Here is a 116,457-nt window from a genome sequence, read left to right on the forward strand (position 1 = left end):
TTGTGTGGACCCATTTTCAGAACTCTATTTGATTATTCAGGTAGGCAAGAATTAACCCACCATAACTGCCCATTACTTAGAATATATTTATTTTAATACTACTTTTTTGAAGCCCAAATTTTTGGTGATACAATTATTATTATTATTAGTTTTTATATAGCACTTTATCTCATCTCCCCTGAAAGGTTGCAAGCCTATTTTTTAAAAAAGGATATTTAGATTACATAAATGTTACATAAAAAATATAGGGGTTGAGGCGGGGCAAGATGGCATCTGAATGAGTGCATTTTATAATCTCTCCTGCAAAGAAGCGGCTGAGTAGGGTTGCAATCCTGCTGGACCTGACTGTTTCGGGTGTTTGCAGGGCAGGAGGTGTCTGGACGTTGATTTAGTGGGACAGTGGCAGAGAAGATTCTTGTAAAAGGCAGAATTTTGGGTCTCTTTCATGGAGATAGGGGCTGCGTGTGGGATGCTTCCCCCTGGGGCTGGTGATCCAGTGGCAGCAATTACTGGAGGCTTTGCTGTGCTGCAGATTTCCCAAACCCTGAGTGGGCTGCTTTGGGGGCTTGCAGGGTGGGAGGTGTCTGGAAGTTGATTTGGTGAGACAGTGACAGAGGAGATTCTTGCAAGATGTGGAATTTTGGGTTTCTGACATGGAGGTCAGACTCCTGGCTAGAGCTCCAGCCCCTAGGGCTGGTGGCCCATCTGCAGTGGTCCCTGAATTGTTTATAGTGCTGCGGCGCCCCCAGCAGGCTGTTTTGGGGGCTTGCAAGGTGGAAGGTGTCTGGAAGTCGATTTGGTGAGACAGTGACAGAAGAGACTCTTGGGAGAGGTGGAATTTTGGGATTATGACACAGAGGTCAGAGTTTGCAGGTGTGACCCCTCTCCCTAGGGCTGGCACCCAGCTGCGGGGATCTCTGAAGGTTGTGTTGTGATGCTGTGCTCCCAGGCTCCTTGTTAACTGGATGCGTGGTTCCCAGGTCTGTGTCCCCTAAACCCTGGTGGCCCACACTCCAGAGACTCACACCTCTTGAGTCTGCAGTATCACAGACTTCCCATCCCTGAAATCCACCATGCCCTGAGGTTGATCTGAAGTCCTTGATTGTCCTAACCCTTGGCGTTTGTGGTTTTTTTTTCTGTTTCTCTTTTTCCTTTTTATAATTGTCTTGGTTGCTAATATTGCATTATCTCCTGGTCTTTTCTCCAATTGTATCCCCCAAGGTCCTTTTTCATTTATTTAGGTTTTTTTTAATCTTCTTTTCTTTTTCTTGCTTGTTTCCTTCCCTTTTCTTTGTCCATTCCGTTTTTTCTTCTCTTTTTTTTTCTTTTCTCTCTTTTCCTTCTTATTTTATTTTTTTTTTATTTATACAATAGGTGCTGCAGGGAGCACCTCACATTTGCTAAGTTTCTTCATCCTCCATTTCCTTGTTTCTATGTGAATTGATTTTGGTCACCTACACTATCCCCTTTCCCCCACATCTTGCTATCATCCATCATCTACTGTCTCTCTTACATTCCACATCCCTTTCATTGGTCCCCAAATTCTCTAACATTTAATTTCTAATACCTTTCTCCTGTTTTTTTGTCTTTTATCTACTCTTGATATTATTGTCTTTCTTTTCTCTTTCCCTCTCTCATGAAAAAACTGGCTTTTTAATTCATACTATATTTCTCCCCATAATCAGTTGACTATCTCATTATAGGTACTCTACTTACTGCTATAACTCTACACAACTTACATGAATCTAATATCCATTCTCCCAGATCTCACATTGTTGCTCTGTTAACATTTATTATCAATACTACTTTACACATTTTCTTTCTTACACAATTTCCTTTCCCTAGCCCTAATATTTTCCTTCAAAGTGAACTTACCCAGCAACAAGAAATTAGAGTAAGAAGAACAAAGTGACAAAGAGAAGACATAACACTTATGCATGAACAACAACTAATTAATCCCAAGGCAAGATAAAGAAGCTAAGGAACTGATTAAACCCATCAAGATAAAATGATGACTGAACAACTGTAAATTCATGGCCAATGGTTCTGATCATACTTCTGTTATCGAGGCATATGGTTTTAAGAAATTTTTGCCTTGATTATAGCAATAATAAACAAATGCTTTATGTTTCAAAAACAAAAAAACTACAAACCAAACCAATAATCAGAAAAACATGGCCGAATCCAATGAACAAAGGAAAAACCATGAAGGGGAACAGAACATTGGACAAATAATTAAAAATCTCAAAATATATATTAGAGACCAACTTAATGAAGTAAAGGAAGAGTTTAACAATATGAAGAAAATACTTGGAGAGAATACACAAGAAATTGCAGACATATGCAAAAAGAAAACAGATATAATGGGAATGAACACCACAGTTCAAAAAATCAAAAATACACTCTCAGCAAATAGCACCAGATTAGAAGAGACAGAGAAGAGAATCAGCAATGTGGAAGACAGTACATCTGAAATCAAACAGATAGTAGAATTGATCGAAAAAAGTTAGGAAAAATCCTGCTAGCATTTAGGGACCTGAATGGTAATGCAAAATGCACAAACATACGTATTATAGGCATTCCAGAAGGAGAAGAGAAGGGAAAGGGGAAAGAAAGTGTGTTGGAGAAAATAATGGCTGAAAACTCCCCAAATTTACCGAGAGAGACGGATGTACATGTCCAGAAAGCACAATGCACCCCCAACATCATAAACCCCAATAGGCCCACCCCAAGACATATACTAGTCAAGTTATCCAATGCTCAAGACAAAGAGAAAATTCTGAAAGCAGCAAGGGAAAAGAAACCATCACATACAAAGGAGGCTCCATAAGATTAAGTGCTGATTTCTCATCAGAAACCATGGAGGCAAGAAGGCAGTGGTATGATATAGTCAAGGTACTAAAAGAAAAAAATGTCCAACCAAGAATACTCTACCAAGGTAAACTGGCATTCAAAAATGAAGGAGAGTTCAAAATATTCAAAGATAAACAGAAATTGAAAGCATATGTCAACAAGAAACCTCCCCTTCCATAAATACTAAAGGGAGTTCTGCAGGAAGAAAGGAAAACACAGGAGATGCAGAGTTGGAGGAGAGTGTAAGAGCAACAAAAAAGACAAAAAAAGAAGAAAAAAACAAACAAACAAAATGCGACAAACACAATTCTAAACAAAATATGGCTAACATAAATAATTCCTTGAAAGTAATCACACTGAATGTCAATGGACTAAACTCACCTATAAAAAGATTCAGTCTGAGTCTTTGGATATGGAAATATGATTCATCTATATGCTGTCTACAAGAAACACATCTTAGATCCAGGGGCTCATGGAGGCTGAAAGTTAATGGTTAGAAAACAATCTTACAAGCAAACAATAACCAAAAAAAGGCAGGAGTAGCCATATTAATATCAGACAAAATAGACTTTAAATGTGAAACAAATATGAGAGACAAAGAAGGATACTACATATTAGCAAAAGGGACAATCTCTCAAGAAAAATGAACAATCATAAATATTTATGCTCCTAACTCGGGCGCCTCCAAATATGTAAGGCAAACACTGGAAAAACTAAGTGAAAATATAGATGTCTCTACAATTATAGTGGGAGATTTTAATACACCACTATCAACTTTGGACAGAAAATCGCAAAAGAAAATCACTAAAGGAACAAAATATTTGAAGAGCATATTAGAGGAGTTGGATCTAATAGACATATACAGATCATTACACCCAAATACAGCAGGATATACATTTTCCTCAAGTGCACATGGATCATTCTCCAAGATAGACCATATGCTAAGCCACAAAGAAAGGCTCAGTGAATTCAGAAAGATTGAAATTATACAAAATAATATCTCTGACCACAGTGGAGTGAAGCTGGAAATCTGCAAGGGACAGAGTCCCAGACTTCACACCAAGATATGGAAATTAAACAGCACACTCTTAAAAATGCAGTGGGTCAAAGAGGAAATCTCAAAAGAAATTAATAACTACCTTGAAACTAATGAAAATGATAAGACAACATAACAAAACCTATGGGATGCAGCAAAAGCAGTACTGAGAGGCAAATTTATAGCCATAAATTCATACATCAAAAATGAAGAAAAAGCAAAAATTGAAGAACTAACTGCACATTTGGAGGAATTAGTAAAAAAAACAACAAAGTAACCCCACAGGAAGAAGAAAGAAAGAAAGAAAGAACAACGATAAGAGCAGAACTAAATGAAATAGAAAATAAGAAAGCACTTGAAAAGATAAACAACACCAAGAGCTATTTCTTAGAGAAGATCAATAAAATTGACAAACCCTTAGTGAGACTAACAAAGAAAAAAAGAGAGAAGATGCAAATACACAAAATAAAAAATGAAAAAGGAGATATCACCACTGAGCCCACAGAAATAAAGACTATCATAAGAGGGTACTTTAAACACTATATTCCAACAAAATGACAATTCAGAGGAAATGGACAAATTCTTAGAAACACAAAAGAAGCCTATATTGATGAAAGAAGGAATGGATGATCTCAGCAAAACAATCACAAATAAAGAGATAGAATCAGTCATTAAAAACCTCCCATCGAAGAAGAGCCCAGAGCCAGATGGCTTCACAGGTGACTTCTACAAAACATTCCGGAAAGAACTAACACCAATCCTGCTGAAACTCTTCCAAAAAATCAAAACAGAAGGAACATTACCTAACTCATTCTATGATACCAACATTACCCGATTACCAAAGCCAAACAAAGACACCAAAAGAAAGGAAAATTACAGACCAATATCTCTAATGAACCTAGATGCAAAAATACTCAACAAAATATTTGCTAACCATATTCAACAACACATTAAATGAATTAAACACCATGACCAAGTGGGATTCATTCCAGGTATGCAAGAATGGTTCAACATAAGAAAATCAATCACTGTAATACACTATTTAAACAGATTGAAGGAAAAAAATCACATGATTATATATCTATAGATGCAGAAAAAGCATTTGACAAAATACAGCACCCTTCCTTTATAAAAACACTCCAAAGGATTGGAATACAAGGAAATTTTTTGAACTTGACAAAGAGTATATATGAAAAACCCACAACTAATAGCATTTAAAATTGTGAAATGCTAAAATCCTTCCCTCTAAGATCAGGAACAAGACACGAATGCCCATTCATTCCCTTTCTATTTAACATTGTCTTAGAAGTACTTGCTCGAGCACTGAGGCAAGAACCAGATATAAAAGGCATTCAAATTGGAAAGGAAGAAGTCAAAATTTCATTATTTTCATATGACATGATCCTATACATAGAAAACCCTGAGAGGTCTACAACAAAGCTTCTAGAACTCATCAATGAGTTTAGTAAAGTTGCAGGTTATAAGATCAATGCACAAAAATCAGTAGCATTTCTGTACACCAATAATGAGCAAGATCAGGAGGAAATCAAGAAACAAATACTGTTTATAATAGTCCATTAAAAAAAACCAAATACCTAGGAATAAATTTAACTAAAGACGTAAAAAACTTATACACCGAGAACTATACAAGACTGTTCAAGGAAATCAAAGAAGACCTAAATAAATGGAAGAATATTCCTTGTTCATGGATAGGAAGACTGAATATTATTAAGATGTCTATCCTACCAAAACTGATCTACACATTCAATGCAATCCCAATAAAAATCAGCATAGCCTTCTTTAAGGAACTAGAAAAACTAACTATGAAATTTATTTGGAAAGGAAAGAGACCCTGAATAGCCAAAGACATACTGAAAAAGAAAACTGAAATTGGAGGAATCACACTACCTGACTTCAAAACATACTACAAAGCTACAGTGGTGAAAACAGCATGGTATTGGCATAAGGAAAGACACACAGACCAATGGAATCGAATTGAAAGCTCTGATATAGAACCTCACATATATAGCCACATAATATTCGATAAAGCCACCAAACCCTCTCAACTGGGAGAGAGAGGCCTATTCAACAAATGGTGTCTGGAGAACTGGATAGCCTTATGTAGAAAAATGAAAGAGGATTACCATCTCACACCTTATACAAAGATCAACTCAAGATGCATCAAAGACCTAAATATAAGAGACAAGACCATAAAAATCTTAGAAAGCAGTGTAGGGAAACATCTACAGGACCTTGTAATAGGAAATGGATTCATGAATATCACACCAAAAGCACGAGCAGCAAAAGAGCTAATAGATAAATGGGACTTCCTCAAAATTAAAGCCTTCTGCACCTCAAAGGAGTTTGTCAAGAAAGTAAAATGGGAGCCCACACAGTGGGAGAAAATATTTGGCAACCATATATCTGATAAGAAACTTATAACTTGCATATATAAAGAACTCCTATATCTTGAAAATAAAAAGATAAACAACCCATTTAAAAAATGGGAAAAAGATTTAAACAGACACTTCTCCAAAGAAGAAATACAAATGGCTAAAAAGCACATGAAAAAATGCTCCAAATCTCTAGCTATCAGGGAAATGCAAATCAAAACTACAATGAGATACCATCTTACACCCATAAGATTGGCAGCTATGAAAAGCTTTGTTTATGATGTTTTACCTTCCATCACTGCAATAAGTGCTGCCCTGTATGCAAATTGGCAAGGCAACATCTTCCATCTTTTCCTCAGTGTCTACATACTTTCTTTTTCTTTTTTTCCCCTAATTATTAAGCTTATCTTCACAAAAGTTTTAGATCACAGTAATTCATATATACAATATATAGTACTCCCACATGTCCAAGATAAAAATCTTTTCCTTTCCACAGCAATAATCTTTTTACATGTTCATACTATATTTACTGAAACTGATGTACAGATATTGAGACAATAGCTTTTAAACAAGGTAACATTTGGGTTTACATTGTGGTTTATATTTTAGACAATACAATTTTCTAAATTTTCAGTTATCTTATGTTTTACATTATGATTTACATTTTAGCCTATCAGTTCCTATATATTTTTGGTGTAATTTAACATGTCTTATATCCATCCTTACATAATCTTGTGGAACACTTCTATTGCCCACACAGTTACATTGATTCCATCTATTCAATACCTCTTTCCCTCTTCCCTCAGTGCCCACAACAACAGACAATCTTCATTGTTTGAAGGGCCATGTTTAGAGATACTTGGAACAGTGTTGAGGTCTTGACATGCTCAACTTCCCTAATGCATGGGAAGCCACCATTTCTCTCAAGAGCTACAATTCCCTCTATATGATATGAGTGGGTATACCTTCACTCATTATATGGGTCACTATCCAGTGATATAACCCACTATGGCAAAATGAACACTCACATACTCCCCAGAAGCCTGTCCTGTGTTGGATTATCCCCTTTAAGCATCTTGAAAAGGTAATCTTCCTTATTATATTTTTGAAAAAGTTTTCTCAGCATTATACTCTCAACCAAATACCTGACAATCTCCTATGTTCGTATGTTACCCCACACTCCCCCCAATTTCTTGGGCAATATTAATGATCCTCCCATCCCTAGCCTGCCTCAAGCTGGCAAAGCTTCACCCAAAGGTAACCCTATGCCCCCATTTTATCCCTTCCTTGTACAAATAACTTACTTTCAGTTTATCATAGATTTCACCAATGTAGGTGTCAGCTTACATCCTTCCTCTATGCCCCAATTTCCTTTAAACTTATCATCCAGTCTCTAGCTCTCTGAGGCAGCTTGGTTTATTTATTTCATATCATTGAGGTCATGTAGCATTTGTCCTTTAATGCCTGGGTTGCTTCACTCAACATAAGGGTCTCAAGATTCATCCATGTTATCACATGTGTTTTTAGTGTATTCGTTCTTAAAGCTGAGTAGTATTCTATTGTATATATATACCACATTTTATTTATCTATTCATCTGTCGATGGGCATTTGGGTTGATTCCAACTTTTGGCAATAGTGAACAATGCTGCTATGAAATTTATGTGCATATATCGGTTTGTGTCCTTGTTTTCAGTTCTGCTGGGTACATACCCAGCAGTGATATTGCTGGGTCATGTGGCAAATCTATGGTTAGTGTTTTGAGAAACTGCCAAACTGTCCTCCAGAGTGGTTGGATCCCTGCATTCTGAACAGTGGTGGATGAGTGTTCCCCATATACTGAGCAGTGGAATTGCTGGGTCATATGGCAAATCTGTAGCTAGTTTTTTGAGAAACCACTAAACTGTCTTCCAGAATGGCTGGATCCTTCTGCATTCCCACCAGCAGTGGATGAGTGGGAATCCTCTCCAGCATTTGTAGTCTTCTGTTTTTTTCATAGTTGCCAATCTTATGGGAGTAACGTGGTATCTCATTGTAGTTTTGATTTGCATTTCTCTAATAGCTAGAGGTTTGGAGCATTTTTTCATGTGCCTTTTAGCCATTTATATTTCTTCTTTGGAGAAGTGACTGTTTAAATCTTTTTCCCATTTTTTAAATAGGTTGTTTGTCTTTTTATTTTCGACATATAGGAGTTCTTTGTATATGCAGGTTATAAGTTTCCTATCAAATATATGGTTACCAAATATTTTCTCCTATTGTGTAGGCTCTCTTTTTACTTTCTTGACAAATTCCTTTGAGGTACAGATGGCTTTAATTTTCATGAGGTCCCATTTATCTATTTGTTCTTTTGCTGTTCGGGCCTTTGGTGTGAAGTTCTTGAAGCCATTTCCTATTGCAAGGTCCTGTAGATGCTTCCCTATACTGCTTTCCAAAGTCTTTATGGTTTGGGTCTTATATTTAGGTCTTTGATCCATCTTGAGTTGATTTTTTTTTTTAAGATTTATTTATTTATTTCTCTCCCTTCCCCAACCACAACCCAGGTTGTCTGCTTTCTGTGTCTATTTGCTGAGACTTCTTTGGTTCTATTGTTGTGAGTGCCATGGGAATCTGTGTTTCTTTTGGTTGTGTCATCTTGTTGTGTCAGCTCTCCGTGTGGGCAGTGCCATTCCTGGGCAGGCTGAACTTTCTTTCATGCTGGGCAGCTCTCCTTATGGGGTGTGTTCCTTGCACGTGGGGCTCCCCTATGCAGGGGACACCCCTGCATGGCAGGGCACTCCTTGCACGCATCAGCACTGCACATGGGTCAGCTGCACACGGGTCAAGGAGGCCCGGGGTTTGAACCGTGGACCTCCCACGTGGTAGACAGATGCCCTAACCACTAGGCCAAGTCTGCTGCCTTGAGTTGATTTTTGTATAAGATTTTGACTTGGTAATCCTCTTTCATTCTTTTACATATGGATATCCAGTTTCCAGGCACCATTTGTTGAATAGGCTATTCTCTCCCAGTTGAGAGGGTTTGGTGGCTTTATAGAATATTTTATGACTATATACATGAGGATCTATATCAGAACTCTCAATTTGGTTCCATTGGTCTGTGTGTCTCTCCTTGTGCCAATACCATGCTGTTTTCCCTACTGTAACTTTGTAGTATGTTTTGTAGTCAAGTAGTGTGATTCCTCCAATTTCATTTTTCTTTTTCAATATGTCTTTGGCTATTCAGGACCTCTTTCCTTTCCAAATAAATTTCATAGCTAGTTTTTCTAGTTCCTTAAAGAATGTTGTGCCGATGATTATTGGGATTGCTTTGAATGTGTGGATCAGTTTTGGTAGGATGGACATCTTAATAATATTTAGTCTTCCCATGAACAGGGAATATCCTTCCATTTTTTTAGGTCTTCTTTGATTTCCTTGAACAGTCTTGTGTAGTTCTCTGTGTATAAGTTTTTCACATCTTTAGTTAAATTTATTCCTAGGTATTTGTGTGTTTTTTTGGCTATTGTAAATGTTATTTGTTTCTTGATTTCCTCCTGAGCTTGCTCATTGTTGGTGTACAGAAATGCTACTGATTTTTGCACATTGATCTTATAACCTGTGACTTTACTAAACTCATTGATGAGTTCCAGAAGCTTTTTGTAGACCTCTCAGAGTTTTCTATGTATAGGATAATATCATCTACAAATAATGAAATTTTGACTTCTTCCTTTCCAATTTGAATGCCTTTTATGTCTGGTTCTTGCTTCAGTGCTTGAGCAATTACTTCTAAGACAATGTTAAATAGAAGAGGTGATAATGGGCATCCTTGTATTGTTTCTGATCTTAGAGGGAAAAATTTCAGGATTTCACCATTGGAAATTATGTTGGCTGTGGGGTTTTCCTATATACTCTTTATCATGTTCAGAAAATTTCCTTGTATTACAATCTTTTGCAGTGTTTTTATCAAGAAATGGTACTGCATTTTGTAAAATACTTTTTCTGCATTGATAGATATAATCATGTGATTTTTTTCTTTCAATCTGTTTATATGGTGTATTACATTGATTGATTTTCTTTTGTTGAACAATCCTTGCATACCCAGAATTAATCCCACTTAGTCATGGTGTATAATTCATTTAATGTGTTGTTGAATATGGTTAGCAAGTATTTTGCTAACGATTTTGCATCAGAGTTCATTAGAGAGATTGGTCTATAATTTCCCTTTCTTGTGGTGTCTTTGGCTTTGGCACTAGGATAATGTGGGCATCATAGAATGAGTTAGGTAATTTTCCTTCTGCTTCGATTTTTTGGAAGAGTTTCAGCAAGATTGGCGTTAGTTCTTTCTGGAATGTTTTGCAGAATTCACCTGTGAAGCCATCTGGCCCAGGGCTCTTCTTAGTTGGGAGGTTTTTAATGACTGATTCTATCTCTTTACTCATGATTGGTTTGTTGAGATCGTCATTTTCTTCTTTCATCAAAGTAGGCTGCTTATGTGGCTAGAAATATGTCCATTTTCTCTGAATTGTCATTTTTGTTGAAATACAGTTTTTCAAAATATCCTCCTATGATAGTCTTTATTTCTGTGGGGTCAGTGGTGATATCTCCCTTCTCATTTCTTATTTTGTGTATTTGATTTTCTCTCTTTTTTTCTTTGTTCATCTAGCTAAGGGTTTGTCAATTTTATTGATTTTCTCAAAGAACCAGCTCTTGGTTTTGTTTATCTTTTCAAGTGCTTTCTTATTTTCTATTTCATTTAGTTCTGCTCTTACCTTTGCTATTTCTTTCTTTCTTCTTCCTGTGGCGTTACTTTGTTGTTGTTTTTACTAATTCCTCCAAATGTGCAGTTAGTTCTCCAATTTTTGTGTTTTTTTTTTTTTGATGTATGAATTTATGGCTATAAATTTCCCTCCCAGTACTGTTTTTGCTGCATCCCATAAGTTTTGGTAAGTTGTGTTATCATTTTCATTAGTTTCAAGGTAGTTACTGATTTCTTTTGAGATTTTCTCCTTAACACACTGATTTTCTAAGAGTATGCTGTTTAATTTCCATATCTTGGTGTGAAATCTGGGCCTCTGGCCCTTGCAGGTTTCCAGCTCACTCCAATGTGATCAGAGATATTATTCTGAATGATTTCAATCTTTTTAATTCATTGAGCTTTTCTTTGTGGCCTAGAATATGGTCTATCTTGGAGAATAACCTATGTGCACTTGAGAAAAATGTATATCCTGCTGTATTTGGGTATAATGATCTGTATATGTCTATTAGATTCAGCTCCTCTAATATACTGTTCAAAGTTTTTGTTTCTTTATTGATTCTCTTTTGAGATGTTCTGTCCAAAGTTGATAGTGGTGTATTAAAGTCCCCCACTAAAATTTTAGAGGCATCTATTCTTTCACTTAGTTTTTCCATTGTTTGCCTCACATATTTCAAGGTGCTCTTATCAGAAGCGTAACTATTTATGATTTTTTCATTCTTAAAAGATTGTCCCATTCACTAATATGTAGTATCCATCTTTGTCTCTCACAATTGTTTCACATTTGAAGTCTATTTTGTCTGATATTAATATAGCTACTCCTGCCTTTTTTGCTTTTTTGCTTTTTTGCTGCTTTTTTGCTTGTTTGCTTTTAAGATTGTTTTCCAGCCATTCACTTTCAACCTCCTTGAATCCCTGGGTCTAAGATGTGTTTCTGGTAGACAGCATAAAGATGGGTGATATTTCCTTATCCAATCTTCCAGTCTGAATCTTTTGACTGATGAGTTTAATCCATTGACAGTCAGTGTTATTACTTTCAAGGAATTATTTATGTTAGCCATATTTTGTTTGGACTTGTGTTTGCCATATTTTTTTTTCCTTCTCTTTTTGTCATTTTTGTTGCTCTTACACTCTCCTCCATCTCTGCCTTTCCTGTTTTTCTCTTCCTTCCTGCAGAACTCCCTTTAGTATTTCTTGAAGGGCAGGGTTCTTGTTGGCATACTCTTTTAATTTCTGTTTATCTGTGAATATTTTGAATTCTACATCATTTTTGAATGCCAGCTTAGCTGGGTGGAGTATTCTTGGTTGGAAATTTTTTTCTTTTAGTATCTTGACAATATCATACCACTGCCTTCTTGCCTCCATGCTTTCAGGTGAGAAATCAGCACTTAATCTTATGGATTCTCCTTTATATGTGATGGTTTTCTTTTCTCTTGCTGCTTTTAGAATTTTCTCTTTGTCTTGAGCATTGGGGAATTTGACAAGTATATGTCTTGTGGTGGGCCTGTTGGAAGTTATGGTGTTTGGAGTGCGTTGGGCTTCTTGGACATGTACATCCATCTCGCTCAGTAGATTTGGGAAGTTTTCTACCATTATTTCCTCCAACACCACTTCTGTTCCCTTTCCCTTCTCTTCTCCATCTGGCATGCCTATAATACGTATGTTTTTGCATTTTGCATTGTCATTCAGGTCCCTAAGTCCCAGCTGGATTTTTCTGTTTTTTTTTTTTATTGATCAATTCTACTATCTGATTTCAGATGTACTGTCTGCCACGTTGCTAATTCTGTCCTCTGCATCTTCCAATCTGCTGCTATTTGCTGAGAGTGTATTTTTCATTTCTTGAACTGTGGTATTATCACCATCATATCTGTTATTTTTTTGCTTATGTCCGCAATTTCCTCACCAAATGTTTTCTTCATACTGTTAATCTCTTCCTTTACTTCGTTAAGTTGGTCTCTAATATATATTTGAGATCTTTAATTACTTGTCTGATGTTCTGCTCCTCTTCCTGGATTTTATTTTGTTCATTGGATTTAGCCATGTTTTCCCGATTATTGGTTTGGTTTGTAGTTTTTTGTTGCTGTCTGGTCATCATTTTATCTTGACGGGCTTCTTTGTCTTGTATTCTTGGGGATTAATTAGTTGTTCATGCATAAGTGTTATGTCTTCTCTTTGTTACTTTGTTCTTCTTACTTTTTTTTCTTGTTCCTGGCTAAGCTCACTTTGAAGGAAAATATCAGGGCCAGGGAAATCAAAATGTGTAAGAAAAGAAAATGTATATAGTAGTATAGGTAATAAATGTTAAAAGAGCAACAATGTGAGATGTAGGAGAATGGGTGTTAGACTCATGTAAGTTGTGTAGAGTTATAGCAGTAAGTAGAGTACCTATAATGAGACAGTCAACTGGATATGGGGAGGAATACAGTATGAATTAAAAGGCCAGTGTTTTCATGAGAGAGGGAAAGAGAAAAGAAAAACAATAATATCAAGAGTGGATAAAAGACAGAAAACAGTACAAAGGTAATAGAAATAGAAAATCAGACAATTTGGGGGCCAAAGAAAGGGAGGTGAAATATAAGAGAAACAGTTGATGATGGAGGATAGAATGATGTAGTGGAAAGGGGATAGTGTAGGTGGCCAAAATCAATACACACAGAAAAGAGGAAATGGGGGATGAGGAAACACAGCAAATGTGAAGTGCTCCCTGCAGCACCTATTATATAAGGAAAATAAAATAAAAAAGAAGAAAAAGAGAAAAAAACAGAAAAAATGGGGGAGCAAAGAAAAGGAGGGGAACATTCAAGAAAAAGAGAAAAAAAAACAAATAAATGAAAAAGGACCTTCGGGGAGAAAATGGGGGAAAAGACCAGGAGACAATGCAATATTAGCAACCACGACAAAAAAAAAAAGAACCAACGTTTCAAGCTAGGGATCCTCTTTGCAGTTAAATAAAACACTTAGGGATCTGACCTTCTCCCTTTCTCCCTTCCTCATTTCTCTCTCTCTTCCAGGGCAGCAGGAAAGCTTCCTGAGAGGTCCAGTAGGAGATTCAAGTGGGTCCTTGTTGAACCAACTCAACACAGAACTTTATTTACAGCATGAGAACACCTACACCTTGCCAGAAACCCCAGATATGCTATTGGAAGCTTGGATAGCACGTCCTACAGTCTCTCCCCCTTAGTGTGCTAGGGGAAGTCTAATTGATTTTCTGACTCCACCTTCTCCCAGACCAAGTTTCCTATCCCAGGACGTTTAGGTAAATTTGGCTTCCTCAGCAGCTTTGCCTCTCCTTTCTTCCCAAACTCTCCCCAGGTCAGCTGGTATACTCCTCCAAGCTCAAGGAAAAAAAACACAAAATGTGGAGGGCTAGGGTAATCAAGGATCTCAGACAGGCTTCAGGGCATGGTGGATTCAGGAATGGAAAGTCCGTGATAATGCAGACTCAAGGTGTGTGAGTGTCTGGAGCATGGGCTACCAGTGTTTAGGGGATACAGACCTGGGAACCACGCATCCAGTAAACTCAGGTTTTGGGAACACTGCAGCATAACAAAGTTTTCAGGGATCACCACAGCCAGGCCACCAGCCCTAGGGGAAGGGGTCCTGTCCACAACATCTGACGTCTGTGTCAGAAACCCAAAATTCCACCTCTCACAAGAATCCCTTCTGTCACTGTTTCACCAAATCAACATCCAGACACCTTTTGTCCTGCAAGCCCCCAAAACAGCCCACTCAGGGTTTGCAAACACCTCAGCACAACAAAGATTTCAGGAATCACTGCAACTGGGCCACCAGCCCTAGGGGGAAGGGTCCCACCCACAACCTCTGACCTCCGTGTAAGAGACACAAAATTCTACCTCTTGGAAGAATCTCTTCTGTCACTGTCTCAACAAATCAACATCCAGACACCTCTTGCCCTGCAAGCAGCTGAAACAGCCTGGTCCAGCAGGACTCTGGCCCTGCTCAGCTGCTTCTTTGTAGGAGAGATTATGAGGTGCACTCACTCAGATGCCATCTTGCCCCACCTCCCCTATGTTCATTTTTGATGCTAATAATTTGAGTATTCCCTCTTTGTTTCTTGGTCAGTCTAGCTCAAGTTTTGCCAATTTTAATGGTACTTTCAAAGAACTGGCTTTGACATCATTGATTTTCTTTCTTTTTCTATTTTCCTCATCAAAAATTTCCACTCTTTTCCTATATTTTGTCTTTTTTATGCTCTACTACATTCCCTATTTTAAGTATAATATTAGGTTTTGGTTTTCAGATCTTTCTTCTCTTATAATATAACAATTTACAAAGAGAAATTTCCATCTAAGCACTAGTCTAGCTGCTTCCTGTATGTTTTGGTATGTTGTATCTTCATTTTCATTCATCAGAAAGTAATGTTCCTTTTCATTTGGATTTCTACAGTAATCCATTTTTTATTCTAAATACATGGAAAAACATCTCATTTTCATGAATAGGAAACTTATTAAAGTCAAGATGGCAGTATTCCTCAAAATGATCTACAAATTCAATAGGATACCCATCTGAATTCTAGCTCTCTTCTTTCTAAAAGTAGACAATGTGCTTCTAACAGTAATATGGAATTGCAAGAGACCTAAGAGAACCAAAATGATTTTTAAAAATAGAATAACAAATTTAGAGGCTTTACAGTGCCTATTTCAAAGTTACCATAAAGCTTTTAGAATCAGGATAAGGTGATAAAGGTACAAGAATAGACATAGAGATTAAAGGAATGGGATTAGCCTCCAGATATAAACCTAAGTGCCAACTGATTTTCAACTATGATGCCAACACCATTTAATGGGGAAAGGAAAGCTTTTTCAACAAGTCCTGCTGGAGTAGAAGAGTATGCAAATTCAAAAAGATAAATCTGGACACTTACTCCACACTATATGTAAAAAATTAACTCAAAATGGATCAATGTCCCAAATGTAAGAGCTAAAACTATTAGACTCTTAGAAAAAATAAAGGAGTAAGTCTTTACTATCTCTGATTTGGTGGTGGACATATAGAAAAGAAACCAAAAGCAATGAGCAACAAAGGAAACTTACATAAATTGAACATCTTGAAAATTTAAACATTTTTGTACTTCAAGGAACACTTTCAAAAGAGTGAAAGGCAAACTAGAGAATGTGAGAAAAAGTTTGTAAACCATATTTCAGAAATATGCTGAGTGAAACAAGCCAGTCACAAAAGACTGAATGTTATTGGATTCCATTATATTAAGTGTCCAGGAAAGCAAAATCTGTTGAGACAGAAGGTAGATTAGAGCTTTTGAAGGGATGATCATAAGGAGGACAGAGAAGGTGGTAGGTAAAGGATAAGATGGGCACACCTGAAGTGATAAAAATGTTCTAAAATTGTTATGATGGTGGCACATGGCTTTCAATACACTGAAAGCCAAAATTATATGCCGTAAATGTGTGAATTACATGGTACATGAAATATGTGTTAATAAATACATTATTAAAAATGAGAAAAGGGAAGCAGTTGTGGTTCAACCAATAGAGTTGTCTGTCTACCATATGGAGGATCCAGGGTTCCATATCCAGGGCCTCCTGACCCATGGGGTGGGCTGGCCCATGCACAGTGCTGCCATGCACAAGGAGTGCCATGCCACGCAGGTGTGTCCCCCATTTGGGGTGCTCCACATGGAAAGAGTGCACCCCACAAGGAGAGCTGCCCCATGTGAAAAAAAGTGCAGTGCACCCAGGAGTGGTGCTGCACACACAGAGAGCTGACACAGCAAGATGATGCAACAAAAACAGAGACTCAGTTTCCCAGTGCCACTTGACAGGAATGCAAGTGGACACAGAAGAACACACAGTGAAAGTACACAGAGAACAGACAAGGAGTGAAAGGGGAGAGAAATAAATTTTAAAAATCTTAAAAAAAAATTTTTTAAAGACCTAGTTTATAGCCCTTCCTCATTTGACAGAACCCAGCTTCATGTTAGTGCTTTGTGTGTATATATTTATAATAAAGTTGGTAGGTTGTGTTTTTAAAAAAATGAGAATAGAAGCAAAGCAGTGGTGCAAACACCTATTAAGAACAGCAGTGGATTGAATAAATCAATCTTTGTGCACTTCTTGACTTTCTGTACAAAGGGATCGTCTGGATTGTTGAGGGAATCAATGTTCACACCAAATGATGTGCTCGTGAGCACATCCAAGCTCTAGACCCCAAAGACACTGAATAGAGAAAGAGAGACAAGGAAATCTAAAATCAATTTCACTTGCCATCCTTCCTTAGCACCTTCAAGAAGTGTCTGCAAATTCAAACTCTCAGGATAAGACAATTCAGGCTCCCACACATCCACAATCTACTGCTGCACATTTTCCCAAATAAACAAGGTGACAATGAGGCAGGTGAGTTCTCCTGGCTCATGTGCACAAGAAGGAGGACCATTCTCTCCTGGCTGCCCTGTCATCCAATGGGACCCTCCCCTTCTTGGGCTTATTTGGCTTTGAACACCCACACACTTGCTTTGGTTTGATCACACGTGTAACTTGACAGTGGATATGTCAACTCTTTGCAGGCAGCGAGAGGGCTCGTTTCCATGTTTAAAGTCCAAGCAACCCCACCCCCACTTCTCTTTCAGGTAGACAAGTTTGCCTTTTTCTGCTTCCCTCCTCAGTTTCTTCACCAGCACATCTCTGTACTGGGCAATGATGGGGAATATCTAAACACAAAGCACAGCACTGCTGGTGGGTAAATGAGATTTGATGCCTGGAAGGGCTGAGCTTCACCTAGCATGGAGCATATGTGACATTTATAATGAATCATGTATGTCTCTTTGATTTATCCATAAAAGATGATTTTTAGAAAGCGCAAACTCATTTTAATACCCCCTTTGAAAGGGAAAATGACATTATTTCTACCTGTGTCTGAATTTGTTCTTCAATTTCGTAATCAAAATCCACTTCTTTTCTTACCTCCTTGAGCTTTACAGTGGAAAATGTTGGAGACAGCAATGTTCGTATTCTCTTGCAATATTCATCTTCAGATAAGGAGAGAATATTTCATAATCCCCAGTGGATGAAGAGCCTAGAGTTCAAAGCAATTTTTAGTTTCAAAGAATTACCTTCTACACCTATTCATGACAAAAACTTTCATTAAACTAGGAGAATGGGGACACTTCCTCAACTTAACAAAGAGTCTACATAAAAACTTACTTTTAACACCATACTGATAACTTCCCCCTTAGTTATGGAATAAGGGGGAAATGTCCACCTTACCACTCCCCTCTACAAAATACTGGAAGTCATAGTTAGTGCAATAAGACAAGAAAAATAAATAGAAGATTTGAAGACTAGAAAGGAAGGAATAAAACTACCCCTAATTTTAGATGATGACCTAAATATAAACATAGAAAATCTAAAATCTCAAGCAAAATAAAAAAGAAAGGAAAATACTTGAAAACTCCAAACCCTGATGTGTGAGTTCAGCAATGTTACAGGATAAAAGATCAGCATACAAAATTGATTGCATTTCTATATAATAACATGAAATAGGTGGAAACTAAAATAAAAACTATAAGACCATTAATGATCACTTGAAAGCAAATGAAATACTTAGGTACAAATATATCAAAATATGTTCAGGATGTTTTTACTCTAATAATAAAATATTGAAGAAAGGATTAAAAATAAACCTAAATAAATGGAGAGACATAATGTATTCATTGTTTAGAAGACTCAACATAGCAAAGACACTGATCAGTCCCAAATTTATCTATAGGTTCATCTGATTCTTTTCAAAATCTCAAAAAGGGCTACTGCAGAGAGAGAGAGAGAGAAGCTTACTCTAAATGTGGAGGAAAAAGCAAAGATTTTAAAATAGAAAAACAACTCTGTAAAAGAATAATAAAGTGGAGAAATGAAGTTACATGATAAGACTTACAAATGGAGCTATGGAGTTCAGGACTGTGCAGTACTAGCAGTGGGATATTCACTGAGATCAATGGAACAGGATAGAGGAGAAACAGATGATGCAAATATGGTCAATACATTTTATAATTGTGCAAGAGCATTTCAGAGGAGCAAGTAGAGCCTTTCCAACAAATGATGCCAAACCAAAGTGACACCCACAAGGTAAAAAAATGACCTCATCCTACCCCTCACATTCTATTGAAAATTAAGTAAAAATGGATCACAGACTTAAATGTACCACAAATCACTACACATTTAGGAAAGAAATTGGGAGAAAATGTTTGAGAATCTACTCCTTGGCAAATAGTTTTCAGATTCAACAACAAAAGCACAATCCTAAAAGCAATTTTTTTAATGGTAATTTGGTCTCATTGAAATGAGAACCACTTGCTCTGCAATAACCTTGTTAAAAGAAAAGACAGGAGGAAGGAGGCAGAAAAAAATAAAATAAAAGGCATTATATGATAGTTATATGAGTTTATACATGTGATACAGTGGCATCGGGCTACACACACAATAACACACACATTCACACACACACACATGCACACATAAATGAATGCTCCTGAATCTAATGAAATCCACATCAGCTATGTAGAATTTTGCAAAATCATATTCCTGATTTGAACTTGTATATAATTATTGGAGATGTTACCATGAAGCGACTAGAGGAATAAATGGGGGAGTTAAGGAAAAGCTATGTACCTGCCAGTTTGTGAAGGTAGAGTAATATTCTTTCACTGGTATTGTCTTGATCATACCTGGATCCATGATGGCCAGCACAGGCTGTGGACCCTCATTACTCCTGTGCCAGGAATACAGACCTGATTAAACTTTTCAAGCTGGATTCTGCAGCTGGACCCATGGCTGGGAGGCCAGACTTCCACTGTGACCTTACATATTCCATGCACCTAGCTGTACAGTATACAGCACATTTCCTTTTAGTTCAAGTTAGAGTGAGATACACAGCAGCACTCAGAGCACAGAAGCCATGTTAGTCTTCATGAAATGGACTATTAAAAGAATCTTTGGTAACATTGAGGTTAGAAAAATTCTAATAAGAAATATGGACAGACAAAATAGGCCAGAACAGAATGGAAGATTTCCCAAAATCACCTGTTCTTTTACTTCACAGAAGAATTTTAAGTGCTTCTGTGATCATATTAAAAACTTGCTGCAGTCCCCTGCAGCTGGACATTTTTTAAATAGTCTAAAACTCAGAAGGTATCTGTAGGTAACAAGTCTCCTTGTGCTGAGCCAACTACATGAGTGACTGAGGGAAGCCCAGGTCTTTTCCACAACCACATTCATCACGTTTCTTGCATCTCTCCTGTCTCCCCATCATTTCTCCAAAAATACCATTAGGGGGAAGGGATAAAATGTAGTTGTAGGGACTAAAACTGAAAAATAGCTAATGGTAGCTTCTGTATCATTTTTCTTTTTAGAATCCTCAACTGGTCAGTCAAAATTCTTCATCTCACACCAGCCCAAGTATTTCTTCAACCATAGGTAAAAATTTAAAAATAACTTCCCCAAAATCCATATCTGCAATTTGGGAAAGGCTGGAAGGGGCTCAAAAATCTGCACTTTTAGCAAGCTCTTCCAGGGATCCTTTATGTACACTCAACCATGAGAACAATTTTTTAAGAGGAAAGGGTCCATAATGATGAAGTGATTCCATCAGGTGCTCCCAAATTCTAAGTGTTGGCTGGGATGAGATGCTGGGCCAGTGGAGATCCCGTGTGTTGGAGATTTGGACCCAAAGGGTATTGGGAATGAAAGAAAGAGAAAAGGGAGAAGGAAACAAAGAGAAAAAGAAAAAGAGAGAGAGCTGGGATCAGGGGATCTGCGAGTAATGACTCCTTAGACAACTTTATTTTCTACATGTGTCATTATATATACTCAAACTACTGCGATAACAAGCAGTGTAACTACACATTAACAAGACTCATAAATTAAAGAACTTATCTCAAAGTACAAAGATTTAGTATTCCTTTCAAACTACAAAGTGTGTTTGCTCGTATTTCTCTCTGCCCCAGACAGCTCTGTCCTGTTGACTTGAAAGGTTTAATTGTTGCATTACTATGTTAAAAGCATAGCCATGGAAACAGCATGCCTCGCTTTGTGAGACCACCATGCCTCAGTTTCCAACATTTCCCCCTTTTTGTTTTAGAGGTGACCGTACCTGTCTTAGGTTGCCCTCCTTTTGAGAGTCTTACCCGTCATTGATTACCGGCCAAGCTCTTCAACTTGGGGAAGTTATTGAAGTGCTTTTGCTAGCACCAGATTATTTGCATTTCCCATGGCTGTTATGCTTTGCAGTTTTCTTTGAAAGCACTGCCCGGCACAGGTGAAAATCATGAGCAACAGAACAAATATGATTAGCCCTATTCCTAAAGCTGATGGGAAATGCTGTGATTTCCACCAATTAACTGGGTTAAACTTTGTAATATGTGAAATCATATCTGAGAAAATATCCTTATCATTGACTACAAGAATTTGATTTTGAGACATTTCTAATATTTTTCTTTGTAATTCAATTATTTCCAAAGAGATATTATTTTTATGGTCTAGCAAATGACTCTTAATTTTTCTCCATTCTATATCAGATAAATTATAGGCAAGAGGAGTAATACAAAAGTTGCTCTAATTCCAATCACATTTCAATCCCCTTAACAAGTTTAAATTATACAATTGATCTCCAATATGCAAAAAAGCTGATTCTAAATCATTAACCCAATTATTTAACTGTTCATCAATGTGCTCTTGGCTATGTCACAAATCACTAACATTTTTATGCCAATCATGCGAGTATTGTTGAGTCTGAACAGTCTCATGTAAAGTGACAGCAGCAGTTGCAGTCAGCTGTGATGATTTCAATTAGTCCCATTATACCTATTATTAGGAGTCCAATAAATCTTTTTGTCCATTTCAGGATTTCTTGCACCATGTGAAGCAATAGCTGACTTTCAGGTGATGACTGCCATATTTGGTTTATTTGGGCAGGAATCCATATACCTCATCATTTTCTGGCTAGTGTGATGGTGTCTCCATCCTGCAGCACACGTTCTGACAGACATGTATACAAGGCACCATTTTTATAAAACAAGGCATTATCCTTTATAGTTCTTTTCCCAGTAATGAATATGAAAGGATCCCTGACACGTGCTTTCAATTGATAGGTTTGATTTAATTGTAGATATTGACCTGTTTGACTCTAATTACCAATCCATTCATAAGTAGAGGCAATTCCAAGAAATACTTTCCACAAGTTCTTATGTATATTAAGATTTTATGTGTTATTAATCCAAGGGGTTGATAACCATTTTCCTTTACATTTCCAAATAGTAAAATTGTTAGTATATACCACTTGTTCACCCAAGAATCGAGATTCTGAAAAAGGATATTGCTTATTACTAACTTGTTGACCCTTGTTGTTAAGTCCATACCATATAGATCTGCCATTATATTCTTTGGGGGTCCCCATAGGAGCACTTTCCCACACTATTCCATAGGAATCATTAAAAATGACAGATCCTCTTCCTGTATGGCATTCCTGCCATCCCTCATTCTCTTCAGGTTCTCGGGGTGGACAATTATAATATTGTTTTTTAGTTATGAATGAACTATATGAGAGAAACAAAGTTATTAATAATTTGGTACCATTACTTTTCCTGATAACCACAGTCTGATTTTTTGTCTGCACGCAAGGGGGACTTTTTCCAATACATAATGGTCTATGATCAAAAGGAAGGGTAAGATTATATATTTCCTTCCCTTCTTCATCAGGTTTTAAAGGTAGTCTGTCATCTATAGGCCCAGGAAACACATGTGTTTTATTAAAAAATACAGGAAATGATGGGTCTCTCCATGTTAGAGCATGTGCTAGAGGTGGGTTAGGAATATATGCCCAATAAGTATAAATTTCACCTGCATGACCCAGAGTTACCATTAATATAATCAGGAGAGGAGAAATCATCGTCAAAATTCTCTTTCTTCTCTATCTGCATTTTAATCCATTGAGCTGGCAGCCAAATTTGTTCCCTGTCTTCTGTAATGACAAGAGCATATCCTCACCCCCATACTTTAACCTTTCCTTTTTGCCAAGTGTTAGTTAGTACATCTTTCCATATATTGGCTGATATTCAGCTGAGTTACACAATACCTTTTCTTTATTCTTATTCAATGCATAATGCCATTCAGCAGGCATTATTGAATCATGTACATTAAGGAAATTTAAAGTGAATAAAGCTTTTGCCAATTGGTCCTTTGGTATTATAATACCATCATCTCCCCCTTTTTGTTTTAATAACATTTGCTTAAGGGTATGATGTGACCGTTCAACTATGGCCTGATCTGTAGGATTATAAGGAATTTCTGTGACATGAGCAATGGAATATTTATAGCAAAATGATGCAAACTGTTTGCCAGAATAAGCTGGACTATTGTCTGTTTTGATTTCTGCAGGGCATCCCATAACTGCAAAAGCAGACCACAAATGTGAATGAACATGACAAAATATTTCCCCACTGTGTGCTGTAGCCCAGAGAAAGTGAGAATAAGTATCAATACAAATATGAATATATTGCAATTTACCAAAAGTTGGAACATGTGTGACAATCCATTTGCCAGATTTGATTTGGAGCCAGCCCTCGGGGATTAGTGCCTTTATCAAACAGTGCTGACACGAGAGGGCCATAGGTAGAACAATGTTTTATAATATCCTGTGCTTGTAATTTTGTTAAAGATGGAAAATTATGTCACAATCCCTTAGTATTGATATGAGTTAGAGCATGATATTTGGCAGCGTCCTGTGTGGACCCTACTGGAATATCATCTTGCCCATTGCGTGTGGATAAGGGGCCAGGTAAAGCAGAATGTGATCAAATATGGGAAATGTACAGAGAATTTACTCATTGATGAATGAGTGTCTGCAATTGTAGGAACATTTGAGGAAGCTCATCTGTAAGTCCACTCTAATCCATACTCTATTCCTCCATCCTGTGGACCTTGGAATGGTCTCGTTTTCAGAGATCTAAAGACTGCAGTTACATGAAACAAGATTTTCTTTCAGAGCACACATAGAAAACTTCACATTATTCATATGGCACTTAAGTTGCAAATTCAAAGATTTCAGCTCATTCCATTCTTTTGGGATGTATACAGAGTATCTATGAGGTGCCAGCCAACATCATTGTATCTTTTAATTCTCTCTTGTGATCATGGGGATGCACAAATCCCTAAATTCTGCAGGCAGACTTAAAACAGGGTCCCAATAAAGGTTCTTGATGAGTTCCCAGGAAATATTAACTGTCCAAAGTCGAGCTGGAAAATTCTCTCAATGCTGAAATCACTTTCCCTTTTAAGGCACTCAACTGATTGGATAAAACTTCACTTTTGCTGATGGCAATCTCCTCGGTTTATTTAAGATGTAATCAGCCATCTATGTAATAAATTCATTGATTATTAAAGTCCATAAATGTCCTTGTATTATAATTAGCCCAGTGCTTGTTTGAGCAAACAATTGGGCACAATTACCTAGCTGAGTTGACACATTACCTAACCATCACACCCTCTCACTTATTACCACCATGTGCACAAAGAAACTGAGACTTTTTCTTCCTAGCTCAGCATCATTTTTATTGACCTCATCAGCTCTGTTTAGAATTTGAGCAGAATTAGAAAGTTAATTCTTGCTGTCTTACAAATTAAAATAAGTCTGATGTATATTTGGTGAGTGAGAAAGTGAGTGAGTGAAAGGAGGGCAAAGTAGGCTCAGGCTTCCTGATTTCCATCTTAGCATGGACAAAATGTGAAGATACCATTTCCTCACAAAGGACACAACAAGTTAAAATCCTTGCTCTGAATTTCCACTTCTGTAACTTAGAAAAGAAATGTGGCATTGGTGTGGGAAAAGTGGCCAAGGTGGCTGCTGGGTGTGGGGAATGGGAGGAAGAGATGAGATGTGCAGGTATTTTTTTTTTTTTCTAATTCCTCCAAATGTGCAGTTAGTTCTTCAATTTTTGCTCTTTCTTCTTCTTTTATGTATGAATTGTTTGGGTGTAATGATCTGTATATGTCTATTAGATCCAGCTCCTCTAATATACTGTTCAAATATTTTGTTTCTTTAATGATTCTCTTTTGAGATGTTCTGTCCAGAGTTGATGGTGGTGTATTAAAATCCCCCACTATAATTGTGGATGCATCTATTCTTTCACTTAGTTTTTCCAGTGTTTGCCTCACGTATTTAGAGGTGTCCTTTTAGGAGCATAAATATTTATGATTGTTCGTTCTCCTTGAGAAATTGTCCCTTTCACTAATATGTAGTATCCTTCTTTGTCTCTCACAATTGTTTCGCATTTGAAGTCTATTTTGTCTGATATTAATATAGCTACTCCTGCCTTTTTTTGGTTATTGTTTGCTTGTAAGATTGTTTTCCAACCATTTACTTTCAGCCTCCATGAATCACTGGGTCTAAGATGCATCTCTTGTAGACAGCATATAGATAGGTCATATTTCCTTATCCAATGTCCCAGTCTGAATCTTTTGATAGGTGAGTTTAATCCGTTGACATTCTGTGTTATTACTTTCAAGGAATTATTGTTAGCCATATTTTGATTGGACTTGTGTTTGTCATATTTTGTTTGTTTTTTCTTCTCTTTTTGTCTTTTTTGTTGCTCTTACACTCTCCTCCAAATCTGCCTCTCCTATTTTTTCCTTCCTTCTTGCAGAACTCCCTTTAGAATTTCTTGAAGGGGAGGTTTCTTGTTGGCATACTCTTTCAATTTCTGTTTATCTGTGAATATTTTGAAGTCTCCATCACTTTTGAATGCTAGTTTAGCTGGATAGAGTATTCTTGGTTGGAAATTTTTTCTTTTAGTACCTTGACTATATCATACCACTGCCTTCTTGCCTCCATGGTTTCAGATTAGAAATCAGCACTTAATCTTATGAAGCTTCCCTTGTATGTGATGGTTTTCTTTTCTCTTGCTGCTTTTAGAATTTTCTCTTTGTCTTGCGTGTTGGATAATTTGACAAGTATATGTCTTGGGGTGGGCCTGTTGGGGTTTATGATGTTTGGGGTGTGTTGTGCTTCTTGGATATGTACATCTGTCTCTTTCAGTAGATTTGGGAAGTTTTCAGCCATTATTTCCTGCAACACTCCTTCTGACCCCTTTCCCTTCTCTTCTCCTTCTGAGATGTCTATAATATGTATGTTTGTGCATTTTGCATTGTCATTCAGGTCCCTAAGTCCTAGCTGGATTTTTTCTATCTTTTTATTGATCAAGTCTACTATTTGTTTGATTTCTGATGTACTGTCTTCCACATCACTAATTCTCTGCTCTGCCTCTTCTATTCTGCTGCTATTTGCTGTGAGTGTGTTTTTGATTTCTTGAACTGTGGTGCTCATTCCCAACATATCTGTTATCTTTTTGCATATGCTGCAATTTCCCCTCCAAGTGTTGTCTTCATATTGTTAACCTCTTCCTTTACTTCATTAAATTTGTCTGTGATATATGTTCTGAGATCTTTAATTACTTGTGTGAAGTTCTGCTCCCCTTTCTGGTTTTTAGTTTGTTCACTGGATTCAGCCATGTTTTCCTGATTACTGGTTTGGTTTGTAGATTTTTGTTGCTGTCTGGTCATCATTCTATCCTGATGGGTTTAATCAGTTCCTTTGCTTCTTTGTCTAGTCTTGGGGATTAATTAGCTGTTGTTTTTGTGTAAGTATTATATCTTCTCTTTTTCACTTTGCTCTTCCTATTCTAATTTCTTATTGCTGGCTGAGTTCACTTTGAAGGAAAGTATTAGGGCCAGGGAAAGGCAATTGTGTAAGAAAGGAAATGTGTAAAGTAGTATTGGTAATAAATGTTAACAGAGCAACAATATGAGATCTGGGAGGATGGATATTTGATTCATGTAAGTTGTGTAGTGTTATAGCAGTAAATAGAGTACCTATAATGAGGTAGTCAACTGAATATGGGAGGAATATGGTATGAATTAAAAAGCTAGTGTTTTCCCGGGGATGAGCCTCCCTGGCAACGAGGGACCACTATCAACTACCAACTGATGATGCAACTGGAAAATGACCTTATACGGAAGGTTCAATGCGGATCAGCAGAATATCCATGTCTACATAAAATACCATGACTTTAAAATGCTGTTTGACCTAAAGTAAGGGGGAAATGGAAAGGAGAAATGAGTTTATATGGCTACAAGCTTCTAAAAAAGAGTCTGGAGGCTGGCAGAAGGTTTGCCCTCATGCACAACTGAGCAGAGTCAGAGAGACAGATAAAGCAGATACAACCCCCAGATATTGGTTCCTTTGAGGGCTAAAGAGACCCATGGGAGTTATGGTCATGGCCGATGGGGTTAACTACCAGGGCAGATGGCCCCTCTTTGGAAATGGTGTTTATGTGTGATGAATCTGGACTCAGATGGGATCTCCCTTCATAAGACTTCCATGCTAATGTGCTGGAGGTGCAGTTAATGTTGGGGTTTAAGATATATTTAAGGGATTTGAATCTCTGGACTGACAATGTGATAGCCAGATCCTGAGCCTCAACAGACTCCAGCACCTACAATCTGATTTATTGGACTTACCACACTCAGCTAAGATGGAGGTGAAGAAGGACAACCACCACACCATGGAGCCTAGAGTGATTACAACTGAAAATGGGAGGATTGCATCCAGCATCCAGGTGGAATCTGAGCCTCCTCTTGACATAAAGGTGCAATGGACACAACCAATCCAGTGTCCACATAGAAGAGGTGGCATTGGATTGGGAAAAGGGGACATAATGGACAAAGGGTATGGGGAAAGGCAGGAAGAGATGAGAGGTGGAGGCGTCTTCGGGACATGGAGCTGCCCTGGATGGTGCTTCAGAGGTAATCACCGGACATTGTAAATCCTCACAGGGCCTACTTGATGGAATAGAGGAGAGTATGGGCCATGATGTGAACCAATGTATATGAGGTGCAGAGGTGCCCAAAGATGTACTTACCAAATCCAATGGATATGTCATGATGATGGGAACGAGTGTTGTTGGGGGGGGGGGAGAGGGGGGGTGGGGGGGTGGGGTTGAATGGGACTTCACATATATATTTTTAATGTAATATTATTACAAAGTCAATAAAAAATAAAAAAATTAAAAAAAAAAAAGCTAGTGTTTTCATAAGAGATGGAAAGAGAAAAGAAAGGCAGTAGTTTCATGAGTGGATAAAAGACAGAAAAGAAAACAAAGGTATTAGAAATTAAGAGTTAGATAATTTGAGGATCAAAGAAAGGGAAGTGGAATATAGGAGAGACAGTAGATGATGGAGGATATCAAGATGTGGGGGAAAGGGGATAGCGTAGATAGCCAAAATCAATTCACACAGAAATGAGGCAACAGAGGACGAGGAAACCCAGCAAATGTGAGGTGTTCCCTGCAGCACCTATTGTATAATTAAGATAAAACAAAATAAGAAGAAAATGAGGGACAAGAGAAAAGAGAGAAAAAAAGAGAGAAGAAAGAAAGAAAAAGGTGGGTGGGTAAAGAAAAGGGAGGGGAACAAGTAAGGAAAAGAAAAGAAGATATAGAACACGAACAACAGCAACAACAAAAAAAACCCTAAATAAATGAAAAAAAAAAGACCTTGGGGGATACAATGGGAGAAAAGACTAGAAATAATGCAATATTAGCAACCAGGACAATAAAAAATTAAAAATTAAAAAATTAAAAATTAAAATTAAAATAAAATAAAAATGCAAACGTTGAGGGCTAGGACAATCAAAGACGTCAGATGGGCCTCAGGGTGTGGTGGATTCAGGGATGGAAAGTCTGTGATATTGCAGACTCAGGAGGTGTGAGTCTCTGGGGTGTGGGCAACCAGGGTTTAGGGGACACAGACCTGGCAACCTCAAATATGTTAACAGGGAGCCTGGGAGCACCGCATTGCAACACGGCCTTCAGGGATCCCTGCAGCTTGCTGCCAGCACTATGGGAGAGGTCACATCCGTAAACTCTGACCTATGTGTCTGAAACCCACAATTCCCCCTCTCTTTAGGATCTCTTCTGTGGCTGTATCACCAATTCAACTTCAGGACACCTCCCGCCCTGCAAGTCCCCAAAACAGCCATTTGGGGGCGCCTCTATATTGCAGCCAATTTAAGGACACCGCAGATCCGCAGCCAGGCCTAGGGGGCGGGGCTCTAGCCAGAAGCACTGTATCAGTGTCCGAAACCGAAAATCCCACGCCTCACAAAAGATTCCCCTAATCAGCTTCCAGACACCTCCCACCCTGCAATCCCCCGGCATAGCCTCCTGGTGACATCTCTTTACGATTTAAGGCCGTTGCATATCAGCAGCCGGCCTTGGGGGCAGGGCTCTAGCCAGAAGCGCTATTATTCGTGTCAGAAATCAAAAATTCCCCGCCTCACAAAAAACTCCTGTCTGTCTCACCAAATCGGTTTGCGAAGGCCTCCTGCCCTGTTAGCCCCTTAATTGCCCACTCAGGGCTTATGAATTCCCCAGTACCACAGAGCCTCCAGGAATTGCTGCCACAGTGCCGGTGCCCTGGTTCCGCCCACCCCAGGTGGGAGTGTCCCGCGTGCAGCCCCTAACTCCATGTAAGAGCACCTCAATTTTATCTTTCACACGAATTTTCTCTGTTATCTTCCCACGAAATCGATGTCCAGACACCTCCTGCCCTGCAAAATCCCAAATCAGCCTGGTCCTGAAGAATTTCTAATGCTGCCCAGCTGCTTCTTTGCAGGAGAGACTATCAGGTGCACTCACTCAACCACCATCTTGCCCCGCCCTCCAGTTGGGAGGTTTTTAATTACTGATTCTATCTCTTTACTTGTGATTGATTTGTTGAAATGATCTATTTCTTCTCTTGTCAATGTAGGCTGCTTACGTGTTTCTAGGAATTTGTCTATTTCTTCTAAATTATCATTCTTGGTGGAATTAAGTTTTTCTAAGCATCCTGTTATGGTAGTCTTTACTTCTGTGGAAACAGTGGTGATATACCTTTTCTCATTTCTTATTTTGTGTATTTGCATCTTCTCTCTTTTTTCCTTTGTTAGTCTAGCCATGGATTTGTCAATTTTATTGATCTTCTCAAAGAACCAGCTCTTTGTTTTATTTTTTTTAGTGCTTTCCTATTTTTTATTTCATTTAGATCTGCTCTAATCTTTGTTATTTCTTTCTTTCTCCTTCCTTTGGGGTTAGTTTGTTGCTTTTCCACTAATTCCTCCAAATGTGCAGTTAGTTCTTCAATTTTAGCTCTTTCTTTTTTTTTTTTTTGATGTATGAATTTATGGCTATGAATTTCCCTCTCAGCACAGCTTTTGATGCATCCCACAACTTTTGATGTGAGGTGTTATCATTATCATTCGTTTCAAGGTAATTACTGGTTTCTTTTGAGATTTCCTCCTTGACCCACTGTTTGTTTAAGAATGTGTTGTTTAACTTTCATATCTTGGAGCCAAATCTGGGTCTCTGGCCCTTGCAAATTCCAGCATCATTCCACTGTGGTCAGAGAAATTATTTCGTATGATTTCAATTTTCTGAATTCACTGAGACTTTCTCTGTGGCCTAGCATGTGGCCTATCTTGGAGAATGAAACTTGTGCACTTGAGAAGAATGCATATCTGACTCTATTTGGGTATGATTATCTGTATAGGTCTATTAGATCCAGCTTCTCTAATATATTATTCAAAGTCTATTTCTTTATTGATATTCTGTTGAGATATTCTGTCCAAAGTTATAGTGGTGTATTAAAGTCCTCCACTATAATTGTAGCAACATCTACTCTTTCACTTAGTTTTTCAACTATTTGTCTCACATATTTGGGAGCACCCTTGTTAGGGGCATAAATGTTTATGATTGTTCTTTCTTCTTGAAAGATTATCCTTTTCACTAATATGTAGTGTCCATCTATGTGTCTCACAATAGTTTTGCATTAAAAGTCTATTTTGGAGACAACCAGCAAGATGGTGGCAGAGTAAGGAACTCCCAGAGTCAGCTCCTGCTACATGACAGTTAGCAAACACCCCAAGCTCTCTGGAGCTAGCTGAAGAATCAGTTTTGGGGCTCTAGGAGACCAGAAGAACATCCTGCAACATCTTTGAAGGAACGGGAGGAGGAGACTGCCCGTCTGCAGAGAAGAATCACAAGTAGAGTGCTCCATGCCCCGGAGGTCGGTGCCCATCCTCCACTGGAAGCATAAGCCATCTCAGGAGCTGTTCTGTGACTAGAAGCAAAAGCTCCACTTCCCCAAAATGGGTGAAGAAGAGACTATTGGCCACTAATTTCAGCTATTGATGAGGAAATTCAGTGGGCTGCAGTATAATCCTGAGAACAGCTAAAGCTTGAGCCTTTCAAGTCAGAAAGAGGCTGGGAGCTGCCATCTTAAAACCGCACCTGGCATAAGGGGAAGCAGGGCAGACTGAGAATCCCAGTGCTGGTGGAGACCATCTTCTTCCCATCCAGATCATATTGCAGGTCTAGCCTAGGCCCCAGTAACACCTCCATCAGGGAGGAAGCTGCGGGGACATGCACCAGCCTCTCTGGGAAATTACCGGCCAATCAATGGAGGCTGGTGATTATCCTACTCTGGTGGCATGAGCCACCCCAGGAGCTGTTATGTGATGGGAATTGGAAGCTCCATTTCCCAGAAACAGTGGAGGAGGAAATGGTTGGCTGCCAATTTGGCTACTGATTGGTAGACTTGGCTGGCTAAGAGATAATCCTGGGAACAGGGATGTGTGAACCAGCCCAAGTCAGAAAGAGGCCATTCTGACTCTGTCCCCAGCCTTACAGGAAGCCGGGCTGACTGAAACTCTCAGTGTCAGCAGGAACCAGTTTCTTTCACACAGATCAGCCTGCAGCCCTAGCCTAGGCTTCAGCCCCACCTTTGGTGGGGAGGAGGCTGAGGAGCCCTGCACCAGCCTATATAGATAACTGCAGGTAACTTTGGCTGTCAGAGATTGAAAATCAGAAGTCTACCAGGGCAACTGTGGTCATCTTGGACCTGCACTGCATAGATTGCTGCCAAAACCTAAAGCTCCATCCCTGCCCCAGACAGGGGAGAAGGAATGTGAAGCTTTATCAGTCTCTCTGGGCAACTGGAGTCTAGGCTTACATGTGGATTATTTCACATAGTTGTGACTCTGTCCCTACTCCTGGTAAAAGAGAAAGTTGGAAGAAGCTTCATTGGTCCCTGGAGCAATGAGGGCAGCTTGAGCCTCCACAGCATAGAGCACCAACTACATGCTTGGCTCCTACTGCACCACCAGCAAGGAAGAAATGATAGGAAGCCCTAAACCAAAGAGAAAAACTGCACCCAGAATAAATACTCTAGGAAGCCAGATGTGAAGACACCAACAAAAAATTACAATCCACACCAAGAAACAGGAAGCTATGGCCCAGTTAAAGGAACAAGATAAGCCTCCAGATGACATAAAGGAGTTGAGACAACTCATTATAGATGTCCAAACAAATCTCCTTAATAAATTCAATGAAATGGCTAAAGAGATTAAGGATATTAAAAGACATTGGATGAGCACAAAGAAGAATTTGGAATTTGAAAGCATACATAGACAAATAGCAGATCTTATGGGAATGAAAGGTGCAATTAATGAAATTTAAAAAACATTTGAATCATATAATAGCAGATTTGAGGAGACAGAAGAAGGATTGGTGAGCTTAAAGAAATGACCTCTGAAAGTGAACATACAAAAGAACAGATGAAGCAAAGAATGGAAAAAATTGAACAAGGTGGGACTAAATGATAGCAAAAGGCATACAATCATATGTGTCATGGGTTTCCCAGAAGGAGAAGAGCAGGGAAAAGGGGCAGAAGGAATATTTAAAGAAATAATGGTAGGAAATTTCCCAACCCTATGGAAGGTTATAGATATCCCTGTCCAAGAAGCACAACATACTCCCATCTGAAAAAATCCAAATAGATCAAGTCCAAAACACATACTCATCAGAATTTCAAAGGCCAAAGACAGAGAGAGAATTCTGAGAGCAGCAAGAGAAAAGCAATACATAACTTATAAGGGATATCCGATAAGATTAAGTGTTGATTTCTCACCAGAAACCATTGAGGCAAGAAGAAAGCGGTCTGATTTATTTAAGATACTACAAGAGAAAAACTTCCAGCCAAGAATCTTATATCCAGCAATTCTGTCTGTCAAAAATGAGGGCAAAATTAGAATATTCACAGATAAACAGAAACTGAAAGAATTTCTAAGCAAGAGGCCAGAATTTCAGGAAATACTAAAGGGTGTGCTAGAGCCTGAAAGAAAAGACAGGAGAGAGAGGCCTGGAAGAGAGTCTAGAAATGAAGATTATATCAATGAAAGAAACTAAAATTGTCAAAAGAGTGGTGAAAATAAAATAAGACAGATAAAATGTAAATAGTCAGGAATAAACTTAACCAATGATGTAAAGCACTTGTATTCAGAAAACTGCAACTCAATTTGAAAACAAATTTAAAAAGCCCTAAATAACTGGAAGAACATTCCATGCTCATGGAATATCATTAAGATGTTAATTCTACTCAAATTAATATACAGATTTAATGCAATCCTGAAGAAAATAACACCAGCATTAAAGAAAAAAATTGAAAACATGATTATTAAATTTATTTGGAAGGGTAAAGGGTCCTGAATAGCCAGCCTTTCATAAAAAGGAAAAGTGAATCCTCATCTCCAGACTTCAAATCATAATATCTACCTATAGTGGTAAAAACAGCATGGTACTGACTTAAAGACAGACAAAATAGACCAATGGAACCAAATTTATGGTTCAGAAACAGATCCTCACAGGTATGGTCAAGTGATTTTTGACTAGCCTGTCAAACTCACACAGCTTTGGCAAAACAATTCATTCAACAAATGGTGCTGAAAGGATTGGACCTCCAAAGCTGAAAGAAGGAAAAAGGACCCCTGTATAACACCTTATCCAAAAACTAACTCAAAATGGATCAAAAAAGTAAAAATAAAAGCAATAACCATAAAACTTCTAGAAGAAATTATTGGAAAATATCTTCAAGACCTGGTGGTGGGTGGTGGATTCTTAAAGGAGATAAAAGGAGGCCTGAGTGGACTACTGATGTTTGATATATGTAGAAGTTTTAATTAGCTTTACTGTAAAATTGTGGAAATGTATACAGTGGATGGTAACACACAGTGAGTAACAGCTAGTTTATAAATGGGGATGTGACTGAAAATGGTGGTCTGGTTGTGTGGGTGCCAGTTGACAGAGTGCTTGAGAGTGGTCTGGGAGCTGGGTGGCATGGTGGGCTGCGAGGTGGGTGAGAGTTGTGGTTGATGGTACGGATGCAAGAGTGTCCTTTGTTAACTGGAGCAGGTATGTGTCTTTGCTGCGGGGAGGTGGGAGTGTGGAGAGGCATGGGAAAAGTGCAGCTGGAATGACCTATGGACTGTGTTGGTAGTAATGATGTAGTGTTCTTCTGTCTGTGCAGATGATGTGCTGTGTTGATACTGAGACAGTGTGGAGAATATGAGCTAGATGTACACTATGTACATGGTGATATTATTTTATCTGTAGCAAATGACACACCGTGGTGTATTGGTAGAGGGGTATTGTTTGGGAGTTCTGCACATGTGCATAATTGTTTTATGAGTTTACAACTTCTGTCATAAAAAATATATATGTAAAAATAATTATAGGGTGGATTAGAGGAAAAACACACCAAACTAATATAAGGACTATGATTAGTAGTAAGATTTTGACAGTGTTCTTTCATAGTTTGTAACAAACTTCTCATGACAATGCAAGGTGTTGGTGGAGAGTTGATGTATGGGATCCCTGTGTGATGTTATTCATGTTTTCTTTGTAAGTTCACAACTTTTACTATACACTTAATTGTTTATGTATGTTCATATATAAATGATATAAAGATAATAACAATTGGATTGGTTAGGGGAAAACTATTTTAGTAGTAATATTTTGACAATGCTCTTTATTAGTTTAAAAAGTTTAAAATCAATGCAAGTTTATTGGTGGTACAGTGAGATGTTATATATGTTTGTTTTGTAAGTTCACAACTATTATACACTTATTGTTTATGTATGAATGATATAGTTCAATAATTTTTTTAAGAAGTCTATTTTGTCCGATATTAATATAGCTGCTGCAGCCCTTTTTGGTTATTGTTTGCCTATAAGATCATTTTCCAGTTGTTGACTTTCAACCTCCTTGAATCCCTGGGTCTAAGATGTGTTTCACGAAGACAGCATACAGATGGGTCATATTTCCTTATCCATTCTTCTAATCTGTGTCTCTTAACAGGTGACTTTAATCCATTGACACTCAGTGTTATTACTTTCAAGGAGTTACTTTTATTAGCCGTATTTTCTTTTCAAGTTGTGTTTTTCATGTGCTGTTTGTTTTGTTTTTGTCTTTTTAGTTGTTCTTACACTCTCCTCCAACTCTGCCTCTCTTGTTTTTTTCTTTCTTCTTGAAGAACTCCCTTTAGTATTTCTTGAAGGGCAGGATTCTTGTTGGCATACTCTCTTAATTTCTGTTTATCTGTGAATATTTTGAATTCATCATTTTTGAATGCTGGACTAGCTGGATAGAGTATTCTTGGTTGGAAATATTTTCTTTTAGTACCTTGACTATGTCATATCACTGCCTTCTTGCCTTCATGGTTTCAGATGAGAAATGAGCACTTAATCTTATGGAGCCTCCTTTGTATGTGATGGTACTCTTTTCTCTTGCTGATTTCAATATTTTCTCTTTGTCTTGAGCATTGGATAATTTGACAAGTATATGTCTTAGGGTAGGCCTGTTGGGATTTATGGTGTTTGGGGTGTGTTGTGCTTCCTGGACATGTACATCCCTTTCCTTCAATAGGTTTGGGAAATTTTCAGCCATTATTTCCTCTAACACACCTTCTGTCCCCTTTCCCTTCTCTTCTCCTTCTGGGATGCCTATAATGTGTATGTTTATGCATTTTGCTTTGTCATTCAGGTCCCTAAGTCCCTGCTGGATTTTTTCTATCTTTTTATTGATCAATTCTATTATCTGTTTCATGTCAGATGTACTGTCTTCCACATCACTAATACTTTACTCTTCCTCTTCAAATCTGCTGTTATTTTCTGAGTGTATTTTTTATTCCTTAGATTGTGCTGTTCATGACTGTCATATCCATTATCTTTTTGTGTATGTTTACAATTTCCTCTGTATGCTCTCCAAGTATTTCCTTAATATCCTTACTCTCTTCTTTCACTTCATTAAATTGGTCTATGATGTATGTTTTGAGAGCTTTGATTATTTCCTTGGCATTCTGCTTCTCTTCCTGGTTTTTAGTTTGTTCATTGGATTTGGCGATGTTTTCCTGATTATTGGTATGGTTTGTACTTTTTTTTTTTTTTTTGCTGTCTGGTATCATTTTATCTTGATGGATTTATTTAGTTGATTAGGTTCTGCATCTAGTCTCAGGATTTATTTACCTGTTGTTTTTGTGTGCTTGTTAAGTCTTCTCTTTGACACTTTGTTCTTCTTATTCTATTTCTTTGTTGTTTCCAAGTTCCCTTGAAGGAAAATATTAGAGCCAGGGAAAGCAATAGGGTAAGAAAAGAAAAAGTGTAATAGTAGTATTGATAGTAAATGTTAGCAGAAGAACCATGTGAGATCCAGAAGAATGGATATTAAACTTATGTAATTGTGTAGAGGTATTGATGTGGGCTATGGGTGGAAGGCTCTTTGTCTCTTCAGAAATAACTAAGCTGTTTGACTTGTGTCTCTTCAGAAATAACTAAATTGTTTGACTTGTGGGTATGAAACCGTAAGAGGCTGCAGTCCTGCTCTTAGGGACCAGCAGGCTCCAGTCCCGGGAAATGTTTAACAAAGCAAGGGCTATAAACTTTAAGTATTTAGGGGAAATGCAAAAACCAAGGCTTATCTAAAATGTCTGGAGTCCTTGCTAAAAGCTTACCTAAGATGTGGAAGAGATATATGCTAATTGAAGCCTATTGAGAACTGAAACAAAGGGACCTTTGGCCTTTCCTCTCTGTATAAAAGACGTTTGAAAATCTTGTTCGGGGCTCGGGATTCAAACAGAAAGCTCCCGAGTCCGGCCGGCCGTCAATAAACCATTTTTTCCTTCTCAAAATCATTCCTGAGTCCTGGCCTCTCTATACTCAATTAATTGAACTTCTCTTAAATTCCACAACATTAATGGCGACCGCGAAGGGACAATAAATGAAGGCCAGAGACGGTAGCATTTTGCTGCCCCTTCCAAATCCCCGAGGAAGCCGGGAGGACTCGGGTGAACCCCAAATCTGGGCACCCCTGGATTAAATTTAATCCAGAAAAGATGTGGGCTCCACCAGAATCTTCCCGACAAAATCAAGGGGCAATGGAAGGTCTGAAGAGAAAGATTCTGGGAACGAAAAAGAGCTCCGAACAGGGAAGAAGGTAAGACTCCCCGGGTGAGCAGAGTCTGGAAGGCCCTAGCTTTAATTGCTAAGAAGGGGAGGCTGATCACCTCCCGAGAGAACCCTAGTAGCCCCAGAAGGCTGGGGGGAAGCCGTTCTCTCTAGGCTTGAGAAAAGGAGGAAAACCGGGGAAAAGCCCTGGTGTTTTGGGTTTGTCTAACTGCATGTTAGAATCTGGTACTTGTCTTATGTCCACTAAAGGAGTGGAGTCTCGATTTTAATAGGAAGGGCATTTATAGGTTCGAGTCCTAATGTCCTGGAAATTGGTCTAGATTAAGGAAAACAAAACTTGGTTACAGGAAAATGGATCGGCTTTTCTGGTGGAGCTTGGTCTGGGTGTAAAGTTTAAACAGTGGAAAAGTCTAGCTGAAATCTTTTGTTATGGTGCTAATTTGTGAATGAATTTGCTTTATACCAAATGTTAAGTGTTCTGAGGTTTGTGATGGCTGTGGGGGCAGCCGTGGTGAAAATAAATATATAAACTTGTGAGTCAGATTAGTGACCTTTGTGCTTCTGTCTGTGTCAGCTCAATGTTAGTGTTGGAGTTGTGTCCTTACATGAAGTAGAATTACAGCTGAGCTGGAGCCCTCCCTTGCCATTGGCAAGGGGGTGAAATGATTCTGGGGCAAAAGCTGAGGAGTCTAGATGTTTGTGCATGTTCTGGTGTCTTGTCTCTGGTCTGGCCCTTTGCCCCGGCTTGGAGGCCATCTGTGTCCGCGCCAAGCACCCAAGTCTGTTGGGAATGTCCCAGTCAGGGCGGCTGGGTCCCTGGGAGAGTTGCCAAATTTGAGTAGGTTCTGTCTGCCCATTTTGGCTGAAAGCTGGAAAGGGGGGAGCGGCTTGCCCCTTTCCAGTGAGTCCACCCTTCTATTCATAAGCCGCATTCCTGTTTGTTGTGCACCCGACTGCCTGGAAGGGGGGGAAGTGAAGGAGGTGAAAAGCAGAATCAGAATAAATGCAGTAAAGTTCCCTCCTTAGGGTGTCAAAGCCAAAATACGTTTGCATTCTGCTCAGGTTCTTAGAAGGTATTGTAGTAACCTTAAGTAAGAGAATGTGTTCTGTGAAGGTAAACTTTGTCTTAAGGGTATAAATATAAAGTTTTACAAAGCATTGTTTAAGGTATTTAAGTGGCTAATTGCAGAAAGTCATTATTTAACAAAACTGAATTGATAATAATAATAATAAAAGGCAATTTTATAACAAACTTATTCGGCAGCCAATCTCCCCTGCCAACTTGCTTCCAAAAAAACTGTTTCTGGTATTACATGCTACTAAGTATTTAAAGTGAAGAAAAGTTCATTATTTTAACAAACTTGTTTAGTATTAATGGCAATTATATGTTGTAAGAAGTTTGCCTGGTAACTCAGTATGTGGGATATATGGAGTGTGTTTTTATTGTTAAGGAAACAGAAGATGATTTTGTCCTAAGATAAAATGATTGATTATTGGAAAGAGTAGAGTGTGGGACAGAACCTGATTGAATACTGAAAGTGTAGAAGGTTTGTGGAAGGGAAATTTTTATGATTAAATTGAGTCAGATCAATATGCAAAGAAAATATTTTATCAATAGCTTCTTGTGCTTTAACCTCATCATATCCTCAATGTTTGAAGAAGAGTTCTTTTAAAAGAACATTTTATGTTCTAGAAATCAAATCCTGAAAAGTAGCCTTTTATTTCAAACTAACTGCAAGAGATTTATTCTTTCACTTTAAAGGAAAAATTAAAGTAATGGTTAAGTTCATTTAATATGTTATAAGTTGAATGAAAGGTATTTAAAGGTGTTACAAAATTAATAGGTTTTAAAAAAATTAATAAAAACTGTAACTAAGAGTTAAAATCATTTATAAATGCATTTATATTGTAAAACAGTGGAAAGACAATAACTGAGATTATAGCTGGGTGAATTTAGCCTGAAACTATTATTTAAGTGTAAATTCTACACTAACCTTTCCTTTGTTTATGGTTGCTTCAGGCCTAACCTCGCCCTTTGCCTTTGCCTGTGGTTATTTCATAATTGAGAAGAGCTGGGACATCACTGTCTCCTCTTCTGGTATTAGTAACCCTTTCTCTCATGAATTCAAGTGTAAACTAAAGAAATTGCTGCCTGATAGAATAAGGTTAAATGGTGCTAAGGCATTGAGAACATTTTGGTTATTACAATCCATTAAGTAAGAAAGAAAATTCTTGTGGTAAACTGCATGGTCATAGTGCAAATTAAGAAGAGTTTCAAAAGTCTTTGAAAAGTTTAAAAGTAACTAAAGTCATGTTGTTGTGTCAAACTATTCATGTCTGCCTATTTGCTCAAATTGTTAAAAATTAAATATGCAGTTATATTTATAAATATTCTTAAAGCCCAAATTGAACTAAGCAGGATGGAAAAGTCATAGAAATCTGATTATGGAAACAATTGGGAAAGGGTCTCCTCTTTGCAAGAGCTTTTAAGGCAAGACTAGGTGTGGCAGATTAAACCTATCTACTAGGCTAGGGAATTAAGAATCAGTTTGCCTGGTAATTTCCCAGTTTAAACCTTTGTCAGCCATAAATTGGAAAAAAAAAAAAAAACAAAACAAAGATTAGGTTAATTTTTACAGAAGAAAAATGTTGATGTAACCCGGCGGCCTGCTGCCTCAGTCTCCCACTCCCGGGTTGGACAGCAGTGGAGGAGACCAGTTTAGGCCAGTCCTATGGGCAGTGGAAGGATGCCCAAGAAGAAGCTAACTAAGTCGGTGCCATTTCAGCACTAAATTCTATTCCTTATTTGAAAAAGGGGGGAGCAGGTAAAAACTAAAATGGTTGGAATGTGATAGAGGAAGCAGTTAAATCAAACTTTTGCGTGGGAAAGTTAAATCTCAGATAAGCTGTAACTTCTGAAGTATCCAATCTATGGAAAAACAGGAAGAGCTTGCATGCTAGGCTTAGGGGTATAAATTGTGTCATTTTTCTTTGTTCGGGGCACCAGCCATATCTGGCTCTGCGCCCCTTCTTGCAAGATTGAGAATAAAGTATTTTCTTCTCCACAATCTGGTGAGCCTTATTTTCTTCCAGAAGATTTCTTTCCAACAAAATAAGGTAATTAGTGGCTCTATTAACAAATTTCAGTAAGTAAAGGAAAGTCCATAAAAACTATGGAGAGATCTTTCCTGGGTTATGATTTTAAAAAATTAAGTAATTGTGTAATGTGTTTTGAAACCTGGAAGTCAGTATGCATGTGTTTTAAAACCTGGTAGTCAGTTATGCTTTTAAATTAATAATTTTCATAACTTAAAGAAAAGAAGTTTTTAGCTTCCTGTAAGGGAAAAAGAGAACATTCCTTGCATAAACTATTATGGTTTCAATTTTATTTAACTTGAGTGTAATCTCCCATAGTTAATTTATAAACTAAATTAACATATGTACAAAATCTTTACAGTAATGAAAATTGTAAGTGAAAATTGTAAGTTCACATTGGTGAAATTAGGCTAAAGGGAAAAGATTGTAGATATGCTCTCTTAAATAGAGAGTAAATTTCTTTCATTGGTAATTGTAATTTAGTAAGTTTATTTAAACATGAGGTGGCTACTCAATGTGGTTATAGTCAATTATAAAGAGTTTGTAAAACATCTTCCAAACTGAAAATGTTTAAATAGTTCTAGTTGTAGAAGTTATTGTTAACTAAAGAAACTTAGATTGGTATTGGTAGCAGAAATAACTTCATGATAATAAACCTGTCTGAAGGCCACTGCAAAATACACATTTAAGTAAATGGTAATAAAAAGTTGTCTTGATTCTATTGGAAAAATTGTTTTCATTCTAACAATGAAAAATAATATTTTTCCTCTATTACTAAAGTAAAGCACCTACTGTTATCTTCATAGTAAAATTGTGTAAGTAAATAGTCATTTGATATATGTATTGCGTTAAGTTGTTTAAAATATATATAAAACAAGGAATAAACTTTAACATTGTCAAACTCTTGTGCATTCGAACCAGGCCTTGTATACATTACAGGTGGCCTCTCCATGTGAGTTATTGGCTAGGCTGGTCACTGACCCCTCAATTAAAAATATGTGCTATATCAGTCTCTGGTTCTGCTCCTGAAGTCGATGGAAACTATATTGCAGTTTCAAGCTCCTGCAGCCAATAATGACTCGGTACAGCCAAGTGTACAATGGATATCGCCTCCAGACTGGCACTGTTCCATGGTGCCAGAGAGCACTATGCACCAGGCTAGTAGAATACTGGAAAATCTCTGGAATACTGGAAGGATGCTGCAACTTGCTCACTGCGTTGAAGAACATGCTAAGTGGAGCCATGATACCAGGAGACTGTAAGTAAAACTTAAACACAATTGGCATTATGGCCTGCTCTCATGGAGAGATAACATGTAAAGTATTACAAACCTGAAACTCAAAACTAATAATGGCAACTCTGAATCCTTATGCATTAAGTAATACATTAGTTAATATTAAGTGCTGTACTTTTATCCTGTACTAAATATATGCCTAATAATTGTAATGTTATCTTTTCTATTTTGGATCAAGTGCAGAAGTATATTAGACATGTTAAATTCCTGGTAAAATCATTTTCTAAACAGTTAATAACATGTCTATAGAATAAGGTGGCAGTCTCAGCCAGTCTCAGTTAGCAAAAGTGAGGCTTGCTTGCTGATGGTGAGTCACCTATTGAACAAGTCAAAATTGCTAGAAATTGTACAATGAAAACCAAGGTGTAAAAATCTTTATTCTGTAGTTCTGATCACTCCCACAGGTGAAAACTAAGAATATTTCCAAATTAGTGTTCTAATCCTGAGTGAAGCCAGTTGCCCAGGGAGTGCCAGTTCACCAGGAGCATCTGACAAAGCAAATGAGTGTCGATCATTGAACAGCTTGGAATGTGTCTTCAGACAAAGCTAAGTGTCTGTTGCAATTTCTCTCTAAAGATGGATAACTTAAAAAAGAATATATGCTGTTCCCACCAGCTTTTAAGGAGTGCCATCTTTATAAGCACCTAACCTTGTCTACCTCTGTAATCCAATGTGTCCTCTTTTAAAAAAACGGGTATTCCAAATTTTTAATTAAGTTTGTTTCTTTCAGAGTGAACATCTTATTAACCATATGAAAACTTCATCCAACTTCGTACAGAATGCCAGATCCATCTTCCTCCAGTTAGAATAAATTAAGAGTTTTACACCTTATTAGGCAATGACTACAGCCCATGGCCAGCAGGAAGCAGTTACAGAAAAGAGATCGTCTCCCTTCAGCACCCCTTTTAAATTAAAGGTGTAAACTCTTTGAGAGTAAAAGAAAAGTAATAGATGGATCTGGAACCTGACTGGAAATCCACGTGAGTGCCAGTGGCAGCAGAATAACTGTGGGAGGCCCCTGCCCAAGATTCTGCTGTCCAGAATGAAAAGCTCTAAACTTCTAAAAACAGTCCTGATGCTGTACTAAAGACTGATAAATAATCAATCAAAACAACAAACAGCCATCCACCTCATAGCTCCAACAATAATTATGCCAAAGCTTAGCAAGTTAATCTTTGGCAGAAAGGGGGGAATGATGTGGGCTATGGGTGGAAGGCTCTTTGTCTCTTCAGAAATAACTAAGCTGTTTGACTTGTGTCTCTTCAGAAATAACTAAGTTGTTTGACTTGTGGGTATGAAACCGTAAGAGGCTGCAGTCCTGCTCTTAGGGACCAGCAGGCTCCAGTCCCGGGAAATGTTTAACAAAGCAAGGGCTATAAACTTTAAGTATTTAGGGGAAATGCAAAAACCAAGGCTTATCTAAAATGTCTGGAGTCCTTGCTAAAAGCTTACCTAAGATGTGGAAGAGATATATGCTAATTGAAGCCTATTGAGAACTGAAACAAAGGGACCTTTGACCTTTCCTCTCTGTATAAAAGACGTTTGAAAATCTTGTTCGGGGCTCGGGATTCAAACAGAAAGCTCCCGAGTCCGGCCGGCCGTCAATAAACCATTTTTTCCTTCTCAAAATCATTCCTGAGTCCTGGCCTCTCTATACTCAATTAATTGAACTTCTCTTAAATTCCACAACAGTATAACATTTAAAAAGTGGAGTACCTACAATGAGGTGGTAAACTGATTATGGGGAAGAATATAGTATGAATTAAAAGGCCAGTGTCATCAGGAGAGAGGGAAAGAGAAAAGAAAGGACAATAATTTAAAAAGTGAATAAAAAATAGAAAAGAGAATAGAAGTATTAGAAATAAAAGTCAGAAAAATTGGGGGCTAAACAGAGTGGTGGAATATAAGAGAAACAATAAATGATGGAGGATAGAAAGTTGTAAAGGAAAGGGAATAGCATTGGTATCCAAAATCATTATACACAGAAAAGAGTAAATTGAGGATGAGGAAGCACTGCAAATAAGAAACACTGCCTTCAGCACCTAATAGAAAAAAAGAAAAAAGAAGAAAGAAAAAAAAGCAAGCAAGAAAAAAAAAAAAAAAAAAAGAAGGGCCTCTGGGGATAAAGAGGAAGGTAAAACAAGAAAACAAAAAAGACCAGACAAGGCCTCAAGCAAGGAATCCTCTTTGCAATTGAATAAACTCCTTAGGAGTCTGACGTTCTCTCTTTCTCCCTTCCTCACTACCCTTTCTCCCAGGGCTACAGGAAGGCTGTGTGAGGACTCCCCTCGAAGATTCAAATAGAACCCTGGTGAACCAACTCACCACAGAAAATAATGACTCTTAGTTTCTTGAGAGACAGCACCCATACCTTGCCAGGTACCCTACATATGCTATTGGAAGCCTGCAAAACACATCCTACTGTCCCTCTCTCTTAGGTGTGCTATGAGGGTCTAGTTAATTTTCTGACCCCACTTTCTCCCAGACAAAATTCCCCTATCCCAGGGTGTTTAGATAAATCAGGCTCTCTCAGCAGATTCACCTCACCTCTCTTCCTAATCTCTCCCCAAGCCAGCTGGTATGCTCCTCCAAGCTCGAAAAAGGAAGACCAGAATATTGAACGTGCATTCCTTGGACCCCTCTGCACCCCCCACCAAAGGCTTCCCTAACTTGGAGTTAGTCCAAAACCAGAGGGCTAGGGGAATGCCAGAGTTCAGGGAGTGCTTGGCTCAGGGAACACAGGTCCAGGAGAATGCAGGCTCGAGATACGTGGGTGTGGGGAATGTGGGTTTTGGGGAATGAGGGATTTGGAGAATACAAAGTTCAGTGAACATGGACTTGGGGATCATGCATGTGGGTAACATGGGGCTCAGAATGCCGCTGTGTGTCTGGTGGTGCTCAGGGAATGCTGTGTTCCTCAGCCCTAAGGGAAGGGTTTTGCCTTCCCACAGCTTCCAACTTCAGTGTTAGAAAGCTGTGGTTTTACCTTGAGCAAGCACTACTTTTGTCACAGTCTCTCCAGATCGATGTCCAGACTTCTGCTTTGTAGGTCCAAATCTTCCTGCTTGGGCAGGATTCCATCCCCACTCAGCCAGTCCTTTGCAGGAGAGATGATGAGGGTGCACTCACTCAGACACTAACTTGCCTCACTTCCCCCTGTGTAATCTTGACACAACTTATAGAATAATAGTATCCACTCATTAATTGATGGACAATTGAGTTGTTTCCATATTTTTGCAATTATGAATAATGCTCCTATGAATATTGGTGTACAAATGTTATTTTGGGTCCTTGCTTTCAGTTCTTCTGAATATATTTCTAGTAACTGAATTGCTGGATAAACAAAATTTGGCATATACATACAAGGGATAATATTCAGCTGTAGGAAGAAATTAAATTGGGATGTATATGACAACATGAATGAACCCTGAGGAGATTATGTTGAGTGAAATAAGTCAGACACAAAAGCACAAATATTGTATGGTCTCACTAATATGAACTAAATACCATCAGTAAGCTCATGGAGGTAAACTCTAGAGTATATGTTAGTAAGGAATAGAGTGGGGATTGAGAATAGGAGCTGATGCTTAATGTATGTAGATATTTTTATAAAGATTATTGTAAATGTGTGGAAATGAATAGAGTTGATGGTAGCATATTACAATGAGTATAGCTAAGATTGCTGATATATAAATGTGATTATGGCTGAAAGAACATAAATGTCAATTGAAAGGAAGCTAGAGATTAATCTAGTGAGAATATAACATATAATATCTAGTGGCAGATGAAGATTGTGGTTAATAGTATATAAATGTTCTTTTTTTAAAAAAGTGTTAAGAATATGGTGATACATGGGAAAATTTCAACTAATATACTTGATGATAGTTTCAATATTGTAATACTTTCTGTAATGGCAAAGAAGATAGTATATCAATTCTAAGGGACAACAATTTGGGGTAAAATAGGTTGTAGCAGTTTATTATTGATGAATTCCAAAAAGACATATTGGGTTAAATTTGAAAACTGGACTTTTCCTCTGGGTGATTAAATTATGATCAGGGTTTTGATTGGGCCATGTCAGTGAATGATGAGTCCCTGCCTCCTTGGTGGGCAGGGACTCACAGAGAAAATGACATGGCAGAAGATTTACTTGGAGTTTGAGCAGGAGCCTGGGAAGTAAGCACACAGAGGAGCTGAGCAGTTGAGCCAGGAGAGAATTGAGCACTAGAGAGTGAGACAGAGCTGGTCACCTGATAGCCTACAGTTGACCTTGTAGAGAGAAGCAAGCCTGAGCCTGGAGAGAATTGAGCCCTGGGAGAGACATATCTAGAAAGCCTGATGGCATAGAGCTGATATTAGAAGAAGCTGGCACCACCGGAGTCTTAAGAGGAAGAGGAGGTTGAATATTGGCAGCCATCTTGATCCAGCATGTGGCAACAGACTTTAGTGAGGGAAGTAACTTATGCCTTATGGTCTGGTAAATGTAAGCTTCTACCCCAAATGAATACCCTTTATAAAGGCCAGCAGATTTCTGGTATGTTGCATCAGTACCCCATTGGCTGACTAATATAGGGGGTATGGGATGTTTCCTTTTGCAGTAATGAAAACATTCTAAAATTGAATGAGGTGATAATAACACACCTCTCTGGTAAATATGAGAGCTGCTGAGTGTACAAATCATGGGACTGAATAGCACAGGGAATCCAGTGTTGGAAGATGGTCTGTGGTTAACAAAACCAATATGAGAACGTTCTCTCATGAGGCATGACAAGTATATAATATTAATAGAGGTGTCATTAACCAGGTAGGTTGGGGAAAAATACAAAAAGTGTAAGATATTGGTTATAGTTAGTAGTAATTATTTTTTAAGATTTATTTTTTATTTATTTCTCTCCCCTTCCCTGCACCCCCCAGTTGTCTGCTCTCTGTGTCCATTTGCTGTGTGTTCTTCTGTGTTCACTTGTATTCTTGTCAGAGGCACCAGGAATCTGTATCTCTTTATGTTGCATCATCTTGCTGCGTCAGCTCTCCATGTGTGTGGCACCATTCCTGGGCAGGCTGCACTTTTTTTTTTGCACTAGGTAGCTCTCCTTACAGGGTGCACTCCTTGCATGTGGGGCTTTCTTATGTGGGGAACACCCTTGCTTGTCAGGGCACTCCTTGTGCGCATCAGCATTGTGCATGGGCCAGCTCATGCAGGTCAAGAGGCCCTGCGTTTGAACCCTGGACCTCCCATGTGGTAGGCAGATGCTCTATCTGTTGAGCCAAATCTGCTTCCCAGTAGTAATGTTTTGACAATACTTCTTCAAAGTTTGTTACAATTTTTCACAACAATGCAAGGTAATGGGGGGTTGTATGGAAGCCCTGTTTGATGATATGCATGTTTGTTTTTTAAATTCACAAATTTTACTATTCACTTATTGGTTATCTATGTTCAATTGTGAATGATATACTTCAATAAACACTCAAATATTTTTAAAAAAATAATAATTGTAAAGAACCAAAACTCTCTGAGACCAACAGTAGTTTTTATGTTTGTAGAGCTATATTGTCCTTGAGGCATCGAATCTTCTTAGCTTCTGTTCTAGTTGATGCTTCATTTCCTGGTTCTCAGTGTGTGTTTAATTGTTGCAGATCCTACTGAAATTTGGCTGTGGAGTACTTCCTATGCCTACAGAACCTATTGTTCTGAAGGTTGAGTTGAAAGCAGGAACCATAAGTGGAGTCTGACTTTCCCTGAGAACTTCTGCTTCAGCCATCAAGGAAGCTGCACCTGGAGAACCAGGCACTTCAATTTACTTTGCAAATAAAACCCAAAAATGAATTCTGTTGAATGACTTGGGATTCTGTGCCCTTACTTTGCTCCCCAGTGTTTCTGTGGAGCAGTGTGGCCTAGTAACGTGAAGGAGGGCATGGAGCACCTCACCTAATATAGGCCTAGCCCACCCCAGTTACTTCCCTCAATTCCTCCCAAGCACCAACCAGAGAATAAAATTTTCTTAGCAATTATGAACAACTTTAAACAACCATCAGAAGTTCTGTGGTGACTGTAGTAGTTCCATTTAAATCACATATATTATTTTTCATATTTTCTATTTAAGTACTCTTCTGAGCTCATTAATCAACTCATCTCTACAAAAGAATTAACTGCTGCCTTAGTGCACAGCACAGGTGTATCTCTTAAACTGCCTCAGTAAGGAACAACAAGTAGACATCTTTCTCATCATAATCATCATGGGGGGGGGGGTCCTCTTTCAAAAGTCTAGTTTGATGGATAAGACAGTAGAGAATTCATCCAAAAATCTGCCCATTGCTTGAAATACATTTTCTTGCTTTAATTCTATGTTTTTGGAGCACATTATTTTTTGTAACACAGTTAGGGCTCTTATTATTTTATTATTAGTTTTGATGCAGTGTTTTAACTCCTCTCCTCTGACAACCATGGAAGGACACAAAACTGTTTCTTTTTCTTTTTTTATTCCATTTTCAGCCTCCAACAGAGCTTTAAGCTTTAAGCTCCTGAGCATCCCTGGAAAGAATAGTGGGGTGAGGATAGGCTGGATGAGGAAGGGTTGCTGTTGAGCAGGGATGACCTGAGGCCCATGGTCTCCATGGGAAGTCAAGGCAAGGCAAGGGCATGCAATTGCTGAAGACCTACTAGGTTCAAGCCTTCTTGACACCATCTTTTGTGCCTCCACTGGTTATATCAGTTGGGCAACATTGGAGTTGCTGGCTGAGGTGAACAGCCTTCGAGGGACCCCCAGTCCTCTCTCCTGGTTTTCATACCCTCGTGGGTCCTATCCCATATGGAGAGGTTGGTCTTGAGACCCACAGGATGTTATGGAAACAATGTTGTGTGACTCTAGAAGCTGAGTCATGAGAGACTTTGTGATCTCTCTCCTTTGCTCCCTCCTGGATCACTCACCACCCTCACCCATGCCCAGCCTCCATGTTGGGGGGACATTGTAAGAGCCACAGGAGGACCAGAGACCTCCAGCCCACCCTCAGTCCCATCTTGCCAATCTATGAGTGAGCTGCCTTTGGAGTGGATTATCTGGCCTGGCCCAGCTATCTGATGGCTGCAACCCCAGCCGACACCTGAACAGAAGTTTCTTTACTAACTCTGACCCAGAATTACCCAGTGGGTCCTTCTGAATTCCTGACCCTCAGAAAGTGAGACAGTACAATAACTGCTTTAAGTCACTAAATTTTAGGTTACCTTGTTACTGAGTAGCAACGAACTCATACAGAGGCAGAGGAGTCGAAAGAGCTTCTCTGATGACTACAGCAGAGAACTCTCTAGGATGTCTAGGGCAAAACTGGACTCGCTGGGTAAGGGAGGAACTTGGTGTTAGTGGTATGTGTGCATGTTTGTGTAAGTGTGTGTGTGATTGTGTGTACACATATGTAAAGGGATAGGCTCCCAGCAACCATCCTGATGGGATGAGAGTAAACTCAAAGCTACCGTGGTTGAGGAGCAGGCTCTGCAGCCAGACTGCCTGGGTTCATGAGCCTGCTCTGCCACACACAGCTTCTGGATCTAGCTTTGAGCTTCTGTGTCCTCATCTGTAAAACATAGAGGCTAATATCATCTGCTTAATAGGACATTGTTGGCACTGAGGGAGTTAACCTGTATAAGGCACTCTGAGCAGTTCCTGGCATTTGTAAGCCACCAATACTACTGGTCATTGATATTATGGTCCAGGAGTTGCACAATTGATGGAAGCCCGTTTGCCAGTTCCATACTTGCTGAATGACTCATTCAGTGGATACCTGAAGATACTTCATGGTGTTTTAGTTCTTCAAAGCCCCTCCCTTTATGATAATACAATATTACAATTGAAATAGGTTTTCTTAAACAAAATTTACTATTTGAGTTTTCCAGACTTATATCCTGTCATCTGCTCCATCCTCCTGCAATGACCCCTGCCTTCGCCCACTGCTGCCCCCATTCTTTGGCACATTTTTGGTTTTTTCCTTAAATCCACCTTGCTATTTTCTCTATTTTTGTAGGCTTATCTATCACTACCTTTGAAAGAGCACTTGGAGAGATTAAAGAGAGCATACTATCCTACAGTTTTGGTGAATTGATATCTTTTAAACTCCCCTTTATCATTTTGAAGTAGGTAGTGGGCTTAAATCCAGCTGCTCCAAGGTGTCAAGAGTCCCATGGCCTTAGCCCTATTTGTTCAATGCTCAAACCTCCCTCTACCAGGAGCTTGCAGGTGGCTCACATCATCAGTGTCCTGTGACCCTTTGTGTTTGGCCATAAGAGCCAGGCCCAATGACTAATTAATTGGTTTCCTCACAAAGTAGTGTGGCCTTTGGACTCTCAATCTTGTTCTAAAACAGGGCTGGGTGAGATGGATTCCTTCCTTCACTTATTCATGTCAATTCACTCTCTTGCTATGGCACTATGAGGACCAGAAAGAGACATGAATAATTATTATTCTTACCAAAGAGGATCTCATGGTTTAAAGGGGGAGACAGAATGACATAATTATTCTACATACAATGTGAGAAATGTCATCATGGGAATGTTTATGAAATGTCACAGGAACCCAGAGGATGGGGTCAGTAGAGGCTTCCCATAGCAGGGGCGCTAAGAGTCCTGCTCTGTCTCATGCTCAGGAGATGACCTCACCCACATATTCTGTGGTACTTCTCCAACAGCAGATTTGACCTGTGGATTAAAAAAATTTTTTCCCATTTTTTTTTAAAAGAATCTTTAGATTACACCAGTGTTACCTCATAAACATAGGAGTTTCCCTATACCATCCCTCCCCTTCCCACATTTTTTCCCATTAACAACATCTTTCATCAGTTGGTCCACTTGTTACAATTAATGAACACATATAGAAGCATTGTTACTAACCATGTTTTATAGTTTATGGTTTACACTTTGCACCACACAATTTTATAGGTTTTGAAAAAATTTATATTGTTCTGTATCTGTCCTTGCAGTGTCATGCAAGACAATCCCAATTTCCCCAAAAGGCCCCCATTAATACCTGCTTGCCAATTCCTTTATATCAACGTTATATATTCTTCCATTACTAGAATATGTCTACTTTGGTCCATAGTTGCATTCCCCCCTTATGTTTGTTCATTCCTTAATCTTGAGGATTTGGGGATGGTGATGCCTATGCTGCTTCCAATTGAGAGAGGGCTTAGATACCATGGGGCATATAGATGGAATTTTCTTGCTTACAGTTGCAGATATTCTGTTTTTCTTTTGGATGGGTATGGTCCATCATCATTCTTTTGTTGGTTGTCCTGGGTAAGTCTAATGAACTGGAGAGTGGATGTTAGCAGCAAGTCTACTGAGACTCAAGGCTCAACTGACACATGAACAGCCAGAAGATTTAAGTCTTTAGGAATATTATAAATGAGTCTTAACTCTGATACATTGAGGAGATATGTTATCATAAATTTTAAGGTAAGGCCCACTGAAGGGGTGATGATTTCATGGGGTTGTCTGCCCTTTCTATAGTATCTAGATGTCTCTAGAGCCCTCAGGAACACCCCTGCTTGAGGCACTGTTTACTGTGCAGTCAGTGAGAGTCTTCTGAGATGTGCATAAGTATAACCTCTGGAATGACCTCCCAAATCACTTTGAAGTTTCTTAGCTGTAAAACTCATTTGTATTTAATATTTCCCCATTTTGGTCTGCATCTTTTTCCAACTGCATTGCTAATTGGCACTTGGTAATAATCCTTCTGTGCCAGGGATGCTCATCCCCAGGACTCATGTCCCACTTCGGGGGTAATGTAATGAGTTTATATGATGAGTTTGACTTAGAGAGAGGCCACACTTAAAAATAAATTAGAAAAGAAGCTTTAGATTACTTATATGTTACATTGAAAATATAGGGAATTCCTATATACCCCACACCCACCCCTACCATAATTTCCCACATTAACATCATCCTGCATTAGTTTGGTACATTCATTACAATTGATAAACAAGTATTGAAGCAATGTTACTAACCATGGACTATAGTTTACCTTATAATATAAACTTTCCCCTGCACAATTTTATAGGTTTTGACAAAATTTATAATGACCTGTATCCATCATTGCAGTGTTACACGGGACAATTCCAATGTCTCCAAAATGCCCCATCTCCTCCTTCTCCTCCACCTGAAAACCTGTGGTGGCCACTGCCTTTATATCAGTGATACAAGTCCTTCCATTGCTAGTATAATATTAAGCCTATAATAGAATAATGATATACTAATAAGTCTAATTTAGTCCATTGTTCATTCCCTAATCTTGAAGATTTGGGGATAGTGATGTCCAATGTGTTTCTGATTGAGAGGAGTCTTATATCCCATGAGGCAGATCACTGAAACTATCTTGCTTGCAGTTCCAGACAGTCTGTTTTTTTGGTCTGGGCTTTGCCCATCATTATCATTTTTTTAGTTGTCCCTGGTAAGTCCAATAAGCTGGAGAGTAGGTATTGGCTGCAACTCTGCTGAGATTCAGGGCTCAGCCAGCATATAAACAGATGAAAGATTTAAGTCTCTAGTAAATATATTTATCATGTATAATGCTATTTATGTGTTCAAATAAAAGGAGGTAAAAGAGCCATGTGTAGGGAAATTATAAATCAGTTTAATTTTGTTACCTTGGGGAGCACAAATTCAAAGAAAAGGCCCCCTGACAGGATGTCCAATTCCTGAGATCATCTGCCCTGCTTATATGTCTAGATGTCTCTAGAGCTCTAAGGAACCCCACTGTTTGAAGTATTGTTTACTGTTGCAACCAATGAGATCCTGCTGAGATGTGCATAAACATAACTTCTGGAGTGACCTCCTGACTCATTTTGAAATGTCTTAGCTGTAAAATTTCATTTGTATTTAATACTTCCCCCTTTTGGTTAAGGCCTTTTTCCAAGTGCATTGCAAATTGGTGCTTAGTAATAATCCCTTAGTGCCATGGAGGCTTATACCTGGGAGTCATTTCACATGTCAGGGGCAGGGAGATGTAGTGAGTTTATCTGACAAGTTTGGCTTAGAGAGTGGCCACATTTGAACAACAAAGAGGCTTTCAGGAGGTAACTGTTAGGAAATTCATATTACTAGGCTAAGTTTCAATTTCACAAGAACAAGGTTCAAAAGTACAACCATCAATATTAAAGACCTGGAGAATTAGTCTTTCCTCCTTCACTAGGCACTGTCCATTCACTCTATGAGAGAATGTAGTGGACTCCCTGGGATGGGAATTCAATTTTCTCTCAGTTATTGTGTGGGTCTCTACCCAACAAGACATCAATAGAGGCATGTCCCAGGTATACCCCTCCCTACATGCACCCCCACTCATACCCTACTGAAGTGATCCTCCCTGCCACAATTGCAAACCTTCTGCAATATAAAACCTCTCCTAAAACAAAGCCAAAATAATAATTAAATAAAATAAGATAGAAAAATTTTTGCATTGTGCCTTTCATCACCATAAGATCTGCTATCATTTGTATATTGACAATTTCTTCTGTATGCTCCCCCCAGTGTCTTATTTTATTTTTTCTACTTTATATTCCAAGAAGTTTTAGGTTACAGAAAAATCACATAGGAAATATAGGGGATTCCCATTAACCTTCCCCACATCCTCCCCTACCAATAACATCCTACATGAGTGTGTTACATTTTTTTAAATTGTGGGAATAATATCAGTGTGGTCTGTAGTTATTTCCAGTGAATGGTAATAGAATTAACAATCTCTTATCATATATGATTGTGCCTCAAAGTTTTGTGGGAGTTTCTGAAATATATAAATCAAAAGGAATAAGGTAATCAGGACCCTAGAATCCAGAATTTCAATCACTGATATGCTGTCATTTTAATTTCAGATAAATATTTTAAATATTTATAGGAGATAGAGTATTAGAATAAAGACAAAGTACCTTTTTTATCCCTCCTCAGTTTCAATCTCCTTTCTTTCTTCCCGGAGGCAAAATTATCATAAATTGTTAGGTATTTGTTGACTCCATTTAAAATACTTTCATCACATGTTTCAATGAAAATCTATTTCTGTTTGATATTGCAGAATATCATTTTATGTATTTCCAACTATTACATAAGTTTGAGGTCATGCATTCTAACCTTGATTTTTAAATTCAACATCACGCTTCCAGGCTGTGCCCATCTTGATACACATATAAGTAGCTTAATAATTTTAAATGCAGCATAGTTTTCTATTGGATGACTATTCCATAATTTACAAATTTTCCTATTAATAAAAATGTGGTTGTTTCCTATTGCTTCCCCTCTTCCGATTAATGCTGCAATAAGCATTATATGTCCATCTCCTTATGGAAAACTGCAACCATATTTTAATTGTAGACTACGCACATTAACAGATTATGCCCTATTGCTCTCCAATGTGGCTTAAACAATTAATCTTCTCATCACATTTTATCAGTATCCCTATGGGCAATCACATCATAATTCAGTGCATATTCTTAAGTACATGGTATTGTCCCACTTTTTGATTTGCAATTTAAAGTTATGCAACAAAACCTCATTATTAGTTATGGGCAGGACCTGGTTTGTTCCACTCTGGAAAGCCAATTATGTGCATACCTCTCTCTCTCTCTCTCTTTAGGTTACTTTAAAAATAATTTTATTGCAATTTTTCAAAGATACATAGATCACGAAAAGGGTTGCATTAAAAAATATAAGAGGTTTCCATATACCTCACACCCCACATCCCAACTCCTCCCACATCAACAACCTCTTTCATCATTGTGGCACATACATTCCATTTGGTGAATACATTTTGGAGCACTGCTGCACCACATGAATTATAGTTTACATTGTGCTTTATACTCTCCCCCAGTACATTCAGTGGGTTATGGCAGGATTTATAATGTCCAGTATCTGTTCCTGCAGTATAATATAGGACAAATTCAAGTCCCAAAAATGCCCCACATCACATCTCTTCTTCCCTCTCCCTGCTTTCAGCAACTACTGTGGCCAATTTCTCCACATCAATGCTACAGTTTCTTCCATTACTAGTCACAATAGTTCTATAGTAGAATACCAGTAAGTCCACTCTAATCCATATTTTATTCCTCCATCCTGTCGACCCTGGGATGGTGATGTCCACTCCACCTCTATATTGAGAGGGGGCTTATATCCCACATGGTTGAAGGATGCAATTCTCCTGCTTTGAGATGTAGGCACTCTCGGTTCCCTGGTGTGGTGGTTGACCATCTTCACCACCCTGTTAGCCGACCTGGGTAAGTCCAAAGAACTGGAGAGAAGGATTTACTACTCTGCTGAGCCTCAGGACCCAGCTGGTACATGGCCAGTGCAGAGTTTCAAGTCTCCTGAGTATAAACCAACCCCAGCACAAACCATAGATTCAGTAAAAGTGACAGAAAAGGAATGTGAAAGGTCACATCTGAGTTTATCTCTATCACACTCAAGAACATAAATTCCAAAGTAAGGCCCACTGACAAGGCACTGAACTCCAGAGCCATCTGCCATGACTATAGAACCTATGTGTCTCCATAGCCTTCAGGAGCACCAGTACCTGGGGTTGTATCTACTTTGGCTGTCTCGAGGATCCTGCTGAGGCATGCGCAAACGCGAACCCACTGATTATCTCCCAACTCTTTTTTGAAGACTCTTAGACATATACATTCATTTGTCTTTACCATTTCCCCCTTTTATTCAAGATCTTTTTCTGGTTGCATCACCAGTTAGTGATTGGTAGTAATCCTTCAGTTAGGGAGACCCATCCCTGGGGACAAAACGTCAAAAACAAACTTTTATGATATTTTTCTTTCTTTAATACCCCAATTTATTTTTGCTTTATTTTAGCTTTTCTAAATTATTATCTATTCTACTTCTACTCTTTAAACCTATCATTATTATTTCATTTTCCTACTAATTTAATTTGGCAATATATTAGGCTTCATTTTTGAAGAAGTTTTGTGTATCTCTTTTCAACCCCAATTTCAGCCACCTTATGTTGTTAGGGTGAAATTGTTCATGATTTAGAGTATTTACACCACAGAAATTGGCAAAGATTTCAAACAAATCAGGGTTTTCCTCTTGGTGAGCCAAGTAATAAGCATTTAACAGAGCACAAGGCCTATGCAGCTCCTGGGGCCACTTCTCTCCCCTAAACTTTCCTCCCCTAAGCCCTAAACTTGTCTCCCATCACTTTGGGAGATGGATGAGAGCTCTGACGCATGGTGTTCAAAATGTCATGCAGGGTGTGTGTCAACCATGGCTGCCATGGAGGTTGGCAGGGTTTAGCCATCTGCACAGTCCTACTGAAGGGGGAACCAGATAGAGGCTTTTCTGTTAGGCAAAATTTATATACACACATACATTAACAATCACATATATTCATATAAATACACTTCAATGTTTTCATTGAAAGGTTAAGTACACATGTATTTATACAGCTAATAGTAAAAATAGTAAAATCGCCCTTCAGTAAACAAACACTTCTGCAGCTTTATTTTTCTCATTTGCAATATTTTTGGGAAGTTATAGTATAGCCTATGTAATTTTTATATGTGCCGAATAGTCAATTTTGTGGCTATCTCAAAAAGAATCAATCACTCCCCTACTGATAGATATTTGAGTGTTCCCCAGAATTTTACTTATACTAAAAACAATGCTATAATTAATATGCTAATACATAAATCATTTTGTCTTTTTTCTAAAGTATGTTTCAGATGGATTTCTAGGGTGGAGTTTCTGGGTCATTTACAGAACTTTTTAAAAACAGTTTTATTACATTATAATTTACATTTCACAAAGTTCACCCATCCAAAATGTATGGTCTGATATTTTTGTAAATTTATACAGTTCTGCAACCATCGCCACACTCCAGTTTTAGAATACTTCCATCATCCCCCAAATTTCCTGTGCCTGTTTTGTCAAAATTCCATTCCTATCCCAAAACAACATATCCCCGCAATTACTGACTGATTTGTTCACTATTTCTGAAGATTTGCCTTTTCTAGAAGTCGCATACAAGTGAAATTATACACTATGTACACCTTTGTGTCGACTCCTTTCACTTAGCATAGAGCTCTTGCCTTTCATCATGCTTACCAATGTGTCAGTAGCACATTCTCTTTCACTCTTGAGTAATATGCTGTGGAGGCCTGGAACCCTGCACCCCGGGAGAACTTGTTACCTTAATCCATTCCCATGGGTGTGAACCCTGTGTAAGTAAGCCCATGATGTTTCTTCAAATAAGGAGTGGCCCAATTGAATCAGGATGGGCCTTGATCCTATGTCTGAAGGTGGTAGAAAGCAGCCAGAGGTTGAATGTCAAGGGACACTGAAGAGAAGGGAGTGGCCAGGAGAGGCTGTCTTGTGACAGAAAAGTCAAGACCACGGTTTATAGGCAGCCAGTCACAGAATGGCACAGCCTTCTGGGAGAAAGCAAACCCTCCTGGCATTGTGATTTGGATTTCCCCTGTGCTTAGGGTCAATATATTCTAATTTTGTCAGTCAACCCATTGCCTGGTGTTTGTTTTTACAGCCAGGAAAAGAAAATACGTGGCACTCAACTCTGTTCTGGAATGACTGAGGAATTTCCTACAGTAGCTTGAAAATGAGAGTACACATCTATTTCCATTTTTTCTAATAATTACCCTTAAAGGTTTTAATATATCTAGGATTAGTTGGTGTTTAGGTGCTTATAATTTTCCTGAAAGAGACAAGACTTGTAGTATAATCGTGCACTTTTCATTTCTAACCAGTCTTCTTTCCCCCTCTTTACACTAACGCATGAATTCCAAGTTGAAATCTTTCAGAATTTTTTTTAGCTTGAAGTATTTAGTAACACCTTTAAAAATATTATGCATCATGAATTATTTAGACAGTTTTTTTTCTACCCTCCATTCTCTCAATTTTCAACATGTGAATATCATAGGGAATGGCCATTGGCGTGGTTTTATTATTTTATTGTTTTATTTAATTTTACTTTATTTTATTTTTTCTCACCATGTTTACTTCCATAGTATGTTTTTTAGGTTCTTAAAGGTATTTAAGAAACTGAATGCATTGATAAAGCCAGTCCTTAAGAAATCGAGTCAAAATATTTTATGGTTGGTCAACACTTTGAAACTTATTTTGTCTGAACGTGTCTTCATTTTGAACTGACATTTACATAATATATTCCACCCCCACCCTGAGATTGCTCCCTCATCTGTTTAATTCTTGTTTTTGCTCATTTGTTGTTCTTGTTTTTGTTTTTGTTTTTTGCTTATTGTCTGCTTGTTTTATCTTTTCTTCTTATTGTCTGTTGTCTGCGTGTTGTTTTCAGCTCATTGTCTGCCCATCATTTCTTTTTTCTTTAGGAGGCACTCAGCACCTTCCATATGGGAAGCTGGCTGGAGCCACATCTGCTCCCATCTATTAACTCTTTACAAGGGCAAAATCACTTTTTTTCTCTGAATTTGTTGGATATTGCTCAATCATCATCTCTAGCATCCACTGTTGCCAAAGAGAGGAAAAACATAATTTGATTCTTTTTCCTAAGTGACAATCTCTTTTATCCCTTTTGTACCTACTCTGGAATCTTGAACAATTCCCTCTTCATCATTGTTGGTTTGAAATATCTCAGTGGTTCCTGTAGGTGCATATTTGTATCATTAATTCCCGTCAGCTTTCAGTGAACTCATTCATATCAAAAACTCTTCTATTTATTTAACTCTGGATCATTTAAAATTTTCTCACCTCCATTCCCACAATTCTTGTGAAACTCAAATTAGATAGATGTTGGAGTTGTTTGATGTTTCAGGCAATAAATTATTTTAAACTGTGTCCATGTGCTATTCAACTGGGGTGTTGAGTTTAACATTTTAACAACCATATTTTTAATTTTTAAGATCCCCAATAAGTCTTTCATTTATTTATTTCTCTCTTCCCCCTTTGTCCTGCCACAAAACATCTTCTGCACTCTCACCATGCATTAATTTATCTATTGCAACAAAAGACTTTTTGGAAAAAAAATGAAATTAATAGCCATACACCATTTAAAATACCTCGCAAATTATGCAGTCATTCATGACCTTAACCTTTGATCTACTGCAGTAAGATCTGAAGCAAATAATTGCATTGGCTTGGAGCTATGGATCCTGAACAGACTGTTCTTAAACTCAGTCTATTCCTGTGGTTGTGAACCCTTGTAAATCAGACTTTCTGATGAGGTTACTTCAGTTAGGATGTGGCCCACATTACTCAAGGTGGGTCTTTTTTTTTTGTCTTTATTTATTTTTTTAATATTATATTAAAAAATATGAGGTCCCCATATACCCCCCACCCCTCTCGCCCCACTCCTCCCCCCATAACAACAATTTCCTCCATCATCATGAGACATTCATTGCATTTGGTGAATACATCTCTGAGCACCACTGCATCAAGGTGGGTATTAATCCTATTACTGAGGGTCATATAGGAACAGTACATAGAGATGGATGGGGCAAGATGGCATCTGAGTGAGTGCATCTCATAATTTCTCCCGCAAAGAAGCTACTGAGTAGGGTCAGAGTCCTCCTGGACCAGGATGTTTTGAGTGCTTGCAAGGCAGGAGGTGTCTAGATGTTGATTTGGTGGGACAGTGACAGAGGAGATTCTTGCAAGAGGTAGAATTCTGGGTCTCTTGCATGGAGGTCAGAGGTTGTGGGTGGGACCCTTCCCACTGGGGCTGACAGCCCAGTTGCAGAGATTCCTGAAGGCTTTGTTGTCCTGGGGTGTTCCCAAGCCCCAAGCAGGCTGTTTCGGGGGCTTGCAGGGTGGGAAGTGTTTGGAAGTGGATTTGGTGATACAGTGACAGAAGAGACTCTTGCAAGAGGTGGAATTTTGGGTATCTGACATGGAGGTCAGAATTTGTAGGCAGAACCCCTCCCCCTAGGGCTGGCGGTCTTGCCGTGGCAATCCCTGAAGGCTTTGTTGTGTTGTGGGGTTCCCAGGTCTGTGTCCCCTAAACCCTGGTGGCCCACGCTCCAGAGACTCACAAACCTTGAGTCTGCAATATCACAGACTTCCCATCCCTGAATCCACCATGCCCTGAGGTCCATCTGAGGTCCTTGATTACCCTAGCCCTCAGCGTTTTGTGTTGTTTTTTTCTCTCTCTCTCTCTCTCCTTGAACTTGGAGGAATGTACCAGCTGACTTGGGGAGAGTCTGGGAAGAAAGGAGAGGTGAATCTGCTCAGAAAACCCAATTTACCTAAACGTCCTGGGATAGGAAACTTGGTCTGGGAAAAGGTGGAGTCAGAAAATCAATTAGACCTCTCCTAGCACACCTAAGGGGGAGGGACTGTAGGAGGTGCTAGCCAAGCTTCCAACAGCATATTTGGGGTTTCTGGTGAGATGTAGGTGCTCTCATGCTGGAAATAAAGAGTCATAGTCTTCTGTGTTGAGTTGGTTCAACAAGGACCTACTTGAATCTCCTACAGGACCTCTCAGGAAGCTTTCCTGCTGCCCTGGAAGAGAGAGAAGTGAGGAAAGGAGAAAGGGGGAAGGTCAGATCCCTAAGTATATTATTTAAATGCAAAGAGGATCCTAGATTGAAATGTTGGTTCTTTTTTGGTCGTGGTTGCAAATATTGCATTGTCTCCTGATCTTTCCTCCTGTTTTATACGCCAAGGTCCTTTTTCATGTATTTAGGGTTTTTTTCTCTTTTTCTTTCTCTTGCTTGTTTCCTCCACTTTTCTTTGCCCCCCATTTTTCTCTTCTCTTTTTTCTTTTCCCTGTTTTCCTTCTTTTTCTATTTTCTTTTATTTATATAGTAGATGCTGCAGGGAGTGCTTCACACTTGCTGTGTTTCCTCATCCTCCATTTCCTCTTTTCTGTGTGTATTGATTTTGGCCACTGCACTATCCCCTTTCTCCTACATCTTTCTATCTTATATCATTTACTGTTTCTCTTACATTCCACCCCCCCTTTCTTTGGCCCCCAAATTGTCTGACTTTTTATTTCTAATACCTTTGTTCTGTTTTCTGTCTTTTATCCACTCTCGATATTATTGTCTTTCTTTTCTCTTTCCCTGTCTCATGAAAACACTGGCCTTTTAATTCACACTATATTCCTCCCCATATTCAGTTGACTGTCTCATTATAGGTACTCTACTTACTGCTCTAACTCTACACAACTTACATGAGTCTAATATCCATTCTTCTAGATCTCACAATGTTGCTCTGTTAACATTTATTACCAATGCTACTATATACATTTTCTTTTCTTACTCATTTTGCTTTCCCTGGCCCTAATATTTTTCTTCAAAGTGAACTTAGCCAGAAACAAGAATATAGAGTAAGAACAAAGTGACAAAGAGAAGACATAACACTTATGCATGAACAACAACTAATTAATCCCCAAGACTAAACTAAGGAACTGATTAAACCCATCAAGATAAAATAATGACCAGAAAGCAACAAAAAACTACAAATCAAACCAATAATCAGGAAAACATGGCCAAATCCAATGAACAAACTAAAAACCAGGAAGGGGAGCAGAACATCGGACAAGTAATTAAAGATCTCAAAACATATATTAGAGACCAACTTAATGAAGTAAAGGAAGAGATTAACAATATGAAGAAAACACTTGGAGAGGAAATTGCAGACATACACAAAAAGATAACAGATATGATGGTGTTGAACACCACAATTCAAAATCAAAATACACTCTCAGCAAATAGCAGCAGATTAGAAGAGGCAGAGGAAAGAATTAGCGACATGGAAGACAGTACATCTGAAATCAAACAGATAGTAGAACTGACCAGTAAAAAGATAGAAAAAAATCCAGCTAGGACTTACGGACCTGAATGACAATGCAAAATGCACAAACATGCGTATTACAGGCATCCCTAAAGGGAAGAGAAGAGAAAGGGTACAGAAGGGGTGTTGGAGGAACTAATGACTGAAAACTTCCCAAATCCACTGAGAGAGATGGATGTACATGTCCAGGAAGCACAACACACTCCAAACAGCATAAATACCAACAGGCCTGCCCCACAACATATACTTGTCAAGTTATTCAATGCTCAAGACAAAGAGAAAATTCTTAAAGAAGCAAGAGAAAAGAGAACCATCACATACAAGGGAGGCTCCATAAGATTAAGTGTTGATTTCTCATCTGAAACCATGAAGGCAAGAATGCAGTGGTATAATATAGTCAAGGTACTAAAAGAAAAAAATTACTAACCAAGAATACTCTACCAAGCTAAGTTAGCATTCAAAAATGATGAGAATTCAAAATATTCACAGATAAACAGAAATTAAAAGAGTAGGCCAACAAGAACTCTGCCCTTCAAGAAATACTAAAGGGAGTTCTGCAGGAAGAAAGGAAAAAACAGGAGGCAGAGTTGAGGAGAGTGTAAGAGAAACAAAAAAAAAAAAAGAGAGAGAAGAAAAAAACAAACAAAATATGACAAACCCAAGTCCAAACAAAATAAGCTAACATAAACAATTGCTTGAAAGTAATAACACTGAATGTCAATGGATTAAATTCACCTTTCAAAAGATGCATCCTGGAAGACTGGATAAGGAAGTATGACCCATCTATATGCTGTCTACAAGAAACACATCTTAGACCCAGGGATTCAAGGAGGTTGGAAGTGAATGGCTGAAAAACAATCTTACAAGCAAACAATAACCAAAAAATGACAGGAGTAGTTATATTAATATCAGACAAAATAGACTTTAAATGAAAAACAATTGTGAGAGACAAAGATGGTTATCACATATTAGTGAAAGGGATAATCTTTCAAGAAGAAAGAACAATCATAAACATTCATACTCCTCACAAAAGTACCTCCAAATACATGAGGCAAACACTGGAAAAACTAAGTGAAGGAATAGATGCCTCTACAATTATAGTCGGGGACTTTAATACACCACTATCAACTTTGGACAGAACATCTTAAAAGTGAATCAAAAAAGAAACAAAGACTTTGAACAATATATTAGAGGAGCTGGACCTAATAGACATATACAGAATGTTACACCCAAATATAGCAGTATATATATTCTTCTCAAGTGCACACGGATCATTCTCCAAGATAGACCACATATTAGACCACAGAAAAAGTCTCAATGAATTCAGAAAGATAGAAATCAAACAAAATAATTTCTCTGACCACAGTGGAATGAAACTGGAAATCTGCAATGGCCGGAGACCCAGATTTGGCACCAAGATTTGAAAGTTAAGCAACACACTCATAGAAAAACAGTGGGTCATGGAGGAAATCTCAAAAGAAATTAATAATTACATTGAAACTAATGAAAATGATAACACAACATATCCAAACTTATGGAATGCAACAAAAGAAGTATTGAGAGGGAAATTTATAGCCTTAAATACATACATCAAAAAAGAAGAAAGAGCTAAAGTTAAAAAACTAAATGCACAGTTGGAGGAATTAGTTTAAAAACAACAAACTAACCCCACAGGAAGAAGAAAGAAAGAAAGAACAAAGATCAGAGCAGAACTAAATGAAATAGAAAATAAGAAAGCACTTGAAAAAATAAACAAAAACCAAGAGCTGGTTCTTTGAGAAAATCAATAACACTGACTAACCCTTAGCTAGATTAACAAAGAAAAAAAGAGAGAAGATACAAAATACACAAAATTACAAAGGAGAAAGGAGATATCACCACTGACCCCACAGAAATAAAGACTATCATAAGAGGATACTTTGAAAAACTATATTCCAACAAAAACAACAGTTTAGAGGAAATGGACAAATTCCTAGACACACATAAGAAGTCTACACTGACAAAAGAAGAAGTTGATGATCTCAAAAAACAATCACAAGTCAAGAGATAGAATCAGTCATTAAAGACCTCCCAACTAAAAAGAGCCCTGGACCAGAAAGCTTCACAGGTGAATTCTACAAAATATTCCGGAAAGAACTAACAGAAATCTTGCTGAAACTCGTCCAAAAAACTGACACAGAAGGAACATTGCCTAACTCATTCTATGATGCCAAATTACTCTAGTACCAAAGCCTGACAAAGACACCACAAGAAAGGAAAATTTTGGACCAATCTCTCTAATGAACCCTGATGCAAAAATTCTCAAGAAAATACTTGCTAATCATATTCAACAACACATTAAACAAATTATACATCATGATGAAGTGGGGTTCATTCCTGGTATGCAAGGATGGTTCAACATAAGAAAATTAATTAATGTAATACCCCACATAAACAGATTGAAGGACAAAAACACATGATCATATCTATAGATGCAGAAAAAGCATTTGACAAAATACAGCACACTTTCTTGATAAAAACATTGCAAAAGATCAGAATAGAAAGAAACTTTCTGACCATGACAAAGAGTGTATATGAAAAACCCACAGCTAAAATTTACAATGGGGAAATCCTAAAATCTTTCCCTCTAAGATCAGAAACAAGACAAGGATGCCCACTATGTATTCAACAGGTGCAGTGGATGTGCCACAATGATGGAAGAGTGTGTTGATGGGAAAGGGGTGGCATGTGTGGGGTGAGAGTTATATGGGGACCTCATATTTTTTAATGTAACATTTAAAAGAAAGTAGAGAAAAAATATAAAATATAATTACTTACTTAGAAAAAAAAGAAAACACTTGAAAAAATAAAGAAAACCAAGAGCTGGTTCTTTGAGAAGATCAATAATATTGACAAACCCTTGGCTAGACTAACAAAGAAAAAAAGAGAGAAGATGCAAATACACAAAATAAGAAATGACAATGGATTTATCCCCACTGGCCCCACAGAAATAAATACTATCATAAGAGGATACTATGAAAAACTATATTCAAACAAGAAGTAAAATTTAAAGGAAATGGGCAAATTCCTAGAAACATATAAGCAGCCTACATTGACAAAAGATGAAATTGATGATCTCTACAAACTTATTACAAGTAAAGAGATGGAATCAGTCATGAAAAACCTATGAACTCAAGATTCAAACCTTCTGTTGAGTGAAGCAACCCAGGCATTGAAGGACAAATACTACATGACCTCAATGATATGAAATAAGTAAACCAAGCTGTCTCAGAGAGCTAGAGACTAGATGATAGGCTTAAAGGAAATTGGGAGGGTAGAGGAAGGATGTAAGCTGACACCTACATGGTTGAAATCTATGATAAGCTGGAGGTAAGTATTTGTACAAGGAAGGGATAAAATGGGGATGTAGTGTTACCTTTAGGTGGGGTTTTCTGGACTTGAAGGGGGCTAGGGATGGGAGGATGGGTAATATTGCCCAAGAAATTGGGGGGAGGGTGGGGGAACATATGAACATAGGAGATTGTCAGGTATGTGGCTGAGAGCATAATGCTGAGAAAACTTTCTCAAAAATATAAGGAAGGTTACCTGTTCAAGATGCTTAAAGGGGATATTCTGACACAGGACAGGATCCTAGGGTGTGTGTGAGTGCTCATTTTGCCATAGTGGGTTATATCATTGGATAGAGATCCATATAATGACAGTGAAGGTACACACACATCCTGCGGAGGACTAATGTTCTCAAATAGAGGGAATTGTATCTCTCAAGAGAAATGGTGGCTCCCAATGCATTAGGGCAGTTGAGCATGTCAAGCCCTCAACACTGTTGCAAGTATCTCTGAACATGGCCCTTCAAGCAATGAAGATTGATTGTCACTGTGGGCCCTTAAGGGAGGGGGAAATAGGTATTGAATAGATGGAATCAATGTAACTGTGTGGGCAATAGAAGTGTTCCACAAGAGTATGCAAAGATGGATATAAGACATGTTAAATTACACCAAAAATATATAGGGGCTGATAGGCTAAAATGTAAATCATAATGTAAAACATAAAATAACTAAAAATTTAGAAAATTGTATAGTTTAAAATATAAACCACAATGTAAACACAAATGTTACCTTGTTTGAAAGCTATTGTCTAAATATCTGTACCTCAGTTTCAGTAAATATAGTATGAATATGTGAAAAGATTATTGTTGTGGAAGGGAAAAGGTTTTATGTTGATATGTGGGATATGTATATTGTATATATGAATTACTGTGATCTAAAACTTTTGTGAAGATAAGCTCAATAATTAGGGAAAAAAGAAGGAAAAAAAGGATGTAGACACTGAAGAAGAGACAGAAGTTGACTTGCCAATTTGCATACAGGGCAACACTTATTGCAGTGATGGAAGGCAAAATATCAAAAATAAAGCTTTTGCATTTTTCAATTTTTTGATATTCCAATTTATTTTTACTTAATTTTTCTAAATTAATATGTATTCTATATCTAACCTCTAAACTCATCACTATATTCCATTTTACATTAACAGAACCTGACAATATATTGGGCTTCACTTTTGAAGAAGTTTGGATCACAGAGAGGTTCAACAATGGCAGGGGAGGAATACTGGTCTGGGATGTTATTGACATGGGAAACATGGTTGGCAGGGATTTCTCCAGGGCATATATCCAGGGTACATAAAAATGTTTGGATATTTTCTTAGTGGTTACAATTAAGAACAACAACAGAGGGAGTGCTGAGTTCCTAGCCAGGGGAGCTCTATCACAGTCCCTAAAGGAACACCAACAATCCCCCAAGTGCAATGGCAAAGACCAAAAAAGAATGAAGGTCCAACAATGAACCCTTGATACCAATGACAATGCTTATAAGCCTGTGCACCTGAAATAAGAACAAGGCCTAGAGATGCAGGGTGCCTAAGAGTTACCTCCTGAGAGCCTCTGTGTTGCTCAAATGTGGCCAGTCTCAAAGCCAAACTCAGCATGTAAATGTATTGCCTTCCCCCCAGCATGGGACATGACTTCCCAGGGATGATCCTCCCAGGTGCCGAGGGATTACTACCAAGTACCAACTGATGATGTAACTAGAAAATGACCTTGATTAAAGGGTTCAACTCGGACCAGCAGAATATCTCAATCTACATATAATACCAGGAGTTAAAAATGCTTTTTGACCTTAATGAAAGGGGGAAATGGAAAGGACAAATGAGTTTATACGGCTATAAGTCTCCATAAAGAGCTGGGAGGTTATTAGAGGGGTTGCCCTTATGCACACCTCAGCAGAGTCCCAGAGACAGATAAAGTAGATACAACCCCAGGTATTGATTCTTCTGAGGGCTACAGAGACCCACAGGTTCTATGGTCATGGCTGATGGAGTTCAGTGCCATGTCAGTTGGCCCTACTTTGGAGTTTGTGTTTCTGTGTGATGGAGGGGGGACCCAGATGTGATCTTTGTCCACAAGCTTCTCTGGTGACTTTTGCCGGAACTGTAGTTGGTGCTGGGGTTTAATGTATACCCAGGGAACCTGAATCTCTGGACCAACCATGTGATAGACAGGCCCTGAGCCTCAACAGACTTGCAACTCCTACACTCTGGTTTATTGGACTTACCCCACTCAGCTAACATGGAAATGAAGAATGTCAACCACCACAACAGGGAGCAAAGAGTGCCTACTACTGAAAGCAGGAGAGTTACATCCAGCTTCTATTTGGAATCTAAGCCCCTCTTGATATAGATGTGGAATGGACACAACTATTCTAAGATCCACAGGATGGAGCAATAGAGTATGGATTAGAATGGACTTACTGATATTCTATTCATGAACTATTGTGACTAGTAATCAAAGATAATATGGCATTGGTGTGGAGAAAGTGACCATGATGGCTGCTGGGGGTAGGGAGTGGGAGGAAGAGATGTGATGTGTGGGCATTCAGAACTTGGAATTGTCCTGGGTGGTGCTGCAGGGACAGTTACCGGACATTGTGTGTCCTCCCATGTCCCATGGGGTGGACTGTGGGAGAGTGTGGACTATGGTGTGGACCATTTACCCTGAGATGCAGCGGTGCTCAGAGATGTATTCACCAAATGCAATGAATGTCTCATGATGATGGAGGAGGTTGTTGTTATAGGGGGTGGAGTGGGGTGAGGGGGTGGGGAGTATATGGAACCTCACTTTTTCAATGTAATATTAAAACATCAAATAAAAATAAATAAATAAATATAAAAACCTATGAACCATAAAGAGCCCTGGGCCAGACGGCTTCACAGGTGAATTCTACAAAACATTCTGGAAAGAACTAACACCAATTCTGCTTAAACTCATCCAAAAAATTGAAACAGAAGAAACAGTACCTAAGTCATTCTATGATGCCAACATTACTCTAGTACCAAAGCCAAAAAAAGACACCACAAGAAAGGAAAATTACAGACAAATCACTCTAATGAACCTAAACGCAGAAATCCTCAACAAAATACTTGCTAATCATATTCAACAACACATTAAAAAATTATACACCATGACCAAGTGGGGTTCATTCCTGGTATGCAATGATTGTTCAGCATAAGAAAATCAATTAATGTAATATACCATATAAACAGTTTGAATGGAAAAAATCACCTGATCATAACTATAGATGCAGAAAAAGCATTTGACAAAATACAGCAGACTTTCTTGATAAAAACATTGCAAAAGATCGGAATAGAAGGAAACTTTCTGACCATGACAAAGAGTATATATGAAAAACCCACAGCTGACATCATTTACAATGGTGAAATCCTATAAAATCGTACCCTCTAAGATGAGGAACAAGGCAAGGATGCCCATTATCACACCTTCTATTTAACATACTCTTAGAAGTACTTGCTTGTGCACTGAGGCAAGACCCAGACATCAAAGGCATCCAAATTGGAAAGGAAGAAGTCAAAATTTCACTATTTGCAGATGATATGATCCTATACATAGAATACCCTGAGAAGACTACAACAAACCTTCTAGAACTTATAAATGAGTTCAGTAAAGTTGCTGATTATAAGATCAATACCCAAAAATCAGTAGCATTTCTGTAAACTGATAATGAGCAATCTCAGGAGGAAATCAAGAAACAAATATCATTTACAATAGTAAATTAAAAAATCAAATACCTAGGAATAAATTTATATGCAGAAAACTATACAACACTTTTCAAGGAAATCAAAGAAGACCTAAATAAATGGAAGAATATTCCATGTTCATAGATAGGAAAACTAAATATTATTAAGATTTCTATCCTACAAAAACTGATCTACAGATTCAATGCAATAAAAATCAACGTTTCATTCTTTAATGACCAAGAGAAACTATGGAATTTATTTGGAAAGGAAAGAGGCTCCGAATAGCCAAAGATATATTGATAAAGAAAAATGAAATTGGTGGAATCACACTACCTGACTTCAAAAGATACTACAAAGGTTACAGTAGTGAAAATGGCATGGTATTGGCACAAATATAGAAACACAGACCAATGAAACCGAATTGAGAGTTCTGATATAGATCCTCATATATACAGTCATATGGTATTTGACAAGGCCATCAAATCCTGTCAACTGAGAGAGAATGGCCTCTTTAACAAATGGTGCCTGGATAACTGGATATCCATATGTAAAAGAATGAAGAGGATTACCAACCACACCTTATACAAAAATCAACTCAAGATGGATCAAAGATCTAAATATAAGAGCCAAGACCATAAAGAACTTGGAAAGCAATAAGCATTTACATGAATTTGTAAGAGGAAATGGCTGCATAAACTTCATGCCCACAGCATGAGCAGCAAAAGAACAAACAGGTAAATGGAACTTCCTCAAAATTAAAACCTTCTGCACCTCAAAGGAGTTTACCAAGGAAGTGAAGAGAGCCTACACAATAGGAGAAAATATTTGGTAACCATATATCTGATAGGAGATATATATCTTGCATCTAGAAAGAACTCCTATATCTCAAAAATAAAAAGACAAACAGCCCATTTTTAAAAATGGGAAAAATATTTGAACATACACCTCTCCGAAGATGATATGCAAATGACTAAAAAACATGAAAACATGCTCAAAATCACTATTATGGAAATGCAAATCAAAACAGCAATGGATACAATCTTACTCCCATAAGACTGGCAGCTACAAAAAATCAGAAGACTACAATTGTTGGAGAGGATGTGGAGGAATGGAAACACTCACACACTCCTGGTGGGAATGCAGAATTATTCAGCCATTCTGGATGACAGTTTGGCAGTTTCTCAAAAAAAAAAAAAACTGGCTGTATATTTCCCATATGATCCAGCAATTCCACTGCTGAATATATACCCAGTAGAACTGAAAACAAGGACACAAACGAATATATGTACACCAATTTTCATAGCAGCACTATTCACTATTGCCAAAAGTTGAAATCAACCCAAATGTCCATCAACAGATAAATGGATAAATAAAATGTGGTATATACATACAATGGAATACTACTCAGCTATAAGAACAAATACAGTACAAACACATGTGATAGCATGGAGGAATCTTGAGATCCTTATGTTGAGTGAGGCAACCCAGGCATTGAAGGACAAATACTACATGACCTCTCTGATGTGAAATAAGTAAACAAAGCTGTCTCAGAGAGCTGGAGACTGGAAGATAAACTTAAAGGCAGTTGGGGGGTAGAGGAAGGTTGCGAGCTGACACCTACATGGTTGAATTCTATTATAAGCTAGAGGTAAGTATTTGCACAGGGAAGGGATAAAATGGGGCCATAGTGATACCTTTGGGTGCAGTTTTGTGGGTGTGAGGGAGGCTAGGGATGGGAGGATGGGTCAGTTGGCCCAAAAAATTGGAGGGAGGGGGAAGGGAACATTTAAACATAGGAGATTGTCAGGTATGTGGTTGAAATTATAATGTAAAGAAAACTCTTTAGAAAATATAATATGGAAGGTTGCCTGTTTAAAATGCTTAAGGGGGTCATGTGACACAGGGCAAGCTTCTATGGTGTGTGTTAGTGCTCATTTTGTCATAATGAGTTATATTATTGGGTGGAGACCCATACAATAAGAGTGAAGGTATACCCACATTCTGGGGAGGACTGATGTTCTCAAGTAGAGGAAATTGTATCTCTAGAGAGAACTGTATCTCTAGAGAGAACAATGGGTTAGGGCAGTCAAGTATGTCAAGCCCTCAACATTGTTGCAAATACCACTGAATATGGTCCTTCAAAAAATGAATATTGATTGTTGTGGTGGGCCCTGAGTGGAGGGAGAAAGATGTGTTGAATAGATGGAATCAGTGTAACTGTGGGGCAATAGACGTGTTTGACAAGATCATGCAGTAATGGATATAGGACATGTTAAATTACACCAAAAATGCACAAAAGTCTATAGACAAAATGCAAACCATAATATAAAACATAAGATCACTAAAAATTTGGAAAATTATGTAGTCGAAATATAAACCATAATGGACTCAAATGGAACCGTGTTTGAAAGCTATTGTTTCAATATCTGCATATTAGCTGCAGCAAATATAATATGAACATCTAAAAAGATCATTGCTGTGGAAAGGACAAAGGGTTGGATGTTCGATATGTGGGAGTACCATATATTGTTTATGTGAACTACTATGATCTAAAACTTTTGTGATGACAAACAATAATTAGAAAAAAAGAGAAAGGATGTAGACACTGAGGAAGACAAGGAAGAAATTGCCTTGCCACTGTACATACAGGGCAATACCTATAGCAGTGATGAAAGGCAAAATATCAAAAACAAAGCTTTTTCATTTTTAAATTTTTGATACCCAACTTATTTTTCCTTTATTTAATTTTTCTAAATTACTATATATTCTATATCTAACCTTTAAACCCATCACTATATTCCATTTTACTCTTAATGAAAGCTGGCATTATATTAGGCTTCCTTTTTAAAGAAGTTTTGGACTGCAGAGAGGTTCAACTATGGCAGGGAGGAACACTGTTGTGGGGTGTTATTAATAGGGGGCACATAGTTGGGAGGGAGTTCTCCAGGGCATCTATAAGGTACATTAAACTGTTTGGATATTTTCATAGTGGTTTCAGTTAAAAACAACAACTGATAGAGTGCTGAGTTCCTAGCCAGGGGAGCTCTATCCCATTCCCCAATGGAACAGCAAAATCCCCCAAGTGCAATGGCAAAGACCAACAAAGATAGATGTCCAACAGTGAACCCAATTATGAGTCTGTGTGCCTGAAATATGAACTAGGCATAGAGCTGCAGGGCACCTAAGAGTTACCTCCTGAGAACCTCCATGTTGTTCTAATGTGGCCATTCTCTAAGCCAAACTCAGCATTTAAATGCATTACCTTCACCCCAGCATGGGACATGACTCCCAGGGATGAGCCTCCCTGGCATCGAGGGATTACTACCAAGAACCAGCTGATGATGTAACTAGAAAATGACCTTGAATAAAAGGGTCAACTCAGACCAGCAGAATATCTCAGCCCACATGTAAAATCATGTGTTAAAAACTGCTTTTCAACCTTAAATAAAAGGGGGAAATGGAAAGGACAAATGAGTTTAATATGGCTATGAGTCTCCAAAAAAGAGTTGGCCAGTCATCGGAGGGGTAATGCTTACACATGCCTCAGCAGGGTACCAGAGACAGCCAAAGTAGATACAACCCCAGGTATTGGTTCTTCTGAGGGCTGCAGAGACCCACAGGTTCTATGGTCTTGGCAGATGGAGTTCAGTGCCATGTCAGTTGGCCCTTCTTTGGAGTTTGTGTTTCTGTGTGATGGGGCTGAACTCAGATATGATCTTTTTTCACAAATCTCTCCTGTTACTTTTACCAATACTGTAGTTGGTGCTGGGGTTTAATATATACCCAGGGGACCTGAATCTCTGGACTGACCATGTGATAGCCAGGCCCTGAGCCTCAACAGACTTCAGCTCCTACACTCTGGTTTATTGGACTTTCTCCACTCAGCTAACATGGAAGTGAAGAAGGTCAACCACCACACCATGGAGCTAAGAGTGCCTACAACTGAAAGCAGGAGGATTGCATCCAGTACCCATGTGGAATCCAAGTCCCCTCTTGACATAGGTGTGGAATGAACACAACCAATCCAAGGTCTCTGTTTCTTTGTTTATCTTCTGTCCCATTGTTGTATCCAATACTGAGAGTGTTGTATTGAAGTCTCCAACTATTATTGTAGAGACTTTTATTTCTCTCTTGGCTTCACCAGTGTGTGCCTCATGTATCTTAGGGTACTCTGGTTAGGTGCATAAATATTTGTTATAATTATTTCTTTTCTATGAATTGCCTCTTTCATTAATATATAATGACCTTCTTCATCCTTTATAAAAAAAAAATTTCATTTTGTCCAATGTTAGTATCACTACTGTAGCTCTCTTTTGTTACTATTTGTGTGGAGTATCTTTTTCCAACCTTTCATTTTTAACCTGTTTGTGTCCTTACAACTGAGGTGAGTCTCTGTAGAAAATATATTGATTGCTTATATTTTTTTAGTCATTCTATCAGTCAATATGTTTTGATTGAGGAGTACAAGCCAATAAGTTTGAATGTTTTTACTGAAAAGGCATTGCTTACTTCATCCATATTTCCTTTGGTTTTCTGTTGTCATATCATACTATTGTCTGTCTTTTTACCCCTTAATTTACTCTTCCTAATAATCTTGATTTATACACTATTCTTCAAGTCTATTGCCCTTGTTTTTTTCTTTCAGATTGCAGCACTCCCATTAGTATCCTTGTTATTATGGTCTTTTGGTAATACATTCTCTCAGATTTTGAGTCTCTGTGAAGACTTTGACCTCACCCTCATTTTTGAAGTACAACTTTATTAAATGCAGAATTCTTGGCTGGCAAGCTTTCTCTTTCAGTACCTTCAACACATCATCACATTTTCTTCTTTCCCCCATGGTTTCTGATGGGGGGCCAACACTTAATCTTTTCAAGTTTCCCTTGTATGTGATGCTTTGCTTTTCTCTTGCTGTGTTCAGAATTCTCTCTTTATGTCTGATATTTGTCTTTCTGAATGGTAGATACCTCAGAATAGGTCTTTTCAAATTTATTCTGTTTGGGGTGTATTGTCCTTTTTGGATACTGATATTTATGCCCTTCATGAGGGTTGGGAATTTTTCAGTCATTATTTCCTCAAATATTCTTTCTGCCCCTTTTCCATTCTCTTCTCCTTCTGGAACACTGATAATGCATATGTTTTTGCATTTCTCATTGTCATTCAGTTCTCTGAAACTCTGTTTCTTTTTTTTTTTTTCATTCTCTTCCTTCTGTTCTCTCTTTTCCAGTTCAGATGTTCTGTCTCTGAAATCAATAATTCTGTTTTCGAGCATTTCAAATCTCCTCTTACATGCCACTAATGTATTTTTAATCTCATCCATCATGTTTTCCATAACCATAAGTTCTGTTAGTTTTCTTTTCAGGCTTTCAAATTGTTCTTTATGCTCACCCAGAGACTTCTTAATGTCCTATATCTCTATAGACTTATATTCTTTCAATTCTTTAAATTGATTTAAGTGTGGCCTCTTTCTGAGCCAAACTCAGCATATAAATGCATTTCATTCCCCTCAGCATGGGACACGACTCTCAGTGATGAGGCTCCCTGGCACCGAGAGATTACTACAAAACACGAATGAGCAATGCAACTGGAAAAAGACCTTGAATAAAATGAAGAAAAGGTAAATACAAATGAGTTTATATGGCTAAGAGACTTCAAAGTGACTTGGGAGATCTTCACAGAGGTAACACTTATGCATGTCTCAGCAGGAGTTCATAGACTGCCAAAGTAGATACTACCATAAATAGAGGGGATCCTTAGTGCTTTGACAACACCCAGCTTCTAATATCATGGCAGATAGATCCAGAGGTTGGTGCCTTGACTGTGAGCCCTACTTTGGTGTTTGTGTTCCCAAGTGTGACAGAGTTGGACTCAGATATGACTTCTCTACATGTGCCTCTTCTCTCTCTTTTACTTGAACCTAGAGTTGGTGCTGGAGTTGGTAGGTGCACATCCAAGAGACTTGGATCTCTGGGCAGTCCATGTGCCAGCTGGGCCATGAGCCTCAAGTGAGTTGCAGCACCTACTTTCCAGTTCATTAAACTCACCCAAGACAACTAGCAAAGAAGTGAGACTAGACAAACACCACACCAAGGAACCAAGAGAGTCTACAACTGCAAGCAAGAGAGCTGCATCCATCAGCCATAAGAAATCAAAGCCCACTCTCAATTAGAGGTAGAGTGGACATCACCATCCCAGAATCTTCAGAATTGTGGAATAAAATAAAGACTAGAGTGGACTTACCAGTATTCTACTTTAGACTTAATGTGATGCTACCAAAGGAAGAAATTATATCATTGATCTGAATACAGTGGCCAGTGGAGATGCTGTAGTCAGGTTGATGAACAAAGAGGTGAAATACAGGGGCATTTTCAGGACATTGAATTGTCCTGAGTGACATTGCAATGACAGATATGGGTCATTATATATACAGTCATAACCTACAGAATTGAGTGAGAGTGTAATCTACAATGTAAACTATAATCCATGCTTAGTGGCAATGTTTCAGAATGTGTTCATCAATTGCAATGAATGTACAACACTAATAAAAAAAGTTGTTAATGTGGCAGAAAGTGGAAGATGTGGGGAGTGTGGCATATGGAAATGCCTTATATATATTTTTATAATCTTTTATGTAATCTAAGTATCTTTTTAAAGTAAACAAAAATAGAGAACCAGAAAGATGGCAGCAGAATAAGGAACTCCTAGAGTCAGCTCCTGCTTTAGGGCAGTTAGCAAACACCCAGAGTTCTCTGGAGCTAGGTGGAGCACCTGTTTGGGGTCTCCAGGAGACCAGAAGAACATCCTGCAACATCCTTGAAGGAGTGGAAGGAGGAGACTGCCCATCTGCAGAGAAGACTCATAAGTGGAGCACTCCATGCCCTGGAGGCTGGGGCCCATCATCCACTGGAGGCACAAGATGCCTCCGGAGCTGTTCCGTGGCTGTAATTGAAAGGTCCACTCCCCCAAAACTGGGGTGGAAGAGATGGTTGGGTAGCAATTTCAGCAACTGATGAGTAAATTCAGTGGGCTACAGTATAATCCTGGGAACAGCTAAGGTTTGAGCCTGTCCAGGTCAAAAAGAGGTTGGGAGCCACCATCTTAACTCCATACCTGGCACGAGGGGAAGTGGGGCAGACTGAAAATCACAGTGCTGGTGGGAAATGGCTTCTTCCCATCCAGATCATATTTTAAGTCTAGCCTAGGCCCCAGTGTCACCTCCACCAGAGAGGAAGTTGTGGGCACCTGTGCCAGCTTCTCCAGGAAATTACCGGCCAAGCCACAGAGGCTGGTGATTATCCTATTCTGGCAGCATGAGCCACCCCAGGAGCTGCTCTGAGATGGGAATTGGAAGCTCCATTTCCCAGAAACAGGGGAGGAGGGAACAGTTGGCTGCCAATTACAGCTACTGATTGGGAGATTTGGCTGGTTAAGAAATAATCCTGGGAACAGCTGGGGTGTGAACCAGCCTAAGTCAGAAAGAGATCAGTAGCCACCATTCTGACTCCGCCTCCAGCCTGATGGGAAGCTGGGCTGACAGTTTCTTTCATGCAGATCAGCCTGCAGCCCACCTCTGCTTCAGCCCCTCCTCTGGCAGGGAGGAGGCTAAGGAGCCCTGCACCAGTCTATACAGGTAACTGCAGGGAACTTTGGCTGGCATAGACTGAAAATCAGAGTCTACCAGAGCAACTGTGGTCATCTTGAACCCACACTGCATAGTTTGCTGCCCACACCTGCAGCTCCATCCCTGCCCCAGTTAGGGGATAAAGGGATGTGAAGCTTCATCAGTGTCTCTGGGAAACTACAGTCAGGCCTGGACGTGGATTATTTCACATAGCTGTGACTCTGTCCCTATCCCTGGCAAGGAGAAAGTTGGAAGAAGCTTCATTGGTCCCTGGTACAATGAGGGCAGCTTGAGCCTACACAGCTTACAGCACCAACTACATGCTTGGCTCCTACTGCATAACCAGCAAGAGAGAAAGGATAGGAAGCCCTAGAGAGAAAAACTACACCCATAAAAAATACTCTAGTAAGTCTGATGTGAAGACACCAACAAAAAATTATAATCTGCACCAAGAAACAGGAAGCTATGGTCCAGTTAAAGGAACAAGATAAGGCTCCAGATGACATAAAGGAGTTGAGACAACTAATTGTAGATGTTCAAACAAATCTCCTTAATAAATTCAATGAGATGGCTAAAGAGATAAGGATATTAAGAAGACATTGGATGAGCACAAAGAAGAATTTGAAAGAATACGCAGAAAAAAATAGATTTTATGGGAATGAAAGATGCAATCAATGAAATTTTTTTAAAAAAATTTGACTAGATGGAACGTGGGAGAGTGTGGGCTATGGTGTGGACCACAGGCCATGGGGTGCAGCAATGCCCAGAGATGTACTCACCAGATGCAATGAATGTGTCATGATGATGGGGGAGAGTGTTACTGTGGGGGTAGTGGTGGGGTGGGGGCAGTGGGGGTGAATGGGGATCTCATATTTTTTTAATGTAAATATTTTTTAAAAAATGAATAAATTGAGTAGAATTTGAAGGAAAAAAAAAGAAAAGAAAAGAAAATGACCTTGAATAAAAGGGTCATCTTGGACCAGAAGAATATCTCAGTCTACATATAATATCAGGAGTTAAAAATGCTTCTTGACCTGAATAAAAGGGGGAAATGGAAAGGACGAATGGGTTTATATGGCTATGAGTCTCCAAAAAGCACCAGGAGGTTATGAGAGGGGTTGCCCGTATGCACACCTCAGCAGAGACAGATAAAGTAGATACAATGCCAGGTATTGGTTCTTCTGAGGGCTACAGAGACCCACAGGTTCATGGCAGTTGGAGTTCAATGCCATGTCAGTTGGCCCCACTTTGGAGTTTGTGTTTCTGTGTGATGGAGCTGGACTCAGATATGATCTTTGTCCTCAAGGCTCTCCTGTTACTTTTTCTGCATATGTAGTTGGTGCTGGGATTTAGTGTATACCCAGGGGGCCCAAATCTCTGGACTGACTATATGATAGCCAGGCCCTGAGCCTCAGCACACTTGCAACCCCTACACTCTGGTTTATTGGACTTACCCCACTCAGCTAACATGGAGGTGAAGAAGGTCAATCACCACAGCAGGGAGCCAAGAGTGCCTACAACTGAAAGCAGGAGAATTGCATCCAGCATCCAGGTGGAATCTAAGCCCCCTCTTGATAGAGATGTGGACCGGACACAACCATTCTAAGGTCCACAGAATTGAGGAATAAAGTGTGGATTAGAGTGAACTTACTGATATTCTATTCATGAACTATTGTGATTAGTAATCAAAGAAAATGTGACATTGGTGTGGAGAAAGTGGCCATGGTGGCTGCTGGCAGTAGGGAGTGGGAGGAAGAGATGTGTTGTGGGGACACTTTTGGGGGTTGGAGTTGTCTGGGTCGTGCTGCAGGGACAGTTACCGACATTGTATGTCCTCCAATGGCCCAGTGGGTGGTTGTGGGAGAGTGTGGGCTATGGTGTGGACCACTGATCATGAGGTGCAGCGGTGCTCAGAGATGTATTCACCAAAAGCAATGAATGTCTCATGATGATGGAGGAGGTTGTTGTTATGGAGGGAGGAGTGGGCTGAGGGGTGGAGGCTATATGGGGACCTCATATTTTTTTAATGTAACTTTAATAAATGAATTTTAAAAGAAAAACCTAAAAAAATAAAAAATAAAAAAATAAAAAACATTTGAATCATATAATAGCAGATTTGAGGAAGCAGAAGAAAGGATTGGTGAACTTGAAGAAATGGCCTCTGAAAGTGAACATGCAAAAAAAACAGATGAAGTAAAGAATGGAAAAAATTGAACAAAGTCTCAGGGAACTAAATGACAGCAAAAGGCATACAAACATACATGTCATGGTTGCCCCAGAAGGAGAAGAGCAAGGAAGGACATAGATAGCCCTGTCCAAAAAGCACAACATATTCCCATCTGAAAAATCCAAATAGACCATCTCCAAGACACATACTCATCAGAATGTCAAAGACCAAAGACAAAGAGAGAATTCTGAGAGCAGCGAGAGAAAAGCAATGAATAACATATAAGGGATATCCAATAAGATTAAGTGCTGATTTCTCACCAGAAACCACGGAGGGAAGAAGACATTGGTCTGATATATTTAAGATACTACAAGAGAAAAACTTCCAGCCAAGAATCTTATATCCAGCAAGACTGTCTTTCAAAAATGAGAGCGAAATTAGAATATTCACAGATAAACAGAAACTGAGAGAATTTCTAAGCAAGAGACCAGAATTTCAGGAAATACTGAAGGGTGTGCTAGAGCCTGAAAAGAAAAGGCAGGAGAGAGGGGCATGGAAGAGAGTCTAGAAGTGAAGATTATATAAATAAAAGTAACTAAAAGTGTCAAAAGAATGGTGAAAAAATATGACAGATAAAACTCAAATAGTCAGGAATAAACTTAACCAATAATGTAAAACACTTGTATTCAGAAACTGCAACTCAACGTTAAACAAATCAAAAAAGCCCTAAAACTGGAAGAACATTCCATGCACATGGATTGGAAGACTAAATATCGTTAAGATGTCAATTCTATTCAAATAGATATACAGACTTAATGCAATCCCAATAAAAATTCCACCAGCATTAAAGAAAAAATTGAAAACACAATCATCAAATTTATTTGGAAGGGTAAGGAGTCCTGAATAGCCAGAAACATCATAAAAAGAAAAGTGAATCCTCATCTCCAGACTTTAAATCATAATACCTAACTATAATGGTAAAAACATGGTACTGACCTAAAGACAGACACAATAGACCAATGGAACCAAATTTATGGTTCAGAAACAGACCCTCACAGGTACAGTCAAGTGATTTGTGACTAGCCTGTCAAACTCACACAGCTCGGGCAGAACAATCTATCCAACAAATGGTGCTGAAAGAATTGGACCTCCATAGCTGAAAGAAGGAAAGAGAACCCCTATATCACACCTTATCCAAAAACTAACTCAAAATGGATTAAAAAAACTGAAAATAAAAGCAAGAACTGTAAAACTTCTATAAGAAATTATTGGAAAATATCTTCACGACTGATGGTAGGTGGTGGATTTTTAAAGGAGATAAGAGAAGGACTGAGTGGACTAATGATGTGTAATGTATGTAAAAGTTTTAATTAGTTTTACTGTATAATTGTGGAAATGTATAGAGTGGATGGTAACACACAGTGAGTAACAGCTAGTTTATAAATGGGGATGTGACTGAAAATGGTAGTCTAGTTATGTAAATGCCAATTGGCAGAATGTTTGAGAATAATCTAGGAATTGGATAGCACAGTAAACCTAGAGGTGGGTGAGAATTGTGGTTGATTATACAGATTCAAGGGTGTCCTTTGTTAGCTAGAACAAATGTGTATAACTACTGCAGGGTGTTGGGAATATGGAGAAGCATGGGAAAAATACAGCTGGAGTGACCTATGGACTGTGGTTAGTAGCAATAATATAATATTATTGCATCTATGCAATAGATGTACTGTGTTGATATTGAGGCAGTATGGAAAATATGAGCCAAATGTACACTATGGACATGGTAATAATCAGATGATATTATTACATCTGTAGCAAATGACACAGCACATTGTGGTTGATGGAGGGGTGTTGTTTGGGAATTCTGCACATGTGCATGATTGTTTTATAAGTTTAAAACTTCTGTCATAAAAATATATATTTAAAAAATAATGATAGAATGGGTTGGGTGAAAAACACACCAAATGTAAGATAAGAACTATGATTAGTAGTAAGATTTTGATAGTATGCTTTCATAGTTTGTAACAAACGTCTCATGACAATGCAAGGTGTTGGTGGAGGGTTGATGTATAGGACCCCTGTATGATGTTATGCATGTTTGCTTTGTAAGTTCACAACTTTTACTATACACTTGTTTATATATGTCCATATATAAATGATATAAAGATAATAATCAGATTGGTTAGGGGAAAATACTTTGTTTAGTAGTAATATTTTGACAAAGGTCTTCAATCATTAGTTAAAAGGTTTAAAAACAATGCAAGTTATTGGTGGTAGGGTGAGATGTTATATATGTTTGTTTTGTAAATTCACGCTTATATATTTATTGTTTATGTATGAGTGATATATTTCAATAAATTAAATAATAATAATAATAATAATAATAGTATGTGTTGGGGGAAAAATACTCCAAATGTAAGATAAGGTCTATAATTAGTAGTAAGATTTTGACAATATTCTTTCACAGTTTGTAACAAATGTCACAAGGTGTTCATGGAGGGTTGATGTATGGGACTCCTGTATGATGTTATGCATGTTTGCTTTGTAAGTTCACAACTTTACTAAATACTTATTGTTTATGTATGTTCATATTTAATGATATAAAAATAATAATAGGGTGGGTTGGGGGGAAATACTTTGGTTAGTAGTAATGTTTTGGCAATGCTCTTTAATCATTAGTTAAAAATGTTTAACAACAATGAAAGGTATTGGTGGTAAGGTGAGGTATGAGAGTCCTGTATGATGTTACATATGTTTGTTTTCTAAGTTCACAACTATTACTGACACTTACTGCTTATGTATGGGTGATATACTTCAATAAATATTTTTAAAAGTAAATAAAAATATATTTAAAATAAATTGATTCAGAAGCTGTGTGATTATCAATGAATCAATGATTAATTGCCTTGCATCCTGTATCTCTTTTGGCTATTTTGTTTTTTTCCTTTAGCTTAGCTATCTCTTCCTGCTTCCTAGTATGACTTGTAATATTTTGCTGATATCTAGGCAAATGAATATGTTGGTGAATTTACTCTGATAACCAGTTTCTTTCTTGCCTATTATTTTTTTCACAGCTCTTCTTTAATTTTTTGGTTCAACTTATTATGAATTTTTAAATTGTCCAGCTTAATATATCAAAATCCTACCAGAGACTTACAAATGGGGCATCAATTTTCTCCCTGGAGTGAGAGTACAGAGAGAACCAAAAGTCAGTTTTTGTCCATGCAGTATTCTGACTGGCCAGCAGAAAGCATTTGTTCACACAGCTTTCCACAGAGGTTTCCTTCTTATTTCCTGTGTTTTATTCTGGCCAGGATTCAAAGCACGTTCTGCTGACTGAATTTACTGAAGTAAAGTCCCCTGTCTCCCCTTCCCTTTTCCCTTGTAAGAGCTGACAGGGAGGAAGATGTCTGCTCCACTCTCAGTCAGCCACAGTGAGCCAGGTGTTTACCATGCTTTATATCTTCAGGATGGGGAATAGAAGCCCTTCCTGGTGGCTGCAGGGGATTGATAACTCACATTTGTTGTTTTGGGCTCTTCATCTCTCTGTCCCTCATCCTCCTGGAAATCATGAAGCTCTGTGTTTGTCTGCTGAACCACAAAGCAGGTCCCTCAGACAGCTTTTGGCTTTTCTTCATTGTTTCTGTGAGAGAGCTGAATGCTGCCTGACTAATCTAATGTCATTTCCCCATAATTGCTATCCATTTTAATTGTATGGGCAGTCACTGCCTTCCAAGTATTTCAGTCACTCCTTCAAATCACCGTATCCATGCAGATTAATGATGGGAAGAGACATGCAGGAAGCATTACACTGTGGTTTTCTAACAACTCCTCTCAACTTCCAAGTGAAAAGGAAATGGATTTTTGATGATGTACAAATTTGACCAGGAGTCTGAGCCCCATTCATGCCTACTCACTCCTTCAGAGTCAATGGAGTGTAAAACACAGAAGACTGGGACACAGTGCAGGGTAACCACAAATAAGATGTGAATAAGCTGTATCTCCTCTTTCCTGTTCAACAGAGAACAGGCAAAAGAAGAGAAGCTGATCCATTAAATGCCCAAGTACTAGAAATAACCTTAATGGCTTTCCTTGATATGAAACAGTGACAACAATTCTTTAGGTTCTTCAGAGGAGAGGTTCTAAATTTTTCTTTAAAAGTACAAGCACAATATTATTATTTTAATTTCAAATGGTATGTGGTTATTTTCCCTGCAGGAGGGCACACAAACATATACATGACACACAACACACAACACATGGACATATGTAAATATCAGTTATTGAAGTTTTTAAATTAAAATAGTTTAAAATTTTGTGGAAAAACTGAAAAACAAACTGCAAAAAATTCCTTAGGCATTAGTTAAATGCTTGTAATGGACAAAGCTCCAAATAAGGCTCTGATGGGTATCTATAGGTGGAATTAAATGAGGTGCTAGACTTAAGAGAGGAAATCACATTCTGTGTACAAAGAAAATACAGGGAACCAAGCTAGATGGTTTATGGATAAATATTTCAGAAGAGTGACTAATAACTTCTTGCATTGGCCAATGAAAAGATGAGGGTGGATGGTTCCTGGAGTAGATGTGAAGAATCCATGTTGGGCTGAAAATGGAATTTTCACTGACAAATGAGGATGGAATTGGGAGAAGAGAAGGTAGAACATTCACAGAATGATTATTAGAATGTAAAAGGATCTCAATTTGTACAATATCCAAACTGGCCATGGATTGTGGACATTCTTCACACCTGGCAGGAAAGCTTCAGTCCATGGTTCTCAACATTGGCTACACATTAGTGTCAATGGGGGAGCTTTTAAAGCCACATTCTTCTGAAATGACTAAGGTATCAGTATTTTTTCAAAGCTCCCTTGTGATTCTAATATCCAACCGGTGATGGAGAGACACAGTCATGAGGGAACACCTGTAAGTGCTGGTGGAAGAGAGGATCATTCAGATGTTGATTAGGTAATAGGTATGCTACACGATCATGCAAAACATTCTGAAAACAGAATTTAAAACTTTGCCAAGTTCAAATGGACTGTATATAATTCCATCACATGAATTAACATTCTTTCTCAATGGCCCTTTAAAAAAATGCAGAATTAGAATTCCAGAAGTAAAGCGCTCTTTAAGCTCATAGATGGCCTAAAATAAAATCTTTGGCCAATAGCATAATGTATTAAAAGATGAATGAGCACATCACTTTCTTTTTTGGTTCTTGAACTCTCCATTTAAACAATAACAGCTCTTAATAGAATAATATCAAGGCAGAAATCTTACTGCCAGACCTTGTTTCAGAAGTGCTACAGGACTCACAATGGCCAATTTGATGATCATAAAAGATAACTTCATGCCAATGCAGTTCTGGGGTCCAGTTCCAAAGGCCAGGTATGAATATGGATCTATGTTCTCCTTGTTCTCCTTACTGAACCTGGATGCACAATAGTAGAGGAAAACAACTTAAGGAACATAACAAGCACAGGGGCTACATGTTTGGATGTGTCGTGTAGGAACCTCAATCATTATTATACAAGATTCTTTTGTGGGTTTATCCCTGGAATCCTCCTCTGGTTGTTCCACTATGAGAATTTGAAGCTACAGATCCTTTCCATTCCCCTCATCTTAAAGGAGCTTCCAGTTTTGTCGAGAATATGAGATTAATGCTATTTAATAGAAAATGTACCTGTAAACACTAAACTAACACTAAGGGTGTGGGGTTTCTCACTCTGAAAGGCACATGAGAGAGAGTAAATGTAAAGAGATTTATACCTCAACTCTGATTTACGCTTCTCATATGCTTTTTTGGAAGAAGGCAACAAAAAGTTCTCCCAATATTTGTTATTTTGTCTTCCTAGCCCTGGCCTTCTTCCTTCTCCTTTTCTCCTCACCCTCATCTTCCTCTGACTCCCCCACTTTCTCCCCATCTTCCTCTTCTCCCCCCTGCCCCACTTTCATCTCTCTCTCAAAATAGTTTATGTTGGATAATTTATATAGGCCTATATATTAATGGAGTTAAAAAAAAAACCCGACAAATAAAATGGTGTCAATGCCTATATGTTCCATTACGTATAAAATTCTTTTTGATTAAGACCACATTCTATTTAAACTTATTCAATTTTTTCTTTGATATTTGATTATATTAAGCAAAAATATTGATTTCTAGAAAATGGTTATGGTATTTTCCTTATGTGTGTTTTTTAAAAGAGTCCCAACACATTGGTAAACATACTAGAAAGCTTACAGATTAACTACTGTGATGTATTTCAAAATAATATATGACACAGGGCAAAGTAGTGAGAACATGTGGCAGGGACAATATCCATATGTTGATGGCTATTGGGTTAGTGATGGGCAGGCACATGGACATGCATCAATAGAATTCTCTACAACTTCTGGGAAGATGGCAGACTAGAAAGGCATGGGACTCTCTTCTCCTACAGAAATATAGGTAGAGGACAGGCTGAAACAGCCTGGAAAATGATCTTCTAAGGTTTAGGATACCAGGCAAAGACTGGACACTGCCCAGAGGAGAGAGGGATGAAAGAAGGAAATCGTGACAAAAGGAATGTGAGATAAAACTAGTGGCTGCTGCTGCTGCTGACACCATCTCCCACACTAAAGACACTTCAGAATACTCAGGCCTCTGGGTCTGTGACTACAGACAAAGGGGGCTCCAGGGATCTACTACCCAGGAAAAGGGAAAAAAAGAGACATAGTCTAAGGCTGACTCAGCTTCTAGCCTACAAATCTGATTTGCTGTGTACCACCAGCCTCTTTGACCGGGTGTGATCACACAGTGGTTTGCCCTGGGAGCCAGCACAGGACTGCAGAAATCCGACCCTCACAATCTCCCTCTCTTTTAGCCAGGAGGGATTGTTGAGAATGCCCCAGGACAGGGGAGACAAAGGGATACAGCCTAAGACTGAATAAGCTTTTACTCACAAATTTGGTCTGCTGTGTCCCAGGATCCCCTGTAGGCTGGGTGGGGCCAGGCCATTGTTTACCTTGAGGGCCAACCCCACTAAGCAAGTGGTTAAAGATATATGACCCTCCCAATCTCCTTCTCTACTAACTGGGACTGATGTTGAGGACTCAGAGGGGAATGGAAATATTTCCTAGCCAGTAAAAGGGAGGGGGCTGCCAGAGAAGGCTGGAGAGGATCTCAGGGAGAGTTTGAATTACAAGGCTCCTAGCCTCTACACCAGATGCTCTATCACATTGATTTGGTCTATGTTGCAACAAGTACATTCTGGCCATGATTGAACTGAGTGCTTCCAAGGAGCACCATCTGCTGGCAGACCAAGGAAGTGCACACAAGAAAATTAAATACAAGTAGGAAAGACTTTTTCTGGCCTCTATAGCCTCTCTTCTCAAAACCTAGGAAGCAAGTCTACACCCAATTACTGAGTCCAGTGCCCAGTTTTGAGCAACCAGCAGGGACAATTCTAACAATCCAGATTAAGCCAAGAATCAAAGAGCAGTGGTAACACACAGTCTTCTGCCAATAAATCCTTACAAAAGAGAAAGAAATTGAGCTTCTAAGTGAACTACACTCTAATCAGATGTCTAGATACCAACAAAGAATTATGAGCCATACTAAGAAAATAGAAGACATGGCACAAGAAAAGGAATATATCAAAGGCCCAGAAGAGACACCAAATTTGAGAGATCTAATCAGTGAGATGTGCAAAAATTTCCAAAATCAAATTACTAAGTTAAAAGACAATATGGCTAAAGAGAAAAACGACATCAAGAAGATATTGAGCAAGTATATAGGAGAGTTTGAATTCCTGTACAGAAAAGTAACAGAGCTCATATCCCTGCAATATCATTAGGAAAACTCCAAGTCCCAGCTCTTTATCTGGTGAAATTGTCCTTCAAATATGAAGGTGAGTGGAAAATATTCACAAAGAGAAAAGAAGTGAGTTTGCAATAAAGAATTCACATTTGCAGAAGATATTAAAGGAAGCCTTAGAACCTGAAATAAAAAGACAGAGAAAGGCTTGGAGAAGAGTATAGAAGAAAGAATAGCAGAAAAGATAACCAGAAGAGTAAAAAGACAGTCAAAAATATAGTATGACATATGAAAACCAAAGAGTAAAGTGGTGGAAACAAATAGTGCATTTACAGTAATATCACTGAATGTGAATGGACTAAACTCCCCATCAAAAGATACATGTTGACAGGATGGATGAAAAATACATGAGCCATTTGTAGCTGCTTGCAAGACACTCATCTTAGACCCAGGGATACAAAATCACTGAAAGTGAAAGGTTGGAAAAAGATACGCCATGCCAATGGTAACCAAAAAAGAGTAAGGGTAGCTATACTAATATCAGACAAAACAGTCTTTAAATTAAAAAAAAAAGTAATAAGAGATACAGAAGTCCATTATATATTAATAAAAGGAACAATCCACCAAGAAGAAATAATGGGCATAAATATCTATTCACCTAAACAAGGTGCCCCAAAATACATGAGACAAACTTGGAACAACTGAGCAGAGAAATAGACATCTCTACAATAATCACTGGAGACTTCGACAACCCACTCACATCATTAGATAGAAAAACTAGACAGAAGATCAATAAGGAAGCAGAGAACTTTAACAATATGATAAATGAGTTAGACCTAACAGACATATAGGTAACACTGCATCCAAATTCAGCAGATTATACATTCTTCCCAAGTGCTCATGGATCTTTCTCCAGGATAGACCACAAGTTAAGCCACAATGCAGCTCTCAGTATATATAAAAAGACTGAAATTATACAAGGTACATTCTCAGATCACAATGGAATGAAACTGGATATCAATAGTAGGCAGGATAAATGTAAATTCACAAATGTGTGGAGACTGAACAACACACTCCTAAAAATTCAATGGGTCAAAGAAGAAATTGCAAGTGAAATCAGTAAATATATTGAGACATATAAAAATGAGAACACAACTTACCAAAACTTATGAGATATAGCAAAGGTAGTCAAAGAAGAGCTAAACTCAAAGATTCAACTGAGAAACAAGAGAAACTAGAAAAATTACAGCAAACCAACTCCAAAGCAATAAGAAGGAAAGAAATAATAAAGATTAGAGCAGAAGAAAGAAATTGAGGCCAAAAAAGAAAACAAAAGAGAAAATCAACAAAACCAAAATCTGGTTCTTTGAAAAGATCAATAAAATTGATAACCCCCTAGCTAGATTAACAAAGAAAAAGAGAGAGAAGAGGGAGGGAGTTGAGGGGCGGGAGAGTGTGTAGCCTGCAGCTGCTCCGGCTACTGCCTCTGCTGGTCTCAAAAACAGTTTTTTAAGCATTAGAAATTCTTCAGGACCAGGCTGTTTTGGGATTTTGCAGGGCAGGAGGTGTCTGGACATCGATTTCGTGGGAAGGTAATAGAGAAAATTCATGTTAAAGATAAAATTGAGGCTCTCTTACACAGAGGTGGGAACTGCATGCAGGAAGGTCCCTCCTGGGGTGGGTGGAGCCATGGCATAGGCACCACAGCCATGATTCCTGGAGGCTCTGTGGTACTGGGGAATTCATAAGCCCTGAGTGGGCTATTGGGGGGCTAACAGGGCAGGAGGCCTTCGCAGACAAATTTGGGGAGATAGACGGGAGTTTTATTGTGAGGCAGGAGAATTTTTGATTGCGGACACAAATAATAGCATTTCCAGCTGGAGCCCCACCCCCAAGGCCAGCTGCCGATCTGGAGTGGCCTTAAATCGCTTGCAGCAAAGAGACGTCACCAGGAGACTATTTTGAGGGACTGCACGGTGGGAGGCAACTGGAAGCTGATTAGGGGAATTTTTTGCCAGGCATGGGATTTTTAATTTCAGACACTGATACAGTGCTTCTGGCTAGAGCCCCGCCCCCTAAGCCTACCTGTGATTCTACAGCATCCTTAAATTGGCTGCAATATAGAGGCGCCCCCAACTGGCTGTTTAGGGGGTGTGCAGGGCGGGAGGTGTCCTGAATTTGAATTGGTGATACAGCCACAGAAGAGACCCTAGTAAAGGGGGAATTGTGGGTTTCAGAAACATAGGTCAGAGTTTGTGGACATGACTGCTCCCATAGGGATGGCACCCAGCTGTGGGGATCCCTGAAGGCTGTGTTGCACTGCGGTGTTCCCAGGCTCGCTGTTCACCAGATTTGAGGTTGCAAGGTCTGTATCCCTTAAAAGGCCCACACCCCAGAGACTCACACCTCTTGAGTCTGCAATATCACAGACTTTCCATCCCTGAATCCACCACATCCTGAGGCCCATCTGAGGGCCTTGATTGTCCTAGCCCTCAATGTTTGTGGGTTTTTTTCTTTTTAAAATTTTAATTTTAATTTTTAATTTTTAATTTTTTATCATCCTGGTTGTGAATACTGCATTATTTCCTAGTATTTTCACCCATTGTATCCCCGAAGGTGTTTTTTTTTTCCATTTATTTAGGTGTTTTTTGTTGTTGCTGCTGTTCGTGTTCTATAATTCCTATTCTTTTCCTTACTTGTCTCCCTCCCTTTTCTTTACCCACTCCCCCTTTTTTCTTTCTTTCTTTCTTCTCTCCTTTATTTTTCTCTCTTTTCCCTTGTCCCTCATTTTCTTCTTAGTTTATTTTATCTTAATTATACAATAGGTGCTGCAGGGAACACCTCACATTTGCTGGGTTTCCTCATCCTCCGTTGCCTCATTTTGGTGTGAATTGATTTTGGCTACCTACACTATCCCCTTCCCCCACATCTTGATATCCTCCATCATCTACTGTCTCTCCTACATTCCACCTCCCTCCCCAAATGTCTAACTCTTAATTTCTAATACCTTTGTTTTTTTTCCTCCCTTTTATCCACTCTTGAAACTATTGCCTTTCCTTTCTCTTTCCCTCTCTCACAAAAACACTAGCCTATTTATTCATACCATATTCCTCCCATATTCAGTCGACTACCTCATTATAGGTACTCTACTTACTGCTATAACTCTACACAACTTACATGAATCTAAAGTCCATCCTCCCAGATCTCATATTGTTGCTCTGTTAACATTTATTACCAATACTATTTTAAACATTTCCCTTTCTTACACAATTGCCTGTCCCTGGCCCTAATACTTTCCTTCAAAGTGAACTCAGCCACAAATAAGAAATTAGAATAAGAAGAGCAAAGTGACAAAGAGAAGATAAAATACTTACACAAAAACAACAGCTAATTAATCCCCAAGACTAGACAAAGAAGCTAAGGAAATGACTAAACCAGTCAAGATAAAACGATGACCAGGCAGCAACAAAATCTACAAACCAAACCAGTAATCAGGAAAACATGGCTGAATCCAATGAAAAAACTAAAAACCAGGAAGGGGAGCAGAACTTTGCACAAGTAATTAAAGATCTCAGAACATATATCACAGACAAATTTAATGAAGTAAAGGAAGAGGTTAACAATATGAAGACAACACTTGGAGGGGAAATTGCAGACATATGCAAAAAGATAACAGATATGATGGGAATGAACACCACAGTTCAAGAAATCAAAAACACACTCGCAGCAAATAGCAGCAGATTAGAAGAGGCAGAGCAGAGAATTGGCGAGTTGGAAGACAGTATATCGGAAATCAAACAGATAGTAGAATTGATCGATAAAAAGATAGAAAAAATCCAGTCAGGATTTAGGGACCTAATGACAATGCAAAACACACAAACATATGTATTATAGACATCCCAGAAGGAGAAGAGAAGGGAAAGGGATCAGAAGGAGTGTTGCAGGAAATAATGGCTGAAAACTTCCCAAATCTACTGAAAGAGACAGATGTACATATCCAAGAAGCACAACATACCCCAAATATCATAAACCCCAACAGGCCCACCCCAAGACATATACTTGTCAAATTATCCAATGCACAAGACAAAGAGAAAATTCTAAAAGCAGCAAGAGAAAAGAAAACCATCACATACAAGGGAAGCTCCATAAGATTAAGTGCTGATTTCTCATCTGAAACCATGGAGGCAAGAAGGCAGTGGTATGATATAGTCAAGGTACTAAAAGAAAAAAAATTTCCAACCAAGAATACTCTATCCAGCTAAACTAGCATTCAAAAATGATGGAGAGTTCAAAATATTCACAGATAAACAGAAATTGAAAGAGTATGCCAACTAGAAACCTCCCCTTCAAGAAATTCTAAAGGGAGTTCTGCAGGAAGAAAGGAAAAAACAGGACAGGCAGAGTTGGAGGAGAGTGTAAGAGCAACAAAAAAGACAAAAAGAGAAGAAAAAACAATCAAACAAAATATGACAAACACAAGTCCAATCAAAATATGGCTAACATAAATAATTCCTTGAAAGTAATAACACTGAATGTCAATGGATTAAACTCACCTACCAAAGATTCAGACTGGGACATTGATAAGGAGCTAACAACTCCATGTTAGCAGAGTGGGGAAAGTCCAATAAATCAGGGTGTAGGAGCTGAAGTCTGTTGAGGCTCAGGGCCTGGCTATCATATTGTCAGTCCAGAGATTCAAATCCCCTAGATATATCTTAAACCCCAGCACCAACTACAATTCCAGTAAAGCAGCATGAAAGGCTTGTGAAAAGAGATCATATCTGAGTCCAGCTCCATCATGCAGAAACACAGCTCCAAAGAAGGGCTAACTGACATGGCAGTGAACTCCATCTGCCATGACCATAGAACTTATGGGTCTCTGTAGCCCTCAAAAGAACCAATACCTGGGGTTGTATCTACTTTATCTGTCTCTGGGACTCTGCTCAGGTGTGCACAAGGGTAACCCTTCTGACAACCTCCAGACTCTTTTTTAGAGACTCATAGCCATATAAACTCATTTACCCTTTCCATTTCTCCCTTACTTTAGGTCAAACAGCATTTTTAACTCTGTTATTATATGTAGACAGGGATATTCTGCTGGTCCACGTTGAACCTTTAATTCAAGGTCATTTTCTAGTTATGTCATCAGCTGGTACTTGGTAGTGATCCCTTGGTGCCAGGGAGGCTCATCCCCAGGTGTCATGTCCCATGCTGGGGGAAAGGCATTGCATTTATATGCTGAGTTTGGCTTTGAGACTGGCCACATTTGAGTAACAGAGTGGCTGTCAGGAGGGAACCCTCAGGCACAGTGCTGCTCTAGGCCTTGTTCTTATTTCAGGTGTATAGGCTCACAAGCATAGTCATTAGTATCAGGGGGTTCACTGTTGGACCCTCATTCCTTCCTGGTCCTTGATGTTGCACTTGGGGAACTGCCGCTGCTCCCATAGGGACCATGACAGAGCCCTCCCCCTGGCTAGGAATGCAGTACCCCCCCCCCCAGCTGTTGTTTTTAATTGTTTCCACTATGAGTATATCCAAACATTTCCATGCATCTTGGACACATGCCCTGTATAACTCCCTATCAGCCATATGTTCCCTGTCATTAACATCTCATATGAGTATTCCTCCACTGCCATTGTTGAACCACTCTGTGATCCAAAACTTTCTGAACAGTGAAGCCCAATATAATGTCAGCTTCCCTTAATAGTAAAAAGGAATATAGCAATGAGTTTAAAGGTGAGATATAGAATATATATTGATTTGGAAAAATTCTACATTCTATCTTTTTCTTTTCTTTTTACCCTAATTATTGAGCCTCTCTTAACAAGAGCCTTAGATCACAATAATTCATATATACAATATACAGTAGTCCCACATATCCATTATAAAACCTTTTCCCTTCCACAGAGATAATCTTTTAACTTATACATATCATATTTACTGAAACTGATGTACAGATATTGAGACAATAGCTTTCAAACAAGGTAACATTTGTGTTTACATTGTGGTTTATACTTTAGGATATACAATTTTCTAAGTTTTTTAGTTATCCTATGTTTTACATTATGGTTTACATTATTAGTCTGTCGTTCCCTATATGTTTTTGGTGTAATATTACATGTTTTATATCCATTCTTGTGTACTCCTGTAAAACACTTCTTTTGCCCTCACATTTACTTTGGTTCCATCTATTCAATATCTAATTCCCCCTCCCCTTGGGGCCCACAGTGACAGTCAATCTTCATTTCCTGAGGAGCCACGTTCAGAGATACTTGCAACAGTGCTGAGGGCCTGACCCACTCAACTGCCCTAATGCCCTGGGAACCACCATTTCTCTTGAGAGATACAGTGCCCTCTATCTGATGGCATTAGTCCTCCCCAGGTTGTGGGTCTACCTTCACTCTCATTATATGGGTCTCTACCCAATGGTATAACCCACTCTGGCAAAATGAGCATTCAGATATTCCCTAGAAGTCTGTCCTGCATCAAGTTATCCCCTTTGAGTATCTTAAACAGGTAACTTTCCTAATTATACTTTGAAAAGGTTTTCTCAGCATTATACTCTCAACCAACACCTGACAATCTCCTATGTTTGTGTGTTTCCCCACCCTCCACCCAATTTCTTGGGCATTGTTACCCATCCACCCATCCCTAGCCACCCTTAAACCCCCAAAGCCCCACCCAAAGGTAACCCCATGCACCCATTTTATCCTTTCCTTGTACACATACTTACCTTCAGCTTATCATAGATTTCACCCATGTAGATGTCAGCTTATATTCTTCCTCTACCCCCTGATTTCCTGTAAGCCTATCTTCCAGTCTCTAGCTCTCTGAGGCAGCTTGCTTATTTCATATCATTGAGGTCATGTAGTATTTGTCCTTCAATGCCTGGGTTGCTTCACTCAACATAAGGTTCTCAAGATTCATCCATGTTATCACGTGAGTTTGTAGTGTATTTGTTCTTAAAGCTGAGTAGTCATCCATTGTATGTATATACCACATTTTATTGATCCACTCATCTGTTGATGGGCATTTGGATTGATTCCAACTTTTGGTGATAGTGAACAATGCTGCTATGAACATTGATGTGCATGTATTGGTTTGTGTCCCTGCCTTCAGTTCTGCTGGGTATATACCCAGCAGTGGAATTGCTGGGTCATATGGCAAACCTATGGTTAGTTTTTTGAGAAAATGCCAAACTGTTCTCCAGAATGGTTGCATCCTTCTGCATTCCCACCAGCAGTGGATGAGCATTCCCATTTCTTCACATCCTCTCCAGCATTTGTATTCTTCTGGTTTTTTTCATAGCTGCCAATCTTATGGGAGTAAGATGGTATCTCATTGTAGTTTTGATTTGCATTTCCCTGATAGCTAAAGATTTGGAGCATTTTTCATGTGCTTTTTAGCCATTTGTATTTCTTCTTTGGAGAAGTGTCTTTTTCCCATTTTTTAAATGGGTTGTTTATCTTTTTATTTTCAAGGTATAGGAGTTCTTTATATATGCAAGTTATAAGTCTCTTATCAGATATATGGTTGCCAAATATTTTCTCCCATTGTGTGGGTTCCCTTTTTACTTTCTTGACAAACTCCTTTGAGCTGCAGAAGGCTTTAAATTTGAGGAAGTCCCATTTATCTATTTGTTCTTTAGCTGCTTGTGGTTTTGGTGTGAAGTTCATGAAGCGATTTCCTATTACAAGGTCTTGTAGATGTTTCCCTACACTTCTTTCCAAGGTCTTTATGGACTTCACTCTTATATTTAGGTCTTTGATCCATCTTGAGTTGATCTTTGTATAAGGTGTGAGATGGTAATCCTTTTTCATTCTTCTACATATGGATATCCAGTTCTCCAGGCACCAGTTGTTGAATAGGCCATTCTCTCCAAGTTGAGAGGGTTTGGTGGCTTTATCGAATATTATATGGCTATATATATATGAGGTTCTATATCAGAACTTTCAATTCAATTTCATTGGTCTGTGTGTCTCTCCTTATGCCAATACCATGCTGTTTTCACTACTGTAGCTTTGTAGTATGTTTTGAAGTCAGGTAGTGTGATTCCTCCAATTTCGTTTTTCTTTTTCGATATGTCTTTGGCTATTCAGGGCCTCTTTCCTTTCAAAATAAATTTCATAGTTAGTTTTTCGAGTTCCTGAAGGAAGGCTGTGTTGATTTTTATTGGGATTCATTGAATGTGTAGATCAACCTTGTTAGGATAGACATCTTAATAATATTTAGTCTTCCTATCGATGAACAGGGAATATTCTTCCATTTATTTAGGTCTTCTTTGATTTCCTTGAACAGTCTTGTATAGTTCTCATTGTATAAGTTTTTTACATCTTTAGTTAAATTTTTCCTAAATATTTGATTTTTTAATTTACTATTGTGAATGGTATTTGTTTCTTGATTTCCTCCTGATCTTGCTCATTATTGGTGTACAGAAATGCTACTCATTTTTGTGCATCGATCTTATAACCTGCGACTTTACTAAACTCATTGATGAGTTCTAGAAGCTTTGTAGTAGACCTCTCAGGGTTTTCTATGTATAGGATCATGTCATCTGCAAATAATGAAATTTTGACTTCTTCCTTTCCAATTTGAATGCCTTTTATATCTGGTTCTTGCCTCAGTGCTCAAGCAAGTACTTCTAAGACAATGTTAAATAGAAGGGGAGAGAGTGGGCATGCTTGTCTTGATCCTGAGTGTAGAGGGAAGGATTTTAGGATTTCTCCATTGCAAACGATGTTGCCTGTAGGTTTTTCATATATACTCTTTATCATGTTCAAAAAATTTCCTTGTATTCTGATCTTTTGGATTGTTTTTATCAAGAAAGGGTGCTGTATTTTGTCAAATGCTTTTTCTGCATCTATAGATATAATCATGTGATTTTTTCCCTTCAATCTGTTTATATGGTGTATTACATTGATTGATTTTCTTATGTTGAACCATCCTTGCATACCTGGAATGAATCCCACTTGGTCGTGGTGTATAATTCATTTAATGTGTGTTGAATACGATTAGCAAGTATTTTGTTAAGTATTTTTGCATCTAGGTTCATTAGAGAAATTGGTCTGTAATTTTCCTTTCTTTTGGTATCTTTGTTTGGTTTTGGTACTAGGGTAATGTTGGCATCATAGAAGGAGTTAGGCAATGTTCCTTCTGTTTCGATTTTTTGGAAGAGTTTCAGCAGGATTGGTGTTAGTTCTTTCTGGAATGTTTTGTAGAATTCACCTGTGAAGCTGTCTAGCCCTGGGCTCTTCTTAGTTGGGAAGTTTTTAATGACTGATTCTATCTCTTTACTCATGATTGGAGTGTTTAAATCTTCAATTTTTTCTTTCATCTGTATAGGCTGTTTATGTGTTTCTAGGAATTTGTCCATTTCCTCTGAATTGTCATTTTTGTTGGAATATAGTTTTTCAAAGTACCCTCTTATGATAGTCTTTATTTCTGCGGGGTCAGTGGTGACATCTCCTTTTTCATTTCTTATTTTGTGTATTTGCATCTTCTCTCTTTTTTTCTTTGTTAGTCTCGCTAAAGGTTTATCAATTTTATTGATCTTCTCAAAAAAACAGCTCTTGGTCTTTTTTATCTTTTCAAGTGCTTTCTTATTTTCTATTTCATTTAGTTCTGCTCTTATCTTTGTTATTTTCTTCCTTCTTCTTCCTTTGGGATTACTTTTTTTTTTCTAATTCCTCCAAATGTGCAGTTAGTTCTTCAATTTTTGCTCTTTCTTCTTTCTTGATGTATGAATTTATGGCTATAAATTTCCCTCTCAGTACTGCTTTTGCTGCAGCCCATAAATTTTGGTATGTTGTGTTATCATTATCATTTGTTTCAAGGTAGTCATTGATTTCTTTTGAGATTTCCTCTTTGACCCACTGTTTTTCTAAGAGTGTGCTGTTTAACTTCCATATCTTGGTGTGAGATCTGGGCCTATGGCCCTTGCAGATTTCCAGTTTCACTCCACTGTGGTCAGAGATATTATTTTGTATGATTTGATCTTTCTGAATTCATTAAGCCTTTCTTTGTGGCCTAGCATATGGTCTATCTTGGAGAATGATCCATGCGTACTTGAGAAAAATGTATATCCTGCTGTGTTTAGTGTAATGATCTGTATATGTCTATTAGATCCAGCTCCTCTAAAAGACTGTTCAAATATTTTGTTTCTTTAGTGATTCTCTTTTGAGATATTCTGTCCAGAGTTGATAGTGGTGTATTAAAATCCCCCACTATAATTGTAGATGCATCTATTCTTTCCCTTAGTTTTTCCAGCTTTTGACTCACATATTTAGAGGCGCCTTTGTTAGGAGCATAAATATTTATGATTGTTCGTTCTTGAGAGATTGTCCCTTTCACTAATATGTAGTATCCTTCTTTGTCTCTCACAATTGTTTCGCATTTAAAGTCTATTTTGTCTGATATTAATATAGCTACTCCTGCCTTTTTTTGGTTATTGTTTGCTTGTAAGATCGTTTTCCAACCATTCACTTTCAGCCTCCATGAATCTCTGGGTCTAAGATGTGTCTCTTGTAGACAGCATTTTATGGAGTTGAAGAATGTCAACCACCACACCATGGAGCCTAGTGTGCTTACAACTGAAAGCAGGAGAATTGCATCCAGTATCCATGTGGAATCTAAGCCCCCTCTTGACATAGATGTAGAATGGACACAACCAAGCCAAGGCCCACAGGAAGGAGGAATACAGTAAGGATTAGAGTGTACTTAATGATATTCTATTCATGAACTATGGTGGTTAGTAATTGAGAAAATGTGGCATTGGTGTGGAAAAAGTGGCCATGGTGGCTACTGGGTGCGGGGAATGGGAGGAAGAGATGAGATGTGGAGGCATTTTCGGGACTTGGAGTTGTCCTGAGTGGTGCTGCATGGACAATTGCCGGACATTCTATGTCCTCCCATGGCCCACTGGATGGAACGTGGGAGAATGTGCTATGGTGGGGACCATAGGCCATGGGGTGCAGCGACGCCCAGAGATGTACTCACCAGATGCAATGGATGTGTCATGATGATGGGGGAGAGTGTTACTGTGGGGGGAGTGTTGGGGTGGGTGTGGTGGGGGTGAATGGGGACCTCATATTTCTTGAATATAATATTTTTTTAAAATGAATAAATAAAATAAAATTTAAAAATAAATAAAAAAGAAAAGAGAAAAAAGAAAAAGAGAGAGAAGAGAAGCAAATAAATACAATCAGAAATGAAAAGGAGGAAGTTACAACTGACCACACAGAAATTAAAAAGAATCAAGTATTATAAACTATAATGCATACAGTGCAGCAGTACTCCAAAATGTACTCACAAATGCAATGAATGTGCCACAATGATGAAAGAGATTGTTGATGTGGGAGAAGGGGGGAGTGGTATGTGGGAACCTCATATTTTTTAATGTAACATTTTTCATGATTTATGTGTCTTTAAAAAAAGGCAATTTAATAAAATTTTTTTTAAAAACTAAAAGAGAATATTATAGAAACTGTATGCCAACAAACTAGACAACCTAGAGGAAATGCACAAATTCCTAGAAAGGCACAAACAACCTACACAGACATCACAAAAATATAAGAACTTAACAAATCAATCACATTTATGGAAACTGAGTCTGTCATCAAAAATCTCCCAGCAAAGAAAATTCCAGGACCACATGGCCTCACGGGAGAATTCTACGAAGCATTTGAAAATGAATTAACACCAATCCTGTTTAAAAACTTCCAAAAATTGAAGAGGAGGGAAAATTACCCAACTCATTTTATGAAGCCAACTTCACCCTAATACCCAATCAGATATAGATACTACAAGAAAAGAAAATTACAAACCAATCCCTCTGGTAAACATAGATGCAAAAATTCTCAACAAAATACTTGCAAACCGAATCCAACAGTATATAAAAAGCCATATACACCAAGACCAGGTGGTATTTATTCCTGGTATGTAGGTGAGTTCAACATAAGAAAATCAATCACTGTAATACACCACACTAACAAATTGAAGGTAAAAAAGGGCATATGATAATCTCAATTGATGCAATGAAGACTCTCAACAAATTCCAGCAATCTTCTTTGATAAAAAACACTTATAAAGATAGGAATAGAAGGAAAATTCCTCTATATGATAAAATGTGTATATGGGAAAATCCAGAGCCAACATCAGACTCAATGGGGAAAGGTTGAAAGCTTTTCCTCTAAGAGTGAGAACAGGACAAGGATGCCCACTGTTACCATTGCTATTAAATATTCTACTAGAATTTCTAGCTAGGGCAATAAGACACACACACCCCCCCCCAAAAAAAAGCATCCAAATAGGAAAAAAGGAAGTAAAACTCTTGTTGTTTGTGGATGACATGATCCTGTACTTAGAAAATTCTGACAAAGCTACTTGAGCTAATAAATGAGTTCAACAAAGTGACAGGGTACAAGATCAACAAACAGAAATCAGTTATGTTTTTGTACACTAGTCTTGAACCACCCGAGGAGGAAATCAGGGGGAAAATTCCATTTTCAAGAGCAACAAAAAGACTCAAATACTTAGGAATTAATTTAACCAAAGAAGTACAGGACTATATACAGAAAACTACAAAACAATGTTGTACAATTTTTTTAAAGGACCTAAACAAATGAAAGACATTCTGTGTTCATGGATTGGAAGATTAATATCATGAAGATGTCACTTTACCCAAACTGATTTATAGATTCAATGCAATACTAATCAAAATCCCAACAGTTTGCTTTATAGAATTAGAAAAGGCAATTAACTAAATTCATTTGGAATGGAAAGTGCACCTAAATGACCAAAAGCATTCTAAAAAGAAGACCTATGTGGGAGGAATTTCACTGCCTGACCTTGAAACATAAAACAAAGCTACAGTGGTCAAAACAGCATGGTACTGGCATAAAGACAGATACATTGATCAGTGGAATAGAATTGAAATTCCAGAAATAAACCTTCACCTATATAGTCAACTGGTTTTTGACAAGTCTACCAAGGTAGTGTTAACGGGACAAAACAGTTTCTTCAACAAATGGTGCTGGGACAACTGGATATCTATAACCAAAAGAATGAAAGAGGACCTACCTCACTCCCTAAGAATCAAGTCAAAATGAATCAAAGAGCTAAATATAAGAGCCAAGACCATAAAACTACTAGAAGAAAATGTAGGGAAACATCTTCAAGACCTCACAGTAGGTGGTGGTTTCTTGGACCTTACAGCTGAAGCACATGCCACAAAAGAACAATAGATAAATGAGACCTCCTCAAAATTAAACACTTTTGCACCTCAGAGGACTTTGTTAAAAGGGTGAAAATTTAGCCAACTCAGTGGAAGAAAATATTGGGAAATCACATATCTAATAAGGGTTTAATACCCAAGATATATAAAGAGAAGCTACAACTCAACAATAAAAAGATAAATGACTCAATTAAAAAATGGTCAAAAGACTTGAATAGAAAGTATACAAAGAAATAAATTGTATTTCTTCTTTGTCCAAAGAAGACATATGAATGGCAAAAAAAAAAAAAACCATGAAAAACTGGTCAACATCACTAATGATTAGGGGAATGCAAGTCAAAACTACAATGAGATATCATTTCTTACCTATCTGAATTGTCACTTTTAAAAACACACAGAACTTCAAGTGTTGGAGGGGATGTGGAGAGATAGGAACACTTATTCACTGTTGATTGGAATGCAGGATGGTACAGCCATGGGGGAGGACTGTTGGGCAGTTCCTAAAGAAGTGGAATATAGACTTGCCACCAGACCCTGCAATACCACTTCTGAGTATATGCCCAGAAGGACCGAGAACAGTGGCATGAATAGACATTTACACACTGATGTTCATAGTGCTGTTATTCATGATTGCCAAAAGTTGGAAATAGCTGAGGAGTCCATCAACAAACTGGGGTGTATTCACAAGATGGAATATTATGCAGCTTTAAGAAGAAATGAAGCATATGAGAACGTATGAGAACATGGATGAACCTGGGAGACATAATGTTGAAAAATGTTTGGATATTTTCATACTGGTTTCAGTTAAAAATGACAACTGAGGGAGTGCTGAGTTCCTAGCCAGGGGAGCTCTATCCCATTCCCCAATGGAACTAAAACAATCCCCCAAGTGCAATGGCAAAGAACAATAAAGATGGATGGTCCAATAATGAGCCCATGATACTAATGGCTCTGATTATGAACCTGTGTGCCTGAAATATGAACTAGGCCTAGAGCTGCAAGGTGCCTAAGAGTTACCTTCTGAGATCCTCCATGATGCTCATATGTGGCCACTGTCTAAGCCAAACTCAGCATGTAAATGCATTACCTTCCCCCCAGCATGGGACATGACTTCTGGGGATAAGCCTTCCTGGCACTGAGGGATTACTACCAAGCACCAACTGTAGATGTAACTACAAAAAGACCATGAACAAAGAGGTCAACTCAGACCGGCAGAATATCTCAGCCTACATGTAATATCAGGTGTTAAAAACTGCATTTTGACTTTAGATAAAAAGGGGGAAATGGAAAGGACAAGTGAGTTTATATGGCTAAGATTCTCCAAAAAAGAGTTGGGAGGACATCAGGGGGTGCTGCTTATGCAAGCGTCAGCAGGGTACCAGAGACAGCCAAGGTAAATGGAAACCCAGGTGCTGGTTCTCCTGAGGGCTGCAGTAACCAACAGGTTGTATGGTCAAGGCAGATGGCTCTGGAGTTCAGGGTCATGTCATTTGGCCCTACTTTGGAGTTTGCGTTCCTGAGTGTGATGGAGTTGGACTCAGATATAACCTTTCTACACATGCCTCTTCTGTCACTTTTATCTTGGCGTTTGGGTTGGTGTATACTCAGTAGACCTGAATCTCTGAACTGTCTATGTGACGGCCAGGCCCTGGGCCTCAGCAGACTTGCAGCTCCTACCCTGTTTTATTGGACTTACCCTGGCCATCTGACAGGAAGGTGAAGAGGGTCAACCACCACACCAGGGTGCCAAGAGTGCCTGCAGCTGCAAGCAGGAGAATTGCATTCAGCATCCATGTGGAATCTAAACCCCCTCTTGATGTAGAGGGGACTGGACATAGCCATCCCAGGTCCACAAGATGGAGGAATAGAGTATGGATTAGAGTGGACTTACTGGTGTTCTGCTGGGGAAATATTGTGATTAGTAAGGGAAGAAATTGTAGTAGTGTGTGGAGAGGGTGGCCACGGTTGCTGTTGATGGTCAGGAGAGGGAAGAAGAGATATGGTGTGGGAGCATTTTCAGGATTTGGGGTTGTCCCAGGTGGTGCTGCAGGAACGGATGCTAGACATCGTGTGTCCTGTCGTGGCCCACTGGGTGGACTGGGGGAGAGTGTGGACTACAATGAGGACCATTGTCCATGTGCTGCAGCGGTTCTCCAGAATGTATTCTCCAGGTGCAGTGGATGTGCCACAATGATGGAAGAGTTTGTTGATGGGGGAGGAATGGCATGGGTGGGGTATGGGGTATATGGGAACCTCATATTTTTTTATTGTAACATTTAAAAGAAAAAAAAAGAAAAATAATACAAAGAAATAAAACTTCCCCCCATCACCACAGATACCCAGACCCACCAATTTTTAACATTTTGCCACATTTGCAGTACGCTTCTATCATACTTCTGTCTCTCTCTTGCTCTCTCTGTCTTTTTCTCACTTGCTTTCTCTTTTGTTAATTTTTAAAAATATTTTTTTTTACAAAAGTTGTGAACTTATAAAACAATTATGCATGTATGCTGAATTCCCATAAAACACCCTTTCACCAACACACCACACCATTGTGGAACATTTGTTACAAATTATGAGATAATATCATCAAATTATTAGCACTAACTATGGCCCATAGCATACATTTGGCATAATTTTCCCATACTCTCCTATTAGTACATCTTTGGCTTTGAAGCAAGAACATTACAATATTGCTGTTAACTATAGTCCACAGGTTGCATTAATTGCATTGTCCCATACTTCTCTACATTCCCACCACTCACCAATACTGACACACATCTGCTCTAGTTCACAGAAGGACATTCTTGCATTGGTACCATCAACCACAGTTCTCATCCACTTCTGGATTCACTGTTATTTAGTCCCTAGATTATTCTCTAGCTTTCATTCAATTGACATTTACATCCTTATGCTAGTCTTTTTAGTCACAATCCAATTTATACACCAGCTCCTACTCACTATGTTACCATCAACTCTATCCATTTCCACACTTTAAGTGAAGTTAATCCAAACTTCTGCATACATTAAGCATCAGTATTCCTTCACTGCCCTCTCTGCCCCCCATATATATATTTACAATCACATACAATACATCTGCATCTATTTTTCTACTCTCCATCTATTATGAATGCATCTTTGCTTCTTCACCAAAACTCTATGACTCTGGGGTAGTCACCTCATCTCTAACTCAGTATCCTCAGGTGCCACTTGGAGGTGCTAATGGTCGGCCTATAAGACATCCCCTCCTCATCCAGTGTTCATGCCATCCCCGTCTTCTGCCACGTGTAGGTTTCCACCTCTGCAATACAGCCATGAGCAGAGGTGCCATGAGGTCAGTCCTGGACTAAGCACTGAAGTGCCAGTAGGCAGCACTCTAGCCCTTATTCCCCAGTCAGGTGACCACAAAGGTCTTGGGTTCCAGCCAGGGCAGCTGTGAGCTGGCAGAGCTAAGCCCGGATCCCTGAGGAATTGGGCACAGCAGAGCCTCCCCACTTCATGTTCCATGAGGGTGAAGGAGAAATAAACTTTGCTCCAGAAGGCCACTGAGTTTGGGGTTCATTTGGCCCTGAGACTGAATAACCCTATATGAATAAAGCAAGGTTGTGACGATTGAGTTCGTGTATGAATACAGAGCACTTAGAGCAGGATCTGACATGAAGAGAAAGATGTCACAGGGTTTTTGATTCTTGCTGCTGCTGCTGCTGCTGTTGCTGCTGCTGCTGCTTCTGCTTCTAGAAATATTCTCAGAAAAGAGAAGGACACAGCCCTTCATCAGTCTTCTCCCTCAGGGACCTGCAGTCTTACTGCAATGAAAAGTGTACTTGTATTTGTTGACCAGAGAGAGATCATCTCTGACTTAGGCAGCACCTGAAATTATCTTTAACTCATACAGAGGTACCAGTGACCCCACATGACTATGAAACTTGTCCACAGCCCACTCCAGGACATAGGCACTTCCTCTACGCCCACCCTATGCTCTCTCCACCATCCCAAGCTTCCACAGCTCTGCCAGGTTTCCCAGGTGTGGAGATGGCACTCCACATACTCCAGTGTTTCCTGGGTCCACCTTCTGCCATCTGACTCTGTAAGGCTTTCTCCTTCTGACCTAGGCCTCAGTAGCTAGCTTTGGACCACTGGAATGCTGGTGGGGGGCCATCACAGGTGCCCATAAAGGGGACTTCCTGCTCTTTCCCTCTGTGCATGAGAAGGGAGCCCAGTCTCATCTGTGGGGGTCTGAGAGATTCCAGAGCTCCTTAAACAGCATCAGCCCAGCTGAGGCCAGCTCAGCGCAGACCCAGGCAGCCCAGAGCAAGTCCAGCCCGGAGCAGCAGAACGAATATTCTCAGGCACAAGAGCAGCAAGTGCTGACTTCAGATGCCCAGAGGCTTTTTGTTTTCCTTTTCTTGGCTCTATTGTGATGACAGGTCACTGAGATTCCAGAACTGTTTTTCAAATTCATATATTTCTGCAGGTAGAGTGGCACAGGTTGTTTTTCCCCCTTTGTCTTTGTCTTTAGAGTTTTCCCTAACTAGTGCACGTGACAGGAAAGGAACTTAAGCTTTTTGTAAAAGTTCTAGGAAGCAGTGAGAAGATTCCAGGTATCATTCACTCACCTTATTTGGCAAGGCTGCATCAATATCTTCCTGTAGTTTCTTCTGGACATCAGAATGCTTGGCAAATTCATACATAAGGAAGGAGAAAGTAGTGCTAGTGCTTTCATAGCCACCAAAAATGAAAATAATCGATAGAGCTATGAGCTCCATATCTGTCAGAGCTACAAGGAGAGGAACAACATTTTAGATAAAGTAGGTCAGTGTAAAAACATCATAGCTAGATGAAGGGAAATAAAATGAAAGACCCAAATCCCTAGCAAAAAGTGGGAAAGCATTTCTGTCACCCTGGGAGTGTGGATCTTTTGGAGTCTAGAAGGGCAAAGCTGTTTCCATTAAGTTTTCTGAGGTCTATGCTATTCTTTGTCTTCTGGATATGCCACCTTCTCTCCCAATGTAGGTGATGGAATTTCACATGGCAGTGCTTCTGTCTACCATGTAGCATATCCTAAAAGTGATTTAGCAGTAAGTCATACAAGGTAACACTCTCACCCCAGAAATTTTTTAAACTAATTCAAATACAGTTTGAACAATTTTGAGGCTTTATCACCAGGAAAACTTGAAGGCTCTTTCATCCACATCTGCTTGGTAGAACTGAAGGGAGTGGTACTGGGCTAAAGGTGGACTCTGACTACTCAGAGTATTGTCTCAGGACCAAGAGCATCAACACCATCTGAGGGATTATGAGAACTGCAGAGTCCCAAACCACTGCCTGGAAATATGGAGGCAAAACCTGCATTTTAGCCAGATCTCCAGGGGATCTGTGTGCAGTCTAGCTGGGGAAGCATGGCTCATACCTTTGACTGGTGTCAGGTACTGGAAGACCTGGGCACAAGTCCTCAAAATAGATGCTCTCAGATATGTAGAGAAAATACAGAAACAGATGAAACACCAGAGGGGTGGTGGTGGGCACTACACTAATCATTGTCGTGTACTAGCAGAAGGAAGGTCATGTCTCTAGGACAGTGGCCACCATGACACACAGAATCATGAGGTCCAATTCCAAGAGAGAAGTATTGATGTTCACTCCATCTTGTTTGCCATGTTGTCCTTCTCAGGACGGGTCCCCCTTTACTTTACCTTATGCTCCCAAACACACCTTGAGCTTTTTGCTGGCTCCCTCCTGGGTTTCCTCCCAGAGAAGCTAATTGTGAGTGGGCTGTGGGCTGTGGGATCAGGACTGGATTAGGGATAACTCTAGGACACCTGAAAGGAACATGGTGCCTCCCTAGCCATGTAATTCATAAGTAAATACAACATGAAATGATTTTGAGCAAGGTCTACAAGCTTCTGATTTCCTAATGATTACTTCTGTGGTACAGCATTGGGTAAATTACATGATCAAATCCATCCCTCTAGTTACATGATTTTTTTTTCTTTTTTTAAAATTTTTTGTCTTTATTTGATTTTTTAAAGTTACATTCAAAAAATATGAGGTCCCCATATGCCCCCCACCCTCCTCACCCACTCCTCCCCCCATAACAACATCCTCCTCCATCATCATGAGACATTCATTGCACTTGGTGGATACATCTCTGAGCACCACTGCACCTCATGGTCAGTGGTCCACACCATAGCCCACACTCTCCCACAGTCCACCCAGTGGCCATGGGAGGACATAAAATGTCTGGTAACTGTCCCTGCAGCACCCAGGACAACTCCAACCCCTGAAAATGCCCCCACATCACATCTTTTCCTCCCACTCTCTACCTTCTGCAGCCACCATGGCCACTTTCTCCACACCAATGCCACACTTTCTTCGATTACTAATCACAATAGTTCATGTATAGAATATCAGTAAGTCCACTCTAATCCATACTCTATTCCTCCATCCTGTGGACCTTAGAATGGTTCTGTCCACTCCACATCTATGTCAAGAGAGGGCTTAGAATCCACATGGATGCTGGATGCAATTCTCCTGCTTTCAGTTGTAGGCACTCTTGGCTTCCTGGTGTGGTGGTTGACTTTCTTCACCTCCATGTTAGCTGAGTGGGTTAAGTCCAATAAACCAGAGTGTAGGAGTTGCAAGTCCATTGTTTACTTTGGGAGCTGTCACAGGACTGGAGAGATCCAGGACAGGAGAGATCTGACCCTCTCAATCTCCCTCTCTACTAACCAGGACCAACTATTGAGGACACAGAGGGTAATAGAATTATTTCCTACCTGGGAAAAAGAAGGAGGCTGCCAGAGAAATTTGGAGAAATGTCTCTGAGAAAGTTTGATTTACAAGTCTCTTAGCCTCCAGTCAGTATCTTCTATCACATTGATCTGGTCTATCTTGCAGAAAAATCACTTCAACCTAACTTTGAATTGATGGAATTGCCAAAATGTGGCATCTTCTGGCAAAGCAAAGAAGTGCATGTGAGAAAATTGAAAGTAGGTAAGAGAGGCTTATGCTGGTCTTTATACCTTCCCTCCCCTAGGCACTAGGAAGTAGGTCTGCAGCACATTACTGTTTTGAGCAGCACATGCCCAATATTGAGCAACTAACAGGGACAATTCTAAAGTCCCAGGTTGAAACAAGAATCAAAGAACAGCAGTAACTCACAGCCTCCTGCCATGAAATCCCTATGAAAGAGAGAAATTGAGCTTCTGAGTAAACTCACCATCCTAATCAGATGCCTAGACATGAGCAAAAAATTATGAGCTATACTAAGAAAATGAAAGGCATGGCCCAATAAAAGGAATATTCAAAGCACAGAGAAGAGACACAAGATTTCAGACAACTAATTAATGAGATGCCCACAAATTTCCAAAATTAAATTAATTAGCTAAAGGGCAATATGGCTAAAGAGATAAATGGCATCAAGGAGACATTGAGCACTCACAAAGAAGAATTTGAAAACCTGAATAGAATAGTAGCAGAGCTCATTGGAATGAAAGCCACTGTAGGTGAGATCAAGGACACTTTAGAGGCATACAACAGCTGACTCAAAATAAAAGAAGAAAGAATAAGTGATACTGAAGACAGAAGAGCTGAATTTGAAGAGAGAAAAGAATGGGGAAAACGGAGCAGGGGCTCAGAGAATTGAATGACAACATGAAACACAACAATATATGTGTCATGGGAATTCCAGAAGGAGAAGAGAAGGGAAAGGAGGCAGAAAGAGTATTTGAGGAAATAATAACTGAATATTTCCCAACTCCGGGGAAAGGAATGAACTTACATGTCCAAGAAGCACAGTATACACCAATCAGAATAAATCAGATTAGACCTACTCCAAGACACATACTACTCAGAATGACAAATGTCAAAGATAAAGAGAAAATTCTGAGAGTAGCAAAGGAAAAACAAACCAGCACATACAAGGACACCCAGATTTAGTGTAGATTTCTCTTTAGAAACCACAGAGGCAGGAAGACAGTGGCTTGGTGCAATTAGGACACTGAAAGGAAAATTTCCAGCTGAAAATTCTTAATCCAGCAAAACTCACCTTCAAATATGAAGGTGAGAATAAAATATTCACAAACAAACAGAAACTGAGAGATTTAATTAAAAAGAATCCATTCTGTAGGAAACATTAAAGGAACCCTTAGAGTCTGAAAGAAAAAGACAGGAGAGAGAGGCTTAGAGGAGAGTATAGAAGAAAGAATAGCAAAAATGATAACCAAAACAGTAAAATGACAAAAATATGGTATTACATATGAAAACCAAAGAATAAAATGGTAGAAGTAAATAATGCATTTACAGTAATATCATTGAGTGTGAAAGGATTAAACTCCCCAATCAAAAGATATAGGCTGGATAAAAACAGAATGGATAAAAAATTATGTGCTATCAATATGCGGCTTACAATAGACTCACCTTACACCTAGGGATACAAACCAACTGAAAGTGAAAAGTTGGAAAATGATACTCCTTGCAAACAGTAACCAAAAAAAGAGCAATTACCTATACTAATATTGGACAAAACAGTCTTTAAATGCAAAAAAGTTATAAAATATATTAATGTAAGTGACAATCCACCAGGAAGACATAACAGTCATAAGTATCTATGCATCTACCCAGTGTGCCCCAAAATACATAAGACAAACTCTGGCAAAACTGAAGAGAGATCTAGCCATCTCAACAATAGTCTTTGGAGACTTCAGCACACCACTCACATTATCAGATAGAACAACTAGACAGGAGATCAACAAGGAATTAGAGAACTTGAACAATATGATGAGCAAGTTAGACTTATCAGACATATACAGAACTCTGCACCCAATTTCAGCAGTTTACACATTTTTTCAAGTGCCCATGGATCTTCCTCCAAGATAAGCTACATGCTATGTCACAATGCTGCTCTCAATAAATGCAAAAATATTGAAATTATACAAAGCACCTTCTCAGATCATAATGGAATGAAATTGAAAAAAATAACAGATAGGAAAGAGGTAAATTTACAAATGTGTGAAGCAAAGCAACATACTCTTAAATCAGTGATTCAAAGAAGAAATTGCATGTGAAATCAGTAAATACATTGAGACAAATGAAAATGAAAACACAACTTATCAAAACTTATAGGATACAGAAAAAGGAGACTTGAGAGGGAAATTTATAGCACTAAATTCCTGTATTAAAAAAGAAGAGCCGAAATCAAAGATTTAACTGAACAATTAGAAGAACTAGAAAAAGAACAGCAAAACAGCCCCAAAGCAGGCAGAAGGAAAGAAATAATAAAGATTAGAGCAGAAAAAATGTAAATGAGAACAACAACAACAACAACAACAACAAAAAACAGTAGAGAAAATCAATAAAATCAAAAGCTGGTCCTTTGAGAAGATCACTAAAATTGACAAATCCCTAGCTAGACTAACAAAGAAGATGCAAATAAATACAATAAAGAAAAGAAAAGGGGGAATCTACAACTGACTCCACAGAGATAAAAAGATCATGTGTGGATATTATAAGAAATAGTATGCCAACAAACTAGACAACTAGATGAAATAGAAATATTCTTAGAAATGAGAAGAACTTATACTGACACTACAAGAAATACAAGAACTTAACCAACAAATTACATTGAAAGAGACTGAATCAGTAACAAAAATTTCCTAACAAAGGAAAGTCCAGAACCAGATGGCTTCACAGGTGAATTCTACCAAGCATTTCAAAAATATTAACACCAATCCTGTTTAAACTCATCCAAAAAACTGAAGAGGAGGGAAAATTACATAACACATTTTATGAAGCCAGCATCACCCAAATAACAAAGCCAGATAAAGACACTACAAGAAAAGAAAATTACAGACCAATCTCTCTAATGAACATAGATGCAAAAAATTTCAACAACATATTTGCAAATAGAATCCAACATAATATCAAAAGACTTATACATCATGACCAAGTGGGATTTATTCCTGGTATGCAAGGTTGGTTCAGCATAAGAAAATCAATCCCCACATGAACGAAAGAAGGCAAAAAACATGTGGTTATCTCAATTCATGCAGAAAAGGCATATGGCAAAATCCAGGACACCTTCTTGATAAAAACTCTTCAAAAGATAGGAATAGAAGGAAAACTCCTCAATGTGATAAAAGACATATATGCAAAATCCAGAGCCAACATCATACTCAAAGGAGGAAAGATTGAAAGCTTTCCCTCTAAGATGCCTGCTGTCACCATTTTTATTCAGCATTGTGCTAGATGTTCTAGCTAGAGCAATCAGGCAAGAAAAATAAATAAATAAAAGTCATCCAAATAGAAAAAGAGGAAGTAAAACTTACACTATGTTCAGAGGACACAATCCTATACTTAGAAATGTCTATAACAAAGCTATTAAGCTAATTAAATGAGTTCATCAAAGAGGCAGGATATAAGATCAACACACAAAAATCAGTAATGTTTTTGTACATGAGTTTTGAACAATCTGAGGAGGAAATAGTGGGGAAATTCCATTTACAATTGTTACAGAAAGCCTCAAATACCTAGGTATGAATTTAACCAAAGAAATACAGGACCTATGTGCAGAAAACTCTAAGTCAATGCTAAAATAAATCTTTGAGGACCTAAACAAATGGAAAGACATTCTGTGTTCATGGATTGGAAGACTAAATATTGTGAAGATGTCAGTCCTGCCCAAACTGATTTATAGATTCAATGCAATTCCAATCAAAATTTCAACAGTGTACTTTACAGAAATAGAAAAGGCAATTACCAAATTCATTTGAAGGGGAAAGTGCACCAAAGAGCCAAAAGCATTCTAAAATAGAAGTGAGTGACATGGGAAAAATTTCACTGCCTGACCTTGAAACATATTACAAAGCTACAGTGGTCAAAATAGCATGCTACTGGCATAAAGATAGACAGATTCATTGGTGAAATAAAGTTGAGAGACCAGAAAGAAACCCTCACCTCTTTGGCTAAATAGTTGTTGACAAGCCTACCAAGACCATGCTAAAGGGACAAAACAGTCTCTTCAAGAAATGATTCTGGGAACTGGATATCTATACCTCACTCCCTATACAAGAATCAACTCAAAATGGATCAAAGACCTAAATATAAAATGCAGCACCATAAAACTGCAAGGGGAAAATGTAGAGAAACATTTTAAAGACCTTGTGGTTGTTGGTGGTTTCTTGAGTCTTAGACCCAAAGCATAAGCAACAAAAGGAAAAACAGATAAATAGGACCTCCTCAATATTAAACACTTTTGCATCTCACAGGACTTGTCAAAAGAGTGAAAAGGCAGCCAGCTCAATGGGAGAAAATATTTGGAAATCACATATCTGATAAGGGTTTAGTATCCATGATATACAAAAAGATGTTACAAATTAAAAATAAGACAAATGACCAAATTTTTAAAATGGCAAAAAAACCTAATAGACATTTTTTCCAAAGAAGAAATACAACTGGCAAAAAAACACATTAAAAAATGTTCAGCATCACTAATGAGTATGGAAATGCGAATCTAAACTGCAATGAGATACTATTTCCCACCTATAAGAATGGCCATTATTGAAAAGACAGAGAACTACAAGTGTTAGAGAGGATGTGGAGAGATTGGAACACTTATTCCCTATTGTGGGAATGTAGACTGGCACACCCACTGTGAAGGAGTGGTTGGCAGTTCCTAAAGAAGTTGAAAATAGATTTTCCAAATGATGCTGCAATACCACTACTGGATATATACCCAGAAGAACTGATAGCAGTGACCCAAATAGACACATGCTCACTGATATTCATAGCAGCATTTTTCATGATTGTTAAAAGCTGGAAACAATCCAGGCATCCATCACCTGATGAGTGGAAAAACAATCTGTGGTGTATTCACATGAAGGAATACTATTCAACTGTAAGAAGTGAAGTTGCAAAGCATATGAGAGCATGGATGAACCTGGAGGATATTATGTTGAGTGAAGCAAGCCAGACACAAAAGTACAAATAGTATATGATTGTGCTATCATGAACTAAACATACTGTGTAACATATTGTATGATTTATTTTGTATAAAATGTAAATATAAATCAATATTTAAAGATGAAATTAAATTATGGGTTATGTAGGGTTGGGAAAGGCATGCTAAGGGGTGTTGAATTTTTCTTTTTGAAGTAATGAAATGGTTCTAAAATTTTTCATGGTGATGAATGCAAAACATTGTGATTATACTAAAAACCATTGATTATACACTGGGTAGATCACATGGTATGTGAATATATCTCAACAAAACTGCTGAATAAATAAATAATTGTGCAAGAACAGCTAGAAGTAGCAGGTATGTATAGCAAAGGAAACAGAAATTGGGAGGTGAAGAATTTTCTTGTTTACTTGTCTATTTTTTATTATTATTACTGAAATAATGTAATTACTCTAATAATGATTGAAATGATGGATGCACAACTATGTAATTATAACAAATACCATCGATTGTACACTTTGGATGAATTGTATGCTTTGCTAATATGTACCAATAAGATTGATTTGTTTAAAAAAAAATCATTGTCCCAAGAGCCCTTGCACCATTAGAACAGGAGAAGTAAGAAAGTCCAACACCTGTCATTGGTTTCTGTGGCAAAACACAGAATATTCAATACACATTGCATGTGCATTCGCTCAGGAACCACATTCTTTCTGCTATTCCATGTGTGGGCAGATTTGACCTTGATGCCTGTTTCAGTGTCTTAGGACTGCCATAACAAAGGACCACAAACTGGTGGGGAGAGGAACTGAAAACAGACAATTCTTCTCTCACAGTCCCAGAAGACAGATGGCAAAATCAAGTGCCATCAAGATCATGCTATCTCCTAGAAAACTGTGGTGTTCTGGGACTGGCTGCCACTGATCCCTGGTATTTGGCTTTTCTGTCCTATGGTGATACACATGGCAGCCGCTCCTGGCTTCTCAGTTCTGTTGACTTCCAGTTTTTGGCTGCACCCTCTGTCTTTTTCTCTCTGTGAGGCTTTCCCTATATGGCCTTCCGTAACAGAATTAAGACCCATCCTGAGTCCCTTGGGCCACACCCTAACTGAAGTAACACCATCATGTAAGTGGATGTGGCTCAAGTAGTTGAATGCCCACCTCCTTTGTGTAAGTTCATACATTCAGTTTCCAACTCAGGGAAACTAATGTGGCTCAGTGGTTGAACTCAAGTTTCCCACATATGAAGTCCCAGTTCAATCCCCAGCCCCCAGTACCTAAAAAAAAGGCCTTTCTACAAGGGTTCATACCCACAGGAATGGACAAAGCTTAAGAACAGGTTTTTCTGGGGGTACATATCTCCAAGCCACCGGTGGTGGTTAAGCTAATGTGTCAAGATGTTTGGTCAAGCAAGTGCTGAGGTAATCATAATACAAGGGCATTTCATAGACTTTAATAATCAGTGAGTTGATTGCATAGATGACTTGTTACATCTAAAACCAACTGAGGACCTTGCCATCAGCAATGAATGCCATCTCTTCCAATCAAATGAAGGCCTTAAAAAAGGAAGTGATTTCATCATTCAGAGAAAATTCCCATCTCTACTTCAGAGAGCCAGTGTCTCCTGAAGAACTCATAAATGACCTTCATCAAAGTCCCAGATTTACAGCCTGACTTGACTAATTTGGACTTGCCCATCCCCACAGTCACTTGAGAGAATTTTATAAAATCTCATACTATTTACAGATATCTCCTGCTGGTTCTGTTTCCCTAAAGAACCCTTATCGATGCAACTTGGTACTAGAAGTGGGGTGGTTTTTGATAAACAGAATCTAAGAAATGGGGTTTCTGTTTGGTTCTAGAATTTCTACAATTGCCTCTCTACTCTGATTAGATTCAAGGACACTAATGATTCTGTTTCTAATAATCACGAGGCCACTGGGAGAGGGGATGTAGCACAAAAGTTTGAGCACCTGCTTCCCATGTATGAAGTCCCAGATATGATCCCGAGTACCTCTGAGAAACAAACAAATGAAAAAAACCAACCCTTATTTGGGGAGTAGATGTAGCTGTACTGTAGTAGATGGAACATCTGCTTCCCATGTGTGAGGTCCTGGGTTCAATCACTGGTACTACCTTAAATGAAAAAAAAAGAGAAAGAGAGAAAAAGAGGCCAATGACAGTCTATGGCATGAGTTGGCAATAGAGATTCAAAAAATATCACCACTGGATCTGACTGGTTCCATGCTTATAAGAGGCAAGGGTCTGGATAAGAGTGTTTTTACACCCTAACAGAGTTTCATGGAATAAAAGGTTACAATGATATTGGCTGGCTCTTCCTAAATATGCTGGATACAATTACAAAAGAAAGGCATGATATGAAGACTTCAGATTTGCAACTTAAACACTGCATGAATGATGTGTACTCTGAAAGAAAATCTTTTTTCATGCAGCCACAAAATTGAGCTCTCTGAAGACCAGACTCAGAGTCTTATTGTACAAGTAGCAAAGTGACAATGGAGGCTAAAATCTCAACTTCGTAGGGTGTCTGCTCTTAAAGTAAGGGCATTGATTGGAAAGGAGTGGAACCCTGAGGATTGGGATGGAGACATATCGGGTGATGATGATATCAGTGGAGATACTGAAACCCTAAATTCTCCGGAGACTTTGCCAGATAAACCTGTAATGGTCTGTTCTGCAGAGACACTCCAGTGTCAGCTTGCATCACCCAACCTCCAGCCTATCCCAAGGAGTCTAGACCTCCTCCCTGCCCTGCTGCATATACCACCCAACCTCAAACCTGCACTGCCCAATCCCTAGACTGCCTCAAGGAGTCTCCACCTCCTCCCTGTCCTGAAGAGGCTGTCACCCAATCTCCTCTCACCCCTGCTGTGAGGTGTCTGCCATCCAATCCCCACCCACCAAGAGATTAATCCTGTCTCAGATGAAAATTCAAGGGAATTCCCTGAAGTAAATAACTTGCAACACAATTCTAATTCTTCTCCTTACCAATCCCCACCATCCTTATTCTCTTCCAGACCTATAAACAAGAATAAAGTCACAACAAGCCTCAAAGGTGAAGTACAACATGTGACCAATGAGGAAGTGTGCTATACTCTTTAAAAAACTGCCAGAGTTTTTCCATAAATCAGGGGATTGTGTGTGTGAATGACTATTAAGAGGGAATACAAAGATGGATCAGGCTGAATTTATTGATATGGACCCACTGAGCAGAGATTCTGGATTCAGCATTGTAGCTTGAGGGCTTAGAAAGGGCTCAAAGAGTTTCATCAGTTGGCTGGCTGAGACATGGGCCAAAAGATGGTGTGACACTTTGAGATTATTTATGAATCCTAAAAAGAGAAAGATTATGTCTGTAAATGAATCTATCCCTCTGAGTGTGAGGCCCTTTGATTGTATTAAATTCAGTGAGGGGCCTCTGAGGAAGTTTACTTGATAAAGTCAGCTTCTGATTTGGCTACATCAGTAAGGCGTAACCGAGGTTTAGTCCCTGGCCCCTTGGAGGACTGATATAAATGGACACTCACTCAAGAAGATGCACAGGAAGAGAGAAAGCTGTCATTTTTGATGCTGGGGCCCTGGGGAGAGATGGATAATTTGCCTGATAGCTTACAGCTAGCCTTGTGAAGAGAGCCTAGACTGATACAGAAAGCAAAGAAAGAAACAAGTCTTGAGCCAGGAGAGAGAAGAAGCCCTGAGAGACAAGCCCTCTGCCAGTCTCCTGCTAAGACTGGTAAGGAACTGGGCCCGCAGAACCTCAAGGGGAAGAAGAAGGCCAAGAAGAAGCGATCAGGCAGAGATCAGTGAACATCTTGCTTCAACACATGGCAACTGGCTTTGGTGAAGAAGCAACATTACTTGGGCTCTTAAGGCCTTGTTACTGCATGTTTTTATCCCAAATAAATACCCTTTAGCAGACTAATACAGGTGACTTACAATGCCTGAGGTCAAAACACCCAATTTACCATTGTATACTGTATATGAAGGGATCCAAAGGTTTAGAGAGATTTGAATTCTACAATGGATTCACCATTTAAGACCTGCCCACTTACCCTGGGAATTTCCAGAGGACACACCATTTACCAGAGCCTTAAGGAATAAATTTATGAGACTATCTCCATCTCCCTGAAGAGCTCTGTCGTTGCTCTTCTCTATAGGTCAGATATTACTGTGGGAAATGCTATCATGGAACTAGAATCCATAAACATATGGAGATGATGGAATCCCCAGCTGACAGAAGCCAAGTAGCCATACCTGATCACCAACAACAAGGTAGGCATGGCTACCACAATGAAAGACAGACTCAAAACAGCAATCAAAAGAATCTGAATCAAATAGACCTATGGCATTGGCTAACAGATCATAGGGTACCTACAACTAAAATAGATGGGCAGTCTACAAAATTCCTACTTGATCTGTACAAGCAGAATCCTAGGTCAAGTGAACAAAATCCTAACTTGAATTACAGAAACAGTCACAACCCTTTAATCAATTCTGAGATGTGAGACAATTTACAGACCCAAATCTCTCGAAGGCAGGGAAGACCAGGTCACCTTGGGAAAGGAACTTGTGACACTGTCCAAAATTTATACTGCTAGTCTTTCACCCAGCTTTCCCCAAGAGACCTATGGTCTTTTACCAGAGTAACTGTGCATTGGGGAAAGGGAAATGATCAGAAATTTCTGGAATTATTAGACCCTGGCTCAGAAGGGACATTAATTCCAAGAGAACCAAAACATCACTCTGGTGCACCAGTCAGAGGAGGGGCTTATAGAGGTCAGGAAATCAATGAAGTTTTAGCTCAGGTCCACTCAAAGTGGGTCTCCAGACATGTTCTGTGGTTATTTCCCCAACTCCATAATGCATAATTGGAATAGACACACTCAATAACTCACTGAATCTCCACACCGGTACCTGACTTGTGGAGTGTGGTCTATTGTGGTAGGAAAGGTCAAGTGGAAGTCACTAGAACTGTTGCTACCTAGCAAATTAGTAAATCAAAAGCAATACTGGTTTCCAGGAGACTGCAGAAATTAGTGCCATCATCAAGGACTTGAAGGATGCAGGTG

General features: G+C 38.7%; 1 pseudogene; it reads right to left on the minus strand.

Moving 5' to 3' along the window:
• Positions 1-15,747: 15,747 nt before the first annotated feature.
• On the minus strand, positions 15,748-104,178 carry LOC139437429 (cytochrome P450 3A12-like; annotated as a pseudogene).
• Between the last annotated feature and the right edge of the window lie 12,279 nt (positions 104,179-116,457).

The sequence above is a fragment of the Dasypus novemcinctus genome, chromosome 23 (genome assembly GCF_030445035.2).
Source record: "Dasypus novemcinctus isolate mDasNov1 chromosome 23, mDasNov1.1.hap2, whole genome shotgun sequence".
In the NCBI taxonomy this organism is placed as follows: Eukaryota; Metazoa; Chordata; class Mammalia; order Cingulata; family Dasypodidae; genus Dasypus; species Dasypus novemcinctus.